This window comes from Castanea sativa, chromosome 9 (genome assembly GCF_040712315.1).
Source record: "Castanea sativa cultivar Marrone di Chiusa Pesio chromosome 9, ASM4071231v1".
Classification (NCBI taxonomy): domain Eukaryota; kingdom Viridiplantae; phylum Streptophyta; class Magnoliopsida; order Fagales; family Fagaceae; genus Castanea; species Castanea sativa.
In genome coordinates, this window is record NC_134021.1 from 19,358,964 (window position 1) to 19,501,642 (window position 142,679).

Here is a 142,679-nt window from a genome sequence, read left to right on the forward strand (position 1 = left end):
TAGCTTGAAATGCTTGTCCAAAAATACTTTAAGATCTTCCACAGTTTTAGGGTTATTACTACCAATGAGAATATCATCAACATAAACTAAAAGTGCAATGAACAGCTTACCATCTCACTTAATGAATAAAGAATAGTCTGCTTTGGATTGAACAAAACCATGATGCAATAAAGTGAATGAAAACTTGGAGAACCATTGCCTTGAAACTTGCTTAAGGCCATACAATAACTTATGCAACTTGCAAACCAATTCCCTTTTGGGCTCACCCTTGCTATCCAATTCCCCGTTGCTATCCAACAACTCCCCCTTGTTATGCAAACCAGGAGGAAGAGACATGTAGACTTCCTCATGTAGATCACCATTTAAAAAGGCATTATTCACATCTAATTGGTGAAGAACCCAACCTTGCATAGCAACCAATGCCAAGAATAGTTTAACTAACCATTTTAGCAACAAGGGAGAAAGTCTCAGTGTAGTCCAACCCCTCCTGTTGTGTATAACCTTTGGCAACAGGCCTTGCCTTGTACCTTTCTATGCTACCATCAGCCTTGTACTTAATTCTAAAAATCCATTTACAACTAACAGCCCTTTTATGTGGTGGCAAAGGAACTACAGACCATGTATGATTCTATTCTAGTGCATCAATTGCAGCTGCCATAACAGCTTCCCAATTAGGGTCACCAACAGCTTGATGATAAAATTGAGGTTCCTTAAAAGCAGAAATGTTATTGCAGAAGTGAGAATAACCAGGGGACAAATGTTGAGAAGAAACAAAGTTAGCAATAGGATACCTAGTAGAAACTGTACTGCATTGATAGGATTGGAAATATGGAGGAAGTTTAGACACACTAGTGGACCTTCTTAGAGAGGGAGCTGAAACAGTATGTAAGGGGGAAGGAAGAGGATCAGGATGTAAAATAGGGTCATCAACAATGTCATGAGGTAAATAAAGAGACAAGTCTTCTGGAAGATCAGAGAAATGATTTTCAAGAATATGATTTTCAGGAGTATCAGCATGAGAAACAACCTTAGAATGAGGAATAGGATCATCAATAGGTAAAAGTGGAGCATTGGGAGTACAAATATGAGATAAATGATCAGATGAAGAAGGTAAAGTAAAAGATGAAAGAGACTAAAAAAGAAAAATTGACTCATGGAAAATAACATCCCTTGAAACAAACACCCTTTTAGAATGTAAATCAAGCAATTTGTATCCTTTAATAGCAAATGGATAGCCCAAGAAAACACATTTAATGGCTCTATGATCAAATTTAGATCTGTTATAAGCCAAAGTAGATGCAAAACAGAGACAACTAAACACCCTAAGACCTCGTTTGGGAGGAGAGAATAGAAAAGAATGAAAAGAATAATTTTAGAATATTCTTTATTTCCCTTGTTTAGGAGTTTTAATGGAGGGAATGGAAAGTTCATTCCTTATTTGGGAGTTTAAGTAGAAGGGAACAGAATGGGTAGGAGGGAACACTCATTCCTCTCTATTCCCTTAAAACCTCAAATTTTCATTCCCCCCGAAATTAGGAGGAATGGGAGGGAATGAAATTAGATTTAATGATTTTTTTACTAAAACTCCCAAAATACCCCTATATATTCAACTCTTTATTTTAGAATAGGGGTCTAGTAGTAATATTGTCATAAAATGATTTCATTACATTCCCTCCATGTTACTCCCAAATAAGATTACTTACATTCCATTCATTTTCATTCATTTCCATTCCTTTATTTTAAAACATCCAATCAAGGTTATTTAATTCTATTCCATTCTTTTCCATTACTTTCCCTTACTTAAATACATTTCATTCCATTCCTTTCCATTCCTTTATGATTATTTCATTCCATTCTATTCTATTCCCTTATGAACACCCAAACAAAGCCTAAGAGAACTATAATCAGGAATTTTACCATAAGGCAACTTAAAAGGGGTTTTGTCATGAAGAAGAGGAGATGGAAGCCTATTAATGAGATGTACTGTAGTGAGAATGCAGTCACCCCAGTAGGCAATAGGGACATTAGACCGAATTCTCAAAGCCCTTGCAACACACAAAATATGTTGATGTTTCCTCTCCACAACAGAATTTTGTTGAAGAGTGGCAACACAACTATGTTGGTGTATTATACCATAAGCCTTAAAGAAGTTAGTCATTTGAAACTCAAGACCATTGTCAGTTCTGAAAACTTTAATGGATTTGTTGAACTGATTTTTTATCATGATATAAAATTATTGTAAAAGAGACCTAGTGTCAAACTTGGACTTCATAAGATAAACCCAAGTTGACATAGTACAATCATCAACAATTGTTAGGAAATATTTGTGTCCATCAACAGTAGGGACTGAATATGGACCCCAAATATCACAATGCACAATATCAAATGGAAATTCAAAAATGTGATTAAGGAAAGGAAAATGTAGTCTTTTGTGTTTGGCAAGGGGACAAATTTCACAATCTTTATTAAAGGTACAAAAAACATAAGAAAGTACATTCTTTAAGAATGAAAGCTTTGCATCAGAGGGATGTCCTAACCTAAGATGCCATAAAAAAGAAGGTATAACAACATTGTTGATTACATGAGATTGTGACTTATTAAGAACAGACTTAAAAACTAAATTAAAAAGGGAATGAAAGGATGAAGATGAACCAGAGTTGATTGGAGAGGTATAAGCATCAGGGCAGTGCTGCAGCAAATATAGCCCATCATGGACTTCACCCACACCAATCGTCCTCCAGCAAATAAGGTCCTATATGAAACAAAGATTTGCCAAGAAAATGAGATAACAAGAAGAAGAATGTGTGAGCTGATTGACTAACAACAGGTTGAAAGAGAAAGAAGGAACACAAAGAACATTATGAAGAATTAAAGTAGCTGAAAGGGAAATAGAACCTATATGAGTTACCACAGCTATTTCACCTTTTCAAAGTTCAACATTACTACTAATGGCAGTGAAATTAGTGAATAGATGAATAGAATGCACAATATGGTCTATTGCCCCAATGTCAATAACCTAAGTATCTCTATTAAAGGCTGTCCTATTCACTACTTGGGTAGAAAACACAGAATGCCTCAAACTACAACCTTCTAAAGAATCCATACCTGGCATGTAGAGAACATCATTGGACTGGGAAACACTTTCTTGTGATGGCTGAGGATCTAAATGGAACTTGCTTGAGATATCGCCTGAGAATTTGAAGAAGGCTTGATTACACTACTAGCCATATGAACCTCCTTATTGCCCAAATTGAATAGAGCAGCTTGCATCTGATTACCCAGCATAGCCAAAAATTACTGACATTGTTCTTTAGTAAAAGAGAATTGACTAGTATTGGTGACTGATTGATTGACCACTGTAATATCTTCTTGAATTCCTACTTGATTCACCATTGAAGTCTTCCCTTTAGACTTGAATCCAGGTGGGAACCCATGTAGTTTGAAGCACTTTTCCACAGTGTGACCAAGCTTCCCACAATGAGTGCAAACAGGCCTATCCTTGATCTTGAAATTCTTACTCCCAGAAAGAGCAAAAGTGGAATTAGAACCTTTCACAACAAGAGCAGTAGACTCAATGTGATTGTTGGAACTTCCCACACGTCTCTGCCTTTCTTCTTGAATTAACAAGGAATAGACTTTGTTAATGGATGGAAGTGGTTCCATTAACAAAATCTGTCATTTGATTTCAAAACAGGAATCATTAAGTCCCATTAAGAATTGCATAACTGAATCTTGAACGTGAGCACTGTCAATTCTTTGTGAAAGATTACAAGTACATTTTCCACAAGAAAAAGTTAAAGCAGGCCTGAAATTTTTGAGTTGATCCCAATACATCTTTAATTGGGTGAAATAAGCAATAATTGAAGAATCACCTTGATTGATTGAGGCAATATCCTTCTGCAACTCAAAACCCTAGGTCCATTGCCTTGGGAATGTGTGTTTTTGAGATCATTCCAGATTTCTAAAGTTGTGTCTCTATAGGTGATACTAACTCTGATCTGAGGTGAAACTACTTTCATCAACTATGAACCAACCATATTGTCACAACGAATCCAAGCATCAACAGCTGCTGGTGTTTTCAACAATGGAGAAAACAGAGTGATCGTGCCATCAACAAAACCAAACTTGTTCTTTGCAATTAAAGCCTTCTTCATTGATCAAGCCTAAGCATGGTAGTTTTCACCAATCAAGATCTCTAATACAAGCATAGCTCTAGGGCTTTCAGCATGATGAAGCTACAAAGGATTACGAATATCTTCTACCAATGCTGGATCTTGCTCAGTCGAAGGAGAAGAAGAATTTAACGCAGAAGATGTGGAAGCCATTGAAGTAACTCCTAGCTTCTAAGAATGAAACCCTAGAATTTGGGAATTTTCTAGAGAGAATTTAGCTCTGATACCATATGAGAATATGTAAAAAAAAAAAAAAAACTATTTCATTATGCTTAATGTTACACATCAATGCCCTTTATATACAAAAAAAAAAAGCATCTATTTCTTCAGTAACTAACTTAACAAAGTAACTAACACTCTAACAGATTTTCACGTGCTCTCTCACGTGCAACACTAAAGCTATATACAATGAACTAAACTACCTACAATTTATGCTATATACAATGAATTGAATAGAGCTACAAGTCGTTTAACTATTATGTTCCAATTCTAACTTCTGCTCTGAATCACATTGCTGCTGCTTTGATCTTTGACACTTATTGTGTGATCTGAGTAGTGTTAATCAGCTTCATCCTCGGATTCAGTTGGTCAGGAAAAATTCTGATCTAGCCTTTGGAAATTAAATGTTCCAAATAAGGTTAAATCTTTTCTTTGGAGAGCTTGCACAAACTCCATCCCGGCTATGCAAAATTTACATAAGCGTAAGGTTGTTTCATCTTCAATTCGCAACCTATGTATTGAAAAGGAGGAGTCAACTATTCATGCTTTATGGTTTTGTGACAGTATTAGATCGGTTTGGGAAGCTTGTTTCGCCTCGATGCCTTCTGAATTGTTCAAAGTAACTTCATAGACGGAATAAGGGTCGGGTTGGTGAAGAGGTTTGGCCATTGAATAAGGTTGTTGGTGTGGCGCGTCAACATCTTCAGAAATTTTAGTGGGTCTGGCAATGTCCAACACAAAAGGTATGTCCAAGGAGACGACAGTGGAAACCTCCAGATGCAAGGTGTGTTAAGCCAATTTTGATGGGGCAATCTTTGAGGATTTACATGTTGTAGGTATTGGTCTAATAGTTTGGGATGAGCATGGCGAGGTGATTGCTGCTTTGCAGAAAAAATTCCTATACTAGATTCTGTTTCAACCCTTGAAACTTTGGCAGCTAGGCGAGCGATTCAATTTGTTCAAGAACTTGGCCTTTGTAACTCCATCTTTGAGGGCGACTCTAAGTCTTCTATTAATTATTATTACATTCGTCTTGTGGTCATATTATTAAAGACATTCTGTTGCCTGTTAGCTCCCTTCAATACTTTTCTTTCTCTCATATTTGTAGGCAAGGTAATGCTTTAGCTGATGCCTTTGCCAAGAAAGCAAAGTTTTCTTTTCCATTGTTGGTTTGGATGGAGCCTATTCCACTGGATCTTTATAATTATTATTTGTCAGATTTTTCATCTTTTGAATAAAGTGGCCTTCTTGGCCTGTTTCTCAATATATATACACATTTTATAATATTTTTACAAATGGCTAATGTGGCTTTAGTATTTTCCAAATAGTTATTATAAGTAAAAATGTGATGTTAGTAATAAGCCCATATTAGAACTAGTAAGAATTTATCACATCAGTAATTTGTAAAAGTGGTATGAAAACTTTTCTAAAATGGTTTATTAACAAACACACGAAAGGCACACATTAACCAGATCCTATTTTATTTAGCATTTAACTTTAATTTATAATACTTTCAACAACAACAAAAAATTAGATAAGTTGATGCTCATACCTGTCTCTATTAATAGAGGTTATGCGTGTTTGCCTATATTTAATAAGTTGAAAACTTCTATAATTATTTGGCACTAGGATACAAATTGGGATTGTATCTAGTGCACTAATTACACTGAACATGTTAGAATGCAAACAAACGTCCAAAACTGGACACTTATCAAATGCACTAATACATTGGAAATAAGTCATGTCCCTTAGCATAAGTTAACACTAGTCATGCTCAGACCTGCCGCTGAGGACACAGCTCTTTGAAGCCCATCCTTTCAAAATATATACGTCAATGAAAGAATAGTCTTTAGAACTGTTTTATGAGATATCTCTCCTTGTGCCTCAGTGAATATCTTTGTAAAATCAAAGCTAGCCTATTGGGCACTGCCCGCTATTTCAAATTAGTAAGGCTCAAGGGCCCAAGGGTTCATCCCTTCCTTTCTTTCCTAGCATAAGCATAACAAACTCCAATCAATTTGGTGTGAACTGGAGACTTCTTCGGAAACAGTACTTGATGCTTGAAAGGGTCCCCGAAGTTGTGCCAAACTTTGTTAGCTACCGCCTACCATCATCTTCATGCCCAGCACATGCTTTGCTTTGACCAAAGGTGCCTCCCAACTTGGGGTGGCAAAATCAACCCAAACCCAGAGATTATAGATTTGAAGATTGCTTTTGAGTTAATAACGAATTGAAGCTAGATTTTATGATCACTTTGACCAGGAAAGTAAGCTATTTTGGAAACAAAACCAACTAAGCTTCCATATAATGAACCCAAAATGAATGATATTTAGAGTAATTCTTAATTTGACAAGTAATGACTAACGACTGAAGCTAGCCTCTCCTATTGAGTGTATGAAGTGAACAAGTTGCATATATGATTTGATGTGGAAGCATCGGAACTCTGAATCTTGAATAACAGTTTACTCATTCTGCTCACAAATTATTTATTAAAATATATATATAGAAGATCAACAACAACAAAGTGACAAATTTATCAAAGAACTACACCAAAAGTCACTGGATAGAGATGAGAGATCAACTTGGATATACATGACTTTTCCTTCTCTTTTCTTTTTCAGCTACTTGGGTAAGCTGTTACAAATTACAAGTTAAGAATGATTTTTACGTTAACTAAAAAGAACCACATACAAAATACAAGTGTAGAGTTTATTCATTACGTTTATGAGTATACAAATTAGAATTCCCAAACTCTGAAAAACGAAGAACCATACAAGAAAACTAATTGGAAATTATAAAAATTGTAAGCAATAATTATTATTTATAACTCATAATTCGTATAAAATAAAATTCTAGAATTAAAAATTAAAAATTGCAAGTAGAAACGCTGCCAGAGCCAGTCTACCATGTCTAGCAACAGTATGAAATAAATAAAATTCTTTAATCCAAAAATAATAATAATAATAATAATAAATTACAGATGGAACAGAATAATAGGAACAAAAAATGTAATCAGGGAAAGTAGTAGTACTTACTAGGAAGTTAGGAATTATTATAACTGTGTCTTATACTGGCAGGATTGATCTCCAATAGTACGATTGGAGGTATAGACAGAGAAATCACAGGACGAGGTCGAAACAGCGTGAATCTTAAAACCCAAGATTTTGACTTTCCCAGGAAGTCTGATGTAGCTGTTGAGTGGCAACACACCAGATTTCACATCGGAGTATATATCGGAGTTGAAAAGCAAACGGTCTGCCAAGAGAGTGAGCGAGACGTTCATGGGTTTGGTCTCGCCGGCGGAGATTTGATCGGCGGGAATTGGGACTTCGCCGACGAGTTGGCCTCGGTAGTTGATAAAGGCGGTGGAGTCGGAGTACTTGAAACCGGCCTTGTTTGGGTTCTTGACGGAGAGATCGACATCGAGAGTGAGGTTGAGGTACACCTTGAATTTGGTTTTGTCGAAAGAGACATCAAGGTCTTCGACGCTGATGTTGTTGTAGGAGATCACGGGACGCTTGGGCTTGAAGACAGTGAATGCTAATATGAGTATGAGGATTACTATGGCAATGATGATACAGATTGTTGTGCCTATACAGCAACAAGTCCTGTCTCTGCTGCGATTCGCTTTCTCGACATCCATCTTTTTGGATACACTGTCTGTCGCTCACTACTCAGTACTGGCAAAGAGGAAAGACTATCCGATTCTTCTTGATTGTGTTTGTGGCTGCTTTAGTTTCGAATGACTCCTAATATAAATAATAAAAAAGTTTGCTTTATAATTTGTGATTTTAAGATTTGCTTCATAATTAATTAATTAAATAAATGAATTGACTGGAAATTGAATGAAAGAAAGTTCTATTTACCGACATGGCCTTGTTGGAAAGATACGGGAGTAACAAGTGTCAGCACTTTAAAAAAAAATTTACATGTTTTCGAAACTCGGAGAAATTGTGTTTTTTCCTCTCACATTCATGGTGGATTCCATCATGGTGAGTTTCAACACTAAGGTGGCGTTTGGTACGTGGTAATGTTTTAGGATTCCCAAAAATGTTTAAAGATTCTCATGTTTGGTTGCAAATTATGCTAAGGAATCATATGCCAGGGGAATCCTTAAACCCCTTTCAGTAGGAATGTGGATTCCCTTTAAAACAGGTGGGAATCCAGATTCTCAAACTTAAAAGAAATTGTATTTTTTATAAATTGACAATTTTAACCATTTTTCCTTATCATTTAAGCAATTAAGATAAACTATAAAAAAAATTATCAATATCTTCTCTCTTGTCTTTATCTTTTCCCGCCAAAACAACATAAACAAGATAAATAACTCTACTAATAGTTATTTTTGTATTATTCTTGTCATTTTGAAACGTTAGATCACAGTTTTAATAAATGTGTTGCTAATTGATAGTTTATATAATGTTTTTTATCTATCTATTTAGAGTAAGATATTTTTTTAAAAGACTAATTAATAGTTTATATATATTTTTTCATTATTTATTTAAAGGAAGATTTTTTTTTTTAATGGGCTTGGTACTTCACATTCAAATCTAAGGACAAAATGGGAAAAACAAATAATTCATTTAAGATTCCTAGGAATACACCAAACATTATCATCTCACATTTCTGAGAATCTCCCAATAAAACCAAACATAGGAATAGCTACATTCCTGGGAATCTAGATGCCTGGAGTAATGTGGATTCCCCGTACCAAATGCCACATAAGTGTGTGTTGGTCACACCTGAAAAGCCACATTGATCACCCTGGACCCATTTTTCTTTAACCCAAAAAAAAAAAAAAAGACTATTGATGTAGTTGTGGAGGGTTGGGGCACAAATTATATCGATACAATGTTTCAAGAAGAAGTAGGGCAGGGATTGGAGTGATCATCCGAGATTGGCAAGGAAAGGGCTTGGCACACATGGTCGGAATCATCCCTCTCCCCCTAACTATCATGGGGCTTGAAACTTTGGCTACATCAAAGGCTTTACAGTTTGATGCTGATCTAAGTTTGAAAGATGTCATCCCAGAGGGAGCCATAGGGAGATTCAGAGATTGCTATAAACGCTTTGAATGTAGATTCGCACTCTTTGGAATCCTTTGGTTTAGCTATTCTTGAAGGGGATTCTCTTAATCTGATTAAACCTTTGAAGTCAGCGGAGTGTAGCCTATCTCCAATAGGTTTGCTAATAGACAATGTGAAAGGGGTTGCTAATAATTTTGTAAGATTCTTGTATGCTCATGTTATGAGAAACGGCAATAGGGTAGCTTATAGTCTGGCGAAAAATGCATTACGCATACCAGATTTTCAAGTATGGATAGAAGATGTCCCATTGCATATTGTTTCGATTTTACAATCGGATGTCGTTGATTTAATTCAATAAAACTAAGTCAGTTTCTTTCTCAAAAAAAAAAAAGGTTCCATTTGGATGCTAGTTGGAGAATATGAATAACAGGGCTCACAGCCCAGTGACGGTGGTAGGGGAAGTGGGGACTTGTGAGCCATGCTTAATTAAAAGAGCCTACTTTAGAGCATTTGGCACACCAAACACCAAAAACGGACCTTCATGAGGTGTGTTAAATATGCTAAAATTATGAGACATTCTACAGTACAATGCTATGTTTGGTATGGTACGGATAAATGTGGTATAAATTTTTAATATTTTTTATTCTTACTTTTCTCTCTCCACTCTCACCTGTCTTTTCTCTCTCCCATTTGCATTGAGTCTCTCTTCCTCATTCATTCTCATCTCAAGTCTCAACTTCTCCTCTCTTCCTTTCTCTAGAGCACACCGCCGTCCTCATCTACCGTCGATCTAACTGAGTAGCAAACTTCACCAGGCCGCCGCCTAGCCATGACTCTTATCGGCTGCCATTACTCAACTTGAGGCCGATCTCGCCAGCAGTGGCCAATCATGCCCTAAAGTCGATCTCACCAAGCTGGTTCTTGCCCAGTAGCAGGTTCATCTCAACATTTTTTGTTTTGTTTTTTTTTTTTTTGGGTTTTGGGTTGATTTGGGGCTTTAATTTGGAAGTTTTGGGTGGTGGTGGTTGCAAGTGGGTTGTGGGTGGTGATGGTGGTGGTGTTGTTGGCAGGCTATGTGTGGTGGTGGGTAGATTTTGGTATTTTATTTTGGTAGTTTTAGGTTGTGGCCGCTGGTTGTGGAAGTGGTGTTTGGTTGGAGGCAACTGGTTGCAGCAGTGGTGATTGTGCTATTGTTGTTGATGATGATGATGATGATAATGGTGGTAGTAGGGAGGAGTTAATATATTATTTTAATGTGTTGTAAATATTATTTTAATGTATAGAATTGAAGGAATATTTGATAAATGGGATATTGTAAAATGATGTGGTAAAATAATAAAGTAGGCTTTTGGTGCGTTAAAATGACATTTTTTATGAAACACATGATGAGAATACCCTTAGCATTCAATGGTTGCAGCCTTTGAAGGCAGCATGTGCTAAGAAAGATACACCTTTTCCACGGATTGGAATAATGGCTTTTTTTTGGTAATTTTTTTTTTAAGGAAGAATTATTGGGTAAATCTCAAATTGATATTGATCAACCTTAAAAACTATATACTATATAATAAAAAATTAGGCTTAAAAGCCGTGGAAAGTATCTATATTTATAATAACCATTTGTTCTTCTAATAAAAGAAACGTTTTATTTTTTTTTTTTGTTATAAAAGAAAAGTTTCATTTTTTCCATAAAATTTAAAATAAAAAAAATTATTTCTATTGATATGACCATTTTTTTTATTCCATTTTTTTATGGGATTTATGAGATAGAAACAAACAACTTGATTGGAAATCTTAATTCCAATTGGATTTAAATTCCATATCAAATGAAACTCTACCTAAGTTTTGTCCATATATATATATACACACATCTTTTTTAAGTGAAGTTTATTCCAATATGTGAATAACTAAAAGGGCTTGTTTGGTAGGCCAACTTAAACTCATATTTTCACATTTTAAACAACATTACGCACTTTTTCATCCACACGTATTTCAAAAAACTCAAAAAAATTTCATCTCAAACTACTCTACCAAACACCCCCTAATCTCATGACAGGTTTGCATTCTTTCTTCATTATTATTTTTTCATTTTGTTTTAAGCTATTTTTCTTTAACTTCAAAAAAAATTAATAAAAACTTCTCACATACGATTTAACCAGATTCATAATATTAAACTTTTGTACTCATATATTCTCTTCTACAATAATTGGTTCAGGTTTTAGTTATATACTCACACTTTTATCTCTCAAAGTGATAGAAAAAACAAACAGGTTTATTCTTTGTTCTTTTTCTAAATTAATATCACAGATCAATTATTCATATATTCAATTCACAATCATCCTCAGCAGGAAAAACAACCACCACAATCACATATTTGCACAAACTATAAGCGTATGGTGTGGAGAAAGAGCATTAGAGAACATATATATATATATCATATCATATCATATCAGTATTAGGTTTTAAAAGAGATAATAATAAATACTTGAAATTGGAGGTTGGAGAGGCCGGCAGCGTGGTCGGTGGCTTAGTGGCCCGTGGTTGTGGTTGATGCTTGATTGTCTATCCCTCCTCAGTGAGTTCGCACCAAATCTCTAGTGTTGGGCTGTCCTAGGGCTCCTTTCTAATGGAAAATAGTAAACGGTACCGCTTTTAGTTGTGTGTGTGTGTGTGTGTTTTTTTTTTTTTTTTCAAAACATACAATACAACAAATTTAGTGGTCTTATTTTGTAGCAAAAAAAAGACATTTATTTTTATTTTATATATATATTTTTTATTTTAAAATTTCAATTTATAAGTGAGGCTTTTTTTTAGTGGTCCTATTTTGTAGTAAAAAAAAGTGTTTTTATTTTTTATATATTGATGATGCTAAGAAAATCAGTTGGCTGAATTCTTCGGACTTGAAAGGACCACTGGCTGTCTTGATGGCCTAAAAAAGGAAGAAAAACAATCAAAGGTGACCGGGGTCACTAGCCAAGAACCCTCTGATGGCAAAGTTAGTTTTTCTCTCTCAAATTTTGGAGTTCCAACTTTTTAGGATTGTAAAACGCACTTTTATTTGGTCTAAATGGGCGTTTCTATACAGTCCTAAAGACAGTTATCAGACTTGTAACCTCCCCTGGATTTGAGGAGGTATGAAGATTCAGGGATAACTTCTTCAACTGTTTAGGAGTTACATTTTTTCTTGCAAAAGGTCACTGGAAGTTATGCGTGTAATACGGAGTTGTTATGTTTACTCAAGAATTTATCCCTAAGTGCCAAGGGCTCGTCCAGGGGACCTCCAGTTAGGTGCATCTTACTTCCAAGCGAGGTCGTTCCCTTCTGGACGATCTCCCAAGACGAGGTTGATGGTTCTCTTTGGACAACATGGCATGATGCTATAAAACTAACCAAGCAAAGTTCCGTCCACGCACCTTACTGCGTGGACGGCTTTTTCCAGGGACGAGGGATGTAATAGCATTTTAGAACCATAAAAATGAGGAATCCAAACAGGGGAAGCACCTTAAAGATTATAGATATACATCTTTTTTAAGTGAATTTTATTCCAATATGTGAATGACTAAATCTCATGACAGGTTTGCATTCTTTCTTCATTATTATTTTTTCATTTTGCCTTTTAACAATTTCCTTTTAAGGCTTACTTTGTTAGGGTTTTTGGACGGTGGTCGTCTACCCTTTTTAATCTTTAATGAATGTCTATTTTCATCCATTATTGTTATTGCATGGACGAGTTTACCCTATGTATTACTACTGTTATTGAGATTTGCATACTTCTAAGTATTAGAGGGTCGTCCATATGCTTTTCTTATGGACGATGTTAAAAGTTCGTCCACGTACTTTTTCTATGGACGATGCTCGAGTTCACCTGTTCGTGTGTGGACGATTCACGATAGCAATGGTCTTGTCAGACCTTTGTGTCGTCCATGGGCTAAACTTGGCATTTGTCTTTTGTTAAGACGCTTTTTGTGTTTGACTCGTCCTAGAGCACTTGAGCGTCTTGGTCGGACGCTCGTCCATGGACTAGTACTTCACTGTACAGCTTTTTATGCCTTGGCTTATATATATATATATATATATATATATATATATATATATATATATATATATATTTTACTTTATCCTGGTCTTGAGGAAAGCTTATGAACGTTACATCCCTGCGTCCAGAGATTTTCATTCGTCTTAGGGTTTTGCCCCCTTTGTGGGTATTATTATGGAAGTTAGATTTATGTATAAAATACACTGGAAATCTAAACCACATCATTATATAAACATTGTTCACAAATATGGCGTCTGCTTAGAAGCTAGCGTCTTATGAAAGTACTTAGGAAAAATACATAACCTCGTCTTTCATAAACATGTCTGTAGACGGTACAAAAGTTTAAGAACTAGTGCACTTTTTATTCTTAATACACAGCATAGTAGTAATGAGAACACAACAATAGATATAAGTAAACACATAGACCATAGCTGTAATTGTTCATAGCATCAACCTCGTCCCTGGAAAAGTTAGTCCAAGCTCATCACTGATAGTACCTCCTCAGGTGTTCCACGTTCTAGGGGTGCTTTAACTTTTGTCCATCCAGAGCTTCTAGGTAGTATGACCCCTGCCTTTTGCAGTTGATTACCCTATAGGATCATTCTCAATTGGGTCCCAACTTTCCATGAGCTAGGTTCCTGGTTGCCAAGGACACCCTTTTAAGAACGAGGCCTCCGACGTTGAAACGCCTGGGTTTTACCATGGCATCATGCTGCCTAGCCATAAGATTCTTGTATCTTGTTGTCCTTTGCTCCACATCCATCCTTATCTCGTCAATGAGATCGAGGTCAAGGCGAAGTTGTTCCTCATTTTCTCTCTCCTAATACTTCATGACTCGATGGTTGGCTATATGAACTTCTGCCGGTATAACTGCTTCACTTCCATAGGCTAGCTTGAAGGGGAGTTTCTTCTATCGGGGTTCTCACAGTCGTTCCGTAGGCCCAAAGAACACCTAGTAACTCATCTGGCCATATCCCTTTTGGCCCCTCGAGCCGAGTCTTGATTATTTTTAGCAGGGATCGGTTCGCTACTTTTGCCTGGCTATTCGCCTGTGGATGGGAGGGTGAGGAATAGTGATTCTTTATTCCAAACTATTCACAAAAGTCCCTGAAGGGTGCATTGTCACACTAACGTCCGTTATCTGATACTAGTACCCTAGGTACTCCGAACCTACATAGAATATTCTTCCAAACAAAATTCTTAACATTTTGCAGAGTGATTTTCGCAAGAGGTTCAGCCTCCACCCACTTGGTAAAGTAATCAATTCCTACGACCAAAAACTTTATTTGTCTGGTTCTCGTGGAGAAAGGACCTGGGATATCCAGTCCCTACTATGCAAAGGGCCATGGGGCCATCATTGGGGTTTGGTACTCTGACGGCTGTCTAGGGACGTTGCTATAGCGTTGACACTAGTCATACACCTCGAGGTAGGCCTTAGCATCTGCCTAAATTGTAGGCCAGTAGTAACCTGCACAGGCAACTTTATGAACAAGCAATCTTGCTGCTAAGTGATTCCCACATGCTCCTTCATGAACTTCCCTCAAAACATAGTTTGACTCGTCCGGAGCCAAGCACCTTAGGTAAGGTTGAGAAAATCCTCGCTTGTAAAGAACTTCGTTTATGAGGACGTACTTGGCTGCTCTGACCCTTAACTTCCTAGTTTCGTCCTTGTCTTCTAGAAGCCTTCCATCTTTAAGATAGACTACTATTGGACTCATCCAATTTTCTTATTCTCTTATTTGATGTATATCTAGGAGGTCTATGCTTGGCATGTACTGGATCATGTCGTACGCGTCCATAACTTCTCCTCCCGAAGCTGCTTTTACCAAGGCATCCGTTTCCATATTTTCCTCCCTTGGGAGTTGAACGAAACTCACTTCCGTAAATTTTTGGACAAGCCACCTCACTTTGCTAAGATATTTCTTCATCCTATCTTTCTTAGCATCACACATTCCATTCACTTGGTTGATGATGAGCTGAGAATTCCCTTTGACTATTATTGATTCCGCCCCTAGGGACTTAGCCAATTCTAGCCCTTTAAGTAGAGCTTCATACACAGCTTCGTTGTTGATGGTTTGGTACTACAAACGGGCTGCGTACTCCAATTTGTCAATTTCCGGGGACTTTAGTATGACTCCAATCCCTCCTGCATATAGTGTGGATGACCCATCTACATTAATAACCCACCTTTCATCTCCTTCATCTTTGTTCAGCTCGTCCTGGCTAGAAGTGAACTCCAAAATGAAATCCACCAACGCCTGCGCCTTTATCGCGTTCCTTGGCTGGTATCTGACATCAAATTCACTAAGTTCCACTGCCCATTGAATCAATCGCCCTGCAGCTTTTAACTTGTTCATTGCTTTCTTTAGGGGATGATCCGTTAGGACATTGATAACATGAGCTTGGAAATAATGCCTCAGCTTCCTGGAAGCCGTGATCAAGGCAAAGGCTAGCTTCTCCATCATCGAATATCATCCTTCCGCCCCTCTTAATGTACGACTTGTATAGTATACCGGTTTCTGAACTCGTCCTTCTTCTCTAACCAACACTGAACTCACAGCGTGCGGGGACACTGCTAAATACAAATACAGTTCTTCACTAGGTACAGATGGGCTTAGTAAAGGTGTTGTCGTGAGGTAAGTCTTCAGGTCTTGAAAGGCCCTTTAACACTCGTCCATCCACTCAAATGCCTTCCTGAGGACTTTAAATATAGGCAAATACTTGTCAGTAGCTTTCGAAACAAACCTGTTAAGGGCAGCCACTCGTCTGATAAGAGACTGGACTTCTTTAATGTTCTTCGGTGGTTCCATATCTAGTATCGCCTAGATTTTGCCTGGATTTGCTTCAATTCCTCTGTGCGAAACCATGAACCCCAAAAACTTTCCAGATGAAACTTCGAAAGCACACTTGCTTGGATTTAATTTCATGTTATACCGCCGAAGTGTATCAAAGGTCTCTTGGAGGTCGTCTAGATGCTTCCCTTCGTCCAAGCTCTTTACCAGCATATCGTCTACGTAAACCTCCACATTTCACCCAATTTAAGGACGAAACATGCGGTTAACCAATCTTTGGTAAGTCGCCCCTACGTTCTTCAAACTGAAGGGCATTACCTTGTAGCAAAATAACCCTTGGCTAGTAATGAATGAGGTCTTTTCTTGATCTGCCTTGTCTATATTTATTTGGTTGTAGCCTGAGAAGGCATCCATGAAACTCAACAACCTATGACCTGCTGTCACGTCCACTAGCTGGTCGATGCGTAGCAATGGATAACTGTCCTTGGGGCAAGCCTTGTTTAAGTCAGTAAAGTCCACGTACATTCGCCATTTGCCGTTGGCTTTCTTTACCATGACTACGTTCGCCAACCATTCGGATAATAAAATTCTCGAATGAACTTCGCGGCGATCAAATTCTGGACCTCTTCTTTGATGGCATTGTCTCACTCAGGAGCAAAAACCCCCACCTTCTGACGCACTGGTTTGGAATATGGGCATACATTTAGTCGATGAGTAATGACACTTGGATCAATACCCGGCATGTCCTCATGACTCCATGCAAAGACATAAAGGCTTTTCTTCAAAAACTGGACCAGAGTATGCTTTTCTTGTTCTTCCATGCTCGCCCTAATTCTAGTGAACTTCTCGGGTTTGCTCTCGTCCAAGGGGACATCTTCTAACACCTCAGTAGATTCCGCTGCGATCCTTCTCTTGTCTATGCTCATTGTTGTACATGCTCGTCCATCACCAGCATGGCTAGGTAGCATTCTCTGGCAACTAACTGATCCCCTTGTACTTGGCCCACCCCGTGCTCAGTCAGAAATTTGATAGACAAATGATAGGTAGAGGTCACAGCCTTCCAACTATTCAAAGTTAGCCTTCCAATAATAGCATTATATAATGATACACAATCAACAACAAGGAAGTTTACCTCTTTGGTTATCTGCTGGGGATATGCTTCAACCACCACTGGTAATGTGATGGTGCCCACGGGCTGTACCTTCATACCTCTAAATCCCACCAAGGGTGAATTCACTGGTCGCAGTTGATCTCGTCCTTTCCTCATTTGTTGGAAGGCGGGGTAATACAGAATGTCCGCCGAGCTGCCGTTGTCTACCAACTCCCTTCTGGTCATATAATCAGCAATGAGTAGGGAAATGACTATCGCGTCATCGTGTGGATGGTGAACTCGTCCAGCATCCTCGTCCGCAAACGTGATGGCCTGCTCGTCTGTTTCTCTCGTCCTGGGAGATTGTCCAGACAGCAAAACATTTTGTACTACCTTCAGATATGTCTTCTTCGACTTGGACAACTGAGCTGCTAAGGTTCCTCCTATAATGACCCTTATTTCTCCCAGTGGGGGTCATGATGACTCCTCTACTTTGGCCTTCAGTTTCTCGTCTTTGTGGTCTCGTCCAAGGAAATTCCTCAATTTTTCTTGTCTAATAAGATTCTCTACCTGCTGCTTTAGATTAAAATATTCGTCCATGTCATGCCCATGGTCTTTGTGAAAGCAACAATACTTATTCCTATTGCGCTTGTTGGGATCATCTTTCAGTTTCTCTGGCCACTTCAAGGACGGATCATCCTTGATTTGCATAAGCACTTGCTCTAGTGGCGTATTCAAAGGAGTGTACTGTTGATTTCTCGCTGAAGAACCGGCCTTCTTACTGTCCCTATCCCTTTTCTCCTCTATTCGTGCCATCTTGGGACGAGGACCTTGATCGAGATAACACGAGTGGCCCGCTTCCAAACGCTCTGCTCTCTTCCTCTTCTTGGCTATGATCGCGTCCTCAACATTCATAAAATTCTGAGCCGAATGAATGAGTTCGGCCATAGTTTGTGGCTCTTGCTCGTAGAGCTTATGGATGAACAAGTCTGAGTTGACCCCATTATGGAAGGCGGCCAATAACAACTTGTCATCCATTTCGTCCACCATCAAGGCTTCTCTATTAAAGCGGGTAATAAAGGACCGCAAACTCTCATTCTCCCCTTGTTCAATAGTTAGTAAACTGGAAGAGCAACGTTTATGGCACTGTCCTCCAATGAAATTATTGACAAACAACTTACTCAACTCCTTAAATGATCCCACCGAATTTTAGGGTATTTTGCTAAATCACACCCGCGCTGGTTCCTTGAGCGTGGTAGGAAAAGCTCTGCACATAATCTCGTTTGAGACCTCTTGAAGGTGCATAGTCGTCTTGAAGGTTGCGATGTGATCACACGGGTCACGATTTCCATCATACGAATCCAAGGAAGGCATTTTGAATTTCAGGGGTAGGGGGTGACTGTTAACGGAAGCCGTGAAAGGGGAGTCCGTTCGGTGAACTAAATCATCCACGGGGTTCGCTCGCCTCATATTCTCCTTCATTTCATCCATGGCTCTTCTCATCTGGTCCATCTCTCTTTCCAAATGTGGCATTCTTCTTGAAGCAGTACCCCTGGTCTGATTTTCGGACTCAACATTTTCTCCTCCGCCTTCCTGACTCTGGGCTCGTCCTTCCGTGTGCCCATCACGGCGCTGCCACCTTAGATTGATCTCCCTGTTCAACTCTTGATTCTGACGGGTCAATTCCGCCATAGCGGCAGGCATAGACTGTATATGTTGAACAGAAGGCAGTTGCATGACATGTGATGACTGATGATCGCGGAAGGGATTACTAGAAGAATCCCTACTCTCCTGGTGGCCTGAGCTGGTAGCCCTTGATCTTGTTCGAACCATTCAGCCTTTTGTCTGGGAAAGGCTAATCGTTGAAAACAACCAATTGAACGAAAAGAAAACTTTCCCACAAACGACGCCAACTGATGATGCTAAGAAAATTAGTAGGCTAAATTCTTCGGACTTGAAAGGACCACTGGCTGTCTTGATGGCCTAAAAAAGGAAGAAAAACAATCAAAGGTGACCGGGGTTGCCAGCCAAGAAGCCTCCGATGGCAAAGTTAGTTTTTCTCTCTCAAATTTTGGAGTTCCAACTTTTTAGGATTGTAAAACATACCTTTATTTGGTCTGAATGGGTATTTATATACTGTCCTAAAGACAGTTATTAGATTTGTAACCTCCCCTGGATTTGAAGAGGTATGAGGGTTCAGGGATAACTTCTTCAACTGTTTAGGAGTTACATTTTTTCTCGCAAAATGGTCATTGGAAGTTATGCGTGTAATACAGAGTTGTTATGTTTACTCAGGAATTTTTCCCTAAGTGTTAAGGGCTCGTCCAGGGGTCCTTGTCCAGGGGACCTCCAGTTAGACGCATCTTACTTCCAAGCGAGGTCGTTCCCTTCTAGACGATCTCTCCAGACGAGGTTGATGGTTCTCTTTAGACGACATGGCATGGTGCTGTAAAACTGACCAGGCAAAGTTCCGTCCATGCACCTTACTGCGTGGACAGCCTTTTCCAGGGACAACGTTCTTACAACTTTTGCCTACCTAGTTTTGTCTTGGACGACCTCCATGGACGAAGCTGGAGTTGTATATTTTTTTTATACCCCATCATACATAATTTTTATTTTGAAAATTTAATTTAAAAGTGGATAAAGCAATTTGAAAATCAATAGAAGAGTGACCCTACTTTTTAGGCAATGTTTTAATAGGAGTTAGAAATTTATTTTTACCAGATTTTCTTTAGTTTTGTCTCTACTTAAACATAGGGATGTAAGGGCATTTTAGAACCATGAAAATGAGGAATCCAAACAGGGGAAGCATCTTAAATATTAGTATAGATATACATCTTTTTTAAGTGAATTTTATTCCAATATGTGAATGACTAAATCTCATGACAGGTTTGCATTCTTTCTTCATTATTATTTTTTCATTTTGTTTAAGCTATTTTTCTTTAACTTCAAAAAAATTAATAAAAACTTCTCACATACGTTTTAACCAAATTCATAATATTAAACTTTTGTACTCATTTATTCTCTTCTGCAATAATTGGTTCAGGTTTTAGTTACATACTCACACTTTCATCTCTCAAAGTGATAGAGATAACCAACAGGTTTATTCTTTGTTCTTTTTCTAAATTAATATCTTAATTTATAATTTGTGTTAATTTCTTAATTTTAAATTATGAATAAGTTTGATTATATTCTTTATATTAAATGTAAATCGTTGTTTATAGGTTTTTTATTGTGTTATATGCTTCAGGGAAAAAAAATAAAATAAAAGCGTTTATATAAATTTGGCAACAAAGCTAAATAGATAAGCCTAAGAAATATTTATAAACGCTCTATTTGTTTCGATGGTAATATTGTGTAAAGATAATTTTTCATATTTTCCAGTATTTGGTAGTATTAAAAAAAAAATAAGTCAAAAGAAAACTATATTTGGTTAACATAAAAAATATTACTTCTTTTTAGAGATTGTTTTCCACTATTTTTTTTTTTTTAAAACAACTCTATCTCATAGTAAGCTAAATAAGAGAAGTTAAAAATTTTTTTTTTAACTCATTTAAGGTTACTATCAAACATAGAAAAATGAGATAATTTTATAGAAAACATTTTTTTGAAAATGACTCATTTTCTAGAAAATATTATTGTCAAAACAAACAGAGCGTAATAATAGTTTTATCAGAACTTTTCATTAACGTGATTTTAAAAAATGAATAGAGAGAGAATTTATTAACGTGATTCAAACTCTACTAAAACTTATTTAAATGATTGGTTTAAAAAAATTTCAATGTAATTTTCTAATTATTAACTACTATGCACTAACTTCTACCAACCAAAACTCATAATTGAAATACTAATCTATATATAATACCACTTCCAAAAATTAATATCTTAACTATTATATATTTTACCTTGACTTTATTTGTTTTTTCAAAAGAAGCATTTCTCTCTCTCTCTCTGCAAAACAAAGGGTTCATAATAAGAATTAGCTAGATAGGAGTAAGACTAAACCACCTCTTTTCTACAATAAATGTTAAATTTAGATAATTTTTCATGCATATACACATGCTACACAAAAGGGATTATAACAATAATTAATTAGATAAGTGTAACACTACACCACCTCTTTTCTACAATAAATGTTGAATTCAGATCATTTTTCATGTATATACACTCACGTGTAACATGCAACGCATATGACTTAAACTTGGTAGTGTGAAACTCACTCAAGTTTCAGTGTCTTCCTCCACACTTTCAAGAACAAAAATTAAATTCTCATGTGAGTCTCTCTACTTCAAATTTTTAAATGTTTAATAATTTAGATTGTTCTTAATTATTGAATTGAAGTTTCTAATTAGGCATGATTTTAATTATTGTTTTGGATAGTTTTTAACTATTAAATTCAATGGTTTTCCATTTAAATATATGTGATTAATTGAGTCTTAAAGTTCAATGTATTATTGAAAATCATTTTATATATATATATATATATATATATATATATATATATATTTTTGGTACCTCTACTATCTTGTATTCAATTATACGTATATGTGTGTGTGAATGTGTATATACACATATTTTATGATACCTTAGTCTCACATAACATGAATTTATTATGTAACTTAAAAGTAAAATATTCATTTTTTATTATTTATTTTAAGTAAATTAATAAAATAATTATTTACATATGAATTTTGATAAAGCCATGCATTGCACAAGCATAATGCTAGTAAAAATAATTTGTCTACTCGCGAGTTATGCTAATATGCCTTAACATTTACGATGTGATATATAATATGAATATTATAATAAGCAAAAACTATATCAAAAAAAAAAATTCAAATGCTTTTATTCCTCTTTTTTTTTTTTTTTTGAGAAACAAATGCTTTTATTCTTAACCAAAAAAATATATATGCATTTTTATATTCCTTCCTCTACATGCGAACTTAAAAAAATTTCTAGGAAAAATAAAAGAAAAAATTTTTGTTTTCGGAAAATAATTTTTTTTTAACCAATGAAGAAATTTACTTAGTTATATCTTTCATGAACATGTGCACTAAATACTACTAAAATAAATTAGTTATACATGGCAAAAAATATTGAATGTTAGAAGACAAAATGAGACATTAATACTTTAAAAGAGTGTCAATAATTTTTTTTAATATAAAGAGGGTCATTAATACTTATATGATTTTATGAAGATATGCTTTAAATACTAGTAAAATTAACGAGTTATATATGGTTTAAAAAAAGAGTAATGCTATAGACACAAATTACCCATTGTCTCCTTATCTATTTCTCTTGGTGTCCAAAGGTTTTAATGGATTAATTCAACAATCTGTGGCAGCAGGTGATATCAAAGGTTTTTCCCTTTGTCGAAATGGCCCTCAGATATCTCATTTGTTTTTCGTAGGTGATACTCTCCTTTTTTGTAGAGCAGAGCTAAGTGAGGTTCAAGTTATTCGAAGTATTTTGAAGAAGTATGAGCTCGCTTCTGGTCAGAAAATCAATACCGACAAGACAAATCTATTCTTTGGTAAATCAGTTTCTATTTTGTTAAAAAATGCCATTAAAAATCTGCTAGGTGTCCTGGAGATAAAGGAGTATGAACGGTATTTGGGGCTTCTTGCCGTGGTGGGGAAGAATAGAAGGGCTAGCCTTAATTATATAAGAGATCGGGTTTGGAGCAAGTTACAAGGATGGAAGGAAAAACTACTGTCCTAGGCTGGTTGGGAAGTGTTACTAAAAGCGGTAGTGCAAGCCATTCCCACTTTTGCTATGAGTTGTTTTAAACTACCTGTGGGTATATGTAATGATATTGAAGCAATGATCAGATATTTTGGTGGGGCCAAAGGGGTGATAGGAGGAAGATTCCTTGGAAACAATGGGACACCCTCTGTCAACAAAAATCTAAAGGGGGGATGGGTCTTAGAGAGTTTGGTAAGTTTAATGATGTTATGTTAGCAAAACAGGTGTGGAGGTTGGTTCATGATACTGATTCCTTGTTTTATAGAGTTTTTAAGGCTAAATATTTTCCCACGGGGTCCATCTTTGATTCTAAGGCCAAAGCGGGGTCCTATGCTTGGAAGAGTATTCTCAAAGCTCAAAAAGTTATTTTATTAGGTGCTAGACGAAGGATAGGTGATGGGACCTCTGTAAAAAATTTCAAGGATTCTTGGCTCCTTGGTAGAAATTCTGGCAGGATTCTTTCTCCAATGTCAGTGCTCTCTGAAGATGCCACAGTGGATTAGCTGCTAGACAGTGAGTCGAAGGAATGGAATACGGGTCTTATAGATTAATTTTTATTACCATTTAAAGCCCAGTTGATAAAGTCTATACCTGTGTATTATTTTTCTCAGAAGGATTCTTTATTTTGGTTGCACTCTTGGACTGGTATGTATCAGGTAAGGTCAGGTTATAACTTATTCTGAGAATATGTTGAAATGAAAAAAACTATTTCACTATGCTTAATGTTACACATCAGTGCCCTTTATATACAAAAAAACAGAGCATCTGTTCCTTCAGTAACTAACTTAACAAAGTAACCAACACTCTAACAGATTTTCACGTGCTCTCTCACGTGCAACACTAAAGCTATATACAATGAACTAAACTACCTCTAGTTTATGCTATATACAATGAATTGAATAAAGCTACAAGTCGTTTAACTATTATGTTCCAATTCTAACTTCTGCTTTGAATCACATTGCAACTGCTTTGATCTTCGACACTTGCCCTCAAGATGGACATCATTGGAATGAATATTTAGAATTCCCATCTTGACAATCAAGGCTATAAACTTATTTAAGTTCAATGCTTTTGTCAAAAAATCTGCCAACTGAGAATGACTCCTAATATTCATCAATCTTATAATTCCATCTTGCACCTTATCTCTCACAATGTGACAATCTATTTCTATATGTTTTGTACACTCATGGAAACAGGGTTAGACCATATGTGGATTGCTGCCCCACTATCATTGAATAACAAAGCAGCTTTATCATGTTTTACATTCAAATCCTTCAACAAGTATAGAATCCAAGTTAGTTCACACATAGCCACAGCCATTGACCTATACTCAGCTTTTGCAGTAGAGCTAGAAACTATATTTTGTTTCTTAGACTTCCAAGAAACCAATGAATCACCAAGGAAAACACAAAAACCTGTAATGGATGTTCTAGAATCCGGGCAAGTTGCCCAATCTACATCTGCAAAAGCTTTTAGGTGCAGTGAAGTGTTTGATGGAAATAATAATCCTTGACCTGCTATATCTTTGATGTACTGAATGACTCTATATGCTGCCTTCAAATGAGGCTTCCTAGGCTTAGACATGAATTGACTCAACCTGTGCAGAGAGTAAGTAATGTCTAGCCTAGTTATTGTCAGAAACAACAGCCTACCTATCAGTCTTCTATACATTCTAGCATCATGTAAAAACTCACCATTATCTTTACTCAATTTTAAGCTAGCTTCCATGGGAGTTTTAGCAGGTTTACAACCAAGCATTCTAGCATCATGAACAATTTCAAGAGCATATTTTCTCTTACACAAAGAAATGCCCTTTTGTGATCTTGCAACCTCTAACCCCAGAAAATATTTCAAGCTACCCAAATCTTTTAGCTTGAAATGCTTGTCCAAAAATACTTTAAGATCTTCCACAGCTTTAGGATCATTACTACCAATGAGAATATCATCAACATAAACTAAAAGTGCAATGAACAGCTTACCATCTTGCTTAATGAATAAAGAATAGTCTGCTTTGGATTGAACAAAACCATGTTGCAATAAAGTGAATGAAAACTTGGAGAACCACTGCCTTGAAGCTTGCTTAAGGCCATACAATGACTTATGCAACTTGCAAACCAATTCCCTTTTGGACTCACCCTTGCTATCCAATTCCCCCTCGCTATCCAACAACTCCCCCTTGCTATGCAAACAAAGAGGAAGAGACATGTAGACTTCCTCATGTAGATCACCATTTAAAAAGGCATTATTCACATCTAATTGGTGAAGAACCGAACCTTGCGCAGCAACCAATGCCAAGAATAGTTTAACAATAACCATTTTAGCCATAAGGGAGAAAGTCTCAGTGTAGTCCAACCCCTCCTATTGTGTATAACCTTTGGCTACAAGCCTTTCCTTGTACCTTTCTATGCTACCATCAGCCTTGTACTTAATTCTAAACACCCATTTACAACCAACAACCCTTTTATGTGGTGGCAAAGGAACCACAGACCATGTATGATTCTATTCTAGTGCATCAATTCAGCTGCCATAGCAGCTTCCCAATTAGGATCACCAACAGCTTGATGATAAAATTGAGGTTCCTTAAGGGCAGAAATGCTATTGCAAAAGTGAGAATAACCAGGGGACAAATGCTGAGAAGAAACAAAGTTAGCAATAGGATACCTAGTAGAAACTGTACTGCACTGATAGGATTAGAAATATGGAGGAGGTTTAGACACTCTAGTGGACCTTCTTAGAGAGAGAGCTAAAACAGTATGTAAGGGGGAAGGAAGAGGATTAGGATGTAAAATAGGGTCATCAACAATGTCATGAGGTAAATAGACAGACAAGTCTTCTGGAAGATCAAAGAAATGATTTTCAAGAATATGATTTTCTGGAGTATCAGCATGAGAAACAGCCTTAGAATGAGGAATAAGATCATCAATTGGTAAAAGTGGAGCATTGGGAGTACAAATCTGAGATAAAGGATCAAATGAAGAAGGTAAAGTAGAAGATAAAAGAGACTGAAAAGAAAAAATTGACTCATGGAAAATAACATCCCTTGAAACAAACACCCTTTTAGAATATAAATCAAGCAATTTGTATCCTTTAACAGCAAATGGATAGCCCAAGAAAACATATTTGATGGCTCTAGGATCAAATTTAGATCTGTTATGAGCCAAAGTAGATCCAAAACAAAGAAAAACAAACACCCTAAGGCCTCGTTTGGGAGGAGTGAACGGAAAGAAATGAAAAGAATAATTTTAGAATATTCTTCCCTTCCCTTGTTTGGGAGTTTTAATGGAGGGAATGGAAAGTTCATTCCCTTGTGTGAGAGTTTAAGTAGGAGGGAATAGAATGGGTAGGAGGGAACACTCATTCCTCTCTATTCCCTTAAACCTCAAATTTTCATTCTCCTCGAAATTGGGAGAAAATGAAATTAGATTTAATGAATTTTTTACTAAAACTCCCAAAATAACCCTATATAATCAGGAATTTTACCATAAAGTAACTTAAAAGGGGTTTTGTCATGAAGAAGAGGAGATGGAAGCCTATTAATGAGACATACTGTAGTGAGAATACAGTCACCCCAGTAGGCAATAGGGACATTAGACTGAATTCTTAAAGCCCTACCAACACACAAAATATGTTGATGTTTCCTCTCCACAACAGAATTTTGTTGAGGAGTGGCAACACAACTATGTTGGTGTATTATACCATAAGCCTTAAAGAAGTCAGTCATTTGAAACTCAAGACCATTGTCAGTTCTGAAAACTTTAATGGATTTGTTGAACTGATTTTTTATCATGATATAAAATGATTGTAAAAGAGACCTAGTGTCGAACTTGGACTTCATAAGATAAACCCAAGTTGACCTAGTACAATCATTAACAATAGTTAGGAAATATTTGTGTCCATCAATAGTAGGGACTGAATATGGACCCCAAATATCACAATGCACAATATCAAATGGAAATTTAGAAATGTGATTAAGGAAAGGAAAATGCAGTCTTTTGTGTTTGGCAAGCGGTTCCCTACTAAATGTGATTGTTGGAACTTCCCACACATCTCTGCCTTTCTTCTTGAATCAACAAGGAATAGACTTTGTTAATGGATGGAAGTGGTTCCATTAACAAAATCTGTCCTTTGATTTAAGAATAGGAATCATTGAGTCCCGTTAAGAATTGCATCACTGAATCTTGAACGTGGGCACTCTCAATTCTTTGTGAAAGATTACAAGTACATTCTCCACAAGAATAAGTTAAAGCAAGCCTGAAATTTTTGAGTTGATCCCAATACATCTTTAATTGGGTGAAATAAGCAGTAATTGAAGAATCACCTTGATTGATTGAGGCAATATCCTTCTGCAACTCAAAAACCCTAGGTCCATTGCCTTGGGAATGTGTGTCTCTGAGATCATTCCAGATTTCTAAAGCTCTGTCTCTATAGGTGATACTAACTCTGATCTGAGGTGAAACTGCTTTCATCAACCATGAACCAACCATATTGTCACAACGAATCCAAGCATCAACAGCTGCTGGTGTTTTAAACAATGGAGAAGACAGAGTGATCGTGCCATCAACAAAACCAAACTTGTTCTTTGCAATTAAAGCCTTCTTCATTGATTGAGCCCAAGCATGGTAGTTTTCACCAAGACCTCTAATACGAGCATAGCTCTAGGGCTTTCAGTATGATGAAGATACAAAGGATTACGAATATCTTCTACCAATGCTGGATCTTGCTCAATCGAAGGAGAAGAAGAATTTGACGCAGAAGCTATGGAAGCCATTGAAGTAACTCCAAGCTGCTAAGAACGAAACCCTAGAATTTGGGAATTTTCTAAAGAGAATTTAGCTCTGATACCATATGAGAATATGTTGAAATGAAAAAAAAAAAAAAACTATTTCATTATGCTTAATGTTACACATCAATGCCCTTTATATACAAAAAAAACAGAGCATCTGTTTCTTCAGTAACTAACTTAACAAAGTAACTAACACTCTAACAGATTTTCACGTGCTCTCTCACATGCAACACTAAAGCTATATACAATGAACTAAACTACCTACAGTTTATGCTATATCCAATGAATTGAATAGAGCTACAAGTCGTTTAACTATTTTGTTCCAATTCTAACTTCTGCTCTGAATCACATTGTTGATGCTTTGATCTTTGACACTTATTGTGTGATCTGAGTAGTAGTTAATCAGCTTCATCCTCGAATTCAGTTGTTCAGGAAATATTCTGGTCTAGCCCTTGGAAATTAAATGTTCCAAATAAGGTTAAATCTTTTCTTTGGAGAGCTTGCACAAACTCCATCCTGACTATGCAAAATTTACATAAGCATAAGGTTGTTTCGTCTTCAATTTGCAGCCTATGTAATGAAAAGGAGGAGTCAACTATTCATGCTTTATGGTTTTGTGACAGTATTAGATCGGTTTGGGAAGCTTGTTTTGCTTCGATGCCTTCTGAATTGTTCAAAGTAACTTCGTAGACGGAATAAGGGTCGGGTTGGTGAAGAGGTTTGGCCATTGAATAAGGTTGTTGGTGTGGCGCGTCAACATCTTCAAGAATTTCAGTGGGTCACGCAATGTCCAACACAAAAGGTACGTCCAAGGAGACGACAATGGAAACCTCCAGATGCAAGGTGTGTTAAGCCAATTTTGATGGGGCAATCTTTGAGGATTTACATGCTGTAGGTATTGGTCTGGTAGTTCGGGATGAGCATGGCGAGGTGATTGCTGCTTTGCAGAAAAAATTCCTATACTAGATTCTGTTTCAACCCTTGAAACTTTGGCAGCTAGGCGAGCGATTCAATTTGTTCAAGAACTTGGTCTTCGTAAGTCCATCTTTGAGGGCGACTCTGAGTCTTCTATTAATGCTATTAGTAATGGATTATTATTACATTCGTCTTGTGGTCATATTATTAAGGACATTCTGTTGCCTGCTAGCTCCCTTCAATACTTTTCTTTCTCTCATATTTGTAGGCAAGGTAATGCTTTAGCTGATGCCTTTGCCAAGAGAGTAAAATTTTTTTTTTTCCATTGTTGATTTGGATGGAGCCTATTCCACTAGATCTTTATAATTATTATTTGCTAGATTTTTTATCTTTTGAATAAAGTGGCCTTCTTGGCCTGTTTCTCGATATATATATATATATATATATATATATATACATTTTACAATATTTTTACAAATGGCTAATGTGGCTATACTATTTTTCAAATAGTTATTATAAGTAAAAATGTGATATTAGTGATATACCCATATTAGAATTAGTAAGAATTTGCCACATTAGTAATTTGTAAAAGTGGTATGAAAATTTTTCTAAAATAGTTTATTAACAAACACACGAAAGGCACACATTAACTGGATCCTATTTTATTTAGCCTTTAACTTTTATTTACAATACTTTTAACAACAACAAAAAAAATTAGATAAGTTGATGCTCATACATGTCTCTATTAATAGAGGTTATGTGTGTCTGCCTATATTTAATAAGTTGAAAACTTCTATAATTATTTGGCATTAGGATACAAATTGGGATTGTGTCCAGTGCATTAATTACACTGAACATGTTAGAATGCAAACAAACGTCCAAAACTGGACACTTATCAAATGTCATATTTGGCTTTAGAACTGTTTTATGAGATACCTCTCCTTGTGCCTCAGTGAATATCTTTGTAAAATCAAAGATAGCCTATTGGGCACTGCCCACTATTTCAAATTAGTAAGGCTCAAGGGCCCAAGGGTTCATCCCTTCCTTTCTTTGCTAGCATGAGCATAACAACTCCAATCAATTGGTGTGAACTGGATACTTCTTCGGAAACAGTACTTGATGCTTAAAAGGGTACCCGAAGTTGTGCCAAACTTTGTTAGCTACCGCCTACCATCATCTTCATGCCCAGCACATGCTTTGCTTTGACCAAAGGTGCCTCCCAACTTGGGGTGGCAAAATCAACCCAAACCCAGAGATTATAGATTTGAAGATTGCTTTTGAGTTAATAACGAATTGAAGCTAGATTTTATGATCACCTTGACCAGGAAAGTAAGCTATTTTGGAAACAAAACCAACTAAGCTTCCATATAATGAACCCAAAATGAATGATACTTAGAGTAATTCTTAATTTGACGAGTAATGACTAACGACTGAAGCTAGCCTCAAGTTGCATATATGATTTGATGTGGAAGCATCGGAACTCTGAATCTTGAATAACAGTTTACTCATTCTGCTCACAAATTATTTATTAAAAAATATATATAGAAGATGAACAACAACAAAGTGACAAATTTATCAAAGAACTACACCAAAAGTCACTGGATAGAGATGAGAGATCAACTTGGATATTCATGAACTTTCCTTCTCTTTTCTTTTTGAGCTACTTGGGTAAAAGCTGTTACAAATTACAAGTTAAGAATGATTTTACGTCAACTAAAAAGAACCACATACAAAATAATAGTGCAGAGTTTATTCATTACGTTTATGAGTATACAAAATACAGATAATAGATTAGAATTCCAAAAATCTGAAAACGAAGAACCATACAAGAAAACTAATTGGAAATTATAAAAATTGTAAGCAATAATTATTAATTATAACTCATAATTCGTATAAAATGAAATTCTAGAATTAAAAATTAAAAATTGCAAGTAGAAACGCTGCCAGAGCCAGTCTACCATGTCTAGCGACAGTACGAAATAAATAAAATTCTTTAATCCAAAACAATAATAATAATAATAATAATAATAATAATAAAAATAAAAATTACCGATGGAACAGAATAATAGGAACAAAAAATGTAAACAGGGAAAGTAGTAGTACTTACTAAGAAGTATAGGAATTATTATAACTTTGTCTTATACTGGCAGGATTGATCTCCCATAGTACGATTGGAGGTATAGACAGTGAAATCACAGGACGAGGTCGAAACAGCGTGAAACTTAAAACCCAACATGTTGACTTTTCCAGGAAGTCTGACGTAGGTGTTGAGTGGCACCACACCAGATTTCACATCGGAGTATATATCGGAGTTGGAAAGCAAACGGTCTGCCAAGAGAGTGAGCGAGACGTTCATGGCTTTGGTCTCGCCGGCGGAGATTTTATCGGCGGGAAGGGGGACTTCGCCGACGACCTGGCCTCGGTAGTTGAGAAAGGCGGAGGAGTTGGAGTACTTGAAACCGGCCTTGTTTGGGTTCTTGACGGAGAGATCGACATCGATAGTGAGGTTGAGGTACACCTTGAATTTGGTTATGTCGAAAGAGACATCGAGGTCTTTGACGCTCATGCTGTCGAAGGACATCACGGGACGCTTGGGCTTGAAGACAGTGAATAATAATATGAGTATGAGGATTACTGTGGCAATGATGATACAGATTGTTGTGCCTATACAGCAACAAGTCCTGTTTCTGCTGCGATTCGCTTTCTCGACCTCCATCTTTTTGGATGAATACACTGTCTGTCGATTCTGTTTGTGGCTACTTTAGTTTCGAATGACTCCTAATATAAATAATAAAAAGGTTTGCTTTATAATTTGTGATTTTAAGATTTGCTTCATAATTAATTAATTAATTACTTAAATGAATTGACTGGAAATTGAATGAAAGAAAGTTCGATTTACCAACATGGCCTGGTTGCTAAGATAGGGGAGTAACAAGTGTCAGCAATTCGGCAAAAATTGTTATGTATTTTCGAAACTCGTAGAAATGGTGATTCTTTGTCACATTTATGATGGGCAGTAGCGGTTCTAGAAATTTTTGTTAGGGTGGTCACTAAATAAAATTAATAAGAGACAATTTCAATATATTAACATCACAAAGAAAAATATACAAATACATAAAATATTACCAGTTTTTGTATTAACAATGAGAATAAGAAAAAAAATAAACTAATAAAAGATAAAGTACAAATTGAAAACTAATATGAGAATAATAAAGTAACCACAATAATTTCATAACAAATTTTATGCAACAAGTTGTTAGCCTGTTATTGGTAGGTAAAACATGTAGATATTCAACCCGAATTAGAATTAGTAATAGCTTACCATATAGGATTTATTGTAAAATGTTGTGAATGTAGCATTACTCTTATATTTATAGAACTCAAATTCTTATGAGTCTCAAGTAAAAGTGATCAACATTTTTATTAGGTAATTAAAATATGTTAATTTAGTAAATAATATATTTTTTTAAAGTATATATATACAATATTTTCAAGTCGCAGAACATGTTAATTTTTTTTTTTTTTTTTTTGACAAGTGAGGACCACCCTCACCTATAAGTAGAGCCGCCAGTGATATCTGTGTTGGTCATGCCTGAAAAGCCACATTGATCACCCTGTACCCATTTTTCTTTAACCAAAAAGAAAAGAAAAGAAGGTTCCATTTGGATGCTGGTTGGAGAATATGAATAACAGGGCTCACAGTCCAGTAAGGTGTTAGGGGAAGTGGGGACCAGTGAACCATGCTTAATTAAAAGAGCCCACATTAGCATTCAATGGTTGCCGCCTTTGAATAGAAAATTATTAGGTACTCCTATAATACTATAAATGCATACTCTTTCTCTCATATAAATGGTAGATCTTACTATAAATTTAATTAGTGAGACCCGCCATTCATATGAGAGGAGGGAATACGCATTTATGGTACTCTGGGAGTACATAATAATTTCTCCCTTTGAAGGCCGCGTGTGCTAAGAAAGATACATCTTTTTCTGCGGTACTAGATTAATGGCTTATTTTTGGGTAATTATCTTCTTCTTCTTCTTCTTCTTTTTAGGAAGAATTATTTGGTAAATCTTAACTTGATGTTGATCAACTTTAAAAATTATATACTTATATAATAAAAATTAGGTTTAAAAGCCGTGAAAAGTATCTATATATATATATAATAACCATTTGTCCTTCTAATAAAAGAAACTTTTTTTTTTTTTGGTTATAAAAGAAAAGTTTCATTTTTTCCAAAAAAAAAAATTCTTTTTTCTTTCTATTCATATGACCATTTTTTTATTCCATTTTTTATGGGATTTATGAGATAGAAACAAACAAATTGATTAGAAATCTTAATTCCAATTGGATTTAAATTCCATATCAAATGAAACTCTACCTAAGTTTTGTCTATATATATATATATATATACATCTTTTTTTAAGTGAAGTTTATTCTAATATGTGAATGACTAAATCTCATGACAAGTTCGCATTCTTTCTTCATTATTATTTTTTCATTTTGTTTAAGCTATTTTTCTTTAACTTCAAAAAAATTAATAAAAACTTCTCACATACATTTTAACCAAATTCAAAATATTAAACTTTTGTACTCATTTATTCTCTTCTACAATAATTGGTTTAGGTTTTAATTACATACTAACACTTTCATCTCTCAAAGCTAGGGGTGTTCATGGTGCGGTGCGGTGCGGTTTTGGGCCAATTTTAGCACTGCACCTTATTTTTGTGGTCACATATGCGGTGCGGTGTGGTGCAATGCGGTTTAAAGTTTAGCCAAAATCATAACCGCACTGCACCTTATTTTTGCAGTCACATATGTGGTGCGGTGTATAAGATGCGGTTTGAATGATTTGAAGTTGGTATATTTTTCAAATTTTGGGTTTTTTCTATCCAATCCAAAACTAATTTGTCCCTTTGTTTTGGTCTAAATTTTAAACTATTGAGACAGCTTTTCTTTATTTTAGGCTGGCTTTCCTAATCAACACTTGCTAGGGTTATCAAACTTTTTTTTTTTTTGAAAACTAGGGTTATTAAACTATTAATAATATATTTAATATTAAAAATAATTAAATATATTAATATATAGAGAGGGTGCAGTGCGATTTATGCGATTTTCTTATTATAAAACCGCAAACCGCAAACCGCACTGCAATATATAGAGAGGGTGCAGTGCATTATTACTTGCGGTGTGGTGCGGTTATGCCATTTTGCAGGCGGTTTTTGCGGTTTGGTAAACACCCCTACTCAAAGCGATAGAGAAAACAAACAGGTTTATTCTTTGTTCTTTTTCTAAATTAATATCTTAATGTATAATTTGTGTTAATTTCTTCATTTAAATTATGAATAAATTTGATTATATTCTTTATATTGAATGCAAATCATTGTTTATAGGTTTTTTATTGTGTTATATGCTTCAGGAAAAAAAAAAGAGTTTATATAAATTTGGCAACAAAGCTAAATAGGTAAGTCTAAGAAATATTTATAAGCACTCCATTTGTTTCTATGTAAATATAGTTTTTCATGTTTTCCAGTATTTGGAAGTATTAAAAAAAATGAATCAAAAGAAAAATATCTTTGGTTAACATAAAAAATATGACTTATTTTTAGAGATTGTTTTCCACTTTTTTTTTTTTTTAAAACAACTCTATCTCACAGCAAGCTAAATAAGAGAAGTTAAATTTTTTTTTTTTTTAACTCATTTCAGGTTACTATCAAACATTGAAAAATGAGATAGTTTTATAGAAAACATGTTTTTGAAAATGACTCATTTTCTAGAAAATATTATTGCCAAAACAAACAGAGCGTAATAATAGTTTTATCAGTAACTTTTCATTAACATGATTTAAAAAAAAAATGAATAGAGAGAGAATTTATTAACGTGATTTAAACTCTACTAAAACTTTTTAAAATGATTGGTTTAAAAAAAATTTCAAAGTAATTTTCTAATTATTAACTACTTTGCGCTAACTTCTACCTACCAAAACCCACAATTGAAATACTAATCTATATGAAATACCACTTCCAGATATTAATATCTTAGCAATTATATATTATACGCTGACTTTTTTTTTTTCAAAAGAAACATCTCTCTCTCTCTCCCTGCAAAATAAAGGGATTATAATAAGAATTAGCTAGACAGGAGTAAGACTACACCACCTCTTTTGTACAATAAATGTTAAATTCAAGTAATTTTTCATGTATATACACACGATATACAAAAGGGATTATAACAATAATTAACTAGATAAGTGTAAGACTACACCACACCTTTTCTACAATAAATGTTAAATTCAAATCATTTTTCATGCATATACACACACATGTAACATGCAACGCACATTACTTAAACTTGGTAAAGTGAAATTCACTCAAGTTTCAATGTTTTCTTTCATGCTTTCAAAGGCAAAAATTAAATTCTCATATGAGTCTCTTTACTTCAAATTTTTAAATGTTTAATAATTTAGATTGTTCTTAATTATTGAATTGAGGTTTCTAATTAAGCATGATTTTAATTATTGTTTTTGGATAGTTTTTAACTATTAAATTCAATGGTTTTCCATTTAAATATATGTGATTAATTGAGTCTTAAAGTTCAATGTATTATTGAAAATCATTATATATATATATATATATTTGGTACCTCAACTATCTTCCATTCAATTATATGTATATGTGTGTGTGTGTCTATATACACACACACATGTTATGATACCTTAGTCTCACACAACATGCATTCATTATGAAACTTAAAAGTAAAATATTCATTTTTTTATTATTTATTTTAAGTAAATTAATTAAATAATTATTTACATATGAATTTTGATTAAGCCATGCATCGCACGGGCATAATGCTAGTAAAAATAATTTGTCTACTCGCAAGTTATGCTGATATGCCTTAACATTTACGATGTGATATATAATATGAATATTATAATAAGCAAAAACTATATCAAAATTATTTTTTTTCAAATGCTTTTATTCCTCTTTTTTTTTTTTTTTGAGAAACAAATGCTTTTATTCTTAACAAAAAATATATATATATATATATATGCATTTTTATATTCCTTACTCTACATGTGAACTTAAAAAAATTTCTAGGAAAAATAAAAGAAAAAATGTTTGTTTTCGGAAAATAATTTTTTTTTAACTAATAAAGAAATTTACTTAGTTATGTCTTTCATGAACATGTGCTCTAAATACTGCTAAAATAAATGAGTTATACATGGCAAAACATATTGAATGTTAGAAGACAAAATGAGACATTGTGGGTTCCAGTTAGCTCAACGGGTAAAGTCTCTGATGATTGTATAAGAGATCTAGGGTTCAATCACCACCTACACTAAAAACTGATTGGTGTCTTGATCTGATGATAAAGAGCTATCATCAGGAGCGGACACCATAGGTTGAAACTCTCTAAAAAATATGAGACATTAATACTTTAAAAGAGTGTCAATAATTTTTTTTAATATAAAGAGGGTCATTAACACTTTTATGATTTTATGAATATATGCTTTAAATACTAGTAAAATTAATGAGTTATATATGGTTTAAAAAAATATTAATGCTATAGACACAAATTACCCATTGGCTACTTTGTAATTATAGGCTACTCCAATGATACCTAACATTCAATCAACATTAAAGTTTTGAAGTAGTAATGGGTATGATGATTTTAACCTTCTCTCATAGAATTTGGACAATTGGAGAAGGAAAATGTAGAGAGATTGATGAGGGTTTAAGCTCTAGGACTTATAAGTTCTCGCTAACTCTTCATATGGAAATTGAGTGTGTAAAATCGTGAGAAATGAGATCTTAAATAGTGAAGGTGAGGGTTGGAACAACACAAAAAATAACAAAATTCTCTTAGGTTCAGGGTTCTCACAATTTCACTAGTAGAGAGAGAGAGAGAGAGAGGTGAACTCTCTATGCAACCACTTTTCAAATTCGAGCCCATACAATAGTTTGCCTGATGCTCCTACTTATCGTTTAAATTAACTAATTATTGCGATGAAATGGGCTTTTGCTCTTTTCGCGAAAAAAAAAATCGGCGTGTTGCCCCCTTTCCCAAACTAATTAGGAAAATGCCCTTCTTTTAAAACTCAATTTTCTTAAAATCGAGTTAAGTCCTATAGCGGCGTTTTAAAGAACTTATAGTGACATTTTAAGGAGCCTATAATGGCGTTTTGGAACTCGATCTCCATGAAATCGAGTTATAGGAAAAAAAAAAAAAAAACTTGCATGGAACTCAAGTTCATGGAGCTCGAGTTCCAAAACGCCACTTTAGGTCCTTAAAACGCTACTATAGGCTCCTTAAAATGCTGCTATAGGACTCCAGAATATTTTTTTTTTTTGAAACTCGATTTTAAGAAAATCAAGTTTCAAAAAAAGAGCATTTTCCTAATTAGTTTGGGAAAGGAGGCAATGCGTTGATTTTTTTTCGCAAAAAGGGCAATAGCCCATTTTCCCCAATTATTGCACAAATATTTTTTTGTGAGAAATAATTATTGAACAAATGTTAAAAGTGCAAGAAAAAATAAAATTCAAATTAATTGACCTATGTATATGTTTAATTAAACACTTACTTAGATTGTGGATGGACGTTACCATATCCCTAAGCTATTACTTGAATACCATTAGACATTACAGTCTACAGATTAGTATTACATTATAGGAATGCTTATAGATGAATAAATGTAACGTCTATTTCTCCTAGACATTTTTTTTTTCTTTTTACAAAACTTCTAAGTATTGCGAACCCTTTAAAATTCGAAGGGAACGTGAGCTTGCGTGCAAGATATTCCTTACTTTTAAGTTTTAAAGTGAATCATGATTTAGAATATTAGATTTAGGGGCATCAATATATGCTATGTAGTTCAGCTGTCTAATTCTAATTGCTTGCTTTTTTGGATGAGTGGAACCATGGACTGGAGTGCAAGACCTTGCGAGCACGGGTCTTACAATTAACTAATCAATAATCACAAACCATCAAGATCACGAGCATCCAAAGAAGTAAGATACACAAGCAGCGATTATCTCAACATACAGTATTAGATGTAGACGTGAAGTTAAGAGTTTCAAAATTCGTTTATGGGCAAGGATTTGCTAGAATTTTTTTTTTCCAAATACCATTAAATATTAAAAAATTTAGTTAGTTATCACGTTTCAAAACAATGTTGTAAACTAGCATCTCGAGTGTCTAAAACTCGAGTTCCAAGATAAAACTCAAGTTTTTAAGTCTCGATTTGGAAGTGGTGGGGCGTGGAACTCGAGTTTCACTTCTTCTCCCCCGCATTCTTCTGAGTACCCAGTGTTCTTCTTCGTGCATATCTGACCCAACGTTCTTCTTCTTCCTCACGTCCAATCGGAGCTCCAACGTTCTTCCTCTGTTCTTCATCTCTTCGTCAGATCATTCTTCTATTTGTCAACGTTCTTCGTCTCTTCATTAGATCGTTCCTCTGTTCGTCAGCGTTCTTCGTCTCTTCCTCGCTTCTGTTCGTTCTTCCTCGTTGCTAAAGACCAGATCGTCCACCCAGTCGTAGAAGTTCAGATCGTTCACCAGCGTTCTTCTCCAACCAGATCGCCCACCCAACACCAGATCATCTTCTTCGACGCTGCAGATCTCCAACCCGTCTTCTTCGGCGCTACATTCTTCTTCAGGTTTGTTTTTCTTCAAGTCCGACAAAAATCGAGTCTTATAGACTCGAGATCAGAACTCAAGTTTAAAAGCCTCGATTTTTGTCATTGATCTCGAGTTTTAAAAACTCAAGATGCTAGTTTCCAAAATTCTTTCCAACGTATGTTAACTTATTATATTTTTTTCCATCACTATGCTAATCTGCAAAATCCCTCGGATTTGCTGCAACCATTGCAGCAATTCCAACGTAATGGTGATGTGTCAAGCCATTAAATAGACAGCTATCCGGAAATTTCTCTTTTAAATGCTTTGAGATTTGTGCAATGTGGCAAGTTAGAGCATTCTCATTGGCAATTATAAATGGTATATGTAAGGAAAATTTAGTATAAAGGCACAGAAAGAGTCTGGCTGCCGAACTTGTGAAACCTTACAATTGCAAAATTTTTTGCAATTGTGCTACAATGCGATCCTAAATGTAGGATGACACTGTAGCACTTTACTAAAAATTATAATATATTTTAATTGATAAAGTGGAAGAGAGATGGGGGAGAAGAAAGAAAGAGAGTTGTATTGGAATATATTATATTATTTTAGTAGGTAATATATATTATTTTAATGAGTAGAATAGGAAGATAAAAGTTGGGATGTTGAGTGTATTGTAAAATAGTATGGTATAATTGATAAAGTAGCTTTTTTGGAATGGTAAAATAGAATAGCATAGCATTTTCCACTGTGAATGCTCTTATTTCCGCAGATTCCACTTTTACTTTATTAGATTTGGTCTCCACCTTTGATTTTCTTTAAAACAAAATAAATACAATGATTTATGCATGAATTGCTGCAACTAAGGTTGCAACAAATCCTTCCCATTCATTTAAATATGTAAAAGAGTTTTAAAATTCAGTGATATTGTTTGGTCTACTTTAAAACTGAAATACTAACATCATGGTTTGGATAACCTCTTTTTCACTGTAACTCTTGAATTAATAAATAAATAAAATTAGCTTAGTTTGTAGGTTCTTAACATGCATGTCATTTGACAATAATTTAACCTTACTTTTTCTTCTTCTTTTTTTTAGATTCTACATTGACCAAAAATTACAATTTAATGGACTGCACAATTTGAGAAAAGTTTGAAGGTAAATCACATATTTTAAAATTTTAAATCACACCTTGACCTTGTACTTTCTCAAAAGGTTCAATTTGAACTATGAACTCATTTATGGTGATATTATTCATGGAAAATGGTCAAATAAAACATGTTGGGTAGTATATTGAGACTTGTAGGATCTCACAATTTTACACTTAAAAGGACCATTCTAAATGCATAGCCCCCTTTTTTTTGTCACAATGTGGCCTCATTAAGGATTTGTAATTACTATAAATAATTTAATAGAGAAAGAGTTTGAAACTTGGACGTCTCTGTTAAAAATATCAAAAAGTGTTAGTTGAGTTATAAGACTTTTAATGTTAAGAGAGTAGGTTTGACTTAAGACTTTTAATGTTAAGAGAGTAGGTTTGACTTGTCAATGTTTGGGCTTTTACTCCAACAACACTTGGTGAGTAGGATTGTGGGGATCTAAAAGGCTAAGTCCCACATCACCTAGGCAAAGATACATGTTACGTCTTATATGGAGGCCTTAGACTCTAATTGGTATAAGGCATTTAAAATTTTTGAAGGGTGAAGTTGTGTTACTAAGGCAAGGTGAGATGAGAGAGAACCAAATATTAGTGGGAGGTCTTATGCCTTATACGAAAGCCTTGAACTTTAATTGGTATGAGGCATTTTAAAACCTTTAGATAAGATTGTGTCACTTCCAAAGAGAAAAACAATATCATCTCAATGATGAGTTAGGGCATGACAAGACATATCATCTCATTTCCTTAAACTGATACATGCAATGACAAGTTTCTAAAAGTTTGTTAACTGAGTCTTAAAAGTTCAATATGTTCCGTTTAATTTTATTTTGAACACAAGCTAAGTACAAACTCATTATCAAACCAAATTACATGTTTTAATTTGATTAATTTTCGTGTCAAACAAGCTCGAGCTTGTTCACGAGCTATTTAAATAATTTATTATTTTTTCTCATATACAATGGGCACTATTATTTTCAATCTTGACCCCCTCGCATACATATGTTAATCATTAATAATAAAATTATAGTTGATATAATATGACTTAATTAAATAGAATAGTTTTTGCTTAAGAATTAATAAAAAATTATAGTTGAGATTATATAATTTCAGTTAATTAAATAGAATTTTTTTTCTTAAAAATTAATAAAAATTAGATTAATCACCTTGTATTGTTAAAATTATATAAAATTATTTATATTACCAATAAACTAAAAAAATTATTTGATATCTTATGAATTTATTTACAAACTTATAGAATGTGATCTTAAGTTTATATAAGAATATTTTAAACATTTATACATACAAATATATACTATTATGTATGTTTTAATTGAGACTTAGGTTTGTGAGTTTGTTCATGATCATATTATTATATTTAAGCTTCACTCGTTCCACAATCAATATAAGTTTTGACAAGATACTCAAAGAGGTTATACTACCCTTGTTTCTCGAAAGAAAAAAAAGAAAAAGAAAAAAGAGATTAGTTTTAATTATAAACAATTTTGTTTTGTTTGTTGTTTTAAAGCTAAAGTCGAACGGTTACATTTACTGCCACGTAGCTTTGTTTGATGCTAGTCACGTGCCAACGCAATCGCGCGCAGGTCAGAAATCGGAAGAGAAAGAGACCAAGAGAAATATATTGTGGCTTTTGGAAAACCTAGCTCTCACTCTCCAAGCCAAGGTACTCTCTTTCTCTGTCTGTGTGTGTGATTTTGATTTTGATTTTGATTTTGCTTTTGCTTTTGCTTTTAAGTTTTGGGTTTAGCTCTGTTGAATTATTAGTCAGGTTCTCAACAATGAGCAGCTCCGCCAAAAACAATGGCACCAATGCAGGAGCAGGAGGAGGTTTCATGTCCAAACTGGATCACTTCCTCTACAGCGGGGACAAGAAGCACGTCGCGGCTGGCATTGCTGTCTTTACTGTCATCTTTGGCGTCCCTTGGTACTTCATGAACCGAGGTTTGTACTTCTTTCTTTTCTACCACTGTGTTTTGATTTGGCAACAAAAATAAATAAAATCATTGTTTGGTTGCTGTGAAAATTGCTGGATAGTTAGGGATTAGGGAAATATATGGAAAGCGTGACTCTTATTACATCTCCTATTTTTCATTTAATTAGGACTGCTTTATATTGGATTGAGAATTTCACTACTCTATAGTGGATTAGGTTTTAGAGTCTGTACTCGGGGAAATTGTGATATTTACCCAATAAATATTATTGATGCAATATGAACTCAATGATTCACATTTTGTTGCCACTTAGAAATTGTGTCTCAATAAAGAAGAAAAAAGTTATAAGATCGATGCTATCTATGTTAGTTATTACTCTCAACTGTTGTGCAAATTGTCTACATTTGATTAATTATCTTTGACAACTGACAAGTACTCTTTCCCTAATTATATTTATGGCTGGAAAAATATGCACAGAATAAAAAATATAAAAATAGTTTAGTGTTTCATTGCCGGGAGATGGGTACATTAGATTAGACTCAACAAGAATTTTTTTTTTTTTAACTTTAAAATGAAACAACAGAAGCACACGTTCCAATCTAATACTAGTCTGCACTTTTTAAATTTGATGTTAGTTAACCTGATTTGCATTCATTACCTTTGTTTCTCTGCTTATGTTTTAGCCTGCCACTATAGACAAAGATGTTTCTTTATTCCAACATATAATTGCTACTTGCTTTCTAGTAAAATGTAACAACCTTGAGTGCTGGTAAGTGGTAACTGCAACCAGTGAGATGCCTTCCTTTGTTTAGTATCTCATATACTTGAGAATTCCTAACATACTAAGCAGTGAGATGTTCATATACATTTGAATCTTATGTTCGCTTATGCACTAGTAAATTCCTTTGTTATTGAGAATTTAAGCCAAATGGGCTGTTGTGGAACTCAAACAAATGTTGAGTATTTATTATTGTTGATTAGACTAACATATTGTCCCAAAGTTCTTGTAGATTTTTGCATTTGATTGTAATCTCTTTCTCCTAGACCATTCCTTTTGCTCTCATTGAGCTTTTGGCTCTTATATGCGACTAGGTTGCTATATAATACAGATGCTATGTATGACATAGTCTGATCCATCCATGCATGCTCCATATGGCTTAGTGTGATTTGGCTAACGCAATAAGGGTTCATCAATCATCGTCTGCTTCAGACTCTCAAAGGCTCTCTGACACTCTTCCAATCAATGCAATGCCATTATCTTCTGAACATCCTTTAAAAGCTTTTTGAATTTAGCAATCCTCTTCTAGAAATTTATGAAAAATCTTCAGTTATAATTCATGAGCTCTAAAATTGATCTTAGCCACTCTTTGATGGCTATAGTGCCGGTCCAATATCATAGGAATTGGATCTCCTTCTGTCCAAGGAGCATTTCTTGTTTGTTATACTGATGGAGGAATCATAACATGGTTAAAGAAAGGATATTCTCTTTGGAAGCTTAAGGATAAGGCAAAGCCCAAGAATAAGTGTCCGTGGTAGTTAATTAAGTTTTAATATTTTATTTGGTTATTCTTAAGTCAAGGGTATTTTAGTAATTTTACAAGTTTTAGGTATGGGCCATAGTTATAGGCCATAGGTTTTATTAATGAGTTTTATTTAATATGGGTCTTTATGTATGGGCTTTGGTTTAATTTAGTAGGGTTAAATAGTAGTCCTTGTACTATTAGGAATCCTAATACTACTAGTACAAGTAAGAGTCTTTATATATATATAGGGTGTTCAATGTATTGAAGGAGTAGAATGAGTTGATTAATAAAATTGAGTGTTTTGAGCAATAGGCACGTTGGCCTTTGTTGTGTCTTTCTCTTTCTCTCTTTTCTTTATTTTCTCTCTTTCTTTCTAGGGTTACTGTTCACGGTGCTGTTCACACAGCCCTTAAACAGCCCTAGCTTCTCTCTAGTGCTTCTTCTTTCCTACCCTAAATCCACCACAACTAAAAGTAGACAAATCCCTAATTTGTCCTGCATCATATACAAAGGTGAATCTTCCCTTAATACCTTAAAAATGGTCCAGTGGTGGCTACATGGCCATTTAATGGGATAGTTGTAGCCCACTATCAGTGAATCACCAATGGTCCAGTGGTGGCTGCATGGCCATTTAATGGGATAGTTGTAGCCCACAATCAGTAAATCACCAATGGTCCAAGTATAGATAGAGTAGCTTTCTTTATGGAAGATACCAGCATTAGAGGATGCTAGCAGTCCGTTGTACAGGTAATAACATTATTGACCACCAAGGGTGAGTGGTCCAATGGTAAAGTCTTCCAATATGGTCTGGTTGGGGCCAACATCCTGAGTTTGAATCTTTGTGGGGTTGAGGTTAAAGCATTAAGCTATGCCTGAAACCCCCCCCCCCCCCCCCCCTCTGAGGGAGCTCATTTGTACTCCAATCCCCTATCCCCCTAACTAGGCTTCTTAGGCTTTGGTTCCTCAGCGTGTAGATGCTGCTATGATCACGCCTAGGCAAGATCTTCTACAAACTGGTTGCTTCCCTTACCCAATTTTCTTGAGCCAAAAGAAAAATAATAATAACATTACTATATAAGCAAGCGTTGACTTCCCTGTGGCTGCAAATTGTCACTATCACAGATTGCCTCCTTTCAAATTGCAATGTTTTGGTCCAGTGTTTGTCAATTGCCTTAAACCATCTTTTAGTCTATACAATTAACAATTACTTATTGACTTTTTACTTTGGACTATGGTTGTTATGTGTTGCGCACATTTTTGAATCAGTATGAATTGTGTTATGCAATTTTGTTTACCTCTTTAATAATTGCTAAGAAGAAAAATCAATCCTTTATACTAATGTATAAAAAATTGGGAATTTGAGGTTGTTAAGGTTTAGGAGGTTTTGTGGATCTAGGGTTTAGAATTGTCAAAAAAAGGCCAGGGCTCAAAATTTGAGAGGGTTTGATGAGTTTTTTTTTGGCTATATGATAAAGAAGAATATGGAGTTTTAAGATTTTTGATCAATAAGAGGAAGGACTTGAATCGGGGTTCTAAGAAAGAAGGAAAATCTAGAAATTTATAGTGTTCAAGGGCTATATGAATATTATCTGTGAACAATACCACAAGAAGAATAAAGGAAAGAGAGAGGGGAAAGGGAGGGGGAAAAAAGAACAATTAGGCCAACGTGTCTCAATACTCACTAAATATTTTTATTAATCAGCTACATCTTTTTTTTTTTTCCGAATACATTGAACATAAATATGTATAATAACTCTTTCTTGTAGTATTAGGATTCCTAATTTGACTAGTAAACTGAAAAACCTAATAAGGTAGTAATAACTAATTAAAAACTAATTTGGACTCAAAGAAAATAAAATCTAAGATACCTAGGACGTCCTATAAAATTTTAGACTCAACCAAATTATCAAAATACCCTTAATTTGCAGAGATTGCAAGAATTACTGTTTTATCCTTGAATACAAAATTGACCAAATTTTATTAAATAAAAACCCAACTTGTACTTTTAGGATCACGTGACTTTTACTTCAATTGGATTTTATACGTAGATCCCATAAAATAAAATCTTGAATAGACAATTTATGTAGTAGCAAATTAATTTGCCATGACTGCATCATATACATTCTTCTTATTGAAATTATTGAAGCGATATTCTATGGCAGTAATAAGTGTCAGGCTCCGAATATTATCTAGGACCTATTTCAATTTGCTATTTGTAATTCAGAAGTATTGGAAGCTTGTATTGGTGGCCTCTTTTTTAGTGTTTCATGTAATGCAGTCATGCATGCATTATAACCTGCATTGCTTATATGAAAATTAATGAGACTATAGTCATGTTAGTGTTTCTTACGGTTGGTTACACTTATTGGCCCAAATTATCTTGTTTTACCACGTGAAAGTATCTTTGACAAATGGAGGTTATAGGTGAACTTGGACTTGGTTTGGTTTTAGTGATCCTTGAGGATTGGACAATTGGTTGGTGGGTGCTCTACATGCATGTTGATTTATTATTCCATTTCTACTGTTCCTGCCCTAGTGCTGCTGTCATTTATCTGCTATATCTAATAAAATTGCCATCCCATTTTTAGGATCAAAACATCAGTCCCATCAAGATTACTTGGAAAAGGCTGATAAAGCACGGAGTGAAAGACTTTCTTCAGGTTCATCTTCTGCCAAATGATTTTTGAGAGCTTTCTGTTGATCTGGGGTGGCTTCCAGCTAGCATTTTGACAGATTTTGATGATAAATCTATTTGGGGTTGTGTTTCTCTTTCAGCCTTATGTGCAGAATGGCTTCTGTTAGTCCTTGTAGAACTCCCAATTTGGGATGAATTTTTGTTTCTTATCAATCCCCCCTCCCCTACAAAAAAATAAGTCAACTCAGATCAGAGCTCAAAATTGTTTGGAGATTAAAAAAAAAAAAAAAAATCTGAAAAGGCAGCCCTTTTGCTGCTTAAATTCAAAATTGTATTGCTATTAATTTGGTTTGATTTGCAAGTTGTAATGTGCAGTAGTCGCATGAACTAAGGGATAATGTTTGACTTGTAGGTCAAACGATATTGACATCTAGACGCTGCTTCTTTTTCTAGCCATCAAAGATCTCTCTGTGTTTTATGCTTATTGGTGCAGTACTGCAGACCTCTTTTCCAGATTTCTAACCCCCCCCCCCCCCCCCCCTCCTCTCCCTTTTTCTTTGCATAAAGGGCATAATTGCCTTTTTGCTGATCTGAGCCTGTGTTGCGTGTTTCTCTTTCATCTCAACTCAATCATCTATCAAAATGAATAGACTAGTCTAGGACACCATCCAAATAAAAACACTTTTTAGGATAAAATCACCAAAACAGGCTAGCCACTTGGGTGGGTAGAATTTCTTATGAGACGGTTTAAAAGATATTTCTCTCAAAATATTTGTGGGTTTCCCATGTTGAAAGAGAAATGTCTCATGACAAGATATATTCTCTCCGGGTGAATTACTCATTTCTTAATCTAAAATTTGGTGGTTATCAAAAAGGTGGGACATATATCAAAAAACACTTTGCATTGCGATTGATTCATTCCATATTCAGCCAAGCAATCCGCCATATGATCAGCCTTGTAAAATATATGTTTAAGTGAGACTTGTCATGTTTTCTTCCGTATTAAATAACTATAGGCTATAATCCACACTTTAGTCGGCCATGACTAGGGGTAGGTCATGACTAGGGGGTAAGTAGAAGTGTTAACTATTACCACATTTTATTTCTTTACAAGGTTGCATATGGATTAAAAATGTTGAAAATTTCACGAGTGAGCGGCTAAAAGATTAAATGGTCAAGTCACATTGAATAACAATAGCATGAATAAATGTGACATTAATGAGGCGGAACTAATAAACCTAAACTTTTATATTAAGTAGTGTCATATAAGTTAATATCAATCTCTCAAAAAAAAAAAAATATAAGCTAATATTAATGGGCTCATATTTAAATAATTTCAATATGTACAACATGTCTTGTATCCTTATGCCCTTAGCCTCTTGACTGAAGTTAAAATGAAAATTACAATATAATGGAGTTTTTAATAAATTTCTTGTACTTTATAGTAACAAAGGTTCTACGAGAATGATTATATTTAAATTTATTAGAGATTTTAATAATAAAGTCTCATTTAGAAAGAAAAAAAAATTATGAAGATAACTTCAAATTATAATATTTGAAAAGAGAACAACAAAACCATCCAATGGTGCAATATGATGGCGAAACCTTGATTTTAAACTATTACCAGTCAGGTCAGCAATCCTTGCACAATGAAGTTAAAGAAAGTATTTATACATGGCATATATTTTGAATAACTATTAATAAAAAAAAAATCAGCTAAGTAGTTTAAAGAAAAGAATATAACTAATTTAATTAAAATTATTTAGTATTATAGCTGATTTTATTAGGTTTAAATTAACATAGTTTATCATTATTTGGTTGGACAAAATTTAATTACAAAATTAGTTGTAGCCTAAGGGTACAACCTTACTCAATAAAATAATCATAATTATATTTTTTGAAAATTTAACTATTAAATTACATGTTTGTGGGGGGAAAATGGTCAAAACACGCATTTGGGCCTTGGGCCTTATTTGGTGGTGTGAGCCTGTTCAAGCAGAGCCTTTGAGGCCCACAAGTCAGCTCTTGCTAGAAAGGTTGATGAGGTTGTCCAAGGAGAGGCATCTCCTCGGCTAAGTCAAGTGAAGATCATATAACACGTCATTATGTTTGGGGAAAGGATTCTGGAAGGCTTGGTGGGTAAATGTATATTCCATACAGTTATAGAGAGAAAGAACGTATGAGAAATATCAAGGGAAAAGACTGTTTCCACCGCATTAAAGACCCTGCACCTACTTCTCTGGCTGCATTAATGGAGAAATGACATTTGAACAGTAATGTACAACTTTCCAGCTATTGTTTGAAGACTTCAAGAAGGTGATGGATGGGACAAGTATCTAATTGGATGATCTGTGCTACACGTGGAAGATGAAAGGGAGAAGAAAATGGATATAAGAGAAAAAAAGGCATTAGGAAAGGGGGATCGGAGAAGAAAAAAGAGAGAGAGAGATAGAGAAAGCATGGTACACATTATCTTTAATTTTAATCTTTTGTTTAAAGAAAGAAAGGCAATACAAGTGATCCTTGGATTACATTGGAGGAGAATTTCTGTTATTTTCATCCATTGATTGCGTAGGTAGTGGCGATTTAGCCTACCTATCTATTGACCAATATCCATAAAACCTAGGTTTCAAGCTCACGCTCTACAAATTTTATTGTATAAGGCTCTTTGGGCCTGAGTCCATCTAGTGATTGGACCGGGTACAAATTGTGCACTTACAATTGGCGCCGTCTGTGGGAAATCTTGAGTTTAAAGAATTGGAACACTATGGCAGGCTCAGATCCGCATCAAGCAGAGTCTCTAGGGTCCCAGCATGAGGATCATTTCCAACATCTTGAACGTGAAAGGGATCAAGAGGGTAGTGTACATACGGTGCGGACCAGCGGAAGTCGTTTTTGTGGTGGAAGCAAAGTCCCCCATGAGGATGATGCGAAGGCCATACAAAAGGAGATTGATCACCTTAAGAAGAAGTTACGCCGTGCGAGACGGAGGCGGACACCATCTCTTTCTGATCCTTCTTCTGAGGGCTCCCAAGGTAGTAGTTACAGGCCAAGGTCCAGGACTCCTCCTAGCGAAACTTTATCGTATGAGAAAGACGATCTTCCTGGTCGTAGGGATAAAAAGTCTTCCTCCAGGGACTTGGGGAATGATGCTATGAGCAGGGCGTTGCACCAAATCTCTAAGTCACCTTTCTCACGCAAGATCGAAAAGGGAAGACTTCCACGACAGTTCACTCAGCCCACACTCACCATTTATAATGGCAGAACAGACCCAGTGGAGCACGTGAGTCATTTCAATCAGAGGAAGTCGGTACATTCTAAGAATGAAACCTTAATGTGCAAAATCTTCCCCTCTAGCTTGGGACTCGTTGCGATGAGATGGTTTAACGGCCTAAAGGCGGGTTCTATTGATTCCTTCATGGAGCTCACTAGGGCTTTTGGGTCTCGATTCATTACATGCAGTAGAGTTCATCGGCCTTTGAACTCATTGTTGTCCATAACCATGAAGGAAGGAGAGACCTTGAAAACATATTCTGATAGATACTGGGAGATTTTTAATGAAATTTATGACGATTTTGATGAAGTGGCGATCAACACTTTCAAAGTGGGTCTCCCAACTGATCACGACTTAAGGAAATCTCTTACCAAAAAGCCTGTAAGGAGTGTACGTCGGCTCATGGATCGTATTGATGAGTACAAACGGGTCAAAGAAGATTAGCAGCAGGGCAAAGGGAAGGCGAAAGTTATCCCTCAAGAGAGGAGGGATTTCAGGTCGAATAGATACAATAACAATAGGCCGAGGAGAGATTTCGCTGGGCAATCGGGTTCAGCCACTCCTCAGGCTGTCAACACCGTATTCCGAGAACCGGTACATCAGTTGCTAGAGAAGATCCGGAAGGAACCATACTTCAAATGACCCAAAAAAATGGCTGGGGACCCTACGAAGCGAAATCAGAATCTCATTTGTCAATATCATCAAGACGTAGGTCATACCACTGAGAACTGTCAGACACTATGGAACCATCTGGAGCAGTTGGTTAGTGAAGGAAAGTTGAAGCAATTTTTGTATTAGCCCAATGGACAAGGAAGCCATTCAGGTTCGATTAATCAGAGGAACAACTCGTCCTGGCCTCCCTTGGGAACGATTAATATCATTTTCGCTGCTCCTGATAGGACTGGCTCCTGCCCTACTAGGGTGATGTCTGTGTCACATATTCTCGCCGAGGAGTCTGGCTCAAGGCCGAAGAGAATTAAAGGGGGTACTCCACCTATTTTGGGCTTCTCGGATGAAGCTAAGGTTGGGACCATTCAACCGCATGACAATGCTCTAGTAGTTACACTGAGGATAGGGGCTATGATGTGAAAAGAGTGATGGTTGATCAGGGTAGTGGTGCTGATATTATGTACCCTGATTTGTTTAAGGGGCTTAATTTAAAGCTTGAAGATCTTACGGCTTATGATTCACCACTAATAAGTTTTGAAGGAAAGACCGTTATACCAAAGGGACAAATTCGCTTGCTTGTGCAGTCAGGTCCGGAAACAGTTGATGTGAATTTCATTGTGGTTGACTCTTATTCCCCATACACTGCCATCGTCGCAAGGCCTTGGCTGCATGCTCTAGGTGTTGTTTCCTCAACTCTACATGTCAAGGTGAAGTTCCCATCAGGGAAACTAATTGAAGAAATTCTTGGGAGCCAATCAGTAGCAAGACAATGCATATCGGCTGCAATACTGCATTAGGCTGAACTAGGATCCTCGGTCTCGGCTACAGAGGATTTATAGTAATTAACGTCTTTAGATGTGCCCAATGTGGTGACAACAGAGGAAGCAACATGTGAAGATTTAGAAAGGTTTCTTATAGATGATGACCTTGAAAAATTCTTTCAAGTTGGTGTTTGGCTACCACATCAGGAGAAGATAGAATTGGTTATGTTTTTGAAGAACAATGTGGACGTATTTGCCTGGGATCCTTATGAGGCCCCTAGGGTTGATCCAAACTTCATTTGCCATCATTTGAACGTCAATCCTACCGTTGTCCCGAGAAGGCAACCACATCGGCATTCTTCTAAAGAACATGCCGAGGCTGTCAAGGAAGAGGTGCTCAAGCTTAAAAGGGTTGGGGCAATTAAAGAATTTTTTTATCCAGAATGGTTGGCGCACACAGTGGTGGTGAAGAAAAAGAACGGGAGGTGGAGAGTGTGTGTGGACTTCACTGATCTAAACAATGCTTGTCCTAAGGATTCATTTCTGATGCCTCGCATAGATCAGTTGGTGGATACTACGGTCGGACATCCTCGGATGAGTTTTTTGGATGCTTTCCAAGGCTATCACCAAATACCTTTGGCCCAGGGTGATCAGGAGAAGACAGCCTTCATTACTCCTACGGGGAATTACCATTATAAGGTGATACCTTTTGGTTTGAAAAACGCAGGGGCTACCTATCAAAGGATGATGACCAGGATGTTCAAGTCGCAGCTGGGAAAGACTATTGAAGTGCATGTGGATGACATGGTGGTGAAAAGTAAGGTGGTGCCTATGCATGTGAAAGATTTGGATGATACCTTCCAAACGCTTAGGAAGTACAAATTGCGCCTTAACGCCTCTAAATGCTCTTTTGGCGTAGGCTCTGGTAAATTCCTAGGCTACATGGTGACTCATAGAGGAATAGACAAGTTAGGGCAATTAACAGCTTGCAACCTCCTCGGAATCCAAAGGAAGTTCAGAAGCTAACGGGGATGACTGCTGCTCTCAACAGGTTCATTTCTTGATCCGCTGATAGGTGTAGACCTTTCTTCCAGTTGCTGAATAAGTGGAAGGGATTCGAATGGATCGAGGAGTGTGTCTTAGCTTTTCAACAACTTAAAGATACCTTTCTCGACCACCAATCATGTCTCGGCCAGAGGAAGATGAAATCCTGTTTGCGTATATAGCTGTCGCCATCCATGCCGTCAGTTTGGTTTTGATACGGGATGATAGTGGGGTGCAGAGACCAGTTTACTATATGAGTAAATCTTTTCATGAAGCTAAGGTGCGTTATTTACCGTTGGAAAAAGCAATTCTGGCCATAGTGCATGCTACGCGCAAACTTCCTCACTATTTTCAATCCCACACAGTTGTTATTTTGACTCAGCTCCCTCTCAAATCGGTATTGCGAAGTGTTGACTACTCAAGGAGGATAGCAAAATGGGGAACTATCCTGGGGGCTTTCGATATTAAATATATGCCTCGCACCTCTGTCAAGGGCCAGGTCCTTGCTGATTTGGTGGCAGAATTCGCGGAACCTTCATTAGGAGAAAGTGTAAAGGGGTTGCACATGGATGGAAAATCAGTTGGCATGATTTCGTGCAAGGAACTTCCAATTTGGAAAGTGTATGTGGATGGGGTTGCAAATTAGAGAGGATCTGGTGTGGGGCTAGTTTTGGTATTCCCTGAAGGAATTACTTTTGAAAAATCGTTGAGATTGGGATTCTCGGCCACTAATAATGAGGCTGAGTATGAAGCTCTACTTGCTGGAATGGGTATGGTTTAGAAAATGGGCGAAAAATCAGTCCAAATGTTCTCGAATTCTCAATTAGTCGTGGGCCAAGTGGTAGGGACATTAGAGGCTAGGGATCCAAGAATGCAAGAATATTTGACCCAAGTCAGGTGTTTACAATACAAACTTGACTCTTTTACCTTGATGCATATATCTAGGAGTGGGAATACACATGCTGATTCATTAGTCACACTTGCAACATCTTCGGCTCAAGGTTTGCCCCGAGTCATTCTTGTTGAAGATTTAATGAAACTTGCTCAGACGTTTGTTGATGTCGTCCATATTCATCAAGTTAGGTTTAGACCTAGTTGGATGGACCCTATAGTATCCTTTCTTAAGAGCGATGTTCTGCCCGAGGAGAGATCTGAGGCAGATAAAGTTCGCAGAAAGGCACCTCAATTTTGGTTGTCCAAGGATCAGAAGCTGTATAAACGCTCCTTTTTTGGGTCATACTTGCTGTGTGTACACCCTGAAGCAACAGAGTCACTTTTGGAGGAATTGCACGAAGGGATTTGTGGAAGTCATACGAAAGGAAGGTCTTTAGCTTATAAAGCTCTGACCCAGGGATATTGGTGGCCCAATATGCAAAGAGAGGCTCAGGATTACGCGAGAAAATGTGACCAATGCCAAATATTTGCTCCTAACATCCATCAACCCGGTGGTGTACTTAATCCTTTGTCTAGTCCTTGGCCGTTCGCTCAATGGGGATTGGACATAGTAGGGCCTTTCCCAAAGGCTGTGGGAAATAAAAGTTGGTTGCTCGTAGGAACCGATTACTTTACCAAGTGGGTTGAAGCTGTGTCTTTGTCAAACATTAGAGATGTGGATGCAAAGAAGTTTGATTGGAAGAACATTATTACTAGGTTTGGGATACCTCATACTCTTATTTCAGATAATGGCCTGCAGTTTGATAGTAAGATATTCAGAAAATACTGTTGTGACCTAGGTATCACGAATAGATACTCCATTCTAGCTTATCCGCAGGGTAATAGGCAGGCCGAGGCAGTTAATAAGGTTATAGTAAGTGGACTCAAAAAGAGGCTAGATGATGCAAAGGGAAGATGGGTGGAAGAATTGCCACATGTTATGTGGACATATCGAACTACTCCGCGAAGATCCACAAGAGAGACGCCCTTCTCCATGACTTATGAGGCCGAGGCCGTAATCCCTTTGGAAATTGGGTTTCCGACGTTGAAGACAAGCTCCTTCATCCCAAGCAATAATGATGGTTTGCTAGAAAAAAGCCTGGATCTAGTTGAGGAACGGCGAGAGACCGTCATGATTCAGCTAGCTTATTATCAGCATAAGCTCAAACGAGGGTATGATACTCACGTGAAGTTAAGGCCACTCGCACCTGGAGACTTAGTCTTGAGGAAAGTTTTGGGTAATGCCAAGAACCCAGCGTGGGGAAAGCTAGGACCATACCGAATCACTTCTATAGCGAGCGTAGGGGCATATCGTCTAGCAGACTTAGATGAAAAAGTTGTAAAACGTCCTTGGAATGTAAATAACCTACAAAGGTACTACAATTAATAAAAGGCACTTTTGCTATTTTTGTTCTATTATCATTGTGCTGTGTCTCAATTCATTATTTCATAAGTATCAAACAGAAACTTAATCATGCTTGACTCCTCGAACCACATACCTCATAAAAATTGATATATTATTAAGTGTTAAACAAAACCTCGGTTACGTCTGGTCCTCGGATCATCTACTTTGGAGAAATTAACATTTCACTTCGTTTTTATAAGTGTCAAACAGAAACTTGGCCATGCTTGGCTCCTTGGACCACATACCTCGTGAAAATTGATATATTATTAAGTGTTAAACAGAACCTCAGTTACGTCTGGTCCTCAGATCATCTACTTTGGGGAAATTAACACTTCAGTTCATTTTCATAAGTATCAAACAGAAACTTGGTCATGCTTGGCTCCTCGGACCACATACCTCATGAAAATTGATATATTATTAAGTGTTAAACAGAACCTCAATTACGTCTGGTCTTCGAATCATCTACTTTGGATAAATTAACACTTCAGTTCGTTTTCATAAGTATCAAACAGAAACTTGGTCATCCTTGGCTACTCGGGCCACATACCTCGTGGAAATTGATATATTATTAAGTGTTAAACAGAACCTCAGTTACGTCTGGTCCTCGGATCATCTACTTTGGGGAAATTAACATTTCAATTCGTTTTCATAAGTATCAAACAGAAACTTGGTCACGCTTGACTCCTCGGACCACATACCTCGTGAAAATTGCTATATTATTAAGTGTTAAACAGAACCTCAGTTACGTCTGGTCCTCGAATCGTCTACTTTTGGGTAATTAGCATTTTAGTTCATTTTCATAAGTATCAAACAGAAACTTAGTCATGCTTGGCTCCTCGGACCACATACCTCGTGAAAGTTGATATATTATTAAGTGTTAAACAAAACCTCAGTTACGTCTGGTCTTCGGATCATCTACTTTGGGGAAATTAACATTTCAGTTCGTTTTCATAAGTATCAAACAGAAACTTGGTCATGCTTGGCTCCTCGGAAAACATACCTCGTGGAAATTAATATTTTATTAAGTGTTAAATAGAACTTTTGTTATGCTTGGTCCTCGGGTCATCTACTTTGGGAAATTAACATTTTAGTTTATCCTCCTATATATTAGACATGAATTTGGATATGCTTGGATTCTTAGGCCAAATTAAACATCAAATCAAGTCTTAAACTGTATTTCTCTTGTTTTAAGTTCAGATATATTCATATATATTTAACTGTATGCTGTTTCACTTCGGATATTACGGTTTCAATACATAGTTTATCTGCTGATGATTTAAGTTGATAAAGTGAGCGAAGTTTCATGTCGGAATACTAGTATTGACTGAGGCACTATAAGGATTTCCCTGTACGTGGGAATATTAAGTCAATCGTGCTATGCATGTAAGGTGTATTAAGGTAAAAGATATAAATATTTTAGTAAAGGCAATTGTTAATAAATTAAAGAGCAATCTTTTGAATTTTACATTGGAAATGAAGTTCTAAAAAGGATCAAAATAAAAATCCTAAAACAAAAAAAAGTTACATAAAGAAAAAAGTCCTAGATGGCCTATGCCTTGAGTTTAAGTGGAGGGTCTTGGTTGGACTTCTTTGCAGCCTTTTTCACTTTGTCCTCCTCCCCTGTCTACTTAGGCTCACCTTCGGATGAGGCTTGGACTTGTTTTCCTTTGTCCTTTGCCACTGGTGCAGGAGCATTTGGCTCAGCATGCTCGCTTGGGCGCTTCCCAGCCTCATCAACTTGTTTCTTCTCTTTATCAAAACCAGCAAATTCTTTAGGAGGTGGAATAAGTTCTTGAATTGTGGATGGCTGTGTCAAGGGCACTGTGTCGGAGGTAGTTGAAATGGGAGGAAGGTCTTCAATCACTCGGATGTCCTGAGGGATCCAAATGTTCTCGGCCTTTCGCCATTCAGAAGTAGTCGGGCCTCCTGCCACGTTTAGGGCTTTTACCCAAACTTGTTGGCAGTACTCCCTACACAATTCTGCTAACTCCTCGGTCAGTCAAGCTTCCGTTGCCTCCACCCTTTGATTGTAAGAAACCTTCTTGGCAGCCTCTATGGTCTTCCTGAGGGTATGAGCCTCTTCCTTGGCTTCAGCAAGTTCCTTTTTTAAGTCTATATTTGCCTGCTGAGCTTTGGCTAGATCCTTTTCTTTTTGGCGCAGCAGTTTACGTTGGCCCTCCACTTGAGCCTTGGTAGTTTTTAGTCTGGCCTCAGCACTATTTCTCTCTCTCTTTTCGTCTGCCAATTTTTTGGCTAGATCCTCTTTCCCTGCCTCGGCACGGCCTAAAGCTTTCTCGGTCTCGACTCTAACCTGGAGTTCAGTCGTAGCCTATTTCCGAGAGTCCTCCACTCACTTCTTAGCGACAAAAACCTCTTGAATGGCCTACATTGAAATGTTGAATAAATGCATTGTGGCAGAAACAACATAGAAACACATATGAAAGACTTTATGTAGAAAGATAATGAAAACAGTGAGATAGAAGTAATTGGAGGATACATACCAAAGCCAAGTCTCTTTTTAAGGAGAGAAAAAGGTGGGGTTGGGTCATATTCTCCAAAAACTCCATGTCCTTTGGAAGAAGAAGAGGCTGTTCCAGAGCGTTCGCCAAGTGATGGCCATGTCCTCGTTGGAACTCCCTTATGCTAGAGTGGCTAGGAATTGGAGCCCTGTCTAATTCCAGCGCAGGAGACCAACTAGCCTGTGTACGATGCACCTCGGCTAGACCATGGCTTTCCCCACTCTCTACAGAAGAGGCGCGCGTTCTACCCCTAGCAACTTTTTGTTGTTGTTGTTGCTTCAGCTTCTTCTGTTGTGCCACTTCTGTCTCCTCGGCCTCGTTTTTCCTTTTCTTTTTGGGGTCGGAGGGAGGAACCTTAGGGTCGTAAGGAGGAGGAGGTGGTGGTAGCTTGGGAGGGGGTTGATATCCAACTGTATCCTTTTTGGGAGCTTGTGTGCCCCTCCTGGTCATCAGTGCTCTTAAGCTGGACATCTCTTCTTCCTTGGCACCGGTATCAACTTGCGCAATTACTAAGCCTTTTATACCAGAACTCTCAGAAGGTTCGTTTTCTTCGTCCGAGATGGTGACGATGTGGCTTTTTGTAGGTCTTTCTGCTTCCTCAAGTCAGAATTGATATATTTCCTCTTCGAATGATTGTTGCGAAGATGTTGACTCTACTCGGATGGCTATTGCCTAAGAGTGTACCGAAAGAGGGACTGCTGTGATTGAGCGTACGTAGAGGATAACCGAGGGGTCGTCCGGTAACTCGTAGGTAGCAAGAAAACCCGGTCTCGAAATGTTTATCCTTCTGCGTCTATGGTCACCCGCGGTGATCGCGTTGCCAATATCTTGGAAGTCTTCTGATAGAGGGTTGTATCCCAATATGAGATGGGTTGCCCTCACTTGCAGGTCTTCGCTCACGAACACCTCGGATCGTAGAACACGATTGAGATCCGCGAAGCTGCAAAAGCTTAGACGGGATTGTACGTGTTGTTTGTCTGCAAAAAAATGTCTGAGGAAGTGAATATGGTTAGATCAACAATAAGTGCCAGATGAAGAGAGAATAGAAGACAGTGTAATCAGAAACGGTAAAGTTAAAACAAGTAAGTCGCAGGTTAGGGAATCTAATTCCTATGGAGTCACACCTGGGGTTCCCCATTCGACTAGGCAATGAGGACCGTTGTACCACATTCCAAAAGCAATTAGGTAGTCGTCTTTCATACCTTTATTAGATTTGGGAAGACAAGATATGAGCCTCACAATACTAGACCTAGATTTGAGGTAATATCCTACATCTTTAAGTTTATGACACTCGTACATATAGACGACGTCGTTCCATGTGAGATTCAGACCCATTTGCTCATTTAGAGCGTCGACACAACCTAAAACTCTAAATACGTTGGGTGTACATTGATCTGGGCATAACCTATGGTTACGAAGATATTCGCTGGTTATGTTTTTCATGGGAACTGTCATCACACCCTTTGAGAATGCGATGATGAGAATGGAAACTTCTCCTTCTTCCCTATCATCAGCTATGGCTTCTGGGGAGTGATATCTTAAGCCTACGTTTTGAGGAATACGGTATTTAGCCCAAAAACCCTCCATACCGGCTTCGGTATCTACTAGACACTTGAATCTACCCATTTGGTGGGGGCAAGAGTGAAATTTTAGAGAGGGGAAGGATATAACTAATGGCCGAGAACAATAGTCGAGGAGAAATGAACTTAAAAGATTGAGAACTTACGGAAAATAGGTAGATGATGCTTCGCAAGCTTCTTGAGAGGAGAGAGAATAGGAACTTTTGAGATTTGATTGATTTCTGAAGTAAGAGGTTGAATTTTGGTTTCCTAGGTGTTTTGGCGTATGGGAAGCGGCATTGAATAGGAGTTATCCCGCCTAAAATTTGAGAAAGACCCGAACCGTTGGATGTGCACCACACCATTGGACGTGGGGGACAGGGCGTTACCTACAGCAATTAATGCGCATCTGGTGGATTTCGAAGCGTCAGTAGTGATTTGAAAGAGGTGAGATGATGTTTTCATGCGTGCTGATATGAAGAGCGTGTGAAGGTTATGGTGTTGTGTCAAAACTTCATTTTCCTTCTCATATGGGGAGAAAAACGAAGTTTTGAGGGGCTATTGTGGGGGTAAAATGGTCAAAACACGCATTTGGGCCTTGGGCCTGATTTGGTGATGTGAGCCTGTTCGAGCAAAGCCTTTAAGGTCCACAAGCTAGCTCTTGCTAGAAAGATTGATGAGGTTGTCCGAGGAGAGGCGTCTCCTCGGCTAAGTCAAGTGAAGATCATATGACACGTCATAATGTTTGAAAAAAGGATTCTGGAAGGCTTGGTAGGTAAAGGTATATTCTATACAGTTATAGAGAGGAAGAACGTATGAGAAATATCAAGGGAAAAGGTTGTTACCACCGCATTAAAAACCCTGCACCTACCTCTCTGGCCGCATTAATGGAAAAATGACCTTTGAACAGTAATGTACAGCTTTCCAGCTATTGTTTGAAGACTTCAAGAAGGTGGTGGATATGACAAGTATCTAATTGGGTGATCTATGCTACACGTGGAAGATGAAAGAGAGAAGAAAATGGATATAAGAGAAAAAAGAGGCATTAGGAAAGGAGGATCGGAGAAGAAAAGAGAGAGAGAGAGAGAGAGAGAGAGAGAGAGAGAGAGAAAGCACTGTACATATTATCTTTAGTTTTAATCTTTTGTTTAAAGAAAGAAAAGCAATACAAGTGATCCTCGAATTACGTCTGAGGATAATTTTCGTTATTTTCATCCATTGATTGCGTAGGTAGCGGCGATCTAACCCACCTATATGTTGTTCAATATCCATAAAACCTAGGTTTCAAGCCAACGCTCTACAAATTTTATTATATAAGGCTCTTTAGGCTTGAGTCTATCTAGTGATTGGACCGGGTACAAATTGTGCACTTACAATGTTCTTTACGCTCTTAATACACATCAAATTTTGTGTCAATTGGATATTATTTACTATATAATATATAAGTTTATATTTTATATATAATTTTAAACTACAAAAACTTATGATTTAAACAACTTATTGGTGACATAGCTATTGATCTTTAATTTTCAAAAAATTTTGCAAGCATGGAGGATATGAGAAGAAGATGTAATCCAATGGTAGATTTATCAAAATTCACCCCATTAAAAAGATATTGACTTATTGAGTAAAGTTGTAACCTAAGTATACAACCATTTTTGTAGTTAAAATTTGTCCTGTTTGTGACTTAAAAAATAAAACTAAAAATTATATATTTTAAAAGAGATGATGTGAGAAAATGCATGCTTTTAGAAATATAACTAAAAATATTAAAATAAGGCAAGGAAAAAAGACTAAGATTTTATTTTCTATATTCAATTGATTACGTGGTTGAATTTGTAAGCTTCATTTTGGATAGTAATCTATATCTATACTCTATATAAGAAGATTCTCCTCTTTCAACTGGACTTTTATGTGGTTCAAAAATACCCTCATTAATAAATGGTAACTTCATTTTGAAATAGAGTTATAAATGTCAAATAACAAATTTCATTTTAAATTCAAAAAGAGAATTCCTAAAATTTAGGATTTTCACAACAAATCATAGGTGGTTAGTTGTTATTGGTTCAAATTTGAATCTAGCATTGAGGTTACTTTTTTAACTTAACAATAACAACCAGTAACAACCTGTCACTTAGGATTTGTTGTACAAATGTTATAAACATATCATTTTTCAAGAAAAAATTATGGTTACTACTTATCTTTAAAGTTTATCCTTTTTATTTTTTTGAAAAATAAAAATATATATTTCTAAATTATAATATATGCAAATTATTAACTTTTACCTAAAAAGCTAGAAGAGCCTCTAAGCACACGTTGAGCGTGTGTTCAGAAGCTAATTATCTATAAGAGAATTTTCCTCTTTGTACTAGACTTTTATGTGGTTCAGAGATATTCCTAAACCTTAGGTTTAACATCGAAAAAACTTGAGGACAACCCAGTAAACATATATTTCTAATTCCACTTAAAATGCCTACAAAATTGGAGACTTTCCTACTGATCCATGTCTTCAAAACAAACTTATCCAATTTTTTTTTTTTTAAGGAAAATTATCACATTAGACTTAAAAAAAAAAAAAAAACCTCATCGCATGCGCAAAGTGCGTGTGATGTCTAGTAGTATATGCTACGGCATGCCCTTTTTCACTAAGAAAGATAATTCAGATGTTAGCTATTAATTGAGTGTGTCAGCGCATGCTTAAAGGCTAGTATCAATTTATTTTATAAACTTTAAAATATTAATTTGTTTTTGGTTAATCTGTATATATTAAGAGAATTCAAAAAGTTAGTTATTACTTTTTTTTACTATAAAAAATACCCCTAATTTAATTAATCTATTCTTATTCCTTAAAAAGAGAAATAAGATTAAAATGGTAAATTAACTAAAATTTTCCCACTATTCTCACACTTCCCACTTCCCAGCCCCACTACCCCACGTTTCTAACCAAAAATAAGAAAGACTACTCACCCACAGCTCCTCTTAAAAAAAAAAAAACCAATAGTTCCAATAAAAAATAAAAAATAAAACTACTCATATCACATAAATTTTTTTAAAAAAAACATTAGCCTCTGAGCAACTACTCACATAACATAAAATTATTTCATCACAAATGCTTAACACTCATTACACTCTTAGTTTTTTTTTTTTTTGTGATTAAAAAATACATTAATCTCAAATTATAATGTTGATGTTGACGTTGGATCACGCGTATACTCAAAGGTTAGTTGTTATTAATGTTTGATGTTGGATCAAGAAGAGTATCTATTGATTTAAGATATATTAAACCGGTGAACACTGAACACAAGATGGGGTTTAATAATCATGGAAATAAGTAGGGATGTGCAGCCAACCCGCCAAAACCGACCCGACCCGACCCAACCCAACCCATCGGGTTGAGTCGGGTTTTAGGCCTTGGTGGGTTGGGTTGGGTTGGGTTGGTTACAAAAAATTTTTTGATAGCGAGTCGGATTGGGTTTGGGTCATAAAATTTCAAACTTGCCAAACCCAACCCTAGCCACCCATATATTTAAAAAATATGATAATTAATAATTTTTTTTAAAATAAGCAATTTTTCCTATCCTATATAAAAGTCAATTAGTTCACACAAACCCTAGTAAATTACTATTGTTGTTTAGTCATTAGTGTTGTTCGCCTTTAAAGAGTTACATTGATACTAATCTTTGAGTTTTTTAATATAGTTATATTTATATTTTTTTCTACTCAATTTAATAATAATAATAATAAGAATTTTTCTAACCCATGAGTTCAACCCGACTCATATGTGTTGGGTTGAATTTTTTTTTACCCATCATGGCGGGTTGGGTCAAAAAATCCCCTCAACTCGACCCGTGCACACACCTAGAGACAAGTGCGAGAGTAGAAGAGACTTTTTTTTTTGGCGAAAATGCACATCTGGTCTCTACATTTTGGGTTCATTCCCATTTTGGTCCCAAATTTGATTTCATTATAAATGTCGTCCCTAAAAAAAGAAGATCGATTCTATTTTGGTTATTGTCGTCAACCTACTAATAGAAACCTCCTATATGGCATACGGAATGCCATACTTGCTAATGTGGCGTTGAAGTTGCCATTAAAATATTATTTAAAAAAATTATTTGGCATTTTTTAAATGCCACGTCGGCATTTTTTAAATGCCACGTCAGCATTTAAATTTTTTTAAAAAGCCACATCAGAAAAAAAGAAAGAAAAGAAATTAAATTAAAAAAAAACCTTAAATCTAATTAATTAAAATTATTTCTTTAAAAAAAAACAAAAATAATTATCCTTTTAATCTTTTTCCTTGACCTTAATTCTTTTTCTTTTTCTTTTTACCTCATCAGTGATCAAATTTAAAACATCTCTAAACTCTCTATATCTTTAATTCTCTCTCTCTCTTCACCCTCGACGGAATCTCTCTCAGACCCAAACTCTCTCAAAATCTCATCGTCGTCGTCGAACTCATTCATCCGCCGATCTGACCCAAACTCTCTCTAATCTCAGTGATGAGGTCGCTGCCATTGAACTCGTTCAAGATCGGAGTTTGGGTCGGCCGACGTAGGTGACGATGACAAAGAGGATGAGCCAGAGCAAAAGCCTAGGCAAGACTCTAGATTGTGGGCCCGACCCAGCATTGGGTGTATCTAGATTCATCATCATCTTCTCTGTATCTTTCTCTCTTCACTCTCGACAGAATCACTCTCAGACCCAAATTCTCTCTTTAATCTCAAAATCTCATCTCCTCTAATCTGCCAAACTCCGATATGTGGTGGTGCTTTACTGGATGTTGGGTTCCTATTCTTTTGCTTGGATTTGATATTCATGTTCTTTGATTTGGTGGTGGTGATTTGGGGATTTTTGTTTGTTTTTCCTGTGGGTTTTCTTGTGTTTGTTTTCCAAGAAAATTTATGGTTTTGAAGGATAAGGTTTGCTTTGCTGGAGATATGGGTTTGGCGTTTGGTTGAGATTTGGGTTTGGGATTTGGTTCTTTGCTGGAGATTGATCATGGGGAAGAACAAGAAAGAATAAAATAACAAAAGCAATAAAAATAAAATAAAATAAAAGACAAGAAATACGTTTAATTAATTTATTTTGTTTTGATGTGTTAAATTACAAAGAAAGTACAAGAAAGACAGAAAATTATAAGAAAATAAGGATTAATTTGCTAAGAATATGAATCTTAGAGATTGAAATTAAAAAATATATATTTTATTTAAAAGAAAGTAAAATTTTTGTTTAAAAAAAGTAAAAGAAAAATTGTTTTTTTTTTTAAAAATTCAAATTCAAATTCAAATTGAGGAATTCAAATTTTTATAATTTAAATGCTGACGTGACATTTAAAAATGCTAAATAATTTTTTAAAATAATATTTTAATAGTAATGTTTGGGCCATATCAGCAAGCAGAGCATTATGTTTGCCACGTAGGAGGTTTTCGTTAGTGGACTGACAGTATGTACCAAAATAGAATCAATTTTCTTTTTTTAATGATGACATTAGTAATGAAATTAATAATGAAATTAATTTTGAAACCAAAATAAGAATTGACCCAAAATGTAGGAACCCAAAATACTTTTTTACTTTTTTTATTAATTTTGTACCTTCTTGCTAGGTGAAGGAGAAGGAAACTCCAAGTCACCACTTACCACTTATTTAGTTATTACCGCTCTCACTACCACCTACCACATTTACACACTGAATGAGCTTTGGATAATAAGCACTTGCTAACTGCTCTCTCCCTCTCTCTCTCTCTCTCTTCCGGGACTGTTTCAAAACTTTGAAGAGCAAAATAGGCAACAGTCTTTATTATTATACACACTCCCGCAAAACCAAAAGGTGTGATACATGAATCTGTGAACGAGAGAGATTGAAAAATGGGGAGCGAGTTCGAGACCCAAAGCGAGTTGAGTGGGTTCGAGGAAGGTGTATTGGAGACATTGAAGAGGTGCGAGCAGCGTAATGAGACCACTCTCGTTTCTGCTATGGAAGTTGCCAAATGCTTAAGGTCTTGGCAAGTTCGGCTTCCCAGTCCTGAGTTAGGGCAACTCTTGGTCTCCCATCTCTGCTCTTCTTCTTCTTCTTCTTCTTCTTCTTCACTCTGGAAATTCATCGAACAAGCTCTCTCCTCTCGCCTCCTCTACCCACTCCAACTCCTCTCTCTCCTCACTTCTAGGTATCTCGTCGATTTCCACATCTTTTAGATTCACTTACCACTCATCAATTTGAAATTTACTTTAGGCACTGTTTCTATAGAGCGCAAGAGTTTGTTTAGAAATCAATCATCATCATCATCATCATAAATAATTTCTTGATTGTTTTTGCAAGATCTATTTTTTTATACCTTGACTTAGCTGCAAGTGTATATGCATTTCAGGGTACTTCCAAATCGACGGTCTCAGCCCAAGGCGTATAGACTCTATCTTGAACTTCTGAGCCGGTATGCATTTTTGTTTTATCCACTCAGTGAAGATGCTTACAAAGACAAGTAAGTGTCTTAATCTTACTTTCATTCTTGCTTTAATTCTTATGAGCTTTTTATTAGTTACATAAGCTTTACAAATTGATGTCTCACCAGTCATGAACAAGTAATTCATACATTTATTTATTATGTTGCTGAAGTAGCACCATTGCACCACTTACATTCGTTTTAGCATTTTTCTATGGGTTTTCTTTCAACCCTTAACTGTCCCTAGTCATAACTTTTCTATGTTTCTTTCTTTGTTATTGATGCTTCCTGAAATTAAGGGAAATGTAGGACTGCCCTTTCTGTACATTTGACACTTAATTTATCCTTTTCGGGGCCGTTCGTTATGATCAGAGAAATTTTTTAACCTCTACTACATGTACTTTTTTCCACAAGATTCCAATTTTCTATAATTCATTCTCCATAATATGTGGATTTTATTATTTGATAAATACAATTTAAATAGGCCCATGGTGATGAATGCATTTGCCAAGGAGGTCATAGCAATTCCAACTTCCTGCAAAATATTCAGTTTCCTTGGTTTAACCAGTTGTATCCATAATGTGTATGAATGCATATGTTTCAATGACATATAATAACATGCATGGTTGCGAACCAGTGGCATCTACGCATACAATAATTGGGAATGCAGCCATTTCCATTCTTTGTTATTATTTTTTTTCCATGCTGTGTGGCTAGACAATGGTTGAAATGCCTTGCTTCAGTACCATAGTCTTGCTAGTACATCTCACTATCAATCAACCAACAAATTTTTGAGTACATGCTTTGCTATCTTTCAGGATAATAAAATCTGTTGATGTTGCCCTTCAACTATCTCAGACATATAAAGTTCGTGTTCTGGAGGTTGGACATGCATTTGTGTTGTTCTTTTTCAGTATTGTCATTGGTTTGATTGATAGCACATTGGATGATTGGGGCTTGCGAATGACACCTATAGAGAGACCTAGTGTAGCAGTCAGAAGCACAGAGCACCTTGATATGGACATTGATTTTAGAGGAAGCCCTGATTTTAAAGGCAATGAGCATCATGAACAGATGAGGAGGATGAATTCATTTATGGCCATAGAGGTGTTGGGAAAACTAACGGAAAGCAGAAAATCTATGGTTATACTCCGCCTTGTTCACTTGAACATGTATGTATGCCATTATTGTATTGTTTGTCTTCTTGTGAGCTCCCTTTGATGTTATTAGAATTATATCATGTATTTTCCCCCCAAATATTCAACTCTTTAAGTTTTACATACATTGTTTGCCTTGCAATGCTCTGGTAGTGCATATTTTAATCCACGATTTTCTATTATTTGCTCATCTTTGATCCGATTTTCCAAGTGGAATAATATATAGAACTATATATATTTACTCCAGGCTAGGTAATATCTAAAAACTTTAGCATGTACTCAGGTTGAATTCTTCAGTTGATGGATATTGTTTCTGAATGGATCGTGTTTTCTGGACCACGTTTTTAAATTTTCGGTCTTAATAGAAATCTTGTATCCTGTACTTTTCCATTTGCTTGAAGGCTTCATGAATAATGCATGAATTTAATATTATTCGAGCTCAAATCAATTTTATTGATATAAAAAATATAGAGTTGCTCAAGTATACAGGGAGTATACAACTGGGGTCCATACAATCAATCACAAAAGATTACATAAATCGATCAAATCAGTCACAGAACATAGGGATGTTCCTTGAGGAGATTGTTTGATAATCGAAAATGAACTTCTTCTTTTATAATGGACTTCACTAAGATTTGGGTCTAACAGGTGTAACAGCATAGTGCTTTTGTTGGAGGGAGTAGAAATGATTGATAGCTTAAACAATATCTAGTGAGTAAGAAGTTAAGGGAGGCCAATAGCTGTTCTGTCACACTCTTAAAAACAGATGAGGAATAGAAAGGGCAGGAAACATATTTCTTTTCCACTTTTTTTATGTTATTTGCAGTTGTATACACAATTATTGGTCTATGAAATGCAGATGAAGGACTTTGTCTATTGGCATTGTAGAAAGGATAGAATATGATCGTAATCATTCTTCTTATACATAATTATTGGTCTATGTAATACGTTTTGAATTGTAAGGGATTTTTTGTTTAACTACATATGTGTATGATGCTATCCATCTGCTAATGTTATTTGCAGTTGTATATGTGAATGATTGTGCACACACACAAGTACAGACGTAAATGTTCTTTTGTGTAAAACAATCTTCATGGAGAAGCTGATATGTATCATCCCTTTTGTCTTGTTTTCTTTTACTTAAAAGGCCTGAAAAGTTCAATGGCCTCCTGCAGAGGCTGCGCTTTCTTGAAGCCCATGAATTGGTATCATCAAAGTTTAATTCAGCCAACCAATTATTGGCAAAATTATCTGGCAACATACAAAGAGTTTTGGGCTTTGAATACCCGTTAAACAAGCGCCAACTCACTAGGATGCTTGTCAATATTGCATCATGTAAGCCATCGCCTTGCTTCCACTCTGAATTTGGCCGGTCTGCATGTTGGGTTCCTTTTGATATTTACATGGAGAATGCAATGGATGGGAAACAACTCCTTATCAAATCTGCTGTTGATGTACTAGCAGGTTATTCTCTTCAAGAGTATACCTTGAAATTTTTTCAGATCAATTTCAATTGTGTGTGTGTGCATGTGCATGCACACAGGCACAAATCGCATTTAAAATAAAAGAGCATAATTTGTTTGATAAGTGCAAGGAATCAATTATAACCTACCTTTGATGGCCTAACTGCAGAGTCAATTAAGACACTCCAAGTATTTAACCAGGCAAGCTGGCAAGAAACCTTCCTGGCGCTCTGGCTTTCAGCCCTTCGGCTTGTACAACGAGTTGAGACTAGTCCATGTTAACATTTCTTATCATGAAAAAATAAATACAGTTAATCTGATATTTGCTCTTTCCATGCTTTGTTACAGGAACGTGATCCTCCAGAAGGTCCAATTCCACATCTTGAGGCCCGTCTTTGTGTCCTTTTGTCTATCGTCCCCTTGGCAATTGCTAATGTTTTGGAGGATGAGGCCAAATTCTCTCAAGCTACTGCTACTGGACATGTTGAGTCTGCATACGGACATAAAATGAATGGCAAGGCTCTTGCTTCAAGGAAAGACGGATTGATTTCCTCTCTCCAGGTCCTTGGACACTTTTCTAGCCTTTTATACCCTCCTGCATTAGTTGTTGATGCAGCTAATAGTGCAGCTAGAAAAGCAGCTAGCTTCATTTCTAGTGGCAAGAATGAAAGGAATATTGTAGGTGGAGGCAGTCATGTTGATACTTCTATAAGAGCAGGTATGTTTTTATTTTTGATAAATGACAATCTTATTGATGAAAGAAAGAATCCCAAGCACACAGGAAGTATACAGGGGAACCAAAAAATAAAGCTCTCAAAGTACAAGAATCAAGCATATACAACAAAGAACACATAGAAAAAGATCCTAAAGCTAACAGCTAATCAAACAAAGTTTTGAAAAGAAAAGGCTTAAGCATTATGTTCCCTCCAAATGCACCACATCAAACGATGCGGGACGGCTTTCCAAATAGCTATATTCTGATGCTGCCCAAGCTGACCTTGCCAAGAAGCCAATTACTGCACAACACTGTCTGGCATAACCCAGTAAACTCCAAACAACCCAAACTCCATAGACCATAACACTATAGCTATGGGATGGTGAAAGAGTAAGTTGTCCACAATCTCCCCACTACATTTACACATATAGCAACAGTCAATCGCAACCAAGCTTCTCCTTCACAGATTATCTATCATCAAGATTTTGCTCAAAGCTGCAGTCCATGTGAAGAAAGCAACTTTAGGCATCCAAAGCTTCTTTAGAGAAAAGACAGATCAGCCATATAAATCAAAGAGTGATGATACCTGCTGACCTCAAATCCCAGTCTTTTAGCTGCCCTCCAACAGAACATATTCTTCCCACTCCTTCTCACAGGAGTAGAGCAGATTAAGTTCATAAAAAAATCCCATTGGCTCCAACTCCCAATCCTGCATAGCTCTGACAAAATTTAAATTCCACTGTAGGCACTGTTGCAGAATTTCATAAGATCCGATACCGAAGCCTCTTTATACCGACTAAACCAAATAACACCAGAAATGCCTCCTTTAAGATTTGTCCCCGCACCACCTATCATGCCAAAATTTCACTCTAGATCCATCACCCACCTCATACTGAATAAATTGTGGTAATGATGCCTACTCCCATGTAACATATATCCAAAGACTCACTCCATACGGGCCCATCACCTCCTTGGTGCCCCACCCACCCCAAGCACTTCCATACTTCACCTCAACCACCATCCTCCAAAGTGACCCCCACTCAAAAACTTTCCTCCACAGCCATTTCCTTAAAAAGGACTTAATTAAAGCATATCGGATTCCTGACACTTTTGAAGAGGTGTACAAATCTTAGTCCAATGTACTAGATGGAACTTGGACCCCTCTCCTAAACTGCTCCATAAAAAATATCTCTAAATCTTTTCAATACATTGGCCACAGAAGTAAGAATAGGGAATAAAGAAAGGAAATAAGTTGGAAAATTGGAGAGAGTGCTCTTAAATAATGTAACCCGTTACCCGACCTCCCCATAGATAAATAAAGTCGCTTCCCACCTTCTAATCTCCTCTCCATTCTCAAATTCTCAATGATTGGGTTCCATCGCCTTTAAGAGCAGGTGCTTTGGGGAAGCATATAATTCACTTGTGATCTCAACTTCTTATAACATGAGAGCAATACTTAATTCATACATTACACATACATGGGTTTAGTTTACTGCCTAGTCACTTTGTCTAGTGCTTTCTGTAATCTTTTCGCAATTTATTGTTTATGCTTTCAGGAGTGAACATGAGGCACCTCATAGTGGAAGCTTGCATTGCAAGAAATTTAATTGACACATCAGCATATTTTTGGCCTGGTTATGTGTCTGCATCAATAATCTCACTGTTAGATTCATTGCCAGTTGAAATATCCCCTTGGTCAACGTTTATGGAAGGAGCACCATTAAATGCTTCTCTAATAAATTCCCTTATAAAGACTCCTGCTTCAAGGTATAACAAAGTTTTTGTTTGCTAAACTCTAGTACTAGAAACTACTGGCGTGAATAATTTTCTCCATTTTCCCTATTCTAGTTTAGCGGAGATAGAGAAATTATATTATATAGCTCTGAATGGGTCAGAGGAAGAGAAGTCAGCAGCGGCAAAGATTCTATGCGGTGCATCTGTCAGCCGTGGATGGAACATTCAGGTAGCATCACTGGTGATATTGGATCTTGGAAATTTTTGAAGTCCTCTTCTATTGTAGTCTCACCCAGAGGTGCTTTATGTCTTTATAATTGATTATATATTTCATGAATTATTTCCCATACTAATAGAGTTTGTACATAGTAAAATTATGGTTAAATGTCAAATTCACCATTTCCTAATAATTTAAAATTTTGAGATATTCTAAAATTTATTATGGTATCAGATTAGGTGGTCTTAGTTCAAACCTTGTTCCACTTTATTTCCCATTTAAAAACTTAAAAATCCCACATGTTGGGCCCCATTTATTAAGGGGGACCTGGGCCCACAAGTGAGGGAGAGTATTAGAATTATAATTAAATGATTGGATTCACCATTTGGTCCATTTCCTAATAGCTCAAGCTTTTCGAACAATTGGTAGTTTATTAGTATTAGAATTATAATTAAATGATTGGATTCACCATTTGGTCCATTTCCTAATAGCTCAAGCTTTTCGGACAATTGGTATTTTGTTAGTATAAATCAAACAAGTATACCCATACTTGACTCCCTTATGCTTTTGAGTTAAAGCAACAAGAAAACTAGTTCTTAATTCGTTCAAAAAAAAAAAATTTGCCTCAACCTTAGCTGAAACCATTTATACTCCTGGCAGTTTAAAGCACCACATGCACAGCATAGCCCTTACCTGGAATCAATATATGTCCTTTGAATTTTTGTCCTCCTTTTATGCTACTTTGAACTTACTCCTTTTTTACTTTGTACTCCCACCCCCCTTCTCTTTATTCTTGAAGAAATTGACTTTGTATTTACTTTTGAATCACTTGTTTTCTTGGCAGGAACATGTGGTGCACTTTGTGGTCAAGCTTCTTTCTCCCCCAGTTCCTCCTAGTTATACTGGACCAGGCAGCCACTTAATTGATTATATGTCCATGTTAAGTGCTCTTCTTTTTGGAGCTTCTGCTATTGATACTGTTCATATACTTTCTTTGCATGGTATGGTAAGTACTTCTATTTTATATTTTATGGCTCTAGGTTGATGATCTGAGTTTTATATGCATAGGCTCTTGATGTTATGGTCTCATATTGACTCACAACCTCACACAATTTGCTGTCATAATCCCGGTTCATAACAAGTGGGGCATTGCTACCTAGCCATAGGAATCATAACATTGAAGAAGTGTGTAGCATGAAAACCAGAAAAAAGTGGTTTTCCTTAATCATTTTGATCGAATTCTTGATATACAAAATGAAAAGTAAGAGATAAATATCACTGATGATATTATCCCCTTCATTTTTTTGAAGTTAAAGTTTCTTGCTGTGTTCATATGAAAATTATAATTTATTCCTTCATCAGCACATATGAGTTCCCATTTATTTTGGATATAATTATCAGATCTAGAAACGATATTGTCACTTCCTACTTTCTTGTTTTGATGACCTGATTATTTTGCTTCAAGACTTGGGGCATAAATGTGGTTACTATTTTGGCACAGTGTGGACTATTGAATCAATGCTTGTTATGCACACCGTTAGATTCTTTTATTAATTGTTAGTGGCAATATCAATTATATGGTTCTATGTTGTGGCAAATACTCAAGTCTGTCCCTCTCTTTGATGTCTAAATCCCAACCACTTAGTGGATTTCTAAGGTTTGAGCCAATGAGCTCTGGTTCCAATGACACTTCCTTCTCCCATTATAAGCAGGAGGGTAAGGTCGTGGGTTCAAAACCCATTGGTTGAGTGTATAAATTACCAATAAAAAAAGTGTTACCTTAACCATTACTCAGAACCCTCCTCCTATCTTTGTGTTTGGGACTGGCTATGTGAAAAATATTGAGTAGTTGCTTAATAAATATTAATGAACAATTTGGCAAAGATTTTGTATTTTCATTTACATTACACAACTTATTATATGAGAGACCTTTGACTAGGGTGGGCCATTTTTATCCTTTGCGCAATTAATTTCTTTCACTATTTGTCCACTCCCCCCCCCCCCCCAAATTTTCCCTTACAAAAAATGACTTCTTTCCTTTGATCTCTACTAAATTCTATCTGTAATGAGACTAGAAGCTCTAAACCACACTTGTCCATAATTCGTAGTTGCTCTTAGCCATTTGGCCTTTTTGCTAGAATAATCAACGTCTACAAGAGTGGGTAAAGTTACGGGTGTATTAAATTGCATTGCAAATATCTTCTGGATGTTGTGGAAGCTTAGGTTCTATGAGACTGATTTCACTAAATTTATGCGACATTTTTTACATATATGCATAATTCTTAAAGACTTCGTGATGATTTTTACGTTGTCCCCAAATCCTCTCCAATACTCATCAAACTTCAGTATTTTGTCCATTACTATTTGATTTAAATGATGCTATTGTTAGTAAATCTTCTCTTCGGACCACTGTTTGTTCAAAACATTTATTGCTTGGAAGTGTGGGTTAGTGGAACAAGGTTTGGTCAAAATGGTTATTTCTTTGGTTGGCTTGAGGGCCGACTTAAAATGAGCCATAATTTGAATATATTTAAAGCAAGGTCTTAAATTTTTTTTTTTTTTTTAATCTACTCTCTATGGCTATTCTGTTGGAATACATACATTGTGTTGTTACTCCTAATTTTCTTGTCAGGTTTGTATCATTGACTATGACAAGTTGATACATGTACTCTGAATGTGTCTGCTCCTACAGGTCCCTGAAGTTGCAGCTTCATTAATGCCACTTTGTGAGGCCTTTGGGTCACAAAATTCCCCATCAAATAACAAATCAAGCAAGGCTGATGAGCCCTCAGTTTACATGGTTTTTTCTTTAGCGTTTCTGTTTCTTCTTCGTCTGTGGAAATTCTACAGGCCCCCTCTTGAGCAGTGCATTTCAGAGAGAGGAGGAGTAGTTCGAGGGGAGCTTACTTTGGAGTATCTTTTGTTATTGCACAATAGCAGCATTGCCTCGTGTCAGGTTGATACAAATAGCAATCAAAACGAGCCTGAGTCAGCATCAAGAAAGCCTATATATATTGATTCATATCCAAAATTACGAGCTTGGTATTGTCAAAACAAATCTTGTATAGCTTCAACGCTTGCTGGCCTCTCTAGTGGAAATCCTGTTCATCAAGTTGCTAATAAGATCTTAAGTATGATATACTGGAAAATGACTAAAAGTGGGTCCTCGTCGGTTAACTCTTCAACGCCAAGCAGCAGCAATGCATCCGGCTCCCCTGCAAATACTGGAGAAGATGCTTACCAGAGACCTATGCTCCCTGCATGGGAGGTATTGGAAGCCATTCCTTTTGTTCTTGAGGCAATTCTAACTGCTTGTGCCCATGGAAGGCTTTCATCTCGGGATTTGACAACAGGTGAAGTGCTAGCTTGTCAGCTGAGGCTCACCTTTTTTTTTTGTGTGTGTGTGTGTGTGTGTGTTTTATTTCCCCCCTTTTCCGTCCTTCTTGGGATTCTTGTTAATCCATCTTTCTAGTTTCTGAACATTTTTTCTGCTCCTGATATCCCCAAATATTAGATAATAATAATAGGTGCTCAAAAAAAACCTAAGGATCTTCCTATGCACGTTCCCTTCATCAGCATACCTCTTACTGACACTTGAATGTTTGCAGGCCTGAGAGACCTTGTCGATTTTTTGCCTGCATCTCTTGCTGCTATTATTAGTTACTTCTCTGCAGAAGTTACTCGTGGTATATGGAAACCAGTTCAAATGAATGGAAAAGATTGGCCCAGTCCAGCAGCAATTCTTCCCTCAGTTGAGTCTGAAATAAAAGCAATACTTGCTGCTGCAGGTGTTGATGTTCCAAGCTGTTCCAATGGTAGATTGCACCTCTTTATTTATATTTATATTTATTGTTATAAATTAATGTAATATTCTTGTTAATGAAGACTATTGGACTTAACAGCCTAAATTATGGTTTCTGCATTAAGTTGCTAAAGTTTTCTTGTGTGTTGTAGGGAATTCAAACTTGATACTTCCACTGCCGATGGCAGCTCTTGTCAGCTTAACTATTACTTTTAAACTTGACAAGAGTATGGAGTACATACATGCTGTAGCTGGGCTGGCCTTGGAGAACTGTGCATCAGGTTGCCATTGGCCAAGCATGCCTATAATTGGATCTCTATGGGCTCAAAAGGTCCGACGCTGGCATGACTTCATAGTTGTGTCATGTTCTCGTTCTGTATTCAGACAGAACAAAGAAGCAGTTGCACAACTCCTGAGAAGCTGCTTCACCTCATTCCTAGGATCACTTGACGTATCAACTTCTTCATTGAGCAATCAAAGCAGTGTGAATGGTCTGTTGGGAAGCACCATCTCTGCCAGTGCCATTCGTCCTTCTATAGCACCTGGATTTCTATACCTTCGCTCTTGTCGGAATATACACAATGTCCAATATGTAAATGATGTCATTGTAGGGCTTGTAGCAGAGTATGCTGGGGAATTAGCTACCAGGTGGGCAAGCACGGACTCCCCTCGCTTGAAGTCTAATCAAGCATCATTATCCTTGGCCACTGCTAGGGCAAGGGAGGTGGCCGCACTAGGTGCAAGTCTGTTATGTGTAACGGGTGGGGTCCACCTGGTTCAGGAATTGTTCAGGGATACTATTCCTACCTGGCTGCTGTCTTCAAGAAAAGAGAGACTCCACAAGGTGAGCTCTGTGTCCCTAATAGTGGAGGGGTACGCCATGGCATATCTGTTGATTTTGTCAGGGGCAATTGTATGGGGTGTTGAGGCGAATCTGACATCATGGGAATTCTGTAAAAGGGCTCGTATTGTTGGGATTCACATGGATTTTTTGGCAGGGGTGTTGGAAGGTAACATCTCACTTGGGTGTGATCCTGCCACTTGGAAAGCTTATCTCTCTTGTTTAGTGGGTTTGATGGTGAGCTTCACTCCATCATGGATTCAAGAAGTGAAGCTAGAGACATTGAGAAAATTGGCCAATGGATTGAGAGGGTGGCATGAATGTGAGCTGGCCCTTTCCCTGCTTGAAAGAGGTGGAACTGCGGCCATAGGATCGGTTGCTGAATTAGTGAACGTAATTAGCTGAGTTTCAAAGTAAGAATGTAGGATTCGTTGAATGTAATCACTAATCAGAGAGAGTTTGACAGTTTATCAATGTATTATACGGGGTCTACTATGAGAATTATACAAGACTAGCATAATTTTTTTTATAAAATTTTTTCCTTCTATTCAATTAAAATGCTACATTTTAATGAAAAGATTAAAATTTCTTGCCATTGGTTTGCAACAAGGAAATTAAATCCAAGGATGGAAGCTCCAACATTTAGTTCAAAAGCTTATAAGGGGAGGAATAGAGGGCACCATATTCTTCTTCTTCTTTTTTAAAATTTAAATTTAAATGGTGCTATTTTTATTCCAAGGGGGAAAAAAAAGAAGTAACTTTTGAATGCTTTGGATATGTAAGTATTTTTCAAAGTTTCAAAGAAGAGCAACATTTATTTTAATAGTTTTCAATGCCTCTATTTTGTTCTGAAGTTGTAGTAGTGTAATAAAATAGTATTATGTAATTATATTTGTTGTGATTTGTTTTTTTTTTTTTAAACTAAAAGTATTTTATTATTTTTGGATTCATTTATTTTTTTTAGCAAAAAAAAAAAAAAAAAAACTGGGGGGAGAGAGAGAGAGTAGGCGAAGAAAGCCGGAGGGAGGGAGTAAAATTTGAAATCGCCTCGGGATTTGAGTAATACGCTACTAAATACTAATACTATTTTAATTAATATTTATTTATTTTTTATTTTTTAAATTATATTTATTATTATCCCATAGCATAGCATAGCATAGCATAGCATACCATCCCAACTCTTCTTTTCTCTTCTCTTATCTTCTTAAAAAATAATCACAAAAAAGTCTCATCTTCTTTCATTACTCTCCTAGAACTCTCTCCATCTGTCTCTTTGGTCATAACAAATGATAGATTTAGAGTTTTTACAACACTCACAGATCTCTCTCTCCTTTGATTTGATACATAACATAAGAGAGAGTTATGCAGTTTTAAGGTAAGGTGGTGTTGGTTTTTTTTTTTTTTTTTGACTTTTTTGAGTTTAGGGTTTGGAAAAAAATGGAAGGTTGCCCCGGGCATCGGTTATCGGCGCCGTGCTGGGGCAGAAGGGTAACAGCAAACAATAAGAAGAGAGTAAGAGGAGGAGACGGGTGCATTAACAGCGTTAAGAAACTTCACCGCCGCGAGATTTCTTCAAACCGCAATCGCGCTTTTTCCATCACCAATGCTCAGGAGAGATTCCGCAACATGCGTTTGATGGAAGAATATGATACTCACGATCCGAAGGGCCACAATTCCCCAGTTTTGCCTTTCTTGATGAAGAGAGCCAAAGTCATTGAGATTGTTGCTGCCCGTGACATTGTCTTTGCTTTAGCCCATTCTGGCGTCTGTGCTGCTTTCAGTAGAGGTACCCCCCACCTTCCTTTAATACCATCAACTCTGACTCTTTCTATTGCAATTTCCATTAATTGGGTTTTCATTTACTCTGCTAAACCCTAGACTTTTGCCCCCTTTTATCTTTAACATTATTATTATTTGGGCTTGTTTGTTTGTTTTTGGCTGCAGAGACAAACCAAAGGATATGTTTTTTGAATGTGTGTCATGATGAAGTCATTCGGAGTTTGTTTTATAATAAGAACAACGACTCCCTTATTACTGTCTCTGTTTACGCTTCTGACAACTTCAGTTCTTTGAAATGTAGATCCACAAGGATTGAGTATGTACCTCTTTTCATTCTTCTTTCTTTTAACCCACCCCTTTTTTTGTGTGTGTGTGTGTTATGTTTCTTCCTCTTATTTGAATTTTCCTGCCTACTAGATACATTCGGAGGGGAAAGCCGGATGCGGGTTTTCCTCTTTTTGAGTCTGAGTCTTTAAAGTGGCCTGGGTTTGTAGAGTTTGATGATGTTAATGGAAAGGTGCTAACCTACTCTGCACAAGATAGGTAAGTTTCGAAACGTGCATGCTTCTCTAATTTGTGATGTCTAAATGTTTATCTAATTATTGATTCTAACAGGCGTTTAATTAAATATTGTCAGTATATACAAGGTGTTTGACCTGAAAAATTATACAATGCTTTACTCTATTTCGGATAAACACGTACAAGAAATCAAGATCAGGTAATCTCTTCCTTACTATCTCCTCTTGAAACAGCTGTGCTATTTAGTGTGTGTGTGTGTGTGCCTGGGAATTTGTCTTTTTACTCTATGAATTCTTAGATTCTATCAGCGTTGAAAATTCCTTTTGAAGCACATGTATGTGTTTAGGAAAGTGTGTGTGTGGGGTGTGTTGAGTTGTTCTTGTTGGTTCACCTGAACCGAACTAGCTACCAAGTTTGGGTGCTTTATCTGGCCTTCTACTTTCTGTCATGCTGTTTATGTTTTCACCTTACCCCATCATGTCAATTTTGTTTGTACAGTCCTGGAATCATGCTATTGATTTTCAATAGAGCTAGCAGTCATGTTCCTCTTAAGATTCTATCAATAGAAGATGGCACAGTTCTCAAATCATTCAATCATCTACTTCATCGAAACAAGAAGGTGGACTTCATTGAACAATTCAATGAAAAGCTTCTTGTCAAGCAAGAAAATGAAAATCTTCAGATTCTCGATGTAAGTTATCCTTGTCTTTTTTGGGGATTGCTTGCAGCCTTTGATTATTCTATACCTTTTAAGTGTCATTTCCCTTGAATGTAGGTTCGAAATGCCGAGCTGATGGAAGTTAGCAGAGCTGAGTTCATGACTCCATCTGCATTTATCTTTCTTTATGAGAACCAGTTATTCCTGACATTCAGAGATCGAACTGTTGCTGTTTGGAACTTTCGTGGGGAGCTTGTGACTTCATTTGAGGATCACCTTTTATGGCATCCAGACTGCAACACAAATAACATTTATATTACGAGCGATCAGGATCTTATTATATCTTACTGCAAGGCTGATTCTGATGAACATTGGATGGAAGGAAATGGTAATGCTCTAAAGGACTTACTTGAACCTGCCTCATTAGCCTGGTGGCTCCCCAATTGTTAAATTTGCAACCAAGCTGTTAGTTTTTTTTCCCCTAAAATAAGTATGGAAAGGTAATAATTGAAAAAAGAAATGAATGAGCATCTGAATACAAAAGCTGTATAGAGAAGGGGGGAATGGCTTGCATATGGTCATGTTGAGGTCCATCCTGGTTCTAATTTATATTGTTAGTTTTTTTTTTTTTAATAAATAAATAAATAGCGAAATTTTTATTGAAAACACAAACAAACCCAAGTACACTGGGGGTGTTCTATGGGAGTAATTAAAATTTATATTGTTAGTTGGAGAACTATAATGCATTTAGAAAAACAATTATGGCTCCTAAACTATGTGTCAAAGTTTCAATTTCATCCTCAAACTATTTATTAATGGTTAGAATCCTTTTGAACTATTGATTGTGTCAATTTAATATATGAAGATTTGAAAATTATTTGATGTTAACCTCCCCCCCCCCCCCCACACACACACACACACACACACACACACACACACACTTCTTTCAGAAATCAAGTGTTTTTGTGAAATTTCTTCGTAAATCGAGCGATTCAACCCTATGCTTAACTTTGATCTTATTATGAGCAGTTTAGTTTGACAGCAAGTGGGGTCAAAAGTAACACTAATTCTTTAAAAAACTTCATTGACATACTTGATAGTTTACTAGTTTAGGGACAAAATTGAACTCTGACACATAATTCATGCATTAAAATAGTATTTCATTTCTTTGAATAAATCTTGTTAGTTATATTAAAATTAAAAAAAAGGTATTTTGGCCATGTTCTTTTTTTAATAATTTGATAGTTACAAAGGGGGATGGGGGATTTGAATCCTAGATGTCTCTGTTAGAAATAGTAGGCGGTGACAGTCAAGTTACAAGGCTCTTGGCGTTTGGCCATGTTCTTGGGGTACATGATGCCCTAAACAATTTTTCTTGGTTACTAAATAAAGTTTAGAGATATACATGGTTGCTTTACTTTGACTTGTAGTTCTACTGAACCATGCTGTATTAACTTAATAGCTATTTCTACTTATAAATAAAAAATAAAAAATCCTGAGGTGTGGCACCCCATTTGATCTCATTGACAACTGTTTTTTTTTTCTGCTAAATTCATTGTTCTAAACCCTGATTTGAGTACGAATTATTTGTATGCCACTACGGCCTGTTGTGATCCATTCTATGTCTAGTGTTTTAGCTGGTCTATTAGGATTAAAGTGGACGACAAAGCTGAACATTGGTTTTTGACTTTGTTACATTTAGCAAGGGCATAGTAGTATAGCAAATTGATACATGAGGTAGCTCTTTAGAAATAAAATTCTTAACTGATAAAAAAAGAGTAATTGCAAGTTGTGAATGTTTTCTAGAACTTTATTAATTCTTAGTTGAGCTTGTTGACTTTGTCCCACTTTTGTTTTCTTGATTAAGAACAATGATGGGCAGTTTTATCCTGTTTCTGCATCTGTCTCTTACTAAGAAAATGGATATAGCATCAGAGTTGTCAGTTCATCACTGTTTGTTGCTTTGTTCTCATTTCATGAGGAGAATATTTTTGGAGGGTTGAGTCATAATGTTTTCTTACTGTTTTCTTTTTTTGATGCAGCTGGGTCTATTAACATCAGCAACATCTTGACTGGGAAGTGCCTAGCTAAAATAAATGCCACCAACGGCAGTCCCAAGGGTGATGAGTGTAGCACCAGTGCTGGCAGCTCAAAGAAGCAGGATTACTCCAGAGTGAGAAGCACAGTTGCAGAGGCTTTGGAAGACATTACTGCCCTTTTCTATGATGAAGAACGGAATGAGATATATACCGGTAACAGGCATGGTCTGGTTCATGTGTGGTCTAACTGAAAATAGATTGTTCTTTAGTTTGCCATGGGCACTATAAGACTGTTGTCAGAGGATTGGCTTTTCTTTTGGCTAGCCCTGTTGCATATATCATGATGGGGTAGCTTCAGTGCACTCTATGGTTTTTCATGAGGCTTTCAGAGTGATCTTGGTTGTATCATTTGTTGATCTGTGTAATTCTTATGTAATTTTGTAGATTTGCTTTTAGGGAAATATAGGCTGCCTGATTGAGATGCAAGGATGACATGCCCAAGCATTAGAAATCTAGCAAATTATGTGTGAATCTCTCTCTCTCTCTCTGAGTTAGATCCCAACAAATCTGATTTTCTGTGTACTTTTTTAATGAACAATTAAACAGAATGAGTTTATATCACTATTACCAGTAGTGCAAACATAGTAGTAGCAGGATAATAGGATGGAATTACTGTGCTACCTTCTCCTATGAGGGATTATCTTATAAGTTTCACAATCGTCTGTTTGCCATGATGTACACGATTCCATTCAAGGAATTATATGAAAAAAAGCCACAATGGATGTTTCTTTTCTGATGATAGATTTATATAGATATTTTCTGATAATGTGAGGGATTGACATATTCACCTTCATATATGGTGCTCATATTTATAACTGTATAGTTGCAAATAAGTTGTGTTGCTTGCAAACCGTTGGTGCTCAGCTTGATTGAGGGTTCAGCCTGTCTCAACTGGTTTGTCAAGCTAGCTCATTAACTTGAGCTCACCTAGAAACGCATATCAAGGTATAATGAAAACTTTGTAAGACAACTACGAAAGAAGTGTTTGGCTGTCACAATGAACAAAAGAAAGTGTATCCTAAGATCGGACATGAAATGGAAAAGTAGCATTTTAAGAAAAAGTTGACGTAAAACAACAATAACAGGAGAGTAAACTGTAAACTGTAAACTGTCAAGGCTTTTTAAGTATTTCTTCTTCACAAAGATCCTTGTTTTTTTCCCCTTTATGAAAGGTAAAGCAAATGATCAGATACAAGAAATACAAATACTACACTTGTTATTTGTGTACAGTAAGGTTTTGAGAGTACAAAGCAATTTTCGTCAAGGTAAAACTTAAAAAGAAAGAAAAAGAGCAGAAGGAAATTATGCCTATGAGATGAAGGGGTTATATACACGGCCCTGGTTGCATGAACGATAGCTGTATCATTACAAACAAAATTCTCCGCCTCTTAAAATCACAGCCTAATAAATCTTTAATCTTGTAGCAAGATTGCATATTTTTGTCTTCCACCAGGATTCTCTTCTCTTTATAGTTCACAGTTTTATTTTTAACTTTCTTCTCCAATGCCTGGACTTTTATTCCAGATGTGCTGTTTTCCCTTTCCATGGTTTGAGAATCTGAAACGAACAAAGCAAGCTTGCATCCACACTCATCAGGGCACCCGCATTATTAAATTCTCCACAATAGTTTGGTGCTGAAAATATGGTAACCAGCTGCCTCTCTGCAAAGAATTCGTAACCATCTTCAACCACCTGTCAACCATTTTCTTTCAATTTATTAGGCTACATATATATATTCATTAGGTATAGTTTAGGTTCTTTATGCGACATAAACAATGTAATCTTTTTCGAAGGACAATAAATTCAACCGGAATAAATGTCAGTGAGACAACTCTTTTCTTAGTGTTCTTTCACAACATATTTAACATGATGAAAGGAAGACCTGGTGAGCACGGCATATGAGATCAAGATCGTGTTTCTTCAAGAACTCAGTCACCTTGTCAGCTCCAAAGGTGTAGGAAACACCCCTATCATTCTCACCCCACCCTTTAATGTCTCTGTCAGGATCAGCCCAAAGGAGATCACACAAGAGCCCCTGGTCTGGCACATCAACTGGCCTCTGTATAGCTCGTATCTGATCCAATCTCTCCATTTCTGGTGAAAGCCCACCATGCATACACAAGATTTTTTCATCAATCACAGCAGCTACGGGCAAACAATTGAAGGATTCAGTGAATATCTTCCAGAGACGGACACTGAAGCGGCGCTTGCACTCATCATAGAATCCGTAGATTCTGTTGATAGATGCACATTCATGGTTTCCTCGAAGGAGGAAAAAGTTGTCAGGGTACTTGATTTTGTAAGCAAGCAGAAGGCATATAGTCTCTATGCTTTGTTTTCCTCTGTCCACATAGTCTCCAAGGAACAGGTAGTTTGCATGTGGTGGAAAACCACCATACTCAAACAGTCGCAACAGGTCTGGAAATTGACCGTGTATGTCACCTGCACACCCAAACAAAAGCCACCATACTATACCTTAGCTACAAATACTGTGTAACATTATTTTAAGAGCCTTGATACTAATGTCAGCCTAAAAATAAAAATATAAAAATTCTCACTTCTCAATACTTACAAACAAGCCACCTAACCATTCCCTGAGTATGATTTTTTACATTGTTTTGAGTGTTGGATTTAATTTACTCAAGTACAGGCAGCTTAGTAAGTTATTCCTCACCTCTCAAACCAAATTCCACCCTTTTGATCTGAAATTTGACTTATGAAAAGAACATCGATCAACTGTTCGGTTCTTTATTTAAGCACAATGTAGTTAGAGATGGTGCCTCATATTCTGATACGAAAAGGTAATACTAGTCTCTGGAATAGAGGTTATGTTGTAAACCCTATTCTTTTTGCTACATGGACATAGCTACACCATCAAGCCACGTTAATTTTGTGTTATTTTCTCTCCTTTTTTTTCTCTCTAATCCTCGCTAAATTGTATAGATCAACAATCCTCAACACCCATTTTAAAAAAAGGGTTACTAAAAGTAAACTGACTCTAATTTTCTTATTTCTTTAGTATGTTAGAAACCTCAGAATCCTTCTTATAGTCTCTTTGTTAAAAACTTGTACTGGATTCTTTTACAGATGTTGTCTCCTTCAGCAATTCATATATGGCGATAATGATCATGATCCTATTGCAAAATAAATCAATGGTAGATTAATTGTATCAAAAGAAAATAAATGCAATTATATAGACATTTAATTCTGATAAAATTCTTTTGACAATGTTCATAGAACGGTTGGGGAGGCTTCTTTCGATAAGAAAAGGATGGCAAAAATTAAAAATCAAATCTGATGGTAGAATTTGATATAATGAAGCTGGCATTTCCCAACCCCATCTGTTAAAAACGCTGGTTCTTCATGCTCATGCATAAAATTAAAATGGGATTTTACATGATGTTGGGTTTTATTTATAACAATTATTATTAAAAGGGATGGGGGGGCAAATCAATCTACCATATTATGCGAATTCTGTATCTCAAATGCCACAACACGGGACAATGAGATTCCTGAAAGCAATAACAAATGGTGGGAATGCTTTTGGTTACACAAAACAAAACATTAGATAGGTAGGAATCATAGGATGAACAAAAGAAGAAAGAAAAAGGGTGAATGAAACAATGTTTACATACCACAAACATTAACGGGAGCCTCTAATTCAAGAAGAATAGGCTGCCTGAGGAAGACTTCCTTGACAGTAATGCAAAGTTGGCGGATTTCCGACTCTGCAAGCTGAATCCTTTTCCCCCTACTCTTCCTTCCTTCCAACAGCCTCTCTATCAGCCCATCCAATCCATCCATTCCCCTCCGACCCCCACCCCTCCTCCCACTACTACTACCACTACTACCCTCTTTATCAGCCAGCTGATCCGTTTTTTTTTTCCCCTCTTCCTTTTAAAAAAAAAAAAAATTAAAACAAAAAAAGAAGATGGTATTTCTGCTGTTGATAGTATATATCAGAATCAAAATGACGACAGATAGAGAGACTAGAGAGAAAAAAGAAAAGAAAAAGGGGTAATGATAAGCTAACAATGCTAGCAAATTTTGAGACAGAGAGAGAAAGAGAGAGAGACAAGAGTTTTGGCTAAAGAATAGGAGGAGTTGAGACATATATGGGTTTTACATTATATTGTGACTGCATTTTGTTATGTCTTGAATGGTTGTCATATGTAAGGTTTTACATTTTGCCAACTATTGTGGACAAGAAACAATATGCACCCCTCCCTTTTTCCGATTTACATGGTCCATTCCACCCAGTTACTCTCTTCTCTTTTTTTTTTTCCTTAATTGAATTTGTTTAAAATAATTCTTGCATTACTGTCACCGAAGACATAGACAACTTATACATCATCGCTGGCAACTGTTGCTAACTAAGATCCACCGTTGACGCTTGCCAAGCTTCTTGCTTAACTGTTACTCTTTTTGGCTAAATCAAGCAATTACCAACTAATCATGTTTTAGTTGAACCACCACGCTAATATTTCATCCACCACAACCTTCTTCCTTCTATTTCTTAATAGTTTCTCAAACATCATCAGCCCCGAAAGCATGCAGTATCCTTAATAAAAACAAAACAAAACATTAACAGAAAAAACAGTAATGCAACCATCGTGCAGCCACGTATGCTTGATCTATACGTAAACTCATGTACCAAGCAGAGGATTTAAATCTCTTGCTTTGATTTGCCCACATCGTAAGATTCGGAACCCATAACCCATTTCGAAACAAAGATTCCCTGCATCCACTAGAAAATAGTGATTTAAATATTGAAAAAAAGAGATTGAGCAATGGCATTTGCTTTTATAAACATAAATATGAAACCAATGAGGATTACCAACACGGAGGAATGTAGTAAATGAGAGGAGAAGAGAGAAGGGAGACCACTACTTGGGGATGACATGTTCAGGGAAAAGTAGTTCTCAGGCATTTTCAACTTTCTAGAGGTACACAAGATTTACTGCAACACAACTGGTTCTTGATGTGGCTTTCTCAACTGAAAAGCAGTCTAAACGGAACAAAGATGCAAAAGCAATTTTTGGCCTGATTGATATGTTGAACTACTGCAAATATGTCTTACAGTCATCTGAATAATATGCCATAAACAATCTCTCTATTGACAAAGCAACTCATGAGGTTTTTGACACAATAATGCTGCATTTCGTCTCATAGATTGTCTACAACAACCCAAGACTCAGGAAACATGTTCAAGCGTAATTTATAATTCACAGCGGCAAATTGGGTCTGTTTAGTAATCATCTGTATACAATATGCTTATAATACATCTTTCTCTAGGGCCGTACCCTTTCTAGTCTATTTATACATTAGCAGATCTGTATTGCACATCCTGTTACTGCTAATTGAGAGATCTATATGGTTCCTCCGATCAAATTTTGTGGACAATTTTGCAAAAAGGGAGCACTTCTTAAGCTTAAAAATCATGAAACAGTGTGAAATAATAAATTTTCAACAAGAAAGAATCATGATCTTCATGGAGCAACTCCTCCCAACAAGAACCCATACATCACCCTTCATCCCTTATTTATGAGAAAATATCTTGTACATCTGGCATACACATCATCTCTCTCACAATCATGTGGTTCCTACTAAGTATGGAATCCACATGTTTGCAAGAGAGATCGTGCATATATCTCATGTATGAGATAATTAAAACTACTTATTTACAAGGGAGAAGGTGCCAGTTGGTCCAAACTCCAATTCTCCAAAGACCACTGACACCCCACCCTTGCACTCTGGCGGCTTTACTCCCCAGCATTACTCAAAGGCTAATACCTAAAAGAATAAGAAAAAGTAAAAAACTGCCCGATAGAAAAACACAGTAAGATTTAAGTTGTAAATCACATACAACAAAGTTCAAATCACCAAGATGATGACAACTGACTTCACCAAGTATCAATTGATAAAGTCAGCCTCTCAACTTAAACAGATGAAAGTAAATTCCCGGCATATACTATATAACACCACAAGAAAAATACAAGTTCAGCCTATCTCTGATTCTCCAAGCTAGGCAACACAATTTCAGAATTGAGACTTGTCAAGGCTGTCAAAATAGGGATGGTCAAGTGCTGCTTTGGCTGAGATTCTTTCAGCTGGGTCATATTTAAGCATTTTCTGCAAGTACAAACAGAAAGACTGTTAATCACACAAAACTGAAACAAACAAAAGGGGGCATATATAGATAATTAGCATTCATAATGCAGCTAACATGAGGTTCAGAAGCATTCCAAGAACAATGAGAAGACTAAGCATGAGGTTCAGCAGCATGTTAAATTAGTTTGTACCCAGCTAAATTTTTTTTAAAAATAATAATAAATCTAAATAGGTCAACTATCTAGGGTCTGAACTATATAAAAGATAGACCAAGAAGGAGGAACTTTGCTAGATTTTACAAGTTAAAGTCACAAGAATGAGAAATAATAGAAGATTTAGGATCATGCTAAAAGGCTAGCAGATTATTTGTCCCTCGGTAACAATGAAGAAAAAGCTTTTGTCTGGTCTCATATCTTAGTATTTGAGAATGTAAATTTGATTTCTACAGTCTACACATAAGGTGAAAGGCATGAGTAGGCAAAAGGATAAGGGAGACAACCCCAAAGGAATGAGTGAAATTCTCTATGGTTTGAGAATTGAGATGCAATTAGCATTACATTGTATTGTATGTTACAACGATAGTTAAATGATTAAATTCACAGTTTTCTAACAGTTAAATGATGAAATTCAGTCTTTCCTAACAGCGTAAAGTTTTGGGACAAAATGATAATTTTTCATCATAGATTCATAAGAGAAACAAAAAAAGGGTTGCAGGAAATTGAATTATACAATAGGGCAATTTGGTGGAAAGAGGAAGAAATGCGTTACCGAAAGGAGGTCAACACCATCAGGTCCCAAAGAAGGAACGGCACGTGCCAAGTTCTGTGGTTCCCACTGTGGATACGCGTGCCAATCCCGCAGAGTAGTAACTCCACCCCACTGCTTCTCCGTGGGAGTGCCAAGCAACCTGAAAGTCAAATCAATCAATTTTTTGTTTTTTTTTGTTTTTTTTTTCATTTAAGAATCTAAAGTATTAGTATTAAAACAAAAGCAAATGAAATGAATGTTGTAAGAGACCTGAAAATATGAAGCAATTGCTGGAACTCGGAGTCGCCAGGAAAGAGAGCCTGGCGCCTTGCCATCTCAGCAAAGATGCAACCGACGGACCAGATGTCAACAGCGGTGGAGTAATGAGTGGATCCGAGGAGAACCTCAGGAGCCCTGTACCAGAGAGTAACGATCTCGTGCGTGTAGCTCTTCAGAGGAACGGTGAAGGCGCGTCCGAGGCCAAGATCGGCGATCTTGAGAATCCCCCTGTCCTTGTCGACCAGCAGATTCTGGGGCTTGAGGTCGCGGTGGAGAACGCCGTGGGAGTGGCAGTGGGCGACGCCCTTGCAGAGCTGGTAGAGGAAACTCTGAACAAGGGAAGGAGGGAGGGGCCGAGGATTGGCGCACTTGCGATGAGAGTCGATGAACTTTTTGAGATCGGTTTCGAGGTACTCGAAGACGAGGTAGAGAAGAGGCTTGCCGTGCTTGTTGAGGGAGTGTTCGACGCAGAGGAGGCGGACGACGTAGAGAGATTGGGAAAGCATTTGGAGCAAGGAGACTTCGCGGAGAGCGGTTGGGGGAACGCCTTCTTCGTCCATTTCGAGACGGGTTTTCTTCAAGGCGACCACTTCGCCGCTCTCCTTGTCTTTAGCTTTGTACACCTTCCCGTACGTTCCTTCTCCCACCTTCTCCAGTTTCTCGTACTTTTCCATTTTTCCCGATTTTCTTTTCTCTCTGTTTGTTTTCTCAAATATTTGCAGATTCAAATTTATAAAAAAAGGGGGAGGGAAAGAGGGAGCGATAGTCGATAGAGGATGGGTTTGTTTATTTTATTTTTATTTTTATTTTTTTTAGCACACTCGACACGTGTGACTTGGCTGGCTGTCCCTCCCTCGCTCCCTTCCTGATCTTTTGAATTTTGAATTTTGAATTTTTTGATTCTCTTCTTCTGCCACCTCTTTATTTTGCAAAATTACCGAATTACTTATTTGGTAAAAGTTAATAGATAAACATTAGTTTATAAAAAAAAAAAAAATTTATGGAATTTTTTTTTTAAATGATTTTGGACCCATGGCTTGGATAAGTTTTTTTTTCTTAAAACAAAATTAAGCATTCGAATTCCAATAGCAAGCAATATCACAAGTGTTTTTTTTTTTTTTTGGTTATTACAAGTGTTCGCTGCCCTTGCACTCTTCTAAAATTTCTAAGCATAGCACCATACACAAATTATTATACCAACACACATAATCAAATCAAATAGTTTTATTCCAACTCAATTAAGAATCAAAATAGAATAGCTGCTAAGGCTCAAGGTGCATTTTTGGACCATGGACTTTGTCCGAAGTTGTTTACTTGTCCGAGGAAGGATTGATAGCGATAAAAATGTCAGATCTAGAGATCCACGAGCAAATTGTAACAGAAGAAACTAAGAGAGGTAATCTGAGGAGGAGTATCTCCTCGGCTAAATGAAGTAAGGATCTGATGGTACGTCATATTGTCCAAAATGATCTTTTAGGAGGTATTGTGGATGAAAATATGTTTCACGAGGGCACAAAAAGCAGGAACAGTTGTGACATATCTAAGAGAAAGCTGCTACCATTGCATTGAATGCTCTGTATCCAAATCTCTAGCTGCATTAATGAGGAAGTGATATCTGAACAATGATTTTTAACCTTACAGCTATTACCTGAAAACTTCTGGAAGGTGCTGATGGGACAAGTATCAACATTAACAGTTTAGACCTACACGTGGAGAGCAGAAATGAAAGGAAGAATGAAGTATAAGAGGGAAGATGGTCCTGGAGAAAGGGGGATTGAAAAAGTAAGGAGACAAAGGAAACACTGTAGACACAAGAAGAACATCTGTAATCTATCCTCAAGAGATTGAAATATAAGAACCAACCTCGGCTTAAGACCGAGGACAATCTTCACTATTCAAATTGTTTAAGTTTCCTTCTATTATGATTTTAGCCCTACGTTATTACTAGCAAAACTTATTGAAACATAAATTTCTAGATCACTCTTTATAAATTTATTGTATTGGACTCTTTGGGTCTATCCCCTTCCCATTGGTGGGCTTAGGTGCAAAATGAGACCTTATAGCTGCAATATTACAACTATTTTCTACCACCTGTCATTTGAAAATTCTAAGCAGCGAAACCATCATACACAAATTATCAAACCAAATGACATTTAGTTAGTAAGAAATCAAATACGCCTATTCCAACTCAATTAAGAAACAAAATAAACATAAACTAGTTTTATAAGTTACAAAAAAATATAAATAGGGACTTAGGGTTTTGTTTTATATTAGGGAGAGGGGAAAAAAATAATTAACAAAAACATACAATATTAAAATGTAGGTGGATTTAGGGTGAGTTAGGCAAGTTTGTGAATCTACTAATACGAACTTAACCCTTTGCACACACCCAAAAAAAAAAAAAAAAAAGAAGAAGAAAGAAAGAAAGAAATAAGAAGCAATCCAAGCCTGAAGCCACACATTGGATTGGATCAAATCGGTCTCTCATCTTATTAGCCTATTAGGTCTATTACCAAAATTAAGAGCAATCACATTAGTTAAGAGATGAATTTTGCATATCCAACTCTAAACATCATCCACATTATAAATTTGGATTGTTGTGAAATAGATAATCTATAGGAGTATTTTTCAAATATAGTTATGTAAAATAAAAATAATAATAAAAGGTTCTTATGTTATTTTTTTTTATTTTTTAAGTATGAACTGATTTTTTTTTTTTAAAGTATGAACTGATACAAATATTTTAAGAGCATCCACAGTAGTGGAGCTAAAAAATTAGTTTTTTAGCTCCACCAAAAGTTACTTTATCTATTTTACCTATACACATGATGCAGCAATGGATCTATTTTAACTTTCAACACAATAAAATAATATAAACATCACAATAAAATAATATATTTTCTACAATAAAATAATATATCCCACAACTCAAAAAACATTCACAGCACCAACTAAAATAAAATAATATTTTTTTTGTTTAGTTCTCATGAACAGTGCACATCTATCTATAAATGTGCACTGTTCATTAGAGCTAAAAAAAAAATAGATTTAGCTCCACTGCTAGAGCATGCTTTTTGGTGTTTAAAGAGCTTAGATAGATGTGCACTGTTCATTACAGCTAAAAAAAAAAAAAAATTTAGCTCCACTGCTAGAGCATGCATTTTGGTGTTTGAAAAGCTAAAAAATACTAATATACCACCACTGCTATGAGTGTTCTAACAACCCATTAGAACCTATTCTCAAGTACAAGATCTTATTCCATTCTCTTTTTATTTTTAGTTTTCTTTTTCTTTTCCAAATCTGTTTGGTCTTCTTCGTCTTGCTCAATTTCTTTTGTGTTTTAGCTATTTAATTCTATTTTCCTGTGTTTTTTTGTGCTTCAGGTGAGTATCGTCCTTTTTTTATTTATCATAATTGGGAACAATTATGAATTTCCAAATATACTTTAGGCATGTGATGCATTTATGGTGTGAACATTTTTGTTTAGTCTCTAACAATTAACAAGCATGGAAGTGAAAACCTTTTTTTATTTTTTTATCAGTTATCACAGTTCACAACAGCAACTCAAACTGGCCTACTAAAGCAGGTATGTTGATAGAACTAGTATAGAACAAGCCTGTTAAGCTTAAGCCTTTTGAGCTGAAAACCATTCAATCTAAAGTCTAAATAAGAACGTTTAATAAAAACCGAATCATGACAAAATCATGATTAAGAAAAGATATAACAAAAACTCCATTTTAACCATACTGTTCTGTAAACCTCCAGAGTCCACAGACAGCCCAAAATACCGAAGCCACCATACTGGTGACTGTGTTTTTTTTTTTTTTTGGTAAGAAAAAAAAAAACCTTATTTATCATGATAGCATGCAATACTCCGCAGGCTTCTGAGTTGCGTTGTAACCTATATCTAACTCCACGCATTAAAGAAACAAATCTTTATGCTGCCCTAGATATCAACAACTTCAACAAGGGTCGGCTCGTAGTCACTAGGAGCCTCAAATCCATGGAGATTCATTACAGTTGCAGCAACATTGGCAAGCCCACCAGTAGGAACATCCCTGCGGAATCTGCAACCAGGTGCTAATCCAGGACCTCCAATTGCAATTGGTACCTAAATAAAGAGAACAAATATACAATCTTTTAGAACTTGAGAAGCAACATCCATCTAGTTAATAGTAATAACAACGATGTTGACTGATAAATTAACAGTCGATAACAATAAAAAAAAAATCCTGGGTGCAGCGTGCAATCTGTAAAGCCCAAAAAAACAGTGCATCAGTACTTGGGCGTTTCAAGTAAAAAAGAATTCAATGAACTTACTGGCTGACAAGTATGAGAAGTGAGTATTTGAATTTTGCCAGTCTTGTCAAGAAGAGGTTGCCCTGTTTTGTTCCTCTTCACCATGTCCTCAGCATTACCATGATCAGCAGTAACAACATAAATTCCACCAACTTGCTCTATTGCGTCAAGGATCATCTGCAATTTTACAATTTTTTCTCCAGTCAGCCACATCCAACCTTTTCTTTTAATAGGTAAAAGGAAAAGGAAAAGGAAAACAGAAGATGAAAGACTTGATTCAAGCTACTCCCCATATCTCGTCATTGGTTTAATTGGTAAGTCACCCCAATGGATATTAAAATCAAGAGCTCATCAATGATCAACCATATAACTGTTTATGGGGGTTAAAGTACCAATTGAGCTAGAGCTCATTGATTGCAACAGGAGCATCATTTTCTGATATTTCTTTGTTTCCTAAACTACCCCCATGTATACATCCAGTTCCAGGGTACATGAGATAGTTCCTCTACTTTAATAAAGATGATTACTTATTCAAAGAAAATTTCTATCCTTGGGAAAGTAAGTACTTAATTCCAATCTAGTCCTTCAGCTTCATAATTTTTCCCCCTTTCTCCAGTAAATTTCACACATCAATTTTTTTTTTATGGCACATTTGATGAGAAAGCCAATAAATAAAAAATATGTATCTTTTATACTGATTCAGTTCATTACTTGAACTGATATAAAAGGTTTAAATTTCACTCATTAAGTTTCCAACACCACAAAACCACTAAAATAGAAAACTCTGCAGTTTCTTTTTTTGGGAGGGGGTGTCATACCTTGACAGCTTCATCAGCAGCCTTGCAAGCCACAACTGTGGCCTCAATATCACCTGTATGTCCCACCATGTCACCATTTGGTATGTTAACACGTACCTAGACATGTGAATCATCAGGTCAATGTTCATTCAACCTGAAACCAGGTTCAGAGAATATCACAAGATTAGTATATGAATTACCTGGTCAAATTTTCCGCTAAGTATAGCATCTCTCACTTTTTCACCAATTTCCAATGCCTTCATCTTTGGCTGGACGTTGAATGTAATTCCAGAATCACTTGGAATTTCAACGTATTCCTCCAGTTCTTCATTGAAATACCCAGAGCGGTTTCCATTCCAAAAGAAAGTGACATGACCAAATTTGACAGTCTCACTATTGAAGTAGAAAAGTAGAAAAAATGAGGTCAAAAGGGCATCGTTTATGAGAAGTAAGAGGCCTAAAATCAAAAGAAGTGAGTTCTAGTTGGAGTATAATGGTCAAACAGAATTTTGGCACCGCCGTATATTGGATGCAGCATCAAGTAAGACTAAGATTGTATCTCAAAGATCATCTACAATCGAACCAAATTTTTAGGCATATCAAGGAAGCCCTTGACCCACACAAGTGGTGCTTAGAAGAAAATTACTGCTGTCAATAAGAAATTTACAAGTAACCAACAATTTTTTTTATGTTATACTTGACAAGTAAAATAAATGAAAGATTCTTCAGTTCCTATAACTGGATCTCACTTGCACAGTAATGCCTCTTCAAATACCCAGTTCTAACCAAATTACTATAAGCCATGGGGCTTGATGAAATATGCCCTTAACAGTATAGAATTCAACACACACACACACACACACACACACACACACACACAAAAACAAAATGAAAACCATCTGAGGAGTCTGCACTTTGAAAGTGGAACAAGTAGTCAGAGAAAAACACACAAGTGCACGATAATAAGGAAGGGTATATAAAGGGGGCGACAACTAACCTGCAAGCAAATGTACGGATACCATTGTGCACTAGATATTCACCAGATGTTCTATCTATCTCCGGTGGAGAAACAAGGTAATGGCTCGGAAGCTTCAATTCACCATCATATTGAAGCATTCCAGCATAACGGATTTTAGGTACTCGCACTCTATCAAACTTGTCAAAATCTTCATATTCAAAAGCCTTGGCAACCATAACCATACGATCTGCTCGAAAGTTGATTGTAACCACAGCATCACCATCAACTATAGGACCAACAGGTTTCCCATTGTCATCGGCAATAACAAAAGGAGGCAAGTACTGGTCGCTGGCTTTAGGGGCTTGCCTCAGCTTCTTCACAGCTTCAACAGCATTTCTAAATTTAAAAGGTGCTTCACCAAGCACTTGGGCATCCCATCCTCGTTTGACCACTTCCCAATCATTCTGCAAAAGACCCAGTCATTACTTTTTAATGTTAAATATACATAACTAGTAGATAATGATCAACAATTAATAGATATTTGCTAGATTGTTGTTTCATTGGTTTTTGCTTAAAGACATAAGTCTGTCATACCTCATAACGATCCATTGTGACGTACATACGACCACCACCAGATGCAATCTGTGCATCAACACCCTTCTCACGTAATTCTGCAAGGTAATTCTCAAGAGTTTCTACAAATCCTACACTTGAACCATCCAAAACATCACGGCCATCAGTAAGAATATGAACGCGGATTCTTTTAGCACCACGCTCGCCAGATCCTTTAAGCAACAACTGCAAGGGAAAAATTATGAATCGGGAATTAATTATTTTGGAAGGTCAGACCTGCGTACAAATAGATAAAAATATATCCTCAACTGTAAAACCTACCAGCAACTGATCAAGCCTGGAGTGGACTCCTCCATCACTCAATAGCCCAATGAGATGCAAAGTGCCTTTTTCAAAGCTTTCACTTATATACTTAAAACCTTCTCCGTCATAAATTTTTCCAGATTCAAGAGCTTGGTCAACAAGCTTTGCACTATTGACAAAAGAGAGTGAGAGAGTGTTTCAGTAATTAAACCAATTAACACCACAAAAGAAATTCGTAATTGGAAATCCATTATAAAAGAAACTCAATGAAGAAGAGTGATCAGATGAAAAGAAAAGAGCAGTCGCAACCAAAACATGTTGACTACCCCACAAAAGAGTCCCTAGGTTATTTGATATAACATCACCATCACAAGCACACCAGTTTCAACTGTTAAAAGTTTTTATCTAACCAGTAACTGTAGATCAAACCATTGGTTAACCATTGCCTTAATTCAACACCTTACAATGAAAACCACAAAATATAAGCTTGATGCAATCCTGAGATGATATACAACCTTAAATATATACATAGGTGCAACAACAAAGCCTTATTCCCAAAATTAAAATAGGATTTAAAGCCAGGGATAATTACTCTCTATCTTTGAATTGAAGATGAAGAGAAGAAGGCATACCCTTGAGCGAAGATGCGACCAGCCCCTAGTGCGTTGTGACCAACTTCACTGTTGCCCATGTCATCCTCTGTTGGAAGACCTACTGCAGAACCATGGGCCTTAACCAACCTCCATTTATCAGGATCACCCTAAACAACAACATACCAAATAAATAAATAAAAATTTACTTTCTTGTTTTCATTCAATAACAAACAGATCTGGGGGCTGAGATAAAAAATCAAGAAGTGGATCTAATGGCAAGGGCAGTATATATTATCAAATAAAAACCTTTTTGAGGGAATCCATAGTGGGAGTCTCGGCGACATGGATGCAGTTGTACTGATCAGGCTTGGCCTCACCCCAACCATCCAGAACCACCACAGCAACGGTCTTACCCTTTGGAAGCTTCGGGTGATCCGCCAATTTCCACGAAAATCCTGAGCTTCCCATCTCTCCTTTCTTTCTTTCTTTCTGTTTGAAACAGCAACTGAAGGCGTCGGGAGTGTGATTGATCGATGAAAACAACACACGAGTTTGTGTCTATATTTATATACACAACACACAAAGACCCTAGAAACCCCTTCCCACAGATAAAGCAACTTCTCACGCCCGCTGTTTGATTCGAAGGACACGACACTTGGTGTGCGGTAAAAGTCGCTTTAAAACAATCCACTGTACTCCCTACTATATTAACAAATATGTTCTCACAATCAATTGGTCATTTTATTTTACCGACAAAAAAAAAAAAAAATCAAAAGAGATCGATCTACTGTTATTTTCTAGATTAATACACTCACGTGCAATAGCACGTGAGATTTACAGTTTGATGAGATGATTTTTTCCATAAACGAATATTCCGCATATTCCTTCCTCCGACCATTTTTCAACTTGATATTACCAAACAAAGCACTTTTAACCACCTCATATAATTATTATATCAATTTTTTTTCCCCTCTCTAAAGTCTAAACATGCACTATTATGTCACCTAGCTCGTCCTGGTTTAGATATTTTAGTTTTTAATTTTTAATATTTAGGGATGTTTGGTACACTCACTCAAACACACATTTTCAATTTTTAAACAACATTACAAATATTTTCATACACTTTTTCATCTACACGTATTTTTACACATGTTTTCAAACAACAAAACACATATTTTGCAAACACATATACCAAATACCACCTTAGTTTTTTTTTTTTTTTTTTGTGGCTAATTGATCGTATTACATAAAATAATAGACTATTTTCAATCGAAAATAGTTTTTTTTTTCTTCAGAAGACTATCACCAAACAAATAAAAAGAAAACCAAAACCAAAAAAAAAGGAAAAAAGTTAGTTAGTTAGATCAATACTTCATGTGAAAATAGACAGAGAGACAAGAGAAATAAAACCTACTTTTGGTATTTTGTTGTAGAAATCCTCTCCCTTCTCCACAACCTACCCTACCTAAGAGTCAAATGGTATATGCATCTCCCCCTCCCCCTCCCCCTCCCCCTCCCAAATTTTGAAGTCCCTTTATAAGTTTATAATAGTATATACAAAAATTTCATACATCCTAGTTCATACTAGTTTGCCTATTCTTTCCATTAAAATCAAATGATTAGTTTGCTCCACTATTAGTTTATCATCAAGTAGACCCCACCCAATTAAGGTACATACTTTTACCAAAGCCCAACAAATGGCCATGTGTCATTTCCTTTTATATTTTAGAAGTGTATAAAAGTGCAATACATTGTATTCCTTATATCAAAAAATGCACTGTATTGTTACCACAAAAAAAAGCGCACCGTGTTCCTTCGTATGTTTTGTGCATTGGCAACACTAATTGAACTTATGAGTTTTTTTCTTCACAAATTTGATCTTTCACTCATTATCTCATATTTTTCCTAGCTAATTCTATCTTTTAATTTTGGTTTTAGATGCTTGATCAGTTGTGCCAACTTTGATTTGTTTTTAGAAGATAATTTAGGTTGCTAGAGATGAGATTTTTTATTATTATTATTATTATTATTATTATTATTATTATAAGGTTTGAAGAGAAAATTGCAAAGAAAATCCAAATAGAATTGATTTTAAATTAATTTTATACTCTGATGGATCAATGTCAAGCATAACTTTTATAGGAGATGCTAATTGCTAGGTATTGTTTTTAAAAAATATTTTTTGGTACATGTTCATAGTAAATTAGACAATTTGTATACATTAATTTGAGTTTATAGATTATATTATTATATTTTAAATATGATCAATTTGTATATCATATATTTATAAATTTAACATATGAATATGTAAATTCACCCCTCTAAAGTAAAATATCATGGCTACACCCCTTGGTATATGGTATTTTACTAATGTTAGCCTTTGTGACAAATTGCATGACAGATCAAGAGGTTCATAATCAACAAATCCAGTAATTCAACAATAGCCACATTTGCGTTATACCTCAAAAGGACTAGTCACAACAAAGGTTCTTTGTAGTTGTTAATAAAGCTCAGTTCAGCCAAGTATATACCCGATGTAAGACTTATCACATACACACATACTTTACACAATTAATCAAATTGGGGGATTACATATATAGTAAATAAATTATGTAAATATTATTTTTGTTTCTTTTTTTTAATGGGATAAATATTATTGTTTTGGAAAATTTTGGTGCCTATTATTTTTTTTTTAGAATCTCCAATTATTCATGAAGAAATTTATATTACATTGCTAACAACGTATGAAGATTGTGAATGAGCTGAGATATGTTGAGTATTAAATGTTAAAACTTGGCTTAAACTTGAACCAAACTTACAAACTATGTTTGAATTTGAGCTTGTCAAAAAAGTCCCAAAACTTGAGCTTGGCTTGACTAATGTATCAAGCCGAGCTCAAGCTTAATATCAAACTATGTATTAAGTTTTTAAGCTCAAGATCCAATATCAGTACATTGCCATGTCCATATTAAGCATATTTGATTTGAACATGTGATTTTAACTTTTAATTAATTACTGGTAAAATCTCTGATAGTTGAATAAAAGATTTAAAATTCAATTCCTGCTTATATCAAAAACCAATTGGTATCTTAGTCTGATGATAAAGATTTATCATTATTAGCGAATGTCATATGTTAAAACCCTCTAAAAAAACAAAACAAAACAAAACAAAACAAAACAAAAGGCTTAGTAAGATATGAAATTATTTTTTAGACTTTTTTATGCTTAGACTTGACCCATTCATTAAACAAACAAACCTAAAATTAAGACTCAAATTTGACATGTCTATAAACAAAACAAATATGAATGACTTTTTTTTTTTATCAACTATTTGATTTATTTATGACCCTACTGTTTTTTGTACCAAACGCTTGCCTTGCCTTGTCTTCTTATTTGTGTTTTTTTGGTCTTGCCTTGTGTTGTTGATCGTATGAAATGTTTTGTTTTTTCTTGTTAGTTGAATGCATATCAAAGTCAAACTTCTAGTTGGGATGCAGCACGCATGCCTCATGATAGTAGTTAATAATAATAATATTAAAGTTTTTATTTTTTTTATTTTTGAGGTGAAAAGTGAAATAATATTAAAGTTTGTGTTAGGTGAAAGCTTCACACCCAATAGTCTACACTACAGATAGTGAACTCTACTTGTGAAGCTCACATAAAGGCACTGTAACTAAACGTCATATCTCAAAGCCCAATCCCGGTTTGGATTTTGGACTTCCACTATTCCTAATATCAATTTTGACTTATCTAAAAATATATATATATATAAATTTTGAAATTGTGGAATTAGATGATGATCCTCTAATTGCTGAGGCCACAACAACTCTCCTCTTCTTGCCGCTTAAATAAATGGGCAAAACTAATAAAGAGCTTGGTTTCAACTCCGTGCATCCATTTCTTGCTGCTTTTACACGTCATCCAAGCTTCAACGTGCACGGCGCACCCCTCATTGGTCAATTGAAAAATGAAGCATCTATATATTGTAGATACCATATCAGCTCACTTATATTTACTTAGTTGCACCCGTAATTGAAGTGTGTTGCCGTATTATTTTATTTTATTTTTTGCAGGTGGGGGGATAGGACCGATAGGTACGTTTAGTTTTTTCTTTTGTGGAATTAAGCTCTCAACTCCAATATTACTTGGGGAGAAAAAAAAAAGAAAAAAGAGAGTAGACTCATTTTTTTCTCAACTCCAATATTCCTGTAATTCATTGATCTTTAAGATTTAAATTTCTTTTGTAGTGTAGAGGAGACTACATATTTTTTTCAAATTGCAAATAATTAATATTGTCAAGCAATGATGTAATAAATATAAATAAGAAATGCTAATGGATGCTTAACAATTCATTTATAACCTGTTTGGATTAAAGGAGAAGGAGGGAGAATGGAGGAAAGTAGAGTAGAGTCAGCTAAAAATAAGTTAATTTTGTGCTAAATCTTCTCTACTCTACTCCCCATCTCTCTCCATCAATCCAAACAGGCCATTAAAAAAAGTTTATGAGAAAAAGAAAAAGAAAAAATTAATATTTTGATAGCTTTTTTCATTTCCCATAAAAGTTGTGACAAAACTTTCCTAAAATGAACTGTTAACCATTGCCTAAGGGCACCCGTTAGCATGACCCTAAATATATTATTTGTTTTGGTAATTTTTGGTGCCAATAAGAAAATTATATATGTTCGGTTGCTGAAGGTCGAATATTCCAAACATTACACTTAATTTGTACCAAACACTACCTTGCCTTGTTGACCTGTGAAGCCTTTTGTTTGTAGTTGAATCGAAGTCAAACTTTAGCTAGTTAGGTTATAGCCCGCCCCGCATGATAATAATATTCATTTGCGTAAGGTGAGACCAATAGTCTAACACTACAGATAGGGAGTAGCACGACAGGTGAACTCCACTTGAACGTGAAGCTAGCTCACATATATGAAGGCTTTGGAACTAAACTTCATAACTCAAAAGCCCAATCAATCTTGGTTTGGACTTTGGACTTACACTATACATTCCCTTTTGTCAATATCAATTTTGATACTGTCCTATGAAGAAAAACAAAGTCTAGTACAAACTACTTATTGAAGCAAGAAAGCAATTGCAACACAATACTAACAGAGAAGCAAAGAAGAAGAAGAAGAAGAAGAAGAGTAAGCCTATGAGAGAGAGAGAGCAAAGATTGTAAACTGTGTAATTCTTGCTTAATTAATTTCAATAGTGTACAAGTGTATTTATAGTACAAAGATCAATCTTAACCACATAACCATCTTTTCACATTATGCGGATCAAATCTGTGATTGAAGGAAACTGAATGTAACAGATTTACGCGCCAAAAACTAATAGCCTTTGACCAGTAGAGAACGACACCATTTAGCACTTAATCGCTTGACACACATGATATAAGTAATATGTGGTGTATTGATAAATAACATTGAGTGAAACGGTGCGTTGCATTGTAATTCAAAATTCCAGTGGTAACTCCCAAAATTCATTTTCAACCTCTAGCATTGCAATCCCTAAACCCAGTCTCATCCTGCTTTGCTCTTGGCTTAGTTTTGGAGTCATTATCAGTTACATTCTCAACATCCCCCCTTAAACGACAAGAGGAGGAATCCACCAGGAGTTTGCGGCGTTGAAAAAGAAACAAAGGAGTAGGCAAGGGTTTGGTGAGCAAATCTATTGTCCTTACCAAACACAAAACGAATACTCAGATCACGACACAAGACCTTCTCATAAACATAATGATAATCCACTTCAATATGTTTAGTGCAAGAATGAAATACAGGATTAGCAGCGAGAGTAATAGCAAAAATATTGTCACACCACAAGACAGGTATGTGAGGAAGAAAGATGCGCAACTCCTTGAACAAGATTCGAAGCCAAGATAGCTCAGCAACAGTGGAGGCCAAGGCACGGTATTCAGCTTCAGTGGATGAGTGTGAGACAATGGGCTGCTTCTTAGAGGACCAAGAGATAGGACTAGGACCAAGAAACACAAGAAGACCAGAAGTGGAACGACGATCTGAAGGATCCCCATCCCATATTGCATTTGAGAAAGTAGTGAGAGAAAGAGGGCCAGGAGTAAAAGAAATTCCATGATGTAAAGTACCACGAATGTAGCACATAACACGTTTGGCTGCCTCTAAATGAGCAGTAGTAGGAGAATTCATGAATTGACACAATTGGTGCACATTGAATGTAAGATCAGGCCTAGTGAATGTTAAGTATTGAATAGCACCAACCATGCTGCGATACTCAATGGGATCAAATAAAGAAACACCATTATGAGGAACCAATCTCATAGAAGGGCAGCAAGGAGTCTTAGTGGGCTTAGCATTCTCCATGTGAAATTTGTGAAGAACATCTGAAGCATATTTAGACTGTGTAAGAGTGAGACCAAATTGAGACCTTATAATTTGAATGCCAAGGAAGTAGTGGAGAGAACCAAGATATTTTAGTTCAAAAATAGTACTAAGAGCAGCAATGAGAGAAGAGATATGGGATGATTTGTTCCCTGTGATGATGATATCATCTACATAGAGTAGTAAGTAGATGATGGTGCCATGAGAATGGTAGATGAACAAAGAACTGTCAGCCACAGAAGCAGTGAATCCAAGATGCAAGAGATGAAAAGTAAAGCTTTCAAATCAAGCGCTTGGGGCTTGCTTGAGTCCATAAAGTGATTTGTGCATTTTACACACATAATAAGGATGAGCTGCATTAACATACCCTAGTAGTTGTTGCATAAAGACTTCCTTTTTGAGATGACCATGAAGAAATGCATTAGAAACATCTAATTGTCTCAAGGACCAATTGCAGCTCACAACAATGGCAATGACCAATCTCACAGTGGCTGGCTTAATGACAAGACTAAAGGTTTCAAAGTAGTCAGTACCAAGTTGATGATGAAAACCTTTAGCCACAAGCCTAGCCTTGTAACTAGCAATAGAACCATCATTGTTCAATTTGAGCTTGAAAACCCACTTACACCCAACCAGATTAGCATGAGGAGGAGCAGGAACTAGAGACCATGTATTTTGCCTTTGTAAAGCCTAAAACTTAGCATCCATAGCCTCATACCATTTTGGATATTGGGAAGCAATTTTATATGATGGTGGTTCTATATAGGTATTATCTAGGACTGCTTTATAACATACTCTAGGACTACTTTATAAAATAATCTAGATTTAAGTTTGGTAATTTCACTCTTAGACCTAGTTTGCATAGGATGATGATTAGTTATAGAAAGAATAGGAGGTATGGAATCAACAATAGAAGGTGATTCAGGTAAAGGAGTAGTAGGAAGAATAGGAAATGTGGACTGTGGAAAATCTGGAGAAGGAGATTGTGTGGAATGTGGTAGATTGGAAGAGAGACTAGGTTGAGACTGTTGGATATTGGAGGAGTGAGACTGAGGTTGAGTGGGAGAGTGTGGAAGGGTAAAACTAGACTGAAGTTGAGAGGGTGGAGAGTAAGGGCCAAGAAGAGAAGATTGATTAGTAGAATGGAGAAATAACAAATTTGATAACCAAAGAGAGGTGGATAGGTCTGAGGGTGAAGAAGGAGGACTATAGAGAGTTGAAGATAAATGGGAAAAGGGAAATCTGGTCTTATTTAACCAAACATGTCTAGAAGTATATACAAATTTGGATTGAAGGTCTAGACAAAGATAACCCTTAGAGGTAGGAGAGTACCTTAGAAAGAGACACTCTTTGGTTCTAGGCTCAAGTTTATAAGAGGAATAAACTCTGAGATTAGGACAGTAGGCACACCCAAAGACCTTTAGTTGAGACAGATTAGGTTTGAAAGAGTAGAGTTTGAACTAGGGTGAGACACACTTCAAGACAGGGGTTGGTAACAAATTGACAAGAGTGACTGCGGTATGAATTGCATAAGACTAGTAAGCACGTGGCATGGAAGCTTGGGATAACATGGTGATGGTAGTCTCAATTAAATGTTTGTGCTTCCTTTCAACTGGACCATTTTGCTGAAAAGTGTTAAGGACAATAAATTTGACGTATAATGCCATATTGTTGAAGATAGGTTTTGAAAGTAGAAGAGGTATATTCACCACTTCCATCAGATCTTAAGGTTCTGATTTTTGTTGAGAATTGAGTTTTTACCATAGCTTTAAACAAACAAATCTTAGAAAAGACCTCAAATTTAGCTTTGAGCAGAAAAATCCAAGTAAATCGTGAGAAGTGATCAACAAATAACACATAGTATTTAAAACCATCAATAGAAGTCACTGGAGCAGGACCCCAAACATCAAAGTGAACCAATTCAAAAGGAAAAGAAGCATGAAATTAAGATTTGGGAAAATGAAGATTGTGCCTTTTACTATGTAAACAAGAAATACAAGTGTGAATATTTTGTGCACAATTATTAAACACAAATTTAACACGAGGAAAAAGAAATCTAAGAACTTGATAATAAGGATGATCAAGTCTCATATGCCACAAAGTCTTATTGAAACTATTACAATTATTGACCTTGGCAACATTATTATAGACTTTAGAAGCTAAAGCAAGATGAGGAGCTTTGTGAGGATAGATGAGATATACTCCATCTTCACTCTTGCCCTTGTAGAGAACTTTCCCCGTCGCCAAAGCCTGGATTGAAAGAACATGTTCATCAAAAGAATACCAACAATGGTTGTCATGAAAGATTTTATGAACTGATGCAAGATTAGATGAAATTGAAGGAACCCTAAGCACATTCTTTAGATGAAGAGTGGAATAGGAAGAAGGAATAAGAGAGTTACTTATGTGAGTGATAGGTAAGTTTTGACCATTCCCAACAGTGAGATGATTAGAACCAGTGTAAGGCTTTGGAAAACTGAGTTGATACAGACTTGAGGTTACATGATCTGTGGCTGCACTATCAGTTAGCCATGGTTGATCTGGTGCAAGGCAGGCATTAAAGGCAGTGGTCATTGTAGCTAGTTTAGTAGATGGATGTTTGCCTTGATAAGCATAGTCCATCCTGTGATAGCAATCACTTGCTATGTGTCCAAGTTTACCACAGATTTGGCAAGTTGGTCTCTTTGATCTGGAACTTGCAGCAGTGGAATTGGACTGATTCTGTTGAAAATGTGAGAATTGAGTAAGGTGAGGTGACTGATTACTTGAACCTCTACCTCCTCTTCCACCTCTATTGTTGTAGTCTCCTCTGCCTCTTCCTTTGTTGAACTGATTGAAATTACCATTAGGCTTGTTATTAGTAGTAGCTGCCATTGTAAAGACATGATCATTACTATCAATAGTTTCATTGAGCGACTCCTCTTCAGCATTAAGCAAGGTAGAGAGTTCATCGAAACTCAAAAGAGTGCTTTTGGTTCTTATAGCTAACCTAAAAGCATTGTATTCCCTTGGTAAACCTTTGATTGTAATGTGAAGAAGCTCATCATCATCAATGATCACACCAACAACTAGTAGTTTATCTCTAACTACTTTAATCTTTTGTAGATACACATCAACAGAATCTACTCTTTTCTTAAGATTGTGTAATTCACCTTTAAGATTTAGTGTATGTGATCTAGAAATTGAAGAGAACCTGTTTTCCAAAACCTTCCAAACCTCTATAGCTGTAGAGCATCCCACAGTAAGTGCTCGGATTGAAGGTGACAAAGTGCAGCTCATAAATGTGAGCAAGGTTTTTCTTTTGACCTACAGAGCAAAAAATATAGATTCAACATTGATGTATAAGCACCAGAAAGATCTTGTAAAAACTTCTTAGGAACCAATTGTGGATCTTCCAACAACTCAAAGAGAGAATAGGTCTCCAACACCATTGTAATATGATGTTTCCAAACAATATAATTCGTATTGTCTAGCTTGATTGTCATCATATTGGACATATTTGAGAGAAGTAACGGTGGTTGATTCATCACACTCATTGAACTCGAAGGAACTGAAGCAGCCATAGAAGAACTTTGAGCTGGAGTTGAAGTCACCATTGATGGAGCTTGAGTAGGACTCTCACGCTCTAATACCATGAAGAAAAACAAAGTCTAGTACAAACTACTTATTGAAGCAAGAAAGCAATTGCAGCATAATACTAATAGAGAAGTAGAGAAGCTAAGGAAGAAGAAGAAAAAGAAGAAGAAGAGTAAGTCTGTGAGAGAGAGAGAACAAAGATTATAAACTGTGTAATTCTTGCTTAATTAATTTCAGTAGTGTACAAGTGTATTTATAGTACAAAGATTAGTGTTAACCACATAACCATCTTTCCACATTATGTGGATCAAATCTGTGATTAAAGGAAACTGAATAGATTTACGCGCCAAAAACTAACAGCTTTTGAACAGTAGAGAACGACACTGTTTAGCACTTAATCACTTGACAGACAAGATATAAGTAATACGGTGCATATTGATAAATAAGATTGAGTGAAACGATGCGTTGCATCGTTGACGGTAACTCCCAAAATTCATCTTCAACCTTTGGCGCTGCAATCCCTAAACCCAGTCTCATCATGCTTTGCTCTTGGCTTAGTTGTGGAGTCATTATCAATTACATTCTCAACATCCTAAACTCTAACTCTAATAGTCCATTTGGATTGAGGAAGAGAGAGGGGGAGTAGAGTAAAGTATAATAAATTTGACCCAAAATTAACCTATTTTTAACCAACTCTACTCTACTTCCTTCCACTCTCCCTCGTTTTCTACTCTATCCAAACGGGCCCTAAGGAACAGCAAGCTTGTATGTTCTAACAACAATAAGCAGAGACCACAAAACTATAAATCATCCTCGTCATGTTCAAAGAGCTTTGGTTTATTTCAATTTTGTGCAATTCCTTCTTGCCGCTTACGCGTTATCCAGCCCATCCAATAAGCTTCTACGAGCATCCTTTCATTGGTCAATTAAAGCTTCTATTCAAAAAAATTGTTGTAGCCCACTTGGTACCAAAATGGGCGTTGAGTTGCCACTATTCCCATCTCAGCTATTCCCAACGTGCTGCTGGATATTTTTGATGCAGATATAGGTCCCGTTCAGATTTTTGTGCAGTAGAACTCTTAAGGGTTATGTTAAAAGGATGCTTTAGGGCATTTGAACAACAACTATAAAAAGAGACAACGAGGGGATTGTCTCTTTTGCTAGTTCTTTTTCACTTATTGTTCTGGTATTGTTTTTACTATTAGGCTCCAATTTTCAATAAATGATAGGCATTAAACTTGGACCAACTTGACTAATCAAATTGATAATTCGATGAATCGATATCTAATCTAGTCCAATTGTTTAATTGGATCGCTTATACAAGTGAATTGGTGAAGACTAGTAAAAATTGCATTTTTTTTTTTAGCCACCATGTAAAATTTGGACAAGTCATTTTCACCAGATCGATTTCATAATTCTAAACAATATTACCTTTTATAACTCCATGGTTGTGCCGTTTTTTAAAAATGAGGAGCATAATGAAAATAGGGGAATTTTATCATTAGGTTGATGCTGGACCTTTTTTTTTTTCTTTTTTTCTTTTTTGATCTGGATGCTGGACCTTTTTAATAAGACAAATCTTCAAGTTTAGCCTAGATCATAATCCATGGATGAGACTAGTCACTAACTAATAGAATATGCATTATGCAATATGCATAAAATACAACTTTCGAGTTTTGAGACATGTTGTTGTTCGTAGAATTTGAAGGCATGTAATAAAATTTTATTTGGCAAAAACTTTTTATTTTTATTTTTTTTTATACAAGATAAAACTCTACTCTAACTTAATCTAAGTGTAAATGTGTTTGAAGCTCCAACCTAAAGACTTGAACCCGGTCCTTGACCCCCGCACTCCACAAGTATTTATACTTGTAGAATGACCATCACACCAAGAATATGCGGTGGTGGCAAAGATTTAATTGTAATTTGATAACATTATTTTGTTTTATGTTATTAAGTTTTGTGAAACATGATTCTCAAAAAGAAAAGGATTTTTTTTTTTTTTTTGGGTGAAACATGACAAATATTTAGGAAGAATTAATTTTAATTAGTAGAGTAAGCTAGTCATGCCTCCATATGTGTGTATGTATATAATCTGATGACCTGGGGTTTAATAACTAGTAGTATATGCTAAAACCCCCAAATCCTAATCCTAATAAATCTAATGCTGCGGCCTGCATCGGTTGCTTTGCTTGACGAAACATATAGACTGAGGGTGTTGCTCAAACCCAGTAGGAATCGGTTGCTGTTGCTGTGAAGTGCCTTCCTTCCCCATTCAGGTAAATCTAATCTTCCCCCTTTTTCGGTTCTTTTGGTAGTTTGGCAATTGGCAATGACCTCTATATCTAAACTCCTCCTCAGAAGAACCACTAAACCTATCAAAAAAATCATCTTCCCAATCCCAAACCCAACAACACAAATCCCTCATTTCACCCAAAACCACCCATCATGTCCATGTCCTCCACAACCCTACCAAATTACTCACTCTTTTTCAACTCAGTCCTCCAAATTCCCCGAATACGAAATGCCTTCCGTCACCTGGGGTGTCATCCAGGGCCGTAAAGAAAGGCTTGTTTCTCGTGTCATCATTTGTGATTACCTCAAAACTTTAGGCATAATTTCCGATGAACTCGAACAACTCGAGCTCCCCTCCACCGTCGACGTCATGAGGGAGCGTGTCGAGTTCTTACAAAAGCTAGGATTGACCATTGATGATATTAACCAATACCCATTAATGCTAGCCTGTAGTGTGCGCAAGAATATCATTCCTGTCTTGGGTTACTTGGAGAAAATTGGGATTCCCAGGTCTAAACTAGGAGAGTTTGTTAACAACTACCCTCAAGTATTGCACGCTAGCGTTGTCGTTGAGCTTGCCCCCGTTGTTAAGTTCCTTCGTGGCCTAGATGTTGAGAAGCAGGATATAGGCTATGTTTTGGGCAAGTATCCTGAGCTTCTTGGGTTTAAGCTTGAAGGGACAATGAGTACTTCTGTTGCCTATCTTGTAAGTATTGGTGTGCGTCCTAGAGATATTGGTCCCATGGTTACGCAGTATCCTTATTTGTTGGGGATGAGAGTTGGGACTATGATTAAATCGCTCGTGGATTATTTGCTTTCTTTGGGTTTGCCCAAGACAATTCTAGCTAGGATGTTGGAGAAGCGCGCGTATATACTTGGTTATGATCTTGAAGAGACTGTTAAACCCAATGTGGAATGTTTGCTAAGTTTCGGGATTAGGAGGGAAGCACTTGCTTCTGTTATTGCTCAGTACCCGCAAATCCTTGGCCTGCCTTTGAAAGCTAAGTTGTCTTCGCAGCAATACTTTTTCAATTTGAAGCTCAAGATTGATCCTCAAGGGTTTGCACTAGTGATAGAGAAGATGCCGCAAATAGTTAGCCTTCACCAACATGTGATTATGAAACCTGTTGAGTTCCTCTTGGCAAGGGCATTGCCCTCGGAGGATGTGGCCAAGATGGTTGTGAAATGTCCTCAATTAGTTGCATCGCGAGTTGAGCTCATGAAGAACAGTTATTACTTTTTCAAGAGTGAGATGGGGAGACCTCTGAAAGAACTCATGGAATTTCCAGAATATTTTACATATAGCTTGGAGTCCAGGATTAAACCCAGGTACCAGAGGTTAAAGAGCAAGGGAATCCGGTGTTCCTTGAATTGGCTCCTCAACTGCAGTGATCAGAGATTTGAAGAAAGATTGCGGGGTGATTATATTGAAACAGAGAGTATAGGCCCAACATTTTGTATGGGTGGAAAGTTAGAACTACCGGGGAATGAGATTGTGTCAGATGAGGAAGATGAGAGTGAGGATGAAGTACTTTTCAGACGCACTGTATCTCTCTAGTTAATCAATAACTCAAATTTAAATGAATATGGTATTCATTTAGATTGAATTTTGTTTATGGTTTTTTTTTTTTTAATGAAATATAATTCTTAGTTTCTGTTGTTTTTGAGTTAAATACAGTTTATCTTCTTCTCTGAATTCATTGTGTATGATTAATACTGTTAGGGATTTTATTTAGTTTTAAAGATTTTTCTACATGGTTACATACAAATCCTATTAGCGTTTATTTAGTTTTAAAGATTGCTCTACATGGCGACATACAAATCCTGATAGCTATTTCACAATTTACTAATATATTAACAATTATCCATTTATAGTCAGCATTTTAAACCAAAGTAGTAGCATTAGGGGTCCATATCTCATAGATTTTATTATCCATGGAAGATGGCTGCCTCTGACAAAGGTTCAGGCAATACCAGATGATTTTAGGGCTCTGCAGCTTTGTAACTTATAATAAAAAGCAGCAACCAGAACTTTTGGCAGTTTCTTTTATGTGTTGATGCAATGTCAAATGCAAGTCTGTTGGCTTGATCTTTCCTGGGTCATATTTGATATGAGCAAAACTGCCAAATTTTCAATAATCATCCAAAATACTGAAAAGAGAAGGTAGTACCTAGTGAACAAAGATGCCACTTCTGTGTGGTCTAGAAAAGTATAATTATTGACCAAATGGGTTTTTGATGCTTGATACCAGTTGCAAGGCTGTCTCACTTTGTTTTCTTCTGAAATTGTAATATTCTTGAGGTTTGTTTGAATTGCAATTTTGGACACGGTAAGAGTTAAAATTGCTTCTCTCATTAATTGGATGACAGCCTGTGTATCCCAGCAATGGAAAGCAAACTTGAGAGAAAGCTGAAGTTTTGGGGCTTCATCTGTTCTTTTGCATGGTGATCATTTTTTTTTTTTAGAATATTGATTTCGATTTAATGTTGCTCTTTGTTATAAAAAAAAAAGGCCTAAATTTCTTTATGTAGTTGCTAAGTTTAAAAGATAAATAGTTTTGGAATCAAATTAGTAGATTAATATTGTATCTGTAGGTGTAATAAAGAGATTGTGGATCATTTGCTATTACACTGTGGTCTGGCACATGCTCTATGGAGTTATGTTTTTTCTTTGTTTGGTGGGTGACACTGTAGTGGGTGATTGATCTTCTGACAGTATGGAGGAATTGGTTTGGATGATCTTAGTCCCTTTATCCCTCATGTGGCCGAATCTTCGCACTTGTGAAGATTTGGAAGCTTCTGAGGTGCAATTGAAGACTTCTTTTATTTGCTCATTACTTGAATGATCTCGTGTATTTTGTCTTGAGCCTCTCTTTTTTGCTCTTAATTCTATTTATGTAATTCTATAAGTAGTATTTATGTACACATGGTAGTCTTTTTCTTCAATAAAATATCTTGCTTATAAAAAGAAGAAAGATCATTAGTTTTTGAGTTCCTCATTCATTAAAACTGCTTTGCCCTTTGGCGTTACCGATTCTGCTGGCTGCTATTCAAGTTCATCTATAATAGATTCTCTTTTATCTAGTACTGGGCCATGTAAGTTGAAAGCTCTTTTGGACAAAGGCATATGACTGATAGAATGTTTATATAAAATAAAAGTTTTCAAGAGTTTTCTTTCTAGTTTCATGAAATAATTCTCATCTTTTTTCCTAGTGAATCAATAGTTTTTTTTTTTGGCAGAAAAAATGTATTATGCAAAATCCAAAAAACAGCCTGCGGCCACATAACAGACTCCAAAGCACAGCCTAGCTCCAGATTCCCAAAATTCATTAATGCAACAGTAGAACAATTGTTCTGTGCCTTTAATAACTCGGAAACAGATTTGATTACAAGTCATCAACTATCTATTCCATAAACAGCATCTTTCCGTGCATCACAACCAGTGCTTCTAACTCTTGTCAACCCCTGCACTTGGTTCCGTATTACCTGCAACCAGGATACCTGTCTCTCGCTCTCTCTCTCCATTTTTGTTCCTTAATTTGTCTGATTTATTTTTCTTTTCTTTATATTTTTATCTTAATTTTTCATTTTTCTTAAGAGGTTTAGTTCTTAAATTATTGATTATTATGTTACGGATGTTAGGCTTATTGAGTTGTGGTTAGAAATAATTTGAATAGAAAATTCTTCAATTTAGTAGCTATCTCTTATTTCCTGAGTTTCTAATTCGAATTATGGATTTGCTTTCTTGTTGTAAAAGATAATAAGTCTTGATGATTTTTTTTATACATAGGTGTACCTTTTTTTTTTTTTTAAGCTCAAGCTATTGGGCTATGGATAGAATATAATGGTAGAAAAGAAAAGAATATATGTGACCAATCCTGACTAGTCTGTTAAGGCACCCATCAAAGTAATCATTATTGAATATTCTGGTGCAACTTCTGTTCCATTATACATGCTTCCTCCAGTCCTTATATTTGCTGAGGCAGATGTTGTTCTAGGTTTAATAAGTGCCTACATGTGGTGGTTAATTGTCTAAATTTGAGTTTCTTTGATATTTATTGATTTTTTTTTTCTCCCATACACCTGGTTGCTATTTATCACTAGGTTAGTCTTCACATCATTTTTTGTTTCTTTTGATTTTTCACTCTTTTTCTGCTGTTTTGGATACTATAGTATAGTCTAATGTCGTTTACGTACATTTCTTTATATTTGTTAGTTTCAAAGCTGTACTGGTACTATTTGATTTGTTTGCAGTGCCAGTTCATGAATTTTTGGCTTGAAATTTTCTTTCAAGAAAACCAATAACACAATATGTTTTCTTTTAGGTAAATGAAAATTATTATGTGAAGGGAGCTGCTGATGAGAAGGAGGAATGATGAATTTTAAGCACAAGTTTAATACTGTTTTGATCTTTTTTTTATTTTTTTTATAATTTTTTAATTAAATCAGTTTTGATAAATATTACTCATAATAGAATATCAGAGATTTTAAGGTGGGCTTAGATGCAAATAAAGCTGTTTTATGGATTTTGTTTTGAATGTTTCATGTTTTATATTTGTATGCTCTGCATATGCTGTTTTATGCAGCGAGAAATAACCATTGGCAGATACTCCAAGTACATTGTGGACATATTTACCATTCATTATTCTGAGAGAATAAGAGATATCTGCACATTTTCAAATTTATTATTGCTGTGACTACTTTTTACTATATGATGAATAGATTTTTGTGGGCTTTTTTTTCCTCTGTTTCCATTTATTTGTCATCAACCATCAAACTTGGTTAAAAGAAATGGAATTAGGAAGATACGAAAGCATGAACTCATGGCTAGACCCAAATATCTTTTCTAACATGGGGGCCCGTCTAAGAATGCCTCCTGTACAGAAGGTTAGTTACTTCATGAGGCAATTAGGAATTTTGAGAATGGAACAATTTAATACGTGAAACAAGGCATAAATTCTGAGACCAGGTTTCTCTTTGTTATAATAGTTGATTTATTGAACTGCCATTGTTCAACAAACACTCCAATCTGTTTCATTGTCATATCGTTTCTTAGTTTTTGATGATTCAAACAAGACAAAAGGGTGGCACTGCCTAACACCACCCCCATCCCCCACCCAAAAAAGAAAAACCTGGTTTAACAATTTTAGGCCAACCTGTCCATCGTAAGCTCTTCAACTGAGAGAGCTCTGTTTTGGTGGATGACTAGTCTCTTGGCATTTTGAGGGTGGGATGAGGAATGGAGGGAGTGGTGCCATATATATTAATCTCTTAACTATGATAAGAAGATGGTCCTTTGGGTGGAATCTTTCTTATAATTTTTCCCATTGTAGGATCTCTCGAGTGTTCTCTTTGGACATTCTAACTTGCCTCTTGTGCATCTTTGCAGTCTTTGGACACTGCTTTTATATGATGATTAGATTACTTGCAAGATTGCTACCAATGTGGATTGTCCACGTTCTCTGTGTTGTCTTCTTGATCCATACATAGCATGGGGGCTACACAAATGTGCTTTTACATCTTCAGGGTACACCAACTATTATTTTGGTGTTATCACTGATTGTTTTGATGAGGCTTTGGACAGGTAGGACATTTCCTTTTATTGTTCTTTTCTGGCTCTAAGACCTCTGCTTTCCTTTTTCTTGATTTATTGTTGATCATCTATCTCTCTCTCAGAGAATCAGTTAAAACTTAGTCTGGATGCTTGTAGAATAAACCAGGTACTGGTTACAGCTTTTGCTAAGCATTTTTATAACTTCAAGATGCTGGATATGCTAGTCTTAAATGCCAAATGAGTGAAATTTTTTTTAGGAAAAAGCAGATTCTCGAAGTGAATCTAGAAACATTATATATATTATATATTATATATATATATATATACACACACACACACACATAGATTGCTAAATAAAAATTTGTTTAGGTGACTAACCTCAAAAGCAGATCCTCAAAGTTTACATGTGTGAGTTTTTATTAATAAAATTATTTACTTATAAAAAAAATGAGTTTTTATTTTTTGTTGGTTACTATACTATAATAGTGCTGATCAATTAAAAAAAAGGTTAGGTGTTTGGTATTTTTGTTCTTTCATTGCAAAGCTATATGGTTGCCTTGGTTCTACATAGGATAATTTATTGTGGAATAACAGATCTTGTTTGGGATTTGTGAGGGGGAGATTTTATTAGGATGGGAGTTGTTATTGCTATATGTAGGGGATGTCTTGATGGGGCAACTTGATGAGAAAAGTAGCCTTCGAAAACCATTGCTTGGAAGGTGAGTGGCAATGGAATATGGGAATTTTTAGACAGATTCACTTTGTCTAAATTTTTAGGAGGTAAAATGAAGTTGCAGTAGGATGATGCAGAGACTCAAATAAATGGGATTCTATGAGAGGACTAGTTGGTCCTGCTCTAAATTCATAAGAGGCATATCACATGGAGCCAGGAGCTGATTAAGAGCCAGAATGGGATCCAAAGGTGAAAGTTGGGTATGTTTCTGATCATGACCTTGTTTTGATCAGAGCTAATTAACTTCTCATAATTGTGTCTTGTTTTTGATGGACTCGTGAACTTGCAGCTCCTGCAGCTTTGATTGACCCTGGTTAATGCACTGTAGTGGGTTGAGCATATATGCATTTTTCTTGAAATTTCAACAATTGAAATAAATGTGGAGAGAGGAAAATCCAATGTTAAAGGATCGGCCTTAAGAATTCTGCTTTCTAGTTGTTAGGAGATTGTTATTTTTGGTACCTCTCTAGTGGCGGCATCATTGCTCTGAATTTTCAGGATTGCTGATAGAGGGAAGTCATGGCCTATATATAATACGACTTTAAATGATCATCACTTCTATTTTATAATGTTAATGCCAGGTAAGTACCTAAAGAGAAAAAAAGAAGAAGTTTGTTCTTTACTCTTATAATCTAAAATTAGGTGGTTTCATTGTGTACATCAAATGTTCTGAGTTAGATTTAAAGCGTTCCTTATTCTTTTACATTGTTGGATCTCTTTTTGCATGCCTTTTTCTTTTCCTATCAATGGCACAATTGCATGTTTCAGCATTTTCTGTGATAAGGTCCTCCAACCCCCCCCCCCCCCCCCTCTCCCCTCTCTCTCTCTCTCTCTTGTAGGTGCTGGAAATTTTAGAGGCAATGTCCACATATTTGAGAAAATTGCATGAGGAGGTGGTTCAAGCAATGCTATTGGCATTTGCAGGCACTTGACTAAGATGGCAATGTGACTTTGATTCCTTCAATTGATGAAATGCTTGGAGCTGTTGCTCAAGGAGCAATTGGAAATGCCTGTAGAAGCAATGATGATAAAACGGTGCTTATATTTTTTCATCTTCATTCCATGTTTAGTTATTCATTGATCAATTAATGGGCGACCAAGTTTACTCCATCTGTCAATCGTATCCAATAACCATACTTGTGACATTTTCCAATAAAAACTTATATATTGGCTATGGTGAAGTAAATACTATTAGTGATAACAACAATGAATAATTGATACATTAATAAAATTGAAAGTAAATAAATAAAACAACGTGGCGGGTGATATTAAGCCACCATGGTATAACACATTAAATTTGAGATTTTGAAAATTATGGAGTTCATAGACCATGGTGGCTTAAAAGTGTAAGTTGTGTATGAATATGTCAATGGAAACAGGAAACATGAGAGGATATAAATGCAAAAACCACTTGTATAATAGAATTACTTGCTTCTGTTGATGACCGGGGAGCCAAATAATTTTATTAGTTAAACGCAAAATGATATATACACTTGTGTTTTTTAAAAGTTTACTGTCATCAAAGTCTACTACTGTATAGTGACCCATGTGCTACAAAAACAGCAGTAATCAATATCACTATCTCAAAAAAAGCAGTCAATCAGAGGCACGATACGATTTGTTTAACAGGTGTTTTTATTGCAATTAGACTTGGCTGAACTTATACTACTTGGTGGAATTTGCAATTAGACTATTAGTATGAAGAAGCTAAAGAATCTGTTATACAATTTTGCCAATGATCTTTGGACCAAATGGCATCTCCTCTCTTAACAATGTGGAGGTTGAGGTCATGGATCAACCGAACATGAGTGCACTCTTTGCCTAGAGAAAGTCTGATTTTTTTTTTTTAAAATGTAATGGAAAACCTACATTAGTGATTCTGAATGATTTTTAACAGTGAAAATGTTTCCAGGGAAAGTTATCTCTACCTCGAGTGCTTTGACCTATGTCTTGGTTGTCTTTTCCACATGAGATTGCTATCCTTACGAGAAGCTCTTTCATGTTTTAATAATGTCATAAGAATTGTAAATGATCTGTGCTTGAGTTATCCAATGCTTTTCTCAACACGCCTATGTAATTGATGAGCATCGTTGTAATTGTTTTATAGGAACATGTTGTGCACTTGAATTGTCCTTAATAATGAACTGAGGTATATTGATGACCTACATTGTCAATCACATTATCACAATGATGCCAAACATCATAGTTTTATTCGTACAAACGTCTAATCATTGCAATGCGTTCTTTAACTCGTCACATAACACATAAGAGAAAAAAAAAGAAGAAGAAAAACGCGTTAGAGGAGACGTACTACATATGCGTTTGGATTGCGTCTACGTCCCTACGTCTATGTCTGCGTTTTGTTTTGTTTTTTTGTTTTTTATTTTGCGCTTCTTGCACTGTTCATGTACATTAAGGCAAAGTTACAGTGTTTTCAGCAGTGAACAGTAACCTGAATTTTATTTTTGGCTGTTTCCAGTAATAAGTTTTTAATTTTCAATAAAATAATTGGTATCCAAACACACACGTACATCCACACCGACTCCAAAAACTCAACACACTTAAAAACTAAATATGAAAACTACAAAAATTCAATCCCTGTCTATTCATACAGATGAGTGACGTTCCACTGCACAAACCATGACAACTAATAGGAAACACAGAGATAACAGATTAAGACTCGTACATGGCCAAAAATTACTATAAATCATCCAAACAAACCATCAGTCTTTAGAGGAAACGGAAGACACGACAGACTGAGAATTGTAATTCATTTGCTGGGTTCAATCTCCATTACCTTTAACTAGAAAAATAAAATAAAATTGAAAAAAAAACAACTAATAACCCATTAGATTCACGCACAAACTCCTTTACTAGTTCACATAGGAAAGGGAAAGGAGGGCGTCGGGCATTGTCAAGAAAAGTTGTTTATCTCCTCACCCCCTTTGTGAAAAGAGGAGAACATGGGGCCAGGGTACAGCAGTTTAGACAAAAAACATTATATTTTCTAGGTCTGCGTGCAACTTGAAGAAATTTCGATCAAGTGATGCTGCTGAAAACAGAGATGATGATGTTGATGATGATGAAGAGGATGTTGCTGAAGCTGGAGATTGCCCTTCCACCACTGCCTCGTAGTATAGTCGCCCTCTATAGGCAACAAGGTCAGCATAGTACACTGGTGGGACGAGTGATACAGGTTTAGTGCACCGAGCAAAGGTGAAGCACATGTGGTATATGAGCTTCTGCAATTCATCAGAAGTAAATCCATGCTCGTCCCAGAGGACATAGTAGTGTGTGGGCTTGCTTGTCCCAAGGCTTCCATAGTGGCTACAAAGATAGAAATCAAACTCAAATGGGTGAACAATTGTTGTGTCCACAACTGTGCCTGGAGACACATTGCCAGTGGGACCCCCATCCCTCTCATTCTCCAGAAATAGACGAGTCTGGTGTCGCTTTTGGGCTACGATAAGTGTGATGGCTGGGGAGTACTTGATTTTTTGCAGTGCCATCTTCAGATCTAGCAGCTCCTCATTGAGAACCATTTCAAATTGGCCCTCACTTACTCCATCACGAAAGACCACAATATGGTCTGGCAAGACATTATTATTTAGCTTAGCATATGATTGAACAAGCTCCAAACACATATTTCCAAAATCCATAATCCTCTCCTTCCGATGGAGTTGTGGGTAGACACGTGCTGCATAGCGATTTACGGCAGGCCAGTTCATGGTAGCAACAACAGCTGCAATGGATGGACTTGTAAGATTCCTAGCACCAGGATGATTAACATCAGCCCCCACGAACATTACATGGCCTTTGCCTCCAAAATGGGGGAGCGGGTCATTAAGCTCTACATTGCTGCCTCCAAGCTTGGCATTCATCTTGGTAGCAAGATTTGCAAAATACTGGTCATTCAATCTGCTGGTGGACAGACAACACTGTGTCACTATACCAACCTTGGTCTCAGAGATCCACTTCAAATTTTTGTAACCAGCATCCTTCCTAGACATCACACAAAGAAGAATTTGCAAATGACCTTTGCCTTTCTTATAAGACTCTTTATTAACACTTTCAAGTAGTTCAAGCAACACATCAACCCTTGAGAGTTTATTCATTGAAGTGCACTCATATATGAGAGGCTCCTCCATGTGGATCCCCAGATTTATGCACCGATTGATAAGCTTTGGAATGAAAAAATCAGGATTCAGCCTTGATTTATAATTATAATCATTAGAACTGAAGTCAATAACACCCCATCGGTCAATTCTTTTGCCTTCCACAACCGATTTTTCAACAAGATTCCACTGGCATTTCTCTTTGTCAACTGTTACCTTTATCACTTTGCCATCCTGAGCAGCTAGCTTCAACACAGGTGGCCCAAGAACACGTCCTCTAACTCTTGTCATGCTTGTGTTTACTTCCATTCCAAAATTTTGAGCCATTCCTCCACTGCCAATGGAACATAACAAATCTAATAATATTGAATAAATAAATAAAATCATCATAGCATTATTCAAACTGCACCAAGCAATTTGATGCAATCAATTAATGTAAGGAAATCCATGTCAACAAATGAATCCTGAATCTTAAAATCTTAAGATATTGAATATAAAACAGTTTTTTTTTTATAAGGTTTGTACTCGGCCAAATGTCTCAAGCTCTTCTATTTTCATCTATCAGAAGATCAGCAAGATATAGGGGATACAAGGTTTATCTGTCCCACATTTATTAGTCCAGAAATAGCAGGTTACTTAATTGTAAATGATCCATTTAGCTCTACATTACTCACACTTCAATCATCATACATGCCTATCATAGTCGGTGTAGTGGCTGAATCAATGTCAAAAAGAAAATAATAATGATGCTCAAGTCACTGCTTAGTAATGATTGAAGGTGGCCAGCATGAGTTCATAGTAAAAAACACAATATGAATTTTTTTATCAGTAAGTTATGCATGCTTGATGTATGTGGCAGGCTTAGACTCATGACCTCATCCTTTACTCACGTGGAAGTGACGTTTGAGTAGATAAGTTTTGTTGTATTAGATGCCCATGTTCATCAATTGAAGGGTAGCAGTGATAAGTTTTTATCAGTTTTCTACTTTAGTCTCTATTTTTTTTTTGCTGCTGCATCATTATTGACTTTTAGTTCTGGGAGGAATCTGAAACTGGACTATTTGTGTTTTAAATTAAAATATCAAATGCCTATACAAAACTTGGTGAAGAGTTAAGTAGCTTGAGAAGTTGAGGAAAGAGAAGAGCCTAAGAAAGGAGGAAATAGATTCTTGAAAAGCATTGATAAAGCTTCAAGATATAAGTGTAATTGACTAATTTTTTTGTAATACTTATTAAACCAAATGTAATAGCACATTATGATGATTGAAATATATTAATTTATAATATTTGTTTGTTTCTCATTTATAAGGATCTTATATATAAAATTTTGTTTGTTTCTCATTTATAAGGATCTTATATATAAAATTTTGGAAGGTTTTTCATGAGAAATGTTTAAACTACAATTCTCATCTTATATTAGAGCCAATTCAGCTTTCAAAAAGTTGAAATTTAGAGAAATATTTAAACCTAACATGTTAACATACAATCTAAAAGTTTTCCATCCATTGCAAGGGTTAGCAATTAATTACAACATGAAAGCCAAGTGCACAATCTGTGAAGTTTTAGCCCTTCTCATTGGTAAACTATGGCAAATAGTAGGCTACTAACAATTTTCTCTATTCTCCAAATGAAAAAAAAGTGCAAAATTTATATCATTTTAGCATTTATTTTAAGTGTAATCATGGTGAAACAACCACCTACTAATACTGATGTCACTCATGCACCCTAATTTGTTGTTTAAATGCATCAACATATAAAGCAACAATAGAAGCTCCATTCTAATTACATGGTATCAATATAAAAAGAATGAAGTTTGAATGCACATACCCACAAGGTCCATTTTCTGAGCATACCATGCTGCGTATCTCTCTCTCCCTAACCCTTGGTGGCACTAGTGATAAGTTCTTCAACATGATACCCGCATTTCTATCCAAATGCTCCTTTGGATACCTTTGCCCCTCAGCTAAGACACAGAACTCCATCGGTAAAGCATTTTTTTTATTGGCTTTCCCTAAATCCAAGCAGGGAATATCCTTGTACATAATATCCTTGCCATATTTCTCCCTAAAATAGTCAACAATTCTAACTCGCCTAGGTGGATTCTGGCATTCTGGGTCTTCCTCAATGAATGATACTTCTTGTGTATTCTCCCTAGTTAACCCCCGAATTGTGTACTTTTGTTTGGTTTTCCGGTGAGTCACGGTAACTCTCAGTCCCCCCAGTGCATCCTCTACATCTCTCCTGAACCTTCGGAAATTTTTTATATCAAAGTTTGGAATATGCTCCCAGAGGAAATCTAGAACTGACATTTTCTGCCGAAATGCCAGAACTGAGTAGTCCAGACACATTGCTAGACCCTGGGACGTGGACTTTAGGCTATGTTGAAATCCTCTAGATGCTGTGATGCCCCGCCCAAGATCATCTCCTTCCCTAGGCTCTCTAGGGAAAAAACTCCGCCCAAAAGGGATCATGTGCCTAGATGGATTCTCCTTCATTACAAGATCCATTCCTTGTAATACATCTCGGGGGATTGACAAAAGCTGCCCATTTAAGTAATCCTTCAACTTGCCAAACTTAATCTCATTCACAAGATTTATGGTAACTACATATGAAACACCCTTCATGTCTTCTCCCTCATGGACTTCCACATCAATTTTTCCAGTGGGCAATGGTACAGCACTGAATATGTTCTTCTCACCATCATATACAGTCCTTGACAAGGGAAATTGTGCAGGATCATCAGAAGATAATTTGTTTCTAATTACTGAAAGAACAGATTTTGATATTCTCACAGGTCGACCACTCTTGTGGGGCACTGCAGGTTTGACATCAACATCATAGTGCATTATAATAGTATTTGGGTTGAATTTGACAGGAAAATGATTGGCACGAAGTCCAACAGTCCGTATAGCAAGCATGCCACCTTTATCAGGTCGTTTTACAGGCATAATCTTGTCTGAATCTTCTGAAATTTCTGTTAATTTCAATTTTTCAACAACAGGATCTGTAGAAGGGGGAAATGTTGTTAATCACTGTGGCTGCTAAAAAATATTGAATTCAAATTGCTCTGTTTTCTGCAATAGAAAGCATTTCTGTTGGCACATGAGATCGAGAAATTGACCATAGCATGAAAATTTTCAAATACAGAAGAAGACTGTACAATTTTCTTTCTTTTTTGAAGGAGGAAGGGAGGGGGGGGTGGGGGGTGGCTATGCTTAAGCTCAACACATCAAAACCTCTCTAAGAGAGAGAGAGCAATAACAACAATAGAAGCAGCTCTCTCCAAAAAAGATCACACACTAGAGCAAAGCATAGGCTGCCCCAGACAAAAAAAACAGACACGCTTAACAAAGGTCCACATAGCTGCAGGTGACGGTATGGCAAATGGTCCAACAAAAGATGAAGGCAGTGATGCCAAGGAATAATAATATTGTAATTAAGCTGACTTTTTAACTTAAATCTTTTAGCACAGCATGCAGATCAATATGGGGAAAGACAACATCTATCCATTAATGATCTTTTCAGTGAAATTGACCATGGCAAATGGGAAAAGACAACATCTTAAGGAATTATGGTCAATGTGAATCATTGATATATTAAACTAAGTATAAGAACTAAATTTACCAAGGTGTCCATTTTGACAAATGTAATATCATGTGGATAAATTGATAATTCAGTAAGCAAACAAAAAAAGTCTATGAACCCCAAAACCCAATACACAATCATACACTTCATGGAACTTTATCCTCATATGACACTTTAAATAACAATTCATAATTTCCAGATAAAACATCAATGTAATACACTGACAAGGAAAGCACATCCAGTACACTAATAAAATAGTTAGGAAAATGCTAAAGCTCTTATTTTTCTTTCAAAAAAAAAAAAAAAATTACAAACTAAAGTGTGAATGAATGAAATTGGTGTTTTAATTACTTTTGTTTTGTTATCATCACTCTCATATTAGTAACACACCAATATTGTGAAACACCCATTGCTATATTAAATACTTTGCTTATCTTCAAGGGCATCGCCTCCTAATAGAATTTGATTCTAGACAAAAAGTTATTTGTTACAGACAAACAACTTTAGCACCATAAGTTTCCAAGATGGTTTTCCCAATTTTATTAGCACACAAAGTTTAAATAAATAAATAAAAAAGGCAGAAAAGAGAAGAGATCCAGATCTAATACCAGCGATAGAAGGAGGAGGCTGAGGCTGAGGCTGAGGCTGAGGCTGAGAAGGAATAGATGGGGCAGTGTGTCCCACTTCCACCCACTTATGATCACCCTGGCCTCTCACTACTCTTCCTCCACTACTACTACTACTACTACTACTACTACTACTACTACTAGCACTGCCACTAGCACTACCACTAGCACCACCAACCTTGCTGGCCCAGCTCGACCCCCCAGACGTGGGACCCACCCATTGACTCCCCGGAGGACCACCACCACCGCCACCAACACCCACATGTGGCGGTGGCTGTCTTGGTCGTGGTGGTGGAGGTTGTTCCGACCACACCTGAGTTGCACCATGCCAAGGAGGACCCCTCCCTCCTCCTCCTCCTCCTCCTCTACCAGCTCCTTCTCCAGCAGCCCTTCCCCAAGCACCACCTCTTCCACCTCTATCTCCTCCGCCTCTACCTCCTCCTCTTCCCCTTCCTCTTCCTCTTCCTCTGTACCCACCACCACCAGCTTCTCTTTCCATTGGATCTCGGGAGCGAACTTCGGACTCACAAAACTCGCTTCGCTAAAGAATCACAAACCAAACAACACTGCTTTGATTTCGATTTTGATTTTGAGGGTCTCCTCTCCTTTCCTTTCTTTATAGACAAAAGAAAAAGAAGTGAAATGAGTCTATGCGTTTAAGGCTGCAGTCTACAAAAATTCAGAAAAAGACGGAATTACCATTTGGCATTTGCTTCGTGTGAAAAGAAAAGACATTTTGGATTCAAAATTTCTCAAACAAACAACTGTTTTGTTGACTTAAAGCGTACGCTTGGTCAAAAGGCAAAACAAAAGGGACACGTAAGAGATACACAAAAAAGAAAAAGAAAAAAAAGGAGTTGGAGTTGGTGGGGGGAAATCCAGTCTCCAGAAGCTTCGGGGTAGCCGATGAATATGGGACGGAAAGTCGGAGGTGCTGACATTGTCACAGCATGTCTCTGTGGGACCCACACACCACACCTTTTCCTTCCACACCACACCTATGCCATAATGTGGGACGCACACATTATGGCTAATTTATTTCCCTCTAGCCACATGGCAGCCCTCTATGCCTCAACTCATCAACAGGCAACCTCACATACGAATTGGGCATTCTCGAATTAAAAGCCCAAATGACCATGGCCTATTGTTATCTTTAAATTATTGGGCATGAAAACCAGAAGAAATAAAAATTGGACTACATGACCCATATTCAGTCGATTTTTTTTGGGACCATGGATCACGTTCTTTCTATTTCTATGGATCACAACCAAATTTATTGAATTTTGGTGTCACATTATTAAGTTTTATTACCTGATTTTTAGCTATCATGATAATCGTGGAGTTAAGATAACAATTGGGACTATAGACAAGAATTATATACTAAATATTTTTTATAATTAAATAATTACAACAATGAAAGAGATGATTTGAACCTTGATTTTGCTCGTAAGAAAAACATATAATTTCATTGAGTTAACAAGTCTTTTATCTATAAAAAAAAAATCATAGTTATTGCTTTTCATGTTTGTGCTGACCAAGTTCAGGAGTTTCTGAGATGAGTACTTGCGATCAACGTTGTTATTCTTCTATGGCGTAAATGCACTTTTAGTTCCTATATTTTGATTTTTTTTCATTTTGGTCCTTACATCTTAATTTTACCACTTTTAGTTCATAAACCAATTAGTGTGTGTCATAACAGTCCTTACTATCAACCAACTAACAGAAAAGCAAAAAAAAGCTGATGTGGCTGATGACAGTAATAAAATAAAAAAATGAAAATTTATTTTGGCATTAAAAATGCCACATCAGCATTTAAATTAAAAATTTTAATTTATTAATTTTAACTAAATAAAAAAAATTCATTATTTTTGGAATACAATGGGTAACATGTTCTTCATGTTCTTCGGGTTGCCCAGAAAATTAAAATAATCTAAGATTTTCTTTTCTTGTATTTTCTTATTAAATAAACATGCAAAAATTCATACAAAATCCCTATCTTCCATCGAAACCTCCAACATGAAAAAATCATCAAACCCACATTAAAAAACCAACCCAGAAAAATCATCAAACATCCAACCCAAAAAAATCATTAAACCCACCACAACCAATGAATCCAAACTAATCAACAACCATCACTGCCTAGGGTTCACAATGCCATAGCCACCAATCTTCGAGAAAACCCACTTTCATCAACCCAAGCCAAAATCATCAACGGACCCAACCGACCAAAGGAAGACAAAAAACAAACAAACCAATCGACCCACACCAACAACAAACCCACCACAACCAACAAAACCAAACCAATCCACAACCACCACCGCTTGGAGTTCACAACACCATAGCCACCAACTACCGATCCGTTTTTCACAACACCCACCAGCAAGACTCCAAAATTTTCCCATTATTTTCTCCGCATCAAGACCCCATGGTCTCCATAATCAAAACCTCGAAGATCAGCCTTTGATTTGCTCGCTGTTGGTTAAGATTGGGTGTAAGGTTTTTAGCGGAGATGAGATTTTTAGACTAGAGAAAGCTTAGGTCATATTAGCGGTGCGTGGTAGAGAAGAAGGCCGACCTTGTGAGCTTCAGCCATGGAGCTACAGTGGAGAGAATTTTGAGATCAGAGGAAGATTCCATCCATGGAGACTGAAGAGAGAAAGGGAGAGGGAGAGGGAGAAAGAGATAGATAAAGTCGGTTAGAGTTTTTTTTAAAATCTGATCACTGACATGTTAAAGAAAAAAAAAAGAGTAAGAATTAAAAAGATAATGATTTTTGTTATTTAAGAAATAATTTTAATTAAATTTTATTTTAGGTTTTTTAATTATTATTTTAATAGTGCCGTCAGCTATGTTAGTTTTTTTCTGTTAATTAGCTAACGGCAATGACTGATATAATAGACGCTAATTGGTTTATGGACTAAAAATAGTAAAATTAAAATGTAGAAACTAAAAATAAAATTAAAATAAAAAAGTCAAAATATAGAAACTAAAAGTGGAATTACACCTCTCTTTTATTTAACTAGGTTGTGTCTTTTCATTTGTATCAGCTATGATTCTTGATGGGATTTCTCCATATTTTGGTAATACTTGATCTTCGAGCAGTACTATGGCCACATGGATCTTGATTCTTGTCTCGAGTACAGCTCTTTATTCGATAAATTTTCAAACTAACAACTCTAAGAGGCCTACTGATCAATCCAGAATTGATCCAGAATTTGGATTGGGACAAACATTAATTAACACTAATTAATTGAGAGAAATCATAATTTGATGAGGGAGACATTTCGTTAAATCAGAGAACCCTTTATCGAAAGAGAAGCTCAGAACCATTAGATAATGAAGTACAGAAGTAGAACAAGAACCTCCTAAGCATTTATATTTTCCTGGCCCCTGCTTAATTTATTACATGTACACCTCTTCTCTTTTCCAATTTTCCCTGGATATGGCTTAATTAATTATGAAAAATACAAATAAAAGTAAACACTAATTAAAAAGAAAAGGAACGTAATTCTTATTATTTGTTTACGGATTTATTCGTTCTGTCAAGGAAGCCATACATGGACTGAAAAAGCTGGATTATCCCAGCAATACATCACTGAGGGTGTAAAAACTCAAAAATAAAAACTTTGCTTTTTTTTTTTTTTGAAGAATTATATACACCCCCGCTTTGATCTTGGTCTTTTTTATATAAAAGGAAAAAAAACCAAGCTCCTAAGATTCTTAAGGAAAAAAAAAAGAAGAAGTTGGGAGTGGGAGAGATTAATCCACAAAGAAAAAGAGAAGAGTGGGTGAAGCTATATTATATTTATACATCAAAAAAAAAAAAGACAGGAAAATTTGTGCTGATCGAGGAGGGTGATGGTGCTCTATAGGGTGATGATCGTTTTGGTGTTGATCATTTGGTTCTGGCTTTGATGGGAATTACTTATTATTAATTTAGGTGGAAAGGCGTCTAGAAGATCCGAACATCTGGTCGAGAAGGATGACAAGTGTCATGGCAAGAGCAGCGTCGATTTCAGGCTGTACAACGAGGCGAAAGACGTCGGCGCCAAAGGCCACTCCTCCAACTGCCTCTTTCTGCTTGATCTCCGCCACCCGCCTCCTCGTTTTGTCTAACACCGCACAGCATCGTTGCGTGTACGATCCTTCTATCTCATACAACACGTTCTTGCTGTTGGGTGATGAACCCCCACTTCCTCGTGATCCTTCGTTAGCCTTGCTGTAATTACTAACATGAGCCAAGCACTTTGTGTTGAGGATGTTCACGTGCTTCCTCGCCGCAAATAGAGGATTCACCGCCGTCTCTCCGTCATACACCAGCCAGTTGTCCCCCAAGCTTAACCTCTGATCACATATATATATATATATATATAGCACACATTAATTAATTGCCATATTCATCATGATATTTAAAATGGAGGCAAGAATTTAACAGTGTATACCTTGCGGCGAATGGTGTAGAGAGGCTTGCCAGCAGCGTCCATAAGAACGATCTCGCCCTTATTACTGGCCATATAGTTATCTACTCTAAATACTAAATCCCCTTTGCTGTCGAAAACCGTAAATCCATTACAGCTGAACAGAAGTGACTTCTTCCATACAGTTAAGATTGCAGCGTTCCCCTTTCCGTCCGGGGAGGATGTGACTGAGGCTGCTGTCGTGTTGGGATATACTTTTGTCATCACCCGAACGAAGAATGAGTGATGTGAGTTGAGTCCCAAATCTTACAACTCTTTTGCTGAGTTCTGATTTATCAAAAGGTTCTCTTTCTCTGAGGCAACTAGCCAATACACAAACCTTAAATATTTATATAGGCTGGGTTGGAATTTTAGGTGGGTGGTCTAAATTCAATATGAAAATTAATACCCTACGGCAACACAAACACAAACACAACACAACACAACAGTTCACACGTTAAACGACACTCAAAAAGGCCGCACCAAAAGTTGAAAAAAAAGTCTACCTCCATTAAAGTGAGTGCGCTACCCCTCTCATGATGTCACGCGCATTTTTTTCATTTTTTGATTGGACGGAATTAAAATATCACCAAGGAAATTAGAGAGAGAAATGGGTGGTGGTGGGTGGTGGGTAATGGTCCTGATGCAACATGATAAGGAATTTGAATTAAGTAACAATGATATGAAATCATTTCTACACCTATCTTTACTTTCAAGGCTGACAAAGATAATTACATTAATTAATAAATAAATTATTAATGTAGAATAACATTGTGTGGCTGAGGACCATTTTGCGGTAGAGATATTTCTATTTACACCTTTATTTTATGCCTCTTTTCCTGTATATATTACAACAACATGACTGTTCATATATATATTTTTTTAAAAATAAGATCATAAGAGTATCCTGATTGGCTTGGGCGGTTTGTGCGACTCCCTCCGTCTCACTATTGTCCTATAAAATCGATTGACCTCAGACTTTTTCTTTAATTTTTTTTTTTTATATAATATTAAACATTACATCCAGAGAGATAGATAACATAAATTAAAGTTTTCAATAAAAAATTATACGGAGTTTGTTTTCATTACATGATCATGATTCGTTATGGAAATAAAGCCTATAGCTATATTAGTTTGCTACTCATGTTTTCGTTTCTTTAATCTATTTGTTTGTTTATTAATTATTGTTCATTACATCTTCTATTGAGAAGGGAAAAGACAAAACACTTGGCCGGTTTACATGCCTATTTTTTATTGTCTATTTACATGTCCTTTTGGGAATTGAAAAAAACAAAATAAACGGCCTAATCCAGATTTAGTCTCCCCTTAACTTGAAGTGATCTCCAACTTATTGTCAGATTTATTATTAATTTTTAAGGTTTTGTTGCATGAAATATGTTATTTTTATAATATTTTTATAACAAATTGTATGTGATAATTTATTATTGGTTCGAATTTGAACTTACCATTAAAATTATTATTTTTCACTAGTAACAGTTTGTTACATAAGATTTGTTGTAAAATTATTGTGGACATAATATTTCTTTTATTGCATAAGTTTACCCTAAAGAGAAATGATATGTCTACAACATTTTTACAACAAATTATAAGTGGCAAGTTGTTACTGGTTGTTATTGTTGGGGTAAAAAAGTAATCTTAGTGTTAGGTTCAAATTTAAACCAGTAATAACTAACCACCTATGATTTGTTATAAAAATGTTGTAAAAATATTATGGATGTAGCACCTCTCTTACCCTAAATTTGGGGTTACTTATGAGTTGCATCATAAACTCTAAGAACAAAAAGACACACTCATTCTTACCTTCTTCTTTTTTTCTCCTCACCCATTCCCACGCTATTAATTAAGTTAATTATTATGTTTCCCCTAAAAAACAGAAAAGAAACTAATTATTATGAGAAATGATATGTCCATAATATTTTTATAACATTTTTACAACAAATCCTAAGTAGTAGGTTGTTACTGATTGTTATTATTGGGGCAAAAAAGTAATCTTCGTGTTAGGCTAAAATTTGAACCAATAACAACTAACCACCTATGATTTGTTGTAAAAATATTGTGGATGTAGCATTTCTCATTTATTATATATGTAAATATATTTTACTATATATATATATATATGCATAAATAACTATGTGATATAATATAAACTTTTATAACAATATGATATAAATTTTGTATAATCTAAAATATGGTATAAATTTCATAAATTGTTAGATATATGTACCAATTAAAAAAAATAAACAATTAAAATTATCAAGAAAAATTGATATTTTCACGAAATGTAGTGAAAAAAATAATTTGATATGCGGCATTTTGAAAATTGAATATGTAAAATAGAAAAAAGTAGGTTCTTATATTAATATAGATTAAAAAAAAATTCACACGCTGATGCAAATGCTGAGGTTATCACAAAAATGCTTATTGGGCTAACCAGTGATCCAATGCTATCTTTGGATAGCGACATAAGTGGGGCTTCTCACTTAAACCTATATTTGTTTAGTCTTCCCTTAACTTGAAGTGATCTTCTACTTATTATCGGATTTATTATTAAATTTTAAGGCTTTATTGCGTAAAAAATGCTATTTTTATAATATTTTCACAACAAATTATATGTGGTAAGTTATTATTGGTTTGAATTTGAATCTACTATTGAAATTATTATTATTTTCACTAGTAACAATCTGTCATATAGGATTTGTTATGAAACTATTGTGGACATTATATTTCTTTTGTTGCATAAGTCTACCATAAATTATGGGTTAATTATGAGTTGCATCATAAACTCTAACAACAAAAAGACACCCTCATTCTTACTTTCTTTCTTCTTCTTTTTTTCTCCTCACCCATTCCCATGCTATTAATTAAGTTAATTATTGTGTTTCCCCTAAAAAACAGAAAGAAACTAATTATTATTTATGTAAATATATTTTACTATATATATATATATATATATATATATATATATATATATGTAAGGTCACAATTTGTACCTAAGCCCAATCATAGGAAGGGTATAGGCTCAAAGAACCCAATACAATAAATTTGTAGAGAGTGGGTTAGAAATCTTGTTTCTAATGAGCTTAAATAACAAAAACAGTGGCCCAAGATCACAAAATGATAAAGATGGATTAGTGTGTATGATGAAAATTGTCCTTAGACTCACGCTGAGGAGTTGATTCTTATATTTCTTATTTCTTAAAGATTGATTACAGATATTCTGTCTACAGTGTTTTATCTCCCTCTTTCTCGATCCCCTTTTTCTCAGGGACTTCCCTCTATTTTATACTTCCTTCTTGTTCTAATTGCCTTCCTCCACGTGTAGGTCTAGATTTCTAGTGTTGATATTTGTCCCATCAGTGCCTTCCGGAAGTCTTTGGGTAGTAGTTGTAAGGCTGGAAATCACTGTTCAGACATTACTTCCTCATTAATGCGGCCAGAGTTTTGGATGCAAAGCATCCAATGCAGTGGCAACAGTTTTCCCTTAGATATTTTATGACTGTTCATTTACTTTGTGCTTCCATGAAACGTATTTTCATCAATGGGACCTTTTGGAAAATCGTTTTGGAAAAAAGGTAGTAACATTTGGCCGTTGCTTCGTTTAGCTGAGGAAACATCCCTCCTCGTCTATCGTCGGACAAAATAACACCCTTGGACAAAGCCTATGGCCCAATATGCACTTTTGGGCCTTTTATCCCTACAATAGCCCCTCAAAACTCTGTTTTTCCCTTCTATCCGAGGAGAAAAGTAGGGTTTTGACTCTGAACACCGACTTTCACACGCTTCCTGAACCTCCACATGTAAAAATGTCGCTTTGTGTGCTCCGTAACTATTTATGACGCTTCGGAGCCCGTGATGTCTCATTAAATGCTCCAGGCGACGCTCTATTCCCCGTGGGATATAGATCCTACGGTTGGCATTTTTTCTTGAATTTTGAGCGGGATAACTCCCACTCAATCCTGCCCCTATATAAGATGCCTAGAGGGTCGCAATTTTCCTTGCTTTACAAATTTGTTAGCTCTTAAGAATTCTCAAACTCTCCTGCTCCCAAGAATTTCTCAATTTCCTAACTCTCAAGAAGTTCTTGAAATGACCCCTGTTCTTATTCTTGTAAATTTTCACTCTCCTAGGTTCTTTTCTTCTCGGCCACTCTTCTCGGCCTTCTAACCTTCACCCATTTTTCAAAATCATTTTATTTTAATTCGTTCAAATGGGTAGATTCAAGGTCCTGGTAGACTCTCCCATTGGTATGGAGGGCTTTATAGCCAAATATTACTTTCCATAGGGAGTTGCCCTGAGGTATTATGCCCCAGATCAGATAGTCACTAATAGGAAAGAAGGAGAGGTTGTTATTCCTATGGTCGCTTTTATAGAAGGAGGAAAGACGCTTCCTACGGTGGGAATAACTCGAGACTACCTGTTCAACCATAGGTTGTGTCCTCACTAGTGAGCGCCCAACATATTTAGAATTCGAGGTAGTGTTAATGCTCTCAATGAGCAGATGGGTTTGGGACTCACATGGCCGATGTCGTCCATATGTACAGGTGCCATTCTCTCGCTGACTCGGGGTATTACCTTAAGTCCAAGTCCAACATTGTTAGGCTTGTATCGTGTCTTCCTAAGTCCAACAAGGGCATAAAGGATGATTACCTAATCGCCTTCGGGGAATGGCACAACGGTCTTCACTACCCAACTCGGGAAGGAAAGCCAGGTGGGATACCCTGGGGTTAGGTTCCTTGGCGTAGGATTTAGTTATATTTTTTTATTATTCATTCTCCTAACACTGCGTTTTCTTGTGATGATGGATTTTGTTGGTTTGACCATGATTTGCTCATCGGCTGTCTTTGCAGACAAAAATCACGTAGCGTCTCACCTAAGCTTGGTCAACGTCACAGGCCTCAACATAATCTTACGGTCCGAGGTGTTTGTGAGTGCGAACGGGCAGTTAAGGGCGGTCCATCTCATTTTGGGTTTTGAACCGATCTCTGACGTCTTCCAGGAGGTGGGTCATGCAATAACAGCAGGCGATCCTAGACTCCGAAGGATAGACGTCTCCAAGGCTGGATTTCCAGCTCACAAGGACGTTGTGCCTGCCGAGTTACCTCTCCCTTTCGCTCTCCCCAAAGCAGCAGTTCCCAGAGAAGAAACTGCTTCTTCATGATTATCACTTAAGGAGGAAATATATCAATTCCAACTCGAGGAAGAAGTGGAAGAGCGACTAGATCATATCAACCTTTCGGATTCTGAGGGCAGGCTTGATAGAACCTCAGCAGCTCATTCCCCTCCTTTGATAGTCGCTGATGTAGACAATGATTCCGAGGAGGAAGGTACGATGACTCGAAATCCGAGGAAGGGCTTGAGGGACATCATGGCTACAAGGCACAAAGGGTCATCATCCAAGGAGGCCCCTAAGTCCTAACTACCACTCACACTTCCTCCTCATCCTCCTCCTCCTACAACTACCACCGGCCTGCTTTCCATGACTAACTTGAAGAAGAAACGGAAGGAGTAGGAAGTGGAGGAGGGGGAAATGGTCCCTCCGAAGGAGGCCAGGCAACAAAAAATGGCTAAGGATAAATGGGTCTCTCCCGCAGACAATAGGGAAGATCCAACTGCAACCGAGGTGCACTAACAACGTGTTTGGGCTCCTCGACTGGAGCTGGAAGGCACCGCTATCCCATGGAATTCCTCTATTAGAGAATTTCAGAGAGGGCATTCTGCCTACATTACTGAGGCTTTAGAGCAACCCATCCTCTTGCCAAGAGACATGGATGCTTTGAAGAACATGAGGCAGCAAGACCTCTGTATGTCGCTGAAGAAAGATCTTGTCATGGTTAGTTTTACTATCGCCTCTATTAGATAAATGCTAGGGCATTCTTTTCATTCTTTACTCTCTTACCCGTTCTCTTTCTCTCTTTTATTGACTCCTCTGTTATTTTTATGCAGGCTATCCAAGAAGTTTTTGTAATCGATGAGTGGGTTAAGGATGCTCGGAAGGCAACCTAGGCTGAGGCCCAACTCCGCGCCCAAACTACTAAGGCCTTGGAAGCGGCAAAGCAGGAGAATCAAGAGTTGGCCAACAAGCTAATCACCGAGGAGAGGGTGCGGAAAAGTGCTAAATCTGGCTTAAAAAGTGCTCAAGACCAGGCTGAAGATCAGCACAAACAGGTTCATCTTAAAGAGAAGGATCTGGCCACACAAAAATAGTTGGTTTTGGACCTTAAATCCGATTTGGAGAAAGCCAAAGCTTCCGCTTGGGCAGTCGAGGAAGCTGCTGAGGCCATAAGGCAAGCATCCTACAACCGCGGAGTACAAGAAACCGAGATTCGGTTAGCTGAGGAGATGGTCGAGGTGTGTAGGGATTACTACAAGGAGATGCGGGAAAAAACTCTCGACCTTGTAGGGGTCCCTACTTCCTCGGAGTGAAGGCACCCTGGGAAAGTGCCCAGTTGTCCCTACACCTCCTTCTGCCACTGCCCCAGAATCTTTTAAGTAGCCCCTGGCTACACAGGGCCTTCCCCTGCCCCCTGAAGTTTCTAAAAGATCCATCTAAACTGGTGATCAAGGCCAAAGGGGTGAGGTGGGCAAGGATAAAGGCAAGGATAAGGAGGTCAAGCCCCCCTCAAAGGCTAAGGATGCTGCCAAGGCTAAGGATGTTGCGACCAAAGTCAAGGAGGTAGAGGCCAAATCCAAAGAGGTCGACCCCACGGTCAAAGATATTAACCTCTCAATCAAGCAAAAAAGGAGACCCTTCTCCTCTAGCCAAAAAAGACCCTGCTCCTATAGCCAAAGTCTAGCTCATAGGGTTTTATTTCTTTCGTCGCCATTTTTCTTTTCTTTTGTAAGTTTTTATTTATATTTTTTCTTTGGTGATGGCATTTTGCCACTATATGTAATTGGATCTTTTGTAAGCAAATTGCCTCTTCCTGAGACTTAAATCAATGAGAGTTATAAGTTCTTTATTCATGATTGTGATGTTTGTATTTTTTCCTTGTATAGCTTTTGTTTTCCTTAGTACTTAGTAGGATAATGAGACATGCCCCACTTTGATACCTACATAAGTGGTAATACTAAGTCAATAACATTAGTAAAACACACTTTTAACTCTGTAATCCATACATCATAGCAGAGCAACCATCCACATCATTCCCCATAAGTCTAAAGATTTTGTGGAAGTAATTAGATATTGACCAGGCAACAAATATATCTGATATGCTTACAAATGCTTTAAGTGATGCTCATGAACCTCCGTTTGTCCAAATCATTGTTGTAGGAATCTCCAAGGTGTGTGATCCGAGGAACCAAACGTAACCAAGATCAATTTCAACACTTAGAAGAAAAATGGAAGATATAAATTTTCCCAAGGTATGTGGTCCGAGGATCCAGACATAGCCAAGGTTTAGTTTGATACTTAGAAAAGTTAATCCGAAGTATTAATTTACCCAAAGTAGGTGATATAGGGAACCAGACATAACTAAGGTTCTGTTTAACACTTAGAGAAATGACGGAAGATATCAATTTTCTGAAGATATCAATTTTCTCAAGGTATAAGGTCCGAGGAGCCAGGCATAGTCAAAGTTTTGTTTGATACTTAGAAAAGTTAATCCAAAGTATTAATTTACCTAAAGTAGGTGGTCCAGTGAACCAGACATAACTAAAGTTCTGTTTAACACTTAGAGAAATAACGAAATATATCAATTTTTCGAACGTATGTGGTCCGAGGAGCCAGGCATAGCCAAAGTTCTATTTGATACTTAGAAAAGTAATGGAAGATATCAATTTTTCCAAGGTATGTGGTCCGAGGAGCTATGCATAGCTAAGGTTCTGTTTGATACTTAAAAAAGTAATGGAATATATTAATTTTCCCAAGGTATGTGGTCTGAGGAGCTAGGCATAGTCAATGTTCTGTTTGATACTTAGAAAAACAATGGAAGATATCAATTTTTCCAAGGTATGTTGTCTGAGGAGCCAGACATAGCCAATGTTCTATTTGATACTTAGAAGAATAATGAATGTAACGCATGAAATGATAGGCTATATATAACAAAAAAGACTTTCATTAATAATAATGCCTTTGCAAATTATTTACATTCCAGGGACGTGGTACAACATTTTCATCTAGGTCTTCAAGATAATAAGCGTCTATTCCAACTATCGAGGTGATGTGGTATGCAAGGTTTTCAGACTTGGATCGTTCATTGAACCGTAAGAAGGAGAGGTTCAAGGTTTTTGAGGTCGAACCGGGGTCGAACTGTGATGATATCATAATTAATTTAATAATTAATAAAAACCTAAATGTAGATATTACATTTATAAAACTAGCAAAATTGTCTGATATATCTATATATGTGAGGGAAATTTAGTGATTTTCAAGCATATATTTAATAATTAAATAAGAAAGTTAATAAAATAAAATAATAACCATGAAAACATTAAAATTTATGATTAATTTTTGAAGTAAAGTTGAATATTTTTGAAGGATTTTAATTATAATTTTGTTTTATTCCTTATAAGGGATGGATAATTTAATTAAGTAGAATAAAATTGTGTTAAGTTGTTTTTATAAAAAAAAAAAAAATTGCTAAGGGGTTGGATCGTGTGGTCCAAACCCAATTTTAGGGGTTCAAACCCGGTTTTAGGGGTTCACGGAATTACCACATATGCCCGGTCCTCTATGCTTAAAAAACTGGATTTCCATCCAATTCCCGGTTTCCATAGTCTGATCTCCTGGTCTAGTCCGGTTCTAAAAACCTTGGCTGTATGACCTTTCCCAGTTTGGCCTTAATTTTCCCCAAGCTGGATTTTTTGCAGTACCTAAAACCTTCCCTAATACCAAATCCCCAAGCTCTAGTGGTCTTAACTTTACGGTCAAGTCATAACCCTGTTTGAGCTTGTGTTGATAATATGCTAATTGAACCATGACATTTTCCCTTCGTTCATCAACCAAATCCAAACTCCTTTCTAACAACCCATCATTGTTGCTTGGAGTAAAAGAGCTCGTCTTCAGCGTTGGGAAACCGGTTTCGAGAGGAATTACTGCTTCGGCCCCATAAGTCATTGAAAAAGGAGTCTCCCCTATGGACCTACAAGGTGTAGTCCTGTAGGTCCAAAGGATGTGTGACAGCTCTTCCACCCATTTTCCCTTAGCATCATCCAATCTTTTCTTAAGTCCATTTACTATTACCTTATTAACAGCCTCGGCCTGTCCATTTCCCTGTGGATAAGCCAGGGTGGAATATTTGTTCGTAATGCCTAGATCGCAGCAATATCTTCTGAATGCTTTACTATCAAATTGAAGGCCATTATCTGAGATAAGGGTATGAGGAATTCCAAATCGAGTGTCAATGTTTTTCCAAACAAATCTTTTTGCATCCAAGTCCCGGATATTTGATAGTGGCTCGGTTTCAACCCATTTAGTGAAGTAATCCGTGCCGACCAGCAGTCATCTCCTATTCCCTGCTGCCTTAAGGAAGGTTCCTACAATATCCATACCCCATTAAGCAAAAGGCCAAAGGCTGGATAGAGGATTGAGGATGCCCCCTAGTTGATGAATGTTGGGAGCAAATCTTTGACACTAGTCACACTTCTTCACATACTCTAGTGTTTCCCTCTGCATATTGGGCCACTAGTATCCTTGGGTAAGGGCTCTATGAGATAATGATCTATCTCCTGTATGACTTCCACAAATCTCTTCATGTTATTCTTCTAGAAGTAGCTTTGTTGCTTCAAGGTGTATACACAGCAAGTATGGCCTAGAAAAAGAGCGCTTGTATAACTTTCGATCCTCGGACAGCCAAAATCGAGGAGCCTTTCTACATACTTTGTCAGCCTCGGACTTTTCCTTAGGTAGGATGTTCTCTTTAAGGTACAGCACAATGGGGTCCATCTAGTTAGGTTCCACCCTAATCTAGTGAACACGGACTGTATCCACATTCATCTTGGTAGGCGTAAACAAATCTTCCACCAAAATGACCTGAGGTAAACTCTGTGCTGAGGACGTTGCCAGGGTGGCTAGAGAGTCGGTATAAGTGTTTCTATTTTTGGGAATCTGCACTAAGGTGAAGGACTTAAACTTTGATTGTAGGTGTCTAACCTGACTTAAATACTCCTGCATCCTTGAATCTCTGGCTTCCAGCTCCCCTTCCACTTGGCCTACAACCAATCTTGAATTCGAGAACATCTCCATAGTCTTCCCTCCCATCTTCTGAACCATAGTCATTCCTACCAGTAGAGTTTCGTACTCGGTTTCATTATTCATAACCGAGAAATCCATCCTCAAAGATTTCTCAATAACGATCTTATCCGAAGATATTACAACTAGCCCCACTCTTGATCCTCTTTGATTTAACGCGACATCCACGTACACCTTCCATGATAGAGATTCCTTCAGGGAGATCATGCCAACTGATTTTTCATCCATGTCCAACTTCTTAGTATTTTCTTCTAATAAGGGCTTAGTAAACTCGGCCACCAAGTCGGCAAGGACCTGGCCTTTTACAGAGGTGCGTGACATATACTTGATATCAAAAGCCCCCAGAATTGTTCCCCACTTGGCAATCCTTCCCGTATAATATGCACTTCGAAGTAGAGACCTAAGCAGGAGTTGGGTTAGGACCACAACTGTGTAGGACTGGAAGTAGTAGGGAAGCTTACGCGTAGCATGCACCACTGCCAAAATGGCTTTCTCTAGTGGTAACTAACGAATCTCAGCTTCATGCAATGATTTACTCACATAATAAATTGGCCTGTGAACACCATTGTCAACCCTTATCAGCACCAAACTAACAGCATGAGAAGCCACAGCAATGTAAGCAAACAACACTTCATCCACCTCGGGCCTGGACATAACAGGTGGCTGAGAAAGATATTCTTTAAACTGTTGAAAAGCCAAAGCACACTCCTCAATCCATTTGAATTCCTTCCATTTATTCAACAACTGGAAGAAAGGTCTACATCTGTTCGCGGACCGAGAGATGAATCAGTTCAAGATAGCTGTCATTCTCGTCAATTTCTGAACTTCTTTAGGATTACGAGGTGGCTGCAAGCTATTAATCGCTTTAACTTGATCAGGATTGACTTCAATTCCACGATGTGTAACCATAAAACCTAAAAATTTACCAAACCCCACGCCAAAAGAGCATTTGGAAGCATTTAGGTGTAATTTATGTTTCCTTAGTATCTTGAAGACGTTCCCAAGATCGCCCACGTGCTCAGACACCACCTTACTCTTCACCACCATGTCATCTACATAAACTTCAATACTTTTCCTTAGCTGCAATTCGAACATCCTAGTCATCATCCCTTGGTAGGTAACTCTTGCATTCTTTAAACCAAAAGGCATTACCTTGTAGTGATAGTTTCCTGTAGGAGTGACGAAGGCTGTTTTCTCTTGATCGTCCAAAGCCAAAGGTATTTAGTGATAACCTTAAAAAGCATCTAGAAAACTTATTCAAGGATGCCAAACCGTGGCTTCCACCATTTATTCAAATCCGTAAAGTCTACGTATACCCGCCATTTTCCATTCTTCTTTTTAACTACCACTGTGTTGGCCAACCATTTAGGATAAAAAACTTCTTTGATAGCCACAGCCTGCTTGAGCTTAATTACTTCTTCCTTGATAGCCTCAGAATGTTCTTTAGATGATCGCCGAGATGGTTGTTTTCTTGGTACTGATAGGCCAAAAATATATTGACCCCTTGTGATGGATTAAGTTGATTAATTAGCCAAGTTGATTAACTAATCAAATTAACATGCAAACACGTGGTAGCACAAACAAATCACCAATAAACTAAAATGCAGCGAAAAATAAATTGACACGGTGATTTGTTTATGAATAGGGAAAACCTCCAAGGCAAAAACCCTACCGGGTGATTTTAAGGTCACCACTCCCGAGAATCCACTATTATCACAACAAGCGGTTACAAGTAAAGGAATTCTAGTACCTTATACCAACTTACAGTTGAACCCTTACCCCAATACCCAATTTGACTTGTTCTGTAATGACAATCTCTCCTTTTCGATGCACGGCTCCCAGTACGTGACTAACCAATTGCGTGGATCCCAGTACGCGACTTCAATCACCAACTTGAGAAAGATGTTGGCTGCAAAGTTCTTCAATTTATCCTCATAATGAAGAACAAGAAGATGCTTGGTTACAAAACCCTATGGTGCAAAGACACAACAACTTCTTTACAAAGAGATGAACTAAGGTAAACTTTGTCTGCGGTCACAAATTGCTTGAACAGACTTTGCACAATACTTGTGCAACTTGTGCTTACTTTGATAGCCCTTAAAATAATCATTTTATACGTCTAGGGTTATGAGAAAAGAAAGCCCAAAGATATGTCCACGGATTAGAATCAAAACAGTACTGAAAAACTGTTTTTCTTAAATCTCGACAGCTAAAGGTGTCGAGGTGCTATTGAGCAGCTGTCGAGCCACGGGGCTGGAACAGCTTCTTAAAGCTCGATAGATGCAACTGTCGAGTTAGCTATCGAGTTTTAATGAAGAGCAATTCTCAGCTTGTTTCTTGGACAGACTTGCATGGCTTTAACACTTAATCTTGAAACCTTGTTTCTTGAAGTATCAAAAACATCCTAGATCTATCCAATTACAAGTAAAGTGCGTTTTGTCAAAGGATTTGTCAATTATATAAAATAATGACATATGTTCTTAATAAATGTAAAATAATGACATATGTTCTTAATAATTGAACCACATATGTCCTAACAAGCTCCCCCTTTGGCAATCTGTGACAAAACCATAACAAACAAATGAACATATGAGAGAAGTCATAAATCACTCAACTCATACTCACATTTTGAATACAATAAAATATATTCTAACATAAACACTTGAAAAGCTTTGCAAGAAGAGAGTTCATGACAAGTAGACTTTGACAACCTGTATTTCTGAAACACTTTAAACAAAACACATCAAGACATCTTTGTGTGAAGTAGAAATAATAGATTGCATACAATTAGAAGAGTCATGTGTATAAAGAGAGAAAAGAAACAATACATGTAGAGATAGGTGAATAAAACATACATCATCAAATATATACCACTTGAGAAACATCATGTATGTAAAAATGGTCACAAGAACTAGGTAGAAGAACAATGTATCTCTAACAAGAAAGAAAAGAGAAGATACACATAATCCTTACTACATCCCTCAAAAACAAACTCTCCCCCTATCAAAAATCTCCTAACTCTCCTCCTAAGAGTGACTACTTTCATATCCAAAACTACTTCCCTTTTTTGTCACGAGTGACAAAGGGTAAGAGTGTCAAGTAGACATTTCGTCAGAACTGGAAGAGCTAGCATCTCCATCCTCATCATCATCATTGCCGGAACCATCATCAGGTGTCTCGGATGCCTTGGGAGGAGGAGAGGGAGACTCCAAAAAACCATCAAGGCGAGTTTGTCGTCTAGCAATGCGGCCAACACGGGTGTTCACCTGATACAACTCCATAGAAAATGTATCAAGACGAGCATCCATGCGCTAAAGCTGCACCAAGATCGCATCCAAAGTCACACCTCCCGCTGAAGAAGAGGGAGCGGAGGTAGAAGGAGCCGAAGGAGTGGAAAGAGCTGTTGAACCGGACCGCCTCGTACGAAACTGCGCCTCGCTCCGTTTAATCATAGCATAGTCAATGACACATATAAAGGAGAAGTGGTCGGATGAGGGAAAAGGAACAGAAAAATGGCATAAGATCCGCGTGATAGCAGAAGGAAAGATGAGCTTATCACGGGTAGTTGTATCCCTATAAACATCTATGATAGAAAGGATAAAATGTGAAGGAAAATCAATTGAAAGATCCTCAAGAAGGGACAACAGAAAATGAGAACGAGACTTTGTAATGGAGTTGTAGTGAGAGAGAGGATACAACACAAAAGTCATCACCATGTTCAAGAATCTAGGATCTTTAGCAAAAGGTCGACATGATGTAAACTAATGCTCACCCCAATCAGCTGGACGTTCACAGAAAGCAGAGATCATCTCGTCTTTGGACACAGTCCGTAGACGCTCACAATCGGGGTAGTCAGGATGCGCAACCCTCTGAACATAAAGCACATCAGATACCAACTCCGGTGTGATGACAATACGCGTACCTCGAACGCGATTATGAAAGAGAGGTACTGAAGGATCAGTTCCATGCATGTTGGAGTAAAACTCCTGAATTAGCACGGAAGGACATGTGACTGGGACGTCACACAGTGACTCCCATTCCCGTCTGCGAATGACATTAGGAACGTCAGTGTCGACAAAATTCGACAAGACAACTTGGCATTCCGAATAAACACCTCGTTTAGAGAAATTCTCCGAGAAGTCCTTTTGGGCTTTCTCATCACGGAACCAGACAAAGGAGGGAGTAGGATCAAAAGACGGAGATGCCCTAGAACGCAGAGGGTTCTGGACAGGAGTAGACTTACGTTTTGGTGCCATTGACGCACTAACATAAACTTGAAAGAAAGGGGGAAAAAGGAAACACTCAGAAAAGTTCCAACACAGTTCAAATATAGCAAGTATATTGAAAGGAAAGAATGTCTGCATGAAAAATGCATGAACATGTGACATGCAAAGAAAATACATCATGGGCTCTACACAATCCCATCCTACTAGCACATAGTCAATTTCACACATCTAAATGCATGATAATATAGTTATAATGCTTATGAGATGCAATGTATGAGATTTGAAACTCATCTAGGCAAAAACCCATCCCAAATTTTTACAAAAACTCAACAATTTTGAAAAACCCCAAATAATTTCAAAAACTCAAAAACCTAGGTATGAATACATGAAAAGAACATGAGGAAAGATAGAAAAGAAATCATCCCAAGTTATTGGAAGAAAAAAGGGCCGAAAATCAAGTGTGTTAAAGGTTTTGAGAGAGAAAAGAGTGTTTGGGAGATGAACAGGTGCGGATAGATCGAGAGAGATCGAGAAAAGTGAGATCCGAATCGCGCTGAAACAATATTTAGAACCTCAGTAAGTCTTGATAGATAGAGGTGTCGAGAGGTATCGAGACAAGTGTCGAGAGGTATCGAGACAAGTGTTGAGGTAGGTGTCGAAAGCACAGGCGTCGATAGATACAGCTATCGAGGAGGTGTCTAGGAACAAAACATCAGACACTAGTAAGAAGCTCGATCGATCCACCAACTGTCGAGAATCTATCGAGAGGTCAGGAGGTTTCTCGATCGATCCAGAAGCTATTGAGAAGCTATCGAGATTGCGATAAGGTGCAACAAAAGAGCTCGATAGATAAGCCAGGTATCGAGAGGTGTCGAGGAGGTATCAAGATGGCTTAAAAATAGTTTTTCAAAGAGGAGAAAAACACAGATATGAATGCAATCAAACATGCAACTCAGCCAATGATCCAACCAACATTTTAACCTCTCAAAACATCTCTTAACCAATAAAGAGTTAAGCATTTAGCTCGAAAAAAAAACACACACACACACACTAAACAAGTCTAACCATCTTTATATTTCAAAAAAAAGTTAAGACAGTTTAGTGAGCATACATCAACACATGTAAACCTTGTGATGGCCAAATCACATTGTACCTGCACATGTATTAAGAGTAGCAAAGAATATTGCGTGTTGTGTGTGAAAAATATTGCAAGATTACACAAGTGTCTAAAGGTTATGACGATTTGAGAAATCACTTTAGCTCACACACAATCATAACTGTTTGATGTGGACTATCACCTTTGAGGTACATCCTATAACTCCCACATCTCCTAGAAAACACACTTGCAATCATATTTAAAGCATTTTTTTCTTTTTGCTTTTATTTTCTTTGCATATTTTCTTTTTATTAAGCAAACCATGCACGGGTATACAAAGGAGAGAAAAGAAATACCCAATTATGTTAAACTTTTTGACATTGCACTTTTGCTATGCCGAAGCATACAGATGTCATTGAAATTGCACTTTTGCTATGCCGAAGCATGCAGATGTCATATCATGATTAGTGGGTAACAGTGATGAGATGGTTATTTATGCCTTTCTCTTAGGATTTTCTAGTCCTTCCCGTTAAAAAGAGTGATACGAGTGTACAAGAGATCACTTAACCTTACTTATCACAAACAAAGAGTCACAAAACTCACTTGCTTAGTTGTGCATAGGGATGCTCATCTAAGCTACAAAAGATACAAATTTTAGAAAACTCTGTTTCAAAGGCCATTTTAAGGTTCACAAGAACCAATGTACACAAACAGACACTGTTTTTGTATTTTTCTGAATTTTTCAATTTTTTTTTGAATTAAAACAAAACAACTAAAAACTGAAAAACTAATAATCAAAAACATGCAAGACAAAACAAATCAAAGCATAAAAACTAGACTGACTCAAAACATTAAGGCAAAACACACAAGTAATGCAAAAACCAAAACAGAAGAAGAGAGAGAAAAAGTGATTAGATCACTTGGAACCCTTTTCCTTCCACACCTTGGAAGAAACTTTCCTCTTCGTAAACCCTTGAACCATCGGTGAGGGGGAAGAATTGATACCGTTCAAGTTTGAAAGGAACATGAGGGCTTTGAGAAGATCTCCAAGAGGAGCAAATGAGGACTGAAACTGATTCTGGTTTCCCGAAGCCAACATGTTGTTGCTATTTTGAGTGGCTAACCACTTATAGCAATTTGGTTGAATATGACCAGCTATTCCACAGTGATGACAAAGATGCTGCTTCTTTTGTTTAGGCCTTTGAGAGATAGCCTTCTTAGCCCTAGGGTTTTTAACTTCCTTCTTATCTTGCTTAGGGGGTGCTCCTAAGATAGATTTACCCTTGTTTATGTTCTTACTAGATAATTCAGTTTTAACATTAGTGTTCTCAATTTCAACATTATTGCTAGGAGGAACAAAGACAGTAGTACTGGCAGAAGCAATATTAGAGGAAGAGAAATCATACCCTAAACTTATTCGATCTGAAGCATATTTTTGAAAACCGAGCATCTCATCGAGCTTAGCGCTTGAGGTCCTTTCCAGTTGAGTTCTGACTTGGAATAGTTCTGCCTCAAACTTCTTAGTCTTCTCAGCCAAGAAGTTATTTTCAAATCTCAGTGCTTCAATAGTTTGATTTGCTTTATCAAACTTTGTGAAAAGCTCTTCACGTTCAAGTTCTACATCACTAAGCTTTTTGGTGGTCAACCTATACAGCTTCTTGTGCTTTTCTGAGACCTTATATAATTTTGCATAGGCTGTGTGAATGTCATCTTGATCATCCATCTTCTCAAAATTGGCTTCCACCGATTCCTCTTCTTCATCCACATCTTCAACAATCCCCTTAGTAGGATTAACTGTGGCAGTGAAGGCATTCAAGATTCCGTCATCCTCATTGTCAGAATCATCTTCAGGCTTGGTGTCGCTTAGCGTAACAGCAAGTGCCTTGCTTTTCCCAAGTGTCTTGAGATATGTAGGGCACTCCTGTTTCATGTGTCCAAAGCCT

The 142,679-nt window shown here is 36.5% G+C and overlaps 12 protein-coding genes across 17 annotated transcripts; 4 read left to right on the forward strand and 8 right to left on the reverse strand.

Annotated features, from left to right (window-relative positions):
- Positions 1–2,553: 2,553 nt before the first annotated feature.
- Positions 2,554–8,105, reverse strand: LOC142609814 (late embryogenesis abundant protein At1g64065-like). 3 transcript variants are annotated; one of them, XM_075781530.1, is made up of 2 exons: positions 7,427–8,105; positions 2,554–2,752 (listed from the first exon to the last, which is right to left on the reverse strand). In XM_075781530.1, the coding sequence occupies exon 1, from the start codon at positions 8,032–8,034 to the stop codon at positions 7,444–7,446; it is 591 nt and encodes a 196-aa protein (XP_075637645.1). In that variant the 5' UTR covers positions 8,035–8,105; the 3' UTR covers positions 2,554–2,752; positions 7,427–7,443. The 3 variants fall into 3 exon arrangements, with proteins under 3 accessions (XP_075637645.1, XP_075637646.1, XP_075637644.1); XM_075781531.1 differs by lacking the exon at positions 2,554–2,752 and adding an exon at positions 6,072–6,551; XM_075781529.1 differs by lacking the exon at positions 2,554–2,752 and adding an exon at positions 6,812–7,025.
- A 22,147-nt stretch (positions 8,106–30,252) lies between these two features.
- Positions 30,253–31,556, reverse strand: LOC142610023 (late embryogenesis abundant protein At1g64065-like). Its single transcript, XM_075781739.1, has 2 exons — positions 30,884–31,556; positions 30,253–30,451 (listed from the first exon to the last, which is right to left on the reverse strand). Exon 1 carries the CDS (start codon positions 31,490–31,492, stop codon positions 30,902–30,904), a length of 591 nt encoding a protein of 196 aa, XP_075637854.1. The 5' UTR covers positions 31,493–31,556; the 3' UTR covers positions 30,253–30,451; positions 30,884–30,901.
- Positions 31,557–41,095: 9,539 nt separating this feature from the next.
- On the forward strand, positions 41,096–46,120 carry LOC142611241 (uncharacterized). 3 transcript variants are annotated; one of them, XM_075783298.1, is made up of 3 exons: positions 41,096–41,233; positions 41,335–41,511; positions 45,613–46,120. In XM_075783298.1, the coding sequence occupies exons 2-3, from the start codon at positions 41,349–41,351 to the stop codon at positions 45,702–45,704; spliced, it is 255 nt and encodes an 84-aa protein (XP_075639413.1). In that variant the 5' UTR covers positions 41,096–41,233; positions 41,335–41,348; the 3' UTR covers positions 45,705–46,120. The 3 variants fall into 3 exon arrangements, with proteins under 3 accessions (XP_075639413.1, XP_075639414.1, XP_075639412.1); XM_075783299.1 differs by having other exon boundaries at positions 41,110–41,233; positions 41,339–41,511; XM_075783297.1 differs by lacking the exon at positions 41,096–41,233 and having other exon boundaries at positions 41,245–41,511.
- Positions 46,121–63,567: 17,447 nt separating this feature from the next.
- Positions 63,568–74,744, forward strand: LOC142610680 (mediator of RNA polymerase II transcription subunit 33A-like). Of its 2 annotated transcripts, none has more exons than XM_075782566.1 (12): positions 63,568–63,990; positions 64,192–64,302; positions 65,082–65,435; positions 66,568–66,884; positions 67,053–67,144; positions 67,232–67,601; positions 69,155–69,365; positions 69,447–69,561; positions 70,394–70,555; positions 72,242–72,902; positions 73,158–73,364; positions 73,504–74,744. In XM_075782566.1, the coding sequence occupies exons 1-12, from the start codon at positions 63,692–63,694 to the stop codon at positions 74,595–74,597; spliced, it is 3,993 nt and encodes a 1,330-aa protein (XP_075638681.1). In that variant the 5' UTR covers positions 63,568–63,691; the 3' UTR covers positions 74,598–74,744. The 2 variants fall into 2 exon arrangements, with proteins under 2 accessions (XP_075638681.1, XP_075638682.1); XM_075782567.1 differs by having other exon boundaries at positions 63,572–63,990; positions 64,192–64,254.
- Positions 74,745–75,354: 610 nt separating this feature from the next.
- On the forward strand, positions 75,355–79,981 carry LOC142610375 (uncharacterized). Its single transcript, XM_075782182.1, has 7 exons — positions 75,355–75,978; positions 76,137–76,287; positions 76,389–76,514; positions 76,609–76,689; positions 76,989–77,181; positions 77,266–77,536; positions 79,191–79,981. The coding sequence occupies exons 1-7, from the start codon at positions 75,630–75,632 to the stop codon at positions 79,436–79,438; spliced, it is 1,419 nt and encodes a 472-aa protein (XP_075638297.1). The 5' UTR covers positions 75,355–75,629; the 3' UTR covers positions 79,439–79,981.
- A 456-nt stretch (positions 79,982–80,437) lies between these two features.
- On the reverse strand, positions 80,438–83,051 carry LOC142610376 (serine/threonine-protein phosphatase PP1-like). The gene is made up of 3 exons (XM_075782183.1): positions 82,883–83,051; positions 81,130–81,689; positions 80,438–80,939 (listed from the first exon to the last, which is right to left on the reverse strand). The coding sequence occupies exons 1-3, from the start codon at positions 83,049–83,051 to the stop codon at positions 80,763–80,765; spliced, it is 906 nt and encodes a 301-aa protein (XP_075638298.1). The 3' UTR covers positions 80,438–80,762.
- Positions 83,052–85,074: 2,023 nt separating this feature from the next.
- LOC142611238 (cell division control protein 2 homolog C) lies at positions 85,075–87,163 on the reverse strand. The gene is made up of 3 exons (XM_075783292.1): positions 86,376–87,163; positions 86,127–86,265; positions 85,075–85,379 (listed from the first exon to the last, which is right to left on the reverse strand). The coding sequence occupies exons 1-3, from the start codon at positions 87,056–87,058 to the stop codon at positions 85,287–85,289; spliced, it is 915 nt and encodes a 304-aa protein (XP_075639407.1). The 5' UTR covers positions 87,059–87,163; the 3' UTR covers positions 85,075–85,286.
- A 2,840-nt stretch (positions 87,164–90,003) lies between these two features.
- LOC142610364 (2,3-bisphosphoglycerate-independent phosphoglycerate mutase) lies at positions 90,004–94,539 on the reverse strand. Its single transcript, XM_075782166.1, has 9 exons — positions 94,214–94,539; positions 93,947–94,074; positions 93,333–93,483; positions 93,033–93,236; positions 92,478–92,902; positions 91,681–91,873; positions 91,502–91,597; positions 90,705–90,860; positions 90,004–90,495 (listed from the first exon to the last, which is right to left on the reverse strand). The coding sequence occupies exons 1-9, from the start codon at positions 94,373–94,375 to the stop codon at positions 90,331–90,333; spliced, it is 1,680 nt and encodes a 559-aa protein (XP_075638281.1). The 5' UTR covers positions 94,376–94,539; the 3' UTR covers positions 90,004–90,330.
- An 11,435-nt stretch (positions 94,540–105,974) lies between these two features.
- On the forward strand, positions 105,975–107,792 carry LOC142609880 (transcription termination factor MTERF4, chloroplastic). The gene has a single exon (XM_075781605.1). The coding sequence runs from the start codon at positions 106,172–106,174 to the stop codon at positions 107,690–107,692; it is 1,521 nt and encodes a 506-aa protein (XP_075637720.1). The 5' UTR covers positions 105,975–106,171; the 3' UTR covers positions 107,693–107,792.
- Positions 107,793–114,998: 7,206 nt separating this feature from the next.
- On the reverse strand, positions 114,999–121,650 carry LOC142610404 (protein argonaute 2-like). Its single transcript, XM_075782222.1, has 3 exons — positions 120,730–121,650; positions 118,364–119,540; positions 114,999–116,870 (listed from the first exon to the last, which is right to left on the reverse strand). Exons 1-3 carry the CDS (start codon positions 121,244–121,246, stop codon positions 115,406–115,408), a joined length of 3,159 nt encoding a protein of 1,052 aa, XP_075638337.1. The 5' UTR covers positions 121,247–121,650; the 3' UTR covers positions 114,999–115,405.
- Positions 121,651–124,234: 2,584 nt separating this feature from the next.
- On the reverse strand, positions 124,235–125,545 carry LOC142609493 (protein LURP-one-related 8). The gene is made up of 2 exons (XM_075781086.1): positions 125,190–125,545; positions 124,235–125,091 (listed from the first exon to the last, which is right to left on the reverse strand). Exons 1-2 carry the CDS (start codon positions 125,427–125,429, stop codon positions 124,684–124,686), a joined length of 648 nt encoding a protein of 215 aa, XP_075637201.1. The 5' UTR covers positions 125,430–125,545; the 3' UTR covers positions 124,235–124,683.
- Positions 125,546–133,965: 8,420 nt separating this feature from the next.
- On the reverse strand, positions 133,966–136,563 carry LOC142608876 (uncharacterized). Its single transcript, XM_075780535.1, has 4 exons — positions 136,240–136,563; positions 136,009–136,098; positions 135,316–135,918; positions 133,966–134,436 (listed from the first exon to the last, which is right to left on the reverse strand). Exons 1-4 carry the CDS (start codon positions 136,561–136,563, stop codon positions 133,966–133,968), a joined length of 1,488 nt encoding a protein of 495 aa, XP_075636650.1.
- Positions 136,564–142,679: the final 6,116 nt, after the last annotated feature.

What these genes read in the sequence shown, in the direction of transcription:
- LOC142609814 (XM_075781530.1), bottom strand. Translation starts at nt 8,034, where the DNA reads ATGGATGTCGAGAAAGCGAATCGCAGCAGAGACAGGACTTGTTGCTGT.
- LOC142610023 (XM_075781739.1), bottom strand. Translation starts at nt 31,492, where the DNA reads ATGGAGGTCGAGAAAGCGAATCGCAGCAGAAACAGGACTTGTTGCTGT.
- LOC142611241 (XM_075783298.1), top strand. Translation starts at nt 41,349, where the DNA reads ATGAGCAGCTCCGCCAAAAACAATGGCACCAATGCAGGAGCAGGAGGA. An exon ending in TTGGTACTTCATGAACCGAG is followed by an intron (nt 41,512 to 45,612) that starts GTTTGTACTTCT and finishes TCCCATTTTTAG; the next exon opens with GATCAAAACATCAGTCCCAT.
- LOC142610680 (XM_075782566.1), top strand. Translation starts at nt 63,692, where the DNA reads ATGGGGAGCGAGTTCGAGACCCAAAGCGAGTTGAGTGGGTTCGAGGAA. An exon ending in TACTTTCTTTGCATGGTATG is followed by an intron (nt 70,556 to 72,241) that starts GTAAGTACTTCT and finishes CTGCTCCTACAG; the next exon opens with GTCCCTGAAGTTGCAGCTTC. An exon ending in TGTTCCAAGCTGTTCCAATG is followed by an intron (nt 73,365 to 73,503) that starts GTAGATTGCACC and finishes TGTGTGTTGTAG; the next exon opens with GGAATTCAAACTTGATACTT.
- LOC142610375 (XM_075782182.1), top strand. Translation starts at nt 75,630, where the DNA reads ATGGAAGGTTGCCCCGGGCATCGGTTATCGGCGCCGTGCTGGGGCAGA. An exon ending in ACCTACTCTGCACAAGATAG is followed by an intron (nt 76,515 to 76,608) that starts GTAAGTTTCGAA and finishes AAATATTGTCAG; the next exon opens with TATATACAAGGTGTTTGACC. An exon ending in GTACAAGAAATCAAGATCAG is followed by an intron (nt 76,690 to 76,988) that starts GTAATCTCTTCC and finishes TTGTTTGTACAG; the next exon opens with TCCTGGAATCATGCTATTGA.
- LOC142610376 (XM_075782183.1), bottom strand. Translation starts at nt 83,051, where the DNA reads ATGGATGGATTGGATGGGCTGATAGAGAGGCTGTTGGAAGGAAGGAAG. An exon ending in GGCTCCCGTTAATGTTTGTG is followed by an intron (nt 81,690 to 82,882) that starts GTATGTAAACAT and finishes TTGGGTGTGCAG; the next exon opens with GTGACATACACGGTCAATTT. An exon ending in TCATATGCCGTGCTCACCAG is followed by an intron (nt 80,940 to 81,129) that starts GTCTTCCTTTCA and finishes AATGGTTGACAG; the next exon opens with GTGGTTGAAGATGGTTACGA.
- LOC142611238 (XM_075783292.1), bottom strand. Translation starts at nt 87,058, where the DNA reads ATGGAAAAGTACGAGAAACTGGAGAAGGTGGGAGAAGGAACGTACGGG. An exon ending in CAATTGCTTCATATTTTCAG is followed by an intron (nt 86,266 to 86,375) that starts GTCTCTTACAAC and finishes TTTGACTTTCAG; the next exon opens with GTTGCTTGGCACTCCCACGG. An exon ending in ATGGTGTTGACCTCCTTTCG is followed by an intron (nt 85,380 to 86,126) that starts GTAACGCATTTC and finishes TTGTACTTGCAG; the next exon opens with AAAATGCTTAAATATGACCC.
- LOC142610364 (XM_075782166.1), bottom strand. Translation starts at nt 94,375, where the DNA reads ATGGGAAGCTCAGGATTTTCGTGGAAATTGGCGGATCACCCGAAGCTT. An exon ending in TCACAATGGATCGTTATGAG is followed by an intron (nt 92,903 to 93,032) that starts GTATGACAGACT and finishes GGTCTTTTGCAG; the next exon opens with AATGATTGGGAAGTGGTCAA. An exon ending in CTGCTGATGAAGCTGTCAAG is followed by an intron (nt 90,861 to 91,501) that starts GTATGACACCCC and finishes GTAAAATTGCAG; the next exon opens with ATGATCCTTGACGCAATAGA.
- LOC142609880 (XM_075781605.1), top strand. Translation starts at nt 106,172, where the DNA reads ATGACCTCTATATCTAAACTCCTCCTCAGAAGAACCACTAAACCTATC.
- LOC142610404 (XM_075782222.1), bottom strand. Translation starts at nt 121,246, where the DNA reads ATGGAAAGAGAAGCTGGTGGTGGTGGGTACAGAGGAAGAGGAAGAGGA. An exon ending in GCCTCCTCCTTCTATCGCTG is followed by an intron (nt 119,541 to 120,729) that starts GTATTAGATCTG and finishes CCCCTTCTACAG; the next exon opens with ATCCTGTTGTTGAAAAATTG. An exon ending in TCAGAAAATGGACCTTGTGG is followed by an intron (nt 116,871 to 118,363) that starts GTATGTGCATTC and finishes TTCCATTGGCAG; the next exon opens with TGGAGGAATGGCTCAAAATT.
- LOC142609493 (XM_075781086.1), bottom strand. Translation starts at nt 125,429, where the DNA reads ATGACAAAAGTATATCCCAACACGACAGCAGCCTCAGTCACATCCTCC. An exon ending in TCTACACCATTCGCCGCAAG is followed by an intron (nt 125,092 to 125,189) that starts GTATACACTGTT and finishes ATATGTGATCAG; the next exon opens with AGGTTAAGCTTGGGGGACAA.
- LOC142608876 (XM_075780535.1), bottom strand. Translation starts at nt 136,563, where the DNA reads ATGCCTTTTGGTTTAAAGAATGCAAGAGTTACCTACCAAGGGATGATG. An exon ending in CACCTCGTAATCCTAAAGAA is followed by an intron (nt 136,099 to 136,239) that starts GTTCAGAAATTG and finishes GCTTTTCAACAG; the next exon opens with TTTAAAGAATATCTTTCTCA. An exon ending in TTGCTGTGGCTTCTCATGCT is followed by an intron (nt 135,919 to 136,008) that starts GTTAGTTTGGTG and finishes GAGATTCGTTAG; the next exon opens with TTACCACTAGAGAAAGCCAT.